Source organism: Chiloscyllium punctatum, chromosome 11 (genome assembly GCF_047496795.1).
Source record: "Chiloscyllium punctatum isolate Juve2018m chromosome 11, sChiPun1.3, whole genome shotgun sequence".
NCBI classification, from domain to species: domain Eukaryota; kingdom Metazoa; phylum Chordata; class Chondrichthyes; order Orectolobiformes; family Hemiscylliidae; genus Chiloscyllium; species Chiloscyllium punctatum.
This window is the reverse complement of record NC_092749.1, coordinates 1033131-1177309: the sequence shown is the minus strand read 5'-3', so window position 1 is coordinate 1177309 and position 144179 is coordinate 1033131. Positions and strand designations below refer to the sequence as shown.

The 144179-nt window shown below is 45.8% G+C and overlaps 4 protein-coding genes across 8 annotated transcripts in view; 2 read left to right on the top strand and 2 right to left on the bottom strand.

Moving 5' to 3' along the window:
• LOC140482667 (cathepsin B-like) overlaps positions 1 to 19311 on the top strand; it is a 20983-nt gene extending 1672 nt beyond the window's left edge. For both annotated transcript variants that reach the window (XM_072580172.1, XM_072580173.1), the window contains exons 2-10: positions 877 to 1027; positions 1137 to 1222; positions 3358 to 3472; positions 8862 to 8980; positions 16993 to 17078; positions 17639 to 17782; positions 17919 to 18035; positions 18616 to 18744; positions 18838 to 19311. In XM_072580172.1, the coding sequence (XP_072436273.1) occupies positions 905 to 1027; positions 1137 to 1222; positions 3358 to 3472; positions 8862 to 8980; positions 16993 to 17078; positions 17639 to 17782; positions 17919 to 18035; positions 18616 to 18744; positions 18838 to 18917 (999 nt within the window). In that variant the 5' untranslated portion in view covers positions 877 to 904 and the 3' untranslated portion in view covers positions 18918 to 19311. The remainder of the gene's footprint in view (positions 1 to 876; positions 1028 to 1136; positions 1223 to 3357; positions 3473 to 8861; positions 8981 to 16992; positions 17079 to 17638; positions 17783 to 17918; positions 18036 to 18615; positions 18745 to 18837) is intronic.
• A 2119-nt stretch (positions 19312 to 21430) lies between these two features.
• fdft1 (farnesyl-diphosphate farnesyltransferase 1) lies at positions 21431 to 39403 on the bottom strand. 3 transcript variants are annotated; one of them, XM_072580171.1, is made up of 8 exons: positions 38501 to 39403; positions 29269 to 29366; positions 28791 to 28974; positions 28514 to 28642; positions 27827 to 28018; positions 27275 to 27451; positions 26984 to 27136; positions 21431 to 22500 (listed from the first exon to the last, which is right to left on the bottom strand). In XM_072580171.1, the coding sequence occupies exons 1-8, from the start codon at positions 38591 to 38593 to the stop codon at positions 22285 to 22287; spliced, it is 1242 nt and encodes a 413-aa protein (XP_072436272.1). In that variant the 5' UTR covers positions 38594 to 39403; the 3' UTR covers positions 21431 to 22284. The 3 variants fall into 3 exon arrangements, with proteins under 3 accessions (XP_072436272.1, XP_072436269.1, XP_072436270.1); XM_072580168.1 differs by lacking the exon at positions 38501 to 39403 and adding an exon at positions 32232 to 32576; XM_072580169.1 differs by lacking the exon at positions 38501 to 39403 and adding an exon at positions 32241 to 32569.
• Positions 39404 to 73781: 34378 nt separating this feature from the next.
• LOC140482559 (endonuclease 8-like 2) lies at positions 73782 to 85288 on the bottom strand. Its single transcript, XM_072580087.1, has 4 exons — positions 84928 to 85288; positions 79767 to 80116; positions 78196 to 78392; positions 73782 to 74213 (listed from the first exon to the last, which is right to left on the bottom strand). The coding sequence occupies exons 1-4, from the start codon at positions 85063 to 85065 to the stop codon at positions 73930 to 73932; spliced, it is 969 nt and encodes a 322-aa protein (XP_072436188.1). The 5' UTR covers positions 85066 to 85288; the 3' UTR covers positions 73782 to 73929.
• Positions 85289 to 88556: 3268 nt separating this feature from the next.
• gpn1 (GPN-loop GTPase 1) lies at positions 88557 to 139789 on the top strand. 2 transcript variants are annotated; one of them, XM_072580167.1, is made up of 14 exons: positions 88557 to 88733; positions 91331 to 91424; positions 91620 to 91659; positions 97568 to 97634; positions 97868 to 97905; positions 103873 to 103951; positions 108556 to 108650; positions 115461 to 115506; positions 123478 to 123624; positions 131028 to 131110; positions 131479 to 131518; positions 131616 to 131712; positions 139026 to 139136; positions 139344 to 139789. In XM_072580167.1, exons 1-14 carry the CDS (start codon positions 88602 to 88604, stop codon positions 139427 to 139429), a joined length of 1155 nt encoding a protein of 384 aa, XP_072436268.1. In that variant the 5' UTR covers positions 88557 to 88601; the 3' UTR covers positions 139430 to 139789. The 2 variants fall into 2 exon arrangements, with proteins under 2 accessions (XP_072436268.1, XP_072436267.1); XM_072580166.1 differs by having other exon boundaries at positions 123478 to 123645.
• The last annotated feature ends 4390 nt before the right edge of the window (positions 139790 to 144179 follow it).

The following is a 144179-nucleotide window of genomic DNA, read 5'->3' as shown; positions in this document are numbered from 1 at the left end:
CCCCTATTTCCTGTGTTGCGGTGAGAGATAGAAAGTAGGAAACGAAACAACAAGGCAAAGGAAACCAGAGCTAACAGAAATTAGGGCTGGGGTTGAAAAAGCCTGAAAGAGAAATAGAAAGATACACTGCTTTCAGATAGTGTACTTGCAGTAAAGGAGACAAAAGAGAATGGTATCAATGGTTGTAAACTCCCCTCCCCTCCCGCTCCCTCCCCTCCCGCTCCCTCCCCTCCCGCTCCCTCTCCTCGTATCTCCCCTCCCCCTCTCCCCTCCCCCTCTCCCCTCCCCCTCTCCCCTCCCCCTCTCCCCTCCCCCTCTCCCCTCCCCCTCTCCCCTCCCCCTCTCCCCTCCCCCTCTCCCCTCCCCCTCTCCCCTCCCCCTCTCCCCTCCCCCTCTCCCCTCCCCCTCTCCCCTCCCCCTCTCCCCTCCCCCTCTCCCCTCCCCCTCTCCCCTCCCCCTCTCCCCTCCCCCTCTCCCCTCCCCCTCTCCCCTCCCCCTCTCCCCTCCCCCTCTCCCCTCCCCCTCTCCCCTCCCCCTCTCCCCTCCCCCTCTCCCCTCCCCCTCTCCCCTCCCCCTCTCCCCTCCCCCTCTCCCCTCCCCCTCTCTCCCCTCCCCCTCTCCCCTCCCCTCTCCCCTCCCCCTCTCCCCTCCCCCTCTCCCCTCCCCCTCTCCCCTCCCCCTCTCCCCTCCCCCTCTCCCCTCCCCCTCTCCCCTCCCCCTCTCCCCTCCCCCTCTCCCCTCCCCCTCTCCCCTCCCCCTCTCCCCTCCCCCTCTCCCCTTCCCCTCTCCCTTCCCCTCTCCCCTCCCCTCCCTGTTTCTAATTTCCACACTCACTCTGTATCACAGACACTCTCTTAATCTCTCATTGTTTCTTAGTTGCTGGTTTGAAGATTTAGAGTTGAAGATGATGTTAGCCTTTGCCTCATTCCTCTGTGTTTCCATGGTGATGGCCAGCCCATTTCCAGATTATGGGCCCCTGTCTCAGAATATGGTGAACTTTATCAACAAACTGAACACAACCTGGCAGGTTAGTGACTGAGACTAAGGGAGTGGCAGGGTCACAGAGTTGGGGGGGGGGGGTGGTGGCTGATATTGATGGGGTGGGGCTCAGATCTAACCATGTTCTTGTTTTTCAGGCTGGTCACAATTTCCAGAATGTTCCTTTGAGTTACGTGAAGAGATTGTGTGGAACTTTCCTCAATGGACCCAAACTGCCCTTAAGGTGAGGGGCAAAACAGGGACCTGGGGGAGGGGACAGTCTCCAGGGGCAGGGACGTGGAAACAGAATAGGGTTAGTATGGGGTCACGGTTGGGTTCAGTATGCAGCCAGGATAGCGATCAGAGTTGGGGTTTTTTTTGAGGATGAGAATTTTCTTGTTTCTTCTTCCACCTTGCTCTAGAGCTGGGCAGTGTATCCATCCCACGGAAAACCAAGGTCAGACCAATAGGTCCTGAGGTACCTGGTGTGACCTCCATGTCGAATACCAATCCCACCAACCATTCAGCTACCCTGTCCAGTGCTATCACAGCCTTCCTGTTTTACAACAGCACCGAATACTCTAGCTGTTGCCAAATTAACTTGTTACACAATTCCAGCATTGTCTCCCTGCTCTTGAACTCTGGCTCAGCAAATAAAGGTGAGCATTTGCACTAAGCCTTCTGAACCACTTTATCCACCTGTCTCACTACTTAAAGGGACTGGCTGGCATTTGCACTAAGCCTCTGAGGATACGAAAAGCTCAATAATAGCCATATATACAAAGGAGAGAGAAACTTGGGGATAATATGTATAAATGGGTGTCTGATAGCTAGTTTTGAGAAGATTTGTAGCTCAGGTTGAGGGTCTGGATGTAGGTTTGCTCGCTGAGCTGGAAGGCTCATTTTTAGACATTTCGTCACCATGCTAGGTAACCTCTTCAGTGAATTCAAAGGCTCACTGAAAATGTTACCTAGTACAGTAACAAAATGTCTAAAAATGAACCTTCCAGCTTAGCGAGCAAACCTACATCCACAAATGGATGTCTTTCTGATTGATTAGCTGGCTGTGAAGATTGGAGTGTCTCAAGGGTCTGTGCTGGGACCTCCGTTATTTACAATTTACAATGACTTTGAAGGGGAGTTTTTTCACAAATGAGACCAAGACAAGTTGGAAAGGATGTTGTGAAAAAGACATAGGCTGAATGAGTGAACAAAACTTAAATGGAGGATAATGTGGGAAAATGTGAAGTTCTTGTCTTTGGCAGGAAGAATGAAAATGTGGACTATTACCAAAATGGAGAACGACTGCAGTCTTTCATGGTGGAAGCAGGAGGGATTTAGGTTTTCAGGTGCATGACCCATAGAAAAGATTGTATTCAGGTACAATGCAAAATTCAAGAAAGCTAATGGCATGCAGCCCTTTATTGCAAAAAGAATTAAATATAAAAACTGATATTATGGTCTAGCTATACAGATCACATCTTGAGTATTGTGTATAGTTTGTTTTCTTGTTTAATAAAGGATGTAAATGCATTGGAGACTGTTCCAAGAGGTTTACTGGATTGATAACTGAAATGAGTGAGAAAAGGTTGGACAGACTGGGCTTGTTTCCACCAGAGATTAGGAGAGTGATGGGCATCTAGACTGAAGTGTATATGATCCTGAATGATCTTGACAAGGTGGAAGTGGGAAGGATGTTTCCTGTTGTGGGTCAGTGTAGAACTCGGGGGAACTGTTTTAGGTGGTCCTTTCAGACAAAGATGAGGAAAATCTTTTTCTCTCTCAGAAGGTTATTCGACTTTTGGAATACTTGGCAGTGGAAGTTAGGTGATTGAAAATTTTTAAGTTGGACAGATCCTTATTAGAAAAAGATGGAGTTATCAGGGCAAATGAGAATCTGGAATTTGAAACACAAACAGATATTCTGTGATCTAACTGAATGACAGAACAGGCTCAAGGGGCTGAATGGTGCTATTTTGTCTGTTTGTATTTTTGTATGTGCTGGGTTTTGTATGTAAACACCCCATTTCAGAGGAAGTTGCAGAGTTGGGTCTTTCATAAGGCAAGGAAAATAAAATTAAAACCTGGAACAGTCCCACAACCCACACTGCTTCGACAAACCTTATGGATTCTGTGTCAATTGGATCTTTGAATCCGAATGATCCTTTCCTTTGGATAAGGCTGTCATGGGAGATGGAATCAAGGCAGGTACAAATCTGCCATGATCTCAGTGAGTAGTGCTGAACAGGCTGGAGATCACATTTCAAATGGATCACTTCACTTTCTGTTGTTTTCTCTCATTCTAACAAGTGTGCATGAAATGTTTTGCAACACAGCACAAGAAAGACATTGCTTCATCAATTTTCACTTCTGTAACAGATCTCAGAAGCTCACTGCTTTGAACCTACCAGTAAACTTTGACTCTCGGGAACAGTGGCCAAACTGTCCTACCATCAAGGAGATCCGTGACCAGGGATCGTGTGGATCATGCTGGGTAAGGAAAGAGTTATGTAGATAGCTGTCCCATTTCCCTTTATGCAATTTATCCAGTCATGATCTCCCTAAAGATCAATTTTTTTTTATTATTCCTCATGGGATGTGGGTGTCACTGGCTGAGCCCAGCATTCATTTTCTGTCGCTGGTTGTCCCTTGAGAAGGTGGGGCTGAGCTGCTGTCTTCAACTGCTGTAAGTAGACCCACAATATGGTTAGTGAGTAAGAACCAGGATTTTGATTCAGTAACACTGAAATAATAATGACACATTTCTAAGACGGATAATGACTAATAACTGTTAGGGAGAAAGGAATCGCTACACTGCCTGCTGAGAGAAAGAAAGTCACTGGTCAAAACTTTATAGTTACAGCTTTCACTGTAACAAATTAACAAAAGCCATAATTCAAAGCATTTATAAATGAAGGATATTTCAAATGTGAATTTCATTTCAATTAGCTAATACATCAATGTTATACCTCCATAGTTAAATCCTTTTTTGTTCTTACACATGTGGGTTCTTGCAATCGCAGTCTTTCCAACACAGCCTTCATTTTGTAGGATCTCTCTCTCCTAATTCAACTGACTTGGCTTTTCATTGCACATCCAGCAAACCTATTTCATCCAAAGTATTCAGACACAGTTACCACTATAATTCACATGTTAATGAACACCCTCTTGAAGCACAAGCATGATGGCACAGAATCCCCAGGGACCTCTATTAAACTGTCCAGTCCAACAGCAGCACTGGGTATCGCCCAATACAAAATCCCTTGTAAAACAGCTGTTGTCGGACATTTGTGTGGTTTAAATGTTAATTGCCACCTTTCAGCCTAATCCTGGATTTTGTGCAGGTTTTGCTGCATTTAGACATGAACTGCTTCAGTATTTGAGGAATTACAAATGGCATTGGCTAGTGTGCAATCCCTACTTCTGACATTATGGTGATCGGAAGGTCGTTGATGAAGCCGCTGAAGATGGTTGGGCCAAGGATCCCGAGGAAGTCTTGGAGCTGAGATGACTGACCTTTAACATCAAAATTTCTCCCTGGCCGATATGATTCCAACCAGTGCAGTCTTACCCCAATTTGCAGTGATTCCAGTTTTAGATTAGATTACATTACAGTGTGGAAACAGGCCCTTCGGCCCAACATGTCCACACCGATGCGCCAAAGCGTATACCACCCAGACCCATACTCCTACATTTACCCCTTCACCCAACACTACAGACAATTTAGCATGGTCAATTCACCTAACCTGCACATTTTTGGGAGGAAACCCATGCAGACACTGGGAGAATGTGCAAACTCCACACAGAGAGTCGCCTGAGGTGGGAATTGAACCCGGGTCTCTGGCGCTGTGAGGTAGCAGTGCTAACCACTGTTCCACCGTGCTGCCCACAATTTTGCCACGCTCAATTAAAATGTAGCCTTGAAGGCAAGGACTATCACTCTGGAATGCAGCTTTTCTGGCCATGTTTGACCCAAGGCTGTAATGAGGTCAGGAGCTGAGTGGCCCTGGGGGAACCCAAACTGGGCGTCACTGAGCAGGTTATTACTGAGCAAGTGCTGCTTGGTAGCTCTGTTACTGACACCTTCCAACACTTTACTGAGGATCGAGAGTAGACTGATGGGGTGGGAATTGGCCAGATCAGATTTGTCCTGCTTGCTTGATTTGATGTTAGTATTGTCATATGTACTAAGACAATGAACAGTATTGTTTGCGTGCTCTCCAGACAAATCATACCTTACATAAATATATTAGAGTAATAGAACAAAATGCAAAATATAGTGTTACACCTACAGAGAGTGCAGAGAAAGATCAGCTGTCATATGCGAGAGGTCTTTTTAGATTAGATTAGTTTTTTTAGATTAGATTACATTAGTGTGGAAACAGGCCCTTCGGCCCAACAAGTCCACACCGACCCGCAACCCATCCATACCCCTAACCTAACATTACAGGCAATTTAGCATGGCAGTTCACCTGACCTGCACATCTTTGGACTGTGGGAGGAAACCGGAGCAAACCCACACAGATACGGGGAGAATGTGCAAACTCCACACAGTCAGTCGCCTGAGGTGGGAATTGAACCCAGGTCTCGGGTGCTGTGAGGCAGCAGTGCTAACCACTGTACCACCGTGCTGCCCTGTCTGTTCTAAAGTCTGATAACAGTCTCCTTGAATCTGTTGGTACGTGTTTTCAAAAGTTTGTATCTTCTGATGGAAGAGAGTATGAGGTTAAGCAATTTTGGCAAGTCCATAAAGACTCTTCCCACTTTTTATAGCAGTACCATAGGCTGCTTTCTATCACAGCGTGGTATAGCAATGACCGTTCCCAAGACCACCAGAAACTGCAGAGAGTCATGAACACAACCCAGTACATCAGGCAAAGCAGCCTTCCGCACATTAACTTTAATTGAGCGTGGCAAAGAGTCTGAACAAAACTGGTATGAGAGGGTGGGTCTTTGACTATGTTGGCTGCTTTCCTAGGGCAGCAGGAAGTATATGGAGTTAAATGTGCGGAAGGCTGCTTTGCCTGATGTACTGGGTTGTGTTCATGACTCTCTGCAGTTTCTGGAGGTCTTGGGAACGGTCATTGCTATACCATGCTGTGATAGGCTGCTTTCTATGGTACTGCTATAAAAATTGGGAAGTCTTTACAGACTTGCCAAAATTGCTTAGCCTCCTGAGAAAGTCATTGTGATAGAGTGCTTCCTTGAGTGTAACTGATGTAGATGGACCAGGATAGGTTGGTGATATTTACTCTTGGGATCTTGAAGCTCTCGAACACCTCCACCTCAGCATCATTTTTACGTACAGGACATACCTCGGCAATTTTCCACATTGTCGGATAACTGCCAGTGCCAATGTTGCAGCTGTACTGGAACAGCTTGGCTAAAGGGATGCCAAATTCTGGAGCACAGGTCTTCAGTATTATTGGAATATTATCAAGGCCCACAGTCTTTGTAATAGCCAGTGCCTTCCACTATGTTGTGATATCATGTAGAGTGAATTGAATTGGCTGAAGATTGGTATCTGTAATGCTGGGGATCATGGAGGTGATTGAGATGAATGATGAATTTGACACTTCTAGCTGAAGAACACTGCATGTGCTTCAACCTCCTCTTTTCTATTACTGCGTTGGGCTCTTCCATCATTGAAGTTGGGGATATTCGTGGAGCTGCCCCCATCTCCTTGGAGTAGTTTAATTGTCCACCACCATTCACAACTTGATGTGGCAGGATTACAGAGCTTATTTGCATCATTGTGAGATTGCTTTGCTCTGTCTATCACTTGTCTGTTTTGAGGAAGAACTTTTGTGAGTTGAGAGTCTTTTGATCTTTGTCACAGAGCTGTGGGAGTAGAGTCCTGTTTATATTTAATGCTGAGATACATAGATTTGTGATCAATTGAGGAGTCAAGGGTTTGGGGGTTAGGGAAAGGGTAGGAAAATGGATGTTCGGAATGTCAGACCAGTCATGAACCTAATTGAAGGGCAGAGCACACTCAAGGTCTACTCCCTGTTCCTGTTCCTACTTCCTGTGGTTATCCAAATACTGTCCTGCAATACTGCCAAATTCTCTTGCTTTGTAAGCTGACATTTGCCCATGAGAAACTCTCCCCACGCACCCACCCCCTCAAATTAGGTGAAAGCTCTCGCTCGCTCGCTCGCTCGCTCGCTCTCTCTCGCTCTCTCTCGCTCTCTCTCTCGCGCTCTCTCTCGCTCCCTCTCTCGCTCTCTCGCTCTCTCTTTCTTTCTTTCTTTCTTTCTCGCGCTCGCTCCTGCCTTCCTGCCTTCCTGCCTTCCTGCCTTCCTGCCTTCCTGCCTTCCTGCCTTCCTGCCTTCCCGCCTTCCTTCCTTCCTTCCCGCCTTCCTTCCTTCCCGCCTTCCTTCCTTCCTTCCTTCCCGCCTTCCTTCCTTCCCGCCTTCCTTCCTTCCCGCCTTCCTTCCTTCCCGCCTTCCTTCCTTCCTTCCTTCCCGCCTTCCTTCCTTCCTTCCTTCCCGCCTTCCTCCAGGTATGCAATTCACTATAACTACATTCCTATTTCCTGTCCCACCTGGAGGCACTGTACAAGGGTACTGTAGTCAGTTTGTTCCACACTATCCCACTGTACAACTTACAAGAACCTTTGTAACTGCTGGACAATTACAGGGAAAGAGGCTCCTCGAGCACTTTCCCCTGGGTTCCCGTTCTTGCCTCAACTCCTCTCCCTGATCACAGACTAAAATTAAATTTGACTGAGTTAGTCTGAAGGGTTTGATTGCCTCCTGGAGTAAACCATACATACATTATTTCCCCCCTCTCCAATGTGATGCAGTGGTTCAGTTCCAACTCTAGGGTTCAGGAGTACCAGAGTTCATGGTAATCAGCAGGAAGTTTCTTGAACTTAATTGACCTGAAGCCATAAGACTTCATTGGGGTCCAGAGTCTATATTGAGGACTCCCAGGGCAACTCCCTCCTGACTATACCACTGCTGTCTGTCCTGCTCATGTTCTTGTTCAGTTATTTCATCAACAATGTCACCTTGGGAAGGGGCACTCTGAGTCAGAACCCCAGCCTTGCAGCTGACTCCCTCCATGTGACACTCATCCTGCCCACATTCACCTGTAGCTTGGGTTTTTTTTCGTCTGACCGTGAGTCTCTGGTTGAGTTGCTGGAAGCTATGGCTGCTGTTGCTGGTACTGCCCATAATGGACAGCTTCCGGCAACTTCCATCTAGGGCCTTGATCCCAGTTGGCCATTTAATTGCCTGATTCAGAGCTTCCAAAAGGAGGTAATGCAAAGCTCTTCATCAGCATGTGAAGCCCCATCTCCTGAATTAAATAACATCAATAAATAACATTAAAAATCCATGTGTTGCTGGATCCAGAGGAAATGAGGAGGTGTGGCCCAGTGGTGGTTTTGCGAAGACTATTAATCCAGAGACCCTGGTAATATTCTGAGGACCTGGGTTTGAATTCTGGTGTAGCTGATGGTGGAATTTAAATTCAATAAATATCTGGAAATTGGGATCTTGTGATGACTGTGAATCCACTGTTTGATTGTGGGGGAAAAACCCATCTGGATCACTGATTCCCTTTAGGGAAGGAATTTGCCATCCTTACCTGGTCTGGCCGACATGTGACCCACAGCAATGTGGGTGACCCTTAACTGCCCTCTGGGCAATTCGTGATGAGGAATAAATACTGTCCTGGCCAGAGATTCCCACATCCTGTGGAGGAACAAGCTATTGGTCAGCGAGTACACTGGCTGATAGATAAACGAGAGTTGTGTGGGCCACAGAGTTTTCAATGGCTTGAGTTTATTTTTTTTTAAATTGTTCAGGAGGTGTGGCCTCCTGAGTCAGCATTACTGATAAGTTGCTGACTAGTTGCTTGCTCTTTTCTCTCAGGCCTTTGGTGCAGTGGAGGCAATGTCTGACAGGATTTGTATCCATTCCAAAGGGAAAGTCAATGTGGAGATCTCTGCTGAAGACCTTTTGAGCTGCTGTAAATTTGAATGTGGGAATGGGTAAGTGTTTCTGGGCATTGAGTGACCATCCTTAATGGAGACACAATACAGTGTGGAGATGGCAGTCATTTGAACCAGAATAGCTTTCTAGTTGTTGACGGGAATGTGCTGTCATGAAGTTGTAATGCTAACCGGGTGAGTGGAAACCTTTGGATTGCCCACAATTGTACTAACAAGAACAACACAAGTTAGATACAGAGTAAAGTTGCCTCTAACTGTCCCTATCAAGCACTCCCAATTCAGGGTCAGCACTGGGTTAGATACAAAGTAAAGCTGCCTCTATGCTTTTAAACTAAAAGTAAAGCTCCCTTGACTCTTTTAACCGAACATAAAGCTCTCTCTACACTGTCCCAATCAAAAACTGCCAAGACTGGGAGTGGGGTCTACTGTTTCCTACAGAAAGTTAAGCTCTCTAACTCCTTTTGAATTGAAAATAAAGCAACTACAACAGTATCCCCATAAAATGCTCCCTGGACAGGAACAGCACTGGGTTAGATATGGATTAAAGATTCCTTTTAGTTTTAAAAAAAGTACAGAAAAGCTGCCTTTATTTTAAACCAAAGTAAAGTTATACACTGCCCCCATCAAACATTCCCAAAACAGCACGGGGTTAGATACAGTAAATCTCTCTCCACACTGCCCCCATCAAACATTCACAGGACCAGAGGTTTAGATACAGTAAAGCTTGTTCTACAATATCCCATCAAACTCTCCACTCTTGCATGTGAAATAAAGATCTCTCAACCTTTTTTAAACTGAACATTAGGCAGCTTCACTTTTTTTTTTACAAGTTGAAAGTAAAGATCTTTCTACTCTTTTAAATGCAAAGTAAGGCTCCTGTTACTCTTTTAAACTGAAAATAAGGTTCTCTCTACTCTTTAAAATTAAAAATAAAACTCCCTCCACAAACATTCCTGGGATAGGTACAGCACAGCTGTGATGTTCAAACTCCCTAGGAAATAGGAGTAGGCCGTCTGGCCCATCGAGCCTGTTCTGCTATTTAATAAGATCACGGCTGATCTTTTTGTGGACTCTGCTCCATTTACCCACCTGCTCACCATAACCCTTCATTCCTTTACTGTTCTAAAATAATCCAATTGCCGCTTAAAGGTCGCCAATGATTCTGACTCTGCCACTCCCACAGGCAGCACATTCCATGCCCCCACCACTCTCTGGGTAAAGAACCTACCCCTGACATCTCCCCTATACCTTCCACCCTTCAATTTATGTCCCCTTGTAACACTCTGTTGTACCCTTTTGGTTGAAGTTCCTCCTCAACTCAGTCCTAAACTTGCTCCTCTTATTTTGAGGCTATGCCCCCTTGTTCTAGTTTCACCCACCAGGAAAGATCCTCCCTGCCCCTACCTTATTGATTCCCTTCATAATATTATTTATTTTATACGATTCTTCTTCTCTTCCACCCCCCACCCCATCTTCTATATTCCAATGAATATAATCACAGTCTACTCGGTCTCTCCAATTAAGCTAACCCTCCAGTCTGGAGTCTGCCTAGTGAACCTCCTCTGTACCCCCCTCTAGTGCCAGTGCACACCTTCTCAGCAAGGAGACCGAAATAGTACTCCAGGTGTGGTCTCACCAGCATCCAATACAGCTGCAGTATAGCCTCCCTGTTTTTAAACTCCATTCCTTGAGCTGTGAAGGACAATATTCCCTTCGCTGCCACACTATGGGGTGGCACGGTACCAGGGTCCCAGGTTCAATTCCAGCCTCGGGTGAATGACTTGACTGACTGTACAAACTCCACACAGTCATTCTCCCCGTGTCTGTGTGGGTTTCCTCCAGGTGCTCCGGTTTCCTCCCACAGTCTAAAGATGTGCAGGTTAGGCTGAATTGGCAATGCTAAATTGCCCATAGTGTTAGGTGCATTAGTCAGAGGGAAATGAATCTGGGTGGGTTACTCTTCGGAGGGTCGGTGTGGATTGGTTGGGCTGTAGGGAATCTACGTAATCTACACTCGGTCCCCAATTCTAAATCATCTGTGTAAATTCATAGAATGGAATCATAGAATCCCTACACTGTGGGTGGAGGCCATTCAGCCCACAGAGTCCATACCGACCTGCTGAAGGACCCCCCCCCCCCATTATCCACCTAACTTGCACATCTTTGGATCGTGGGAGGAAAGTGGAGCACCCGGAGGAAACCCACACTGACACGGGCAGGATTTGCAAACACCTGAGGGTGGGATCGAACTCTGGTCCCTGGTGCTAAGAGGCAGCTGTGCTAACCACTGAGCCACTTGCAAATAATTGTGGTCCCAACACTGATCCCTGAGTCACACTACTAGCCACTGATTGCCAACTAGAAAAACACCCATTTATCCCCATTGTTCTGCTTTCTGTTAGTTAACTCATCTTCCATCCATGTTAATACACCTTTGTCTTATGCAACAGCTTTTTGTGCATCTCCTTGTCGAATGCCTTCTAGAAATCCAGATACACCACATCCACCTGTTGTCCACTGCTCATAATGTCCTTAAAGAATTCCAGTATATACATTAAACATGACCTACCTTTCATGAACGCATGCTGCATCTGCCAGGTGGGACAATTTTTTTCCAGGTGTCTCCATTTTTTGTTCCTTGATGATTGAATCTATTACTTTCCCCACTACAGAAGTTAACCTAATAGGCCCATAGTGACCTGCCATTTGTCTACCTCCTAGGTCCTCACCTGCCATAGCCTGTCATCAATTATTGGCATGTTATTTGTGTCTTTCAGTGTGAAGACTAGCACAAAATATCTGTTCAATGCCTCGGCCAGTTCCTCATTTCCCAGTATTAAATCGCCCCCCTTCCAATCCTCGAAAGGATCAATGTTTACCTGAACTGCTTCTACTCGTTTTATATCTTTGTAGAAACTTTTGCTGTTTTTATATTCGGAGCAAGTTTACTCTCATAGTCTTTATAGTTTCTATTGTAGCTTGCTGTCGATCTTTTAAAGATTTCCCAATCCCCTAGTTTCCCAGTAATCTTTGCTACTTTGTGCATTAGTTTTCAATTTGATGCCCTCCTTTATTTCCTTAGTTATCCAGTCCTTTTGGAGACTAAGTCTCGCCTTCACACTGAGAACACCCTTCCTCGTGTTGTGTGGCACCATCACTGTACTAAATGGGACAGACTTCAAACAGACCTAGCAACTCAAGACAGGGCATCCATGAGGCGCTGTGGGTCATCAACAGCAGCAGAACTGTACTCCAGCACAATCTGTAACCTCATGGCCCGGCATATCCCCCACTCACCCATTAACCATCAAGCCAGGAGATCAACCCTGGTTCAATGGAGAGAGCAGGAGGGCATGCCAGGAGCAGCACCAGGAATACCTGAAGATAAGGTGTCAACCTGGTGAAGCACCAAACAGGACTGTCTGTGCTAAACAGCATAAGCAGCAAGTGATAGACAGAGCTAACAGAATCCACAACCAATGGATCAGATCTAAGCTCTGCAGTCCGCCACATCCAGTCGTGAATTAACAATTCACTGGAGAAGGAGGCTCCACAAATATCCCCATCCTCAATGATGGAAGAGCCCAGCACATCAGGGCAAAAAAATAAGGCTGAAACTTTTGCAGCAATCTTCAGCCAGAATTGCCGAGTGGGTGATCCATCCTGGCCTCCTCCAGTGGTCCCCAGCGTCACAGATACCAGTCTCCAGCCAGTTTGATTAATTTGTGTCATTTTGAGGAAACGGTTGGAGGCACTGGATACTGCAAAGGCTATGGGCCCTGACAACCTTCCGGCAATACCGCTGAAGATGTGTGCTCCATAATGTGCTGCCTCCCAGCCAAGCTGTTCTAATACAGTTATACTGGCATCTAACCAACAGTGGGAAATTGTTCGGGTACATCCTGCATGTAAAACGTAGGACAAATCCAACCTGGCCAATTCCTGCCCCATCAGTCTACTCTCCATCCTCAGTAAAGTGATGGAAGGTGTCAGTAACAGAGCTATCAAGCAGCACCTGCTCACCAATAAACTGCTCAGTGACGCCCAGTTTGGATTCCCCCAGGGCCAATCAGCTCCTGACCTCATTACAGCCTTGGGTCAAAAATGGACAAAAGAGCTGAATTCCAGAGGGGAGGGAAGGGGGACAGCCCTTGACTGCATTCAACTGAGTGTGGCATCAAGGAGCCTTAGTTAAACTGGAATCAATGAGTATCAGGAGGGGGGGGGGCAAACTTTCCAGTGGTCAGAATCATACCTTGCACAGGAAGGTGGTTGTCGGGGATCAGTCCTCTCTGCTCTAAGACATCTCTGCAGGAGTTCCTTGGGATAGTGTCCTAAGCCCAACCGTCTTCAATGATCTTCCATCCATTGGAGGTCAGATGTTAAGATGTTTGCCAATGATTGATTGTACACTTTTCAGCACCATTCCCACTGCTGCAAACTGAAGCAGTCCAAGTTCAAATGAACAAGATCTGCACAATATCCAGGCTTGGACTGAAAAGTGACAAGTCACATTTTGTGAAGCCTATGACCATCAAGAAGAGACAATCTAACCACTGCTCCTTGAAATTCAATGGTGTTATCATCATTGAATGCTCTACTATCAACATCCTGGGGATTACCATTGACAAGAAACTCCTCTGCACTCCTCATATTAACATTGGCTGCGAACGCAGGTCAGAGGTGAATAATACTGCAGCAAGTAACTCCCCTCCAAATTCCCTAAAGTCTGTCCCATTATGTCCAGAAATGAGTCAGGATTGTGATGGAATATTCCCCAATTCCCACCCCCACCCCCTCCCCCTTCCCAGACCGAGTGCAGTTCCAACAATAATAGATGAAGGAAGGTCTGTAGATGTCATATACATAAACTTTAGTAAGGCGTTTGATAAGGTTCCCCGTGGTAGGCTAATGGAGAAGGTGAAGTCACATGGTGTGCAGGGTGTTCTAGCTAGGTGGATAAGGAACTGGTTGAACAACAGAAGACAGAGTAGTAGTTGAAGGGAGTTTCTCAAAATGGAGAAAGGTGACTAGTGGTGTGTTTGTGTGTGTGTGTGTGTGTATATATTATATATATTTTGCAGATGACACGAAGATTGGTGGAGTAGCAGAGAGTCTAAGGGACTGTCAGAATACAGGAGAATATAGATAGACTGGAGAGTTGGGCGGAAAAGTGGCAGATGGATTTCAATCCAGACAAATGTGAGGTGATGCATTTAGGCAAGACTAATTCTAGAGTGAATTATACAATGAGTAGAAGAGCCTTGGGAAAAGTTGATGAGCAGAGAGATCTGGGAGTACAGGTTCATTGTACTCTAAACGTTGCTGCGCAGGTGGATAGAGTGGTCAAGAGGGCATATGGTATGCTTGCCTTCATCGGATGGGGTATTGAGTACAAGAGCTGGCAAGTCATATTAAAATTGTACAAGACATTGGTTCGGCCACATTTAGAATACTGTGTACAGTTCTGGTCGCCACATTACCAAAAGGATGTGGACACTTTGGAGAGGGTGCAGAGAAGGTTTACGAGGATGTTGCCTGGTATGGAAGGTGCTAGCTATGAAGAGAGGTTGAGTAGGTTAGGTTTGTTTTCATTAGAAAAAAGGAGATTATGGGGGGACCTGATTTGAGGTTTACAAAATCATGAAGGGTATAGACAGGGTGGATAGGGACAAGCTTTTTCCCAGGGTGAACGATCCAGTAACGAGAGGTCACGCTTTCAAGGTGAGAGGTGAAAAGTTTAAGGGGTATACACGTAGCAACTACTTTACATAGAGGGTGGGCATCTGAAACGCGTTGCCAGCAGAGGTGGTAGTGGCAGGCACATCAGATTCATTTAAGATGCGTCTGGACAGATGCATGAGTAGATGGGGAGCAGAGGGATACAGATGGTTAGGAATTGATAGACAGGTTTAGACAGTAGATTTGGATCGGCTCAGGTTCGGAGGGCTGAAGGGTCTGTTCCTGGGCTGTAAAGTTTCTTTGTTCTAACACTCAAAGCTTGACACCGTCAAGGACCAAGTGTACTTGACTGGCACTGCATCCACAAAGAACCACTCCCTCCATCACCAACACTCAGCAGCAGTGTGTACTATCTCCAGCATGCGCGTAGAGCCTCAGATAGCACCTTTCAAACCCACAACCCCTTCCATCTAGCAGGACAAGTGTATCAAGATACATGGGAATACCACCCTCTACACATTTTCCCTCCAAGCCACACACCATGCTGACTTGGCAATATACTACTGTTCCTTCACTATCGTTGCATCAAAATCTTGATTTCCCTCTCTGGCATTGTGGGTTGACCCACAACAGGTGAACTGCAGTAGTTCAAGAAGGTAGCTCACCACCACCTTCTCAAGGGCAACTAGGGACAGGCAATAAATGCTAAATTTAAAAAAATTCCAGGATTTGCAGTAGTTGTTTTATGGAAACAGGTCATTCAACCCAATTTGATGTAAGCCTTCCAGCAAGTTGAATAGTTTTCTTTAGTTGTCTACCTTTGCCCAGTAAGAAGAGAATTAAGAGTGTCATATCAGAGCCTTACAGCCCAGAGAAGTGGCGAGAAACCAGTAAGAGAGTCCACCCATCATGCCTCAAATTCATATCTCCTGTTGTCAGGGTCAGTTCACTCCCCTAACACTGCAATCTCTATGTAATACAGCAGAATTTTGGGTGGATATATTGAAGTGGTTCATCCCAGGCCAATTTACTTCCTCATTGATTCGGGGTCTAAATGTTGTGATGTCATTAAATAATAAAGATTGACAATCCACACCAGTCAAAAACAACCACCTATTTTCAAGCACTTGGTCCTTCGCCTTGGGTACCAAGGCATCCTAAGTGTATAAGTAAATACTTCAATGTGATGAGGGTTTCTGCCTCCACCATGCTGACAGGCACCGAGAACCAGATTCCCATTATGTTGTGTTTAAAAACCTCCTGTCCCTTACATGTTTAATGTCCTTCACCCTCCTCATCTGCAACTCCTCTGGCACCTTTTCCTTTGAGCATCTCATCTTGGTTCCACCCTTGTTTCTCCTTTTAAAACTATGGATGTATTGACGCCACTTTGATTCCGGCTTTTCAAAAGGCAATACCAAATCTGCCTTTCGAGATAAAGTAAAGGGCATCAAAGATTGATTTTTGCCAATGACACACATCCTATGAACAAATAAATCCAGTGTTTATTTTTGCTAATTTTCTCCCTCAGCCCTGCACTGAGTGAATTCTCATCCTTAGTGATTTCCATCATGTTTTCACCTGTCCATTCACTGCCTCTTATTGTCTCTTTTTGCGCTTTCTATAAGTTTGCTGTTTTTGTGCACTTCTGTCATGTCAGAAGGCCTTCTGTCTGGCCCTGAAAATTCTCTCCCAATTCAAGTTTTAACTGGCTGACTGGCAATCCTGGACTTGCCAGTTTTTGTTCCTCTGTCCAACCCACACCCTTAACTCCACCTTTTTGACAGTTACCTCAAATTGGTTGTGTCCTAATGTCTCATGTCTTTGTTTTTTAACACTTCTGTGAAGCACCTTAAGATATTTTACAAAAGTGTTTGCTGACATCAACTATCTGATGAAGAATTCTGACTGCACAAGCTCACCTGATTTTTGTCAGTGCATATTCATAATACAAACCAGATTTTTTAAATATTAAATTAACTCTATTTTCTTTTTTAAAGTTTTAAGGGTTATTAGGTTCTTATCATTCTTTATTTCTGAGATTTCATTGCTACTGTGCATGCTTCTGGAAGTCAGCAAACAGTCATATTTTACTAACTGACTAGAGACTTAATAGCTATCTAGATTTGTTCACTACATTTACATAAATTGTATGACTCTTTGATCTTTTAATATAAATTCTGTGTGCGATGTATTCCCTCACTAGCTGCCTGAGGAAGGAGTGGGGGCTCCGAAAGTATGTCGTTTCAAATAAACGTGATGGATTCTAACCCAATGTCGTGTGATTTTTGACTTTGTGCCATGAACAGTGTAAAATATCAGTGTAAACACAAACTCTTGTTACCTAAATTTGGTTTACTCTTCCCTAGTTGTAATGGTGGCTATCCGTCTGGAGCTTGGGAATTCTGGACTGAAGATGGTCTAGTGTCAGGAGGACTTTACCATTCAAATGTAGGTCAGTACCTGGGTCTGCATTTATTGCCCATATCTAATTATTGTTTGAACTGAGCAACTTGTTAGGCCACTTCAGAAGGCAGTTAAGAATCAGTCTGGGTTTGGAGTGGCACCACAGCCAGATCTGGGTAAGAACAGGCAAGGTTATGGGTCAACTGCCAGAAAGTGGGACTAGATTTGGATTTAGTACAGAACTAATAGTCTGAAGGGCCTCTTCTATGCTGTATGATTCTATGATTGCAGATTTCTTTCTCTCAACAATATTAGTGAACCAGATGGTTTTTATAACAAGCCAACTGTTTTTATACAAAATTCCAGATTAAGTTTAGGCAGTGGGTGTGTTGCTTAATGATGGGTCAATATCTGTGGCTGGGTGTGGATCACTGTCTGAGGGGAGGCGTTGGGTAGTTTTTAAGAGTTAAGACATTAATCAGTAGCTGGGGTTATCTGCAGGTCATTGTGTCAAGTTTCTGTGGCGAGATCAGTATGGAGGTGTGAGGATGGGTGAAGGTCTGGATGAAAGCTCCTGGTTTTCAGTGTTGATTTCCACCCTCTCTCTAGGTTGCCGTCCATACTCGATCCCCCCCTGTGAACACCACGTTAACGGCTCTCGGCCAAAATGTACCGGAGAGATTGAAACTCCCAAATGCTCTAAGCGATGTGAGGCCGGTTACACCCCAGAGTACAGAAGTGACAAACACTACGGTGAGTAAAGACAGAACAGGCACAGAAACAGCAGCTATACCATGATAAGTATCTCACTGGCTGTAGTTTGCATGTGTTCATTATGGAGGGGTATCTGCTAAGAGATTAGGTTAATTAAGCATTCTCTCTTTGCCAGGCCTTAATTCATATGGCGTCAGTTCAGATGTCACTGAGATTATGACAGAAATCTACAAGAATGGGCCAGTGGAGGCTGCCCTCATAGTCTATGCTGACTTCCTGCACTACAAATCAGGTAGGACCTTGCCTCAATACTCAATATTATACAGTCAGAGTCACACAGCACAGAAACAGACCCTTAGTCCTGGCAATAGCCTTGTAAATCTTTTCTGCAACCTAATAACATCCAATAGAAGGGCAACCAGAATTGAATGCAGTATTCTAAAAGTGGCCTCATCAATGTCCTGTACAGCTACGTGACATACTAATTCTGATCAATGAAGGCAAGCATTCCAAATTGCTTCACCACACAGTCTACCTTCAACTCCACTTTCAGGAACTATGCATTTGTAACCCTCTGTCTCTTTGTTCAGCGATACTTCCCAGGGTATTACCATTAATTGTATAAGTCCTGCCTTGACTTTCCTCACCAAAATGCCACACCACCTTTATCTAATCTAAACTCCACCTGCCACTCTTTGGCCCGTTGTATTTTGGAATAATCTTCTTCACTGTTCACTACACCACCTATTTTGGTTAAAGAGAAAGTAACCGATGCTTCTGGTTGGACCTCCTTATAAGCTGAATTATGTAAGTTATACCACGGGCTGTGGCCTTGTTTAGTCATTTACTTGACTGCTAATGTATGTTTCCAGGAGTTTACCAACATGTGGCTGGGGAGTCAATGGGTGGTCACGCTATCAAGATCTTGGGTTGGGGCGTGGAGAATGGAACTCCCTACTGGTTAGTTGCCAACTCCTGGAACACAGACTGGGGCAATAATGGTGAGTGAACTTTAAAGGATGGTGGGGAGAGTCAATTTTGCCTGATACTTCATTCATTCTAAATCCACTTTAATCAATGATTCTGTTGTGCAGGTTTCTTCAAAATCTTGCGTGGCAGCAATGAATGTGGAATCGAATCAGAGATTGTGGCTGGAATTCCTCGGGACATGTAAAGGACAAGTACCAATGAGGTGGTAAATCCAGTGGTGAGGTTCCAAGCCTTGCACACAATCCGTCGGTAATATACTGGGAGGTGACATAGGACTCCCATGGAGTGATTGGCACCAATACCTGATAAAGTGAACGTGCACATTCCTCAGAGTCTCGGCACCTAACGCACAAAATCTCATTTCAATCATGTGCAACATTCTTGACTTAACAAGCTTTCTTTAATCTGTCACAGTAACCAGCTGTTGGCTGCGAGAATCTCTCATGTAACACTTGCTTCTTTCACCCTTTGTCTCCCCTGATCAGATGATGATACTTTTGGAAGCATGGAAAACTGTTATTACACTAACACACTACTTTCCACAAGCTGAAAATAAATTTTATCTGAAATCCTTGAAATGATCTTTCCTTGAAATGATTTTTTTTTAAAATGGTGCTGTAAATACTAGCAGCCAAGAAGATATATTTTGTGAATATGGAAGGACAGGTTGAAAATTTTCAGAGCACAACATGTGAGTAGGTGTTGACCAAGTGGTATTATCACTTGACTATTAATACAGAAATGTAGGTATTGTGCTGGGGACCTGGGTTCCAATCCTATCATAGCAGGTGAAGTTTGAAGTTCAATAAAAGTCTGCAATTAAGAATCTACTGATAAGCATGAAACCACTGTCAATTGCTGGAAAAAATCCAGCTGGGTCACTAATGCCATCCTTACCTGGTCTGGCCTACATATGACTCCAGATCCATACCAATGTAGTTGACTCTTAACTGCTCTCTGGGCAATAAATGCTGGCCTCACCAGTGATGCTCTCGTCCTGTGATTGAATATTAAAAGGGGAAAAAAACTGGTGTGTGAGGAAGTAATTGATCAGCAGAGTGAGCTGTACCACACAGTGGTTGATGTTCACACCTGCTGTGTTTCAGATCCCATTTATGTTTGTCTCTTCCTCTTTCTGCTTTCAGATATTTTTTGTTTTCTCTTTATGATGTGTGCAATCCATGAAGCTCAGTGCAACTGACACCCTCCCTGTACACATCATCCTTTGTGGAAATGTTCAGCGATTAGCCCCACTATCCATTCCATCAAATACATCCGGTTAAATATTAAGCATCTCAACTTTATTATTCATTCATTAAGATATGGGTGTCAGTGAGCATCATTCATTGTCCGTCCTCAGTTGCCCTTGAACTGAGTGGCTTGTTAGGCCATTGCAGAGGGTCTTAGCAGTTTAGAATTGATCACACTACTGTAGGAGTCTGGAGTTACACACTGGCCAGACCAGGTAAAGATGACTGATTTACTTTCCTAAAAGATATTACTCAACTAGATGGATTTTTTTTTAAATTGCAGATAATTGTTATGTTCACTGTTGCTGTGTCTATCTTTAATATTCCAGCTTGATTAATTCAATTTAAACACCACCAGCTGTCACAGTGAGATTTGAACTACTATCCCTAGAGCATCCTCTGTGGTCACACATGAGGTACCAAAGGACTGCTGAGTTGTCTCATTATTAAAGGGACAAAAGGATAGAGCAGGAGTTAAAGGCCAGCAGTCTAACTTTGTTGGGAAAGAAGTTATTAGAAAAAACTTTGAGGGACAGACTAAAGCTGCATTTGGGAGAGGCACAAATGAATCTGGGATAGTCAGCATGGTAAACTCCGGGAGAACATGGCGCTACTCTCTCATTAAACAGCGATGACTGGTGGTGAGTTTAACTTGAGGGACACTGTGCCCCAAGCAAGATTAATAAGACAGACCCTCATGATGACCTCAGCTGGAGTGGGAATTTAATCCAACCAACTGAGCTAACTGACCACCTAAGCCAAGGTGTTTATGCTGGAACTGTATAAAACTCTGGTTAAGCAACAACTGGAGTATTAAATGCTGTTCTGATCATATTGTTGGAAGGTTATAAGTGAGAGAGTGCAGAGGAAATGTACCAGGATTCTGCCTGGGCTGGACAGTCTGAGATAGGAGGAAAGATCAGATCAGTTTGGGTTGTTTTCCTTGGAGGAGTACAAGTTGATAGGGGGCCTGATGGAAGTGTGTACGATAATAATGGGCATAGACACGATGGCTAGGAAGGCACTCTTTTCCATTCTTAGATAAATCAATAACAAAGGGGATAGGTTCGAGTATGAGGTAGAAGGTCAAAAGGGGTGTTGACGAGAAACGTGTTCACCAACAGAGTGGAGAGACTCTGGAGCTCACTGCCTGAAAACAGGTACTATGCAACAAACTCTTATAACATTTATTTAGTGTTTAGATTCGAAGGTTCCAGCCTCCTCGGCTACAGGCCAAAAGCTGGAAAATGACAATAGTTTTGTCTCAACTTTGTTGACCAATAAGGACATGATGGGCCAAATAATCTCCTTCAGTGTTGTAAATGTCACCAAGACCCCAAGTACCTGCTTTGCTAGTCCAGTGACTTAACATTACCAGCTTTGAAAGCAGTCTCAGAGGATCAATGCCAAACACATTCTGTACAAATGAAGGACAGTTCCTGAAACAGACATTTGTATTCATTTATTGAATTATCAACAAGCAATCTGATGATAACAAGGGAATGACAAAGGACCAACACCAGAAACGGTAGCTTTCCTTGGTCACGTGTTGGGGCCCCTCACAAACACCAAGGGGTGGGGTGGGGTGGGGGAAGAGGTGACACTTGGACAGTGGAGCGAGAGGTTATGCATGGTCCCACACAACAACGACTTTCACATTGTGGGGGGAGCAGAGACACCAACTCTGACCCTCCCAGAACACGTATAGCATGGGGTTAGATACAGAGTAAAGCTCGTTCTACTCTACTCAACTGAAAGTAAAGCTTCCTCTACACTGTCCCCATCAAACACTCCCAGGCCAGGTGCACCATAGGTTTAGATATAGAGTAAAGCTCCCTCCAAACTGTCTCCACCAACCACTCCCAGGACAGGGGCAACACGGGTTAGATACAAAGTAAAGCTCCTCTCCAATATCACCATCAAACACTCCCAGGATCGGTTTTGAGGGTCCAATTAAATGGCTGAAGGCTAGGCATGCATCAGTGTGCTCCAACTGAGTGTGTAAACTCATCCCATCAGAGGCTTGGTGGCAGTTGAAGAATTCTTTATGTTCTCCCTTTACCAATGTGCTCATTTAAACTGTGTGCCTGGCCCTAGCACCTGCTGGGGTATGGGCTGCTGCTGCCCACTTGCAGTCTAGAGGTGAAGCTTTACTGCATGAACCGACTGAGAATGAATACCTCTCTTCAGCCTCACAGCCGAGCTTTCTTCTGGAGTGAGTAACAAGTCAGAAAACTCTCCTGTTCCTCTTCTCATTGTAGAATAAAAATTAGCAAGAGATTAAAACCGAGGAAAAGCTGCTCAGTGCCCATGCACATACTCCTCTGAGGTGTGAGTCAGGGTCTGCCAGTATTGCCAACTAACTGCAGCCAAGAACACGGCTAAGGACAGGTAAATAGGTGAAAGGTGACCACGAGACATCAACTCCCCATCACTCTGGCTCAGGGACTCCACTTTTACCACAATCTGCTGTGTTCTGGCTCCAGGGCTCCCCGCACCTGGAACTTTCTGTCCAATCTAGAAATGAGATAGAAAGGGAGAGACAAGTGTGAGGACCCACATGTCAATGGGTGCACTGGATACAATTGAAAAATCTACAGTGATACAGAACATGGATGTGCTGACTTCATCAGGACGATAGGCTGTTAGAATGGAAGGTGAAATTTACTGCAAAGAAATGTGAAGTGATTCATTTTGGGAAGAAGTTGAGAGACAATGTAAACCGAAGGGATTAATTCCAAAGGAAGTACACTAGCAGAAACAATTGTACGTATATGCTCACAAATAACTGAAGATAACAGGGCATGCTGAGTACGTGGGTAATATGGGGATCTGGGCTTTATGAATAGAAAATGCTGGAATTACTCCTTGCTCAAAACATGACTTCTCCCACTTCTGATGAAAAGTTATTGACCTGAAACATTAACTCTGTTTCTCTCCACAGATCTGACCAGATTCACACTTTATTTCCAGCATTGTGTATTATTATTTCAGATTTCCACTTTCTGCTTTTGTACAAAAAAAAACAAATATTACAAAAGGAAGGAATCTAATGAGCCTTTCCAAAAGGTTGGTTTGGCCTCAGCTGATTCTGGGCCCCACAGTTAGGAAGGACAATGTTAGGCTTGACGAGTGAGAAGTATCATTTGCGCTACACAAATGCCAGGCAATGATCGTCACTAATAACAGACTATTCAACCACCACCCCTTGACATTCAATGGATTATAATCTCCCACTATCAAACATCCTTGAGATTGTCATTGACCAGAAACTCAACTGGACTAGCTATTTAAATACAGTGGCAACAAGAGCAGGTCAGAGGCTTGGAATACTACAGAGAGTAACTCACCTCTTGAACTCCCCAAAGCCTATTCACCAATGTGAAGGCACAAATTAGGATGTGCTGAAATGCTCCCCTCTTGCCTGGATGAGTGCCGACGACTGACATATTCCAGGCCACTTGATGAACACTAAATTGACAAATACTCCCTCCCTCCACCACAGACACTCAGTAGCAATAGCGACTAACATCTACAAGATGCACAGCAGAAATTCACCTAAGGTCCTTAAATAGGATTTTCCAAACTCATGGCTACTATCATCCGGAAGTATAATGGTGGACGGTACATGGGAAAACCACCACCTGTAAGCTCCCTTCTAAACCTCTCATCATCCTGAAAAGAATTTTAAACAGTGAACCATTGGTCCAGATCACAGCACAAAAGGAACCATTCTCTCCACATCCACCCTGTCAAGATCCTTCATAGAACACAGAACATTACAGCGCAGTACAGGCCCTTCGACCTGTGAAACCAATCTGAAATCCATCTAACCTACATCTAAGGATCTGTTTCGGGACCATTGCTGTTTGTCATTTTTATAAATGACCTGGAGGAGGGGCTAGAAGGTTGGGTGAGCAAGTTTGCAGATGATACGAAAGTCGGTGGAGTTGTTGACAGTGAGGAAGGATGTGGCAGGTTACAGCGGGATATAGAGAAGCTGCAGAGCTGGGCAGAAAGGTGGCAAATGGAGTTCAATGTGGGTAAGTGTGAGGTGATTCACTTTGGTAAGAGTAACAAAAAGATGGGGTACTGGGCTAATGGTCGGATACTTGGTAGTGTGGATGAGCAGAGGGATCTTGGTGTCCATGTACACAGATCTCTGAAAGTTGCCACCCAGGTAAATAGTGCGGTGAAGAAGGCATATGGCGTACTGGCTTTTATTGGTAGAGGAATTGAGTTCCGGAGTCCTGAGGTCATGTTACAGTTGTATAAGACTCTGGTGCGGCCGCATCTGGAATATTGTGTGCAGTTTTGGTCGCCATACTATAGGAAGGATGTGGAGGCACTGGAACGGGTGCAGAGGAGGTTTACCAGGATGTTGCCTGGTATGGTAGGAAGATCGTATGAGGAAAGGCTGAGGCAATTGGGGCTTTTTTCATTGGAGGAAAGAAGGTTTAGGGGTGACTTGATAGAGGTGTACAAGATGATTAGGGGTTTAGATAGGGTTGACCATGAGAACCTTTTTCCACGTATGGAGTCAGCTATTACAAGGGGGCATAGCTTTAAATTAAGGGGTGATAGGTATAGGACAGATGTTAGGGGTAGATTCTTTACTCAGCGAGTCGTGAGTTCATGGAATGCCCTGCCAGTAGCAGTGGTGAACTCTCCCTCTTTATGGGCATTTAAACGGGCATTGGATAGGTATATGGAGGATAGTGGGCTAGTGTAGGTTAGGTGGGCTTGGATCGGCGCAACATCGAGGGCCAAAGGGCCTGTACTGCGCTGTATTCTTCTACGTTCTATGTTCTATGTACACTATTCCATTACCATCCATACATTTATCCAATGACCATTTAAATGCCCTTAAAGTTGGCGAGTCTACTACTGTTGCAGGCAGCACATTCCACGTCCTTACTACTCTGAGTAAAGAACCAACCTCTGACATCTATCCTATATCTATCAGCCCTCAATTTAAAGCTATATCCCCTCGTGCTAGCCATTACCATTTTAGGAAAAAGGCTCTCACTGTTCACCCTAACTAACCCTCTGATTATCTTGTATGTTTCTATTAAGTCACCTCTTAAACTTCTTCTGTCTAATGAAAACAGCCTTAAGTCCCTCAGACTTTCCTCGTAAGACCTTCCCTCCTTATTAAGCAACATCCTGGGATAAATCTCCTCTGCACCCTTTCCAATGCTTCCACATGCTTTTTATAATGCGGTAACTAGAACTGTACACAATACTCCAAGTGCGGCTGCACCAGAGTTTTGTACAGCTGTAGCATGATCTCACGGCTCCGAAACTCTGTCCCACCACTAAAAAAAGCTAGCACACCGTACGCCTTCTTAAAAGCCCTATCAACCTGGGTGACAACTTCCAGGGATCTATGTACATGGACACAGAGATCTCTCTGCTCATCTACACTACCAAGAATCTTACCATGAGCCCAGTACTCTGCATTCCTGTTACTCCTTCCAAAGTGAATCACCTCACACTTTTCTGCATTAAACTCCATTAGCCACCTCTAAACCCAGCTCTGCAGCTTCTCTCTGACCCTCTGTGACCTGCACAGTCCACAACTCCACCGACCTTAGTGTCATCCGCAAATTTACTAATCCATCCTTCTACGCCCACATCCAGGTCATGTATAAAAATGACAAACTGCAGTGGCCCCAAAACAGATCCTTGTTGTACCCCACTAGTAACTGAACCCCAGGATGAACATTTCCCATCAACCACCACCCTCTGTCTTCTTTCAGCCAGTCAAACCTGTAAATCACCCTCAATCTCATGCCTCCATATTTTCTGCAATGGCCTACCGTGGGGAACCTTATGAAACACCTTACTGAAATCCATATACACCACACCAACTGATTTACCCTCATCCACCTGTTTAGTTACCTTCTCAAAGAACTCAATAAGGTTTCAGGTACAACCCACCCTTCACAAAGCCTTGTCAACTATCTCTAAGCAACTTATTCCTCTCTAGATGATTACAAATCCTGTCTCTTATAATCCTTCCCAACACTTTACCCACAACCAAAGTAAGGCTCACTGGTCTATAATTCCCAGGGTTGTCTCTACTCCCCTTCTTGAACAAGGGGATAACATTTGCTATCCTCCAGTCTTCTGGCACTATTCTTGTCAACAGTGACGATATAAAGATCAAAGCCAAAGGCTCTGCAATCTCCTCCCTGGCTTCCCAGAGAATCCTAGGATAAATCCCATCCGGTCCAGGGAACGTATCTATTTTCACACTTTCCAGAATTGCTAACACCTCCTCCTTATGAACCTCAATCCCATCTAGTCTAATAGCCTGTATCTCAGTATTCTCCTTGACAACACTGTCTTTTTCCAGTGTGAATACTGACAAAACATATTCAGTTACCGCCTCTCCTATCTCTTTGGACTCTACACACAACTTCCCCTACTGTTCTTGACAGGTCCTAACTTTACTCTAGCCAATCTTTTATTCCTGATATACCTATGAGCTCTTTTGGTTTTCCTTGATTCTACCTGCCAAAGAATTCTCATGTACCCTCTTAGCTCTCTCTTTCGGTCCTTCCTGACTAACTTGTAACATTCAAACGCCCTAACTAGCCTTCACATCTCATCTTTATATCAGCCTTCTTCTTCCTCTTGACAAGAGATTCAACTTCTTTCGTAAACCAAAGACCTTGTATGTTTCAATTAAGTCACCTCTTAATCCTACCCAGGTGAATGAGCCCTGTGTTTTGATGAAGAGTCACTGTACTCAAAACATTAACTACTTTCTTCCCACAAGTATTGCAGAACTGCTGTGTTTCTCCAGCAATTTCTGTTTTTGTTACAGATCCACAGTTCTTTTTAAATTTAGTTTGAATGGCCCCCTCTGTTATAGCCAAATATGTATTCAGTAAGATTCTTCCCATAGTCCTGATCCCAGTGAGATATTCAGTGACATTCCTCCGACTGTATCCCTCCGGTTTGATCCCAGAGTGTTCAGTCAGATTCTCACCATTTGGGTATACTGTCGAATCATCCCTTTCACAGCTTCCATGTTCGTTGCCTCCAGCATCAGGGTGACAGCCTGGCCTTTCCGGATCTTCACCACACCACGGAAAACCTGTGGGTTGTTATAACAAGCAGCCAGAGTGGCTATCGCCATCACCTGAAATAAGGGCCAAAGTGTGAGACACATACAGAATGGGGACAGCCAGAAACTACCAAACGGACAGAATCAGGTCAATCCCCCCACCCCGATAAAATTCTCTCCACTCACCACAGTATTTGATGGGGGAACACCTACCTGTGGAATAGCACAGAAGTTGAAGACGCTCTGATTGTGAAGCCTGGATAAATACTTGATGACATCTGGGACATGTTGCAGAGCATTCGTAATCAGCTCGTTCAAGCACTGCAGTGCTGCCTGAATGTTCGGGGGTTTGGTAAAGTCAGACAGTTTCTCTGCATACTTACTCCACACCTGAAACACACAAGACCAATAACAGGCCACAGTTACCAGTATCACTGTGCCCAAACAAAATGATAAATGAAGTTATAAGGATATGAAAAATCAAGGCAAAACCCACGGGGGGGAAGCAAGGTACAGCAACAATTTTGAAACAGATGTGGGAAGAAGTGGTTGTTAAAAGGTGGTTTGGAGGTTTGTGGTGGCGGCGGGGGGTATGCTGACCAGGTTTAGGTAGCTCTGTCTGTAAGAAAGATAAATAGTTGGGGGAGCTGTGAGAACATTGAGCTGAAATGAATTAAATTTGAATTGAATTAGCTTTATCGTCACATCTTGTAAAAGCAATCTCCAAATCATCCCTACCCTCCAGCTGACAGAGGCCACACTTACCTCCTGTGGCCAGAACTCCCGACCTTCCTGCTGGTCCTCCAGGTAATCCCGAATGATGTTGGTTTTCTGCAGGAAGAGCCCCATGGAGTTGGCCAGCTCAGTGTCCTTCCCGACAACTGGATCCTCAAGCTCAGAGGCCGAGAACAGACGGGACAAGCCGATTCCCACAAGTCCCGCCACATAGTGACAGTACTGAAAGCAGAAGCATGGAAGGGATAACAATGAGGTATCACCACCACTGGCCAGTGCACAATTACATAACTCTGCTATATCCCCATGCTTTTGTCATTCTCTAATTTAAATTCCTCCAGCGTTCTGCAACAGTCAACCATCCCAAGGAGCAAACCAAAGTAACTCAGAATTGATAAAACAGGAGAAGTAGACAATTTGGTCCTTTGAACTTGCTCTGCCAGATAATAAAACCAAGACTGATCTTCGACTTCAATTTTACTTTCCCCTTCCTGCACTATGTCCATGTCCCTCAATTCCCTTAATAACTAAGCAACTACCAACTTAAGGTCAACATGCATATCTGTGGTCTAACTGAGAGCTCACCAGACTGTCCCTAAACACAAACTTCACGAAAAGGTCAGACCACCCCAATCAATCATCCCTGACTCTCAACACCCCACCAAGTCTGATCCACGCCACACAGCACCCATTAACAGCCAGACTGTTCCTTCTTACCATGTCCCATTCCTTGATGGATCCAACCTTTTTGCCCAAAAACTCAGCCATGCCAGTTCCCATCTTGTGGCAGATATTTGCAATCACATCCTGGTAAACCTTGGCCAGTAAGCGGAATTCCAAGGATATCTGTGTCAAGTAATGAGAAGCAAGACCAGAATCAGAAATAGATCAGGACAGAACTGAACCCCAGTGAGATTGAGTGTGTGTGGAACCCAATCTTCAGTGAGAATGCAAAACATTGTCTTCATCACATTCCTGACAAAGGGATACATACCGATGGGAAATCCTCCAGCACCTGACGGTCCTTCTCCTGACTCTGGCTGTACCTCCATTCAGGCTGGTACAAATAAGTGTGGAAGTTCTGTAACATCGGGATCTTCACCTCCAGCGGGATGGACATGTCATCTTCCACCGTGTCCAGAGCCCGCAACACCAAGTAAAAGATGCACACTGCTTGACTAAAGTGAAAGCACAACATGAGCACAAGTTGCAACCAGGGAGCCATTTTGGCTTCTGCTCCCCAAAATCCAACAATCCTACCCCTGTCCCGTTGCCCGTGATCTAACCAATCCTCTCTCACTGACAGAAACCACTTCACCCCATAATCTCCATCAGCCACTCCTCAATAACCACCCAATATACTACCACAGCCCCCTCACAGATTTCCCCACCCCTTCCCACCAAAGCCCAGCTGCTCACTAGTAAGCAGGGGTTCACTCCCTCCCTCGCACAGGGGCTAGCAGCAGTCTTACCGGAGATCTCCATCCAGGGCCTGAATGACAGCAGCAAAGCTGCGGCTTGTCTGGTTCAGATAAATGTAGCACTTTCTCAGGGTTTCACTCATCGAATCCTGGAAAACAGGCAGCACATCAGATCACTGACTTTACTCCATCACTCTGTACACTGAGCTCACAGATTCACTCCACAAATTCTACCATCAAAGATCATAGACACTCACTTGACAAACCCAGAAACAACTTATATATAGAGTCATAGAGATGTACAACATGGAAACAGACCCTTCGGTCCAGCCCGTCCACACCAACCAGACATCCTAACTCAATCTAGTCCCACCTGCCAGCACCCAGCCCATATCCCTACAAACCCTTCCTATTCATATACCCATCCAAATGCCTCTTAAATGTTGCAATTGTACCAGCCTCCACCACATCCTCTGGCAGCTTATTCCATACATGTACCACCTTCTGTGTGAAAAGGTTGCCCCTTAGGTCTCTTTTATATCTTTCCCTCTCACCCTAAACCTATGCCCTTTATTCTGGACTCCCTGGCCCCAGGGAAAAGACTTTGTATATCAAAAACTATTCTGAAGAAGAGTCACAATGAACTTAAAAAATTGTTAACTCTGTTTTTCTCTCTCCATAGATGCTGCCAGATCTGAGTTTGCCCAGTATTCTCTTTACTGATGACTACATTATGTCAGATGACCATATGTATGGTGAAAGGTGTAAGCTTTAAAACAGCATCTTAAAGGAGAGATGGAGAGGTGGCTTACATGAGAAGCTGAATTGCTTAGCTACTTTAAGCTGAAGGCATGACCATCCAAATATACGCTACCTACCACCTAGAAGATGACAGCAGCAGGTACGTGGGAACATCACCACCAAGTTCCCCTACAAGCCACACATCATCTTGTCTTAGAAGTATATCACTGTCCTTTTATTGTTGCTGTGTGAAAATTCTAGAATTCTCTTCACCAACACCAGTGTCAGTATATCACCATAACACGGACAGCACTGGTTCAAGACAACCATCACACGGACAGTCAGGGAGAGCAACACTCACATTCCACAAAAAATAACCAAAGAGCGTGAATAGTTTCAAAAGGAAGACCAGCTGAGGTAGAGCTAGAGCCAGGGACTGCCAAACCAGTGAAAACAGCCCAATGTTCAGGGTGGCACAGACAGGAGCTCAAATACAAAACCAATGCAGTCATCATCTCATTGAGTACGAAGCAGTGGCCAAGAGACACACACCCCGAACCCCAACAAGGGGGCACACACCCCGAACCCCAACAAGGGGGTGCACACCCCGAACCCCAACAACAAGGGGGCGCACACACCCCGAACCCCAACAAGGGGGCACACACCCCGAACCCCAACAAGGGGGCGCACACCCCGAACCCCAACAACAAGGGGGCGCACACACCCCGAACCCCAACAACAAGGGGGCGCACACACCCCGAACCCCAACAACAAGGGGGCGCACACACCCCGAACCCCAACAAGGGGGCACACACACCCCGAACCCCAACAAGGGGGCGCACACACCCCGAACCCCAACAAGGGGGGCGCACACACCCCGAACCCCAACAACAAGGGGGCACACACCCCGAACCCCAACAAGGGGGCACACACACCCCGAACCCCAACAACAAGGGGGCGCACACACCCCGAACCCCAACAAGGGGGCGCACACACCCCGAACCCCAACAAGGGGGCGCACACACCCCGAACCTCAACAACAAGGGGGCGCACACACCCCGAACCCCAACAAGGGGGCGCACACACCCCGAACACCAACAAGGGGGCACACATCCCAAACCCCAACAACGGGGGGCACACACCCCAAACTCCAACAACAAGGGGGCGCAAATACTCCGAACCTCAATAAGGGGGTGCACACCCCCCGAACCCCAACAAGGGGGCACACATCCCGAACCCCAACAAGGGGGCGCACACACCCCGAACCTCAACAACAAGGGGGCACACACACCCCGAACCCCAACAACAAGGGGGCGCACACACCCCGAACACCAATAAGAAGGGGGCGCACACACCACCGAACCCCAACAAGGGGGCGCACACATCCCGAACCCCATCAAGGGGGCGCACACACCCCAAACCCCAACAACAAGGGGGCGCACAAACCCCGAACCCCAACAACAAGGGGGCGCACACACCCCGAACCCCAACAAAGGGGTGCACACACCCGAGCCCCAACAAGGGGGCGCACACACCCCGAACCCCAACAAGGGGGCGCACACACCCCGAACCCCAACAACAAGGGGGCGCACACATCCTGAACCCCAACAAGGGGGCGCACACACCCCGAACCCCAACAAGGGGGCGCACACATCCCGAACCCCAACAAGGGGGCGCACACACACTGAACCCCAACAAGGGTGCACACACCCCGAACCCCAACAACAAGGGGCACACACACCCCGAACCTCAACAAGGGGGCGCACACACCCCGAACCCCAACAATAAGGGGGCGCACACACCCCGAACCCCAACAATAAGGGGGCGCACACACCCCGAACCCCAACAATAAGGGGCGCACACACCCCGAACCCCAACAATAAGGGGGCGCACACACCCCAAACCCCAACAACAATGGGGCGCACACACCCCAAACCCCAACAATAAGGGGCGCACACACCCCGAACCCCAACAATAAGGGGGCGCACACACCCCGAATCCCAATAACAAGGGGGCGCACACACCCTGAACTCCAACAAGGGAGCGCACACCCCAAACCCCAGCAAGGGGGTGCACACACCCTGAACCCCAACAATAAGGGGGCACACACCCCGAACCCCAACAATAAGGGGGCGCACACACCCCGAACCCCAACAACAATGGGGTGCACACACCCCGAACCCCAACAAGGGGGGGCACACACCCCGAACCCCAACAACAAGGGGACGCACAGACTGGGTCCCAACGAGGGGCACACACACACTTGCTCATACTTCATATACCAGGGTGGCCGTTGCAAAGAATAATTTTCTTGGAGTTGCCATCTTTTCAACATCTGTAAGTGCCACGAGCAGGGCCTGTCCAGTAGCTGCTGCTCGCTGTGCACAACAGGAGAGACATGGTGAGCAGTATTGCCGAGAGCGGGTTCCTTGGTGACACGGACAGATCGTGCAGAGGAGAATGCGAGGTTGAGGAAGAGCACTGCAGCGAGAATCACACTGCATAGCTCGCACTGCCAGGGGCCAGGCACTTCTTGCTGCACAGTACATGCTGGGGAGGAGCCCTTGCTGAACACACAGGCCTACTTGTGAGTTCAGCTCCCAGCCTGTGGAGCAGGCACTTTGTAAAGTTTGTTTAAAGTTTCTGTGGAACGAGCCAGTCAGAGGTTAGACACTCCCACCACATAAACAGCTTGGAATCAATAGCAGAACAGGCAGGCCTGCCAATCACACAGACCAGAACCAATCAGATCACCCAGAGAGGCCGAGCCAGCCGGACAACTCCGAGAGCCTCGGCTGTTTGCTGAGACAAGGGGGATTGTGTTATCACAATGCCACGTGGTGTAAACACAGACTTCTCTCATTACACAATCTGACAAGCTGTTCAACAACATTGGGTGATTTTAACAACTTTGGATAAAAGGAGCAAACTGAACACAGCAAGAACACAACAAGTGAAACTATCATGGTATTCAAACAGATGAAAGATTTAACAGACAATCAATTTTTCAATGCATAATTTCAGTTACAGCACACTGTAAATTTTTGCTATAAATTCTGTAAATTGTTGCTATAAATTCTGTGTGTTAGGATTGAGCCCTCCACGATCACCTGATGAAGGAGCAATGCTCCAAAAGCTAGTGTGCTTCCAATTAAACCTGTTGGACTATAACCTGGTGTTGTGTGATTTTTAACTTTGTACACAACAAGAACAGTATGAGGTGCTGCAGGAATAATACACCGAGCAGGAACAGGGTACTGAAGCAGTCACCTTCGGGGTCATAAATCTTCTAAAATACTATTAAAATTTTATTTAACATCAACATTGCTAAATCCATGAGAGAAGAACAATGAATATAGCAAAATCAGAGAGAATAACATATCACAAAGAATGTTGGTTACAGGAAAGCCAAGAAACTTGAACTATTGTGTATTAAAATATAATGAATCAGAATTTAAAATGACATTTAGGGTTTGTTATCCTTCAAAAATGATTGAAATTTTAAGTTGGACCAGTGTTGTAACCCTGTCGAACAATATGGGATTGGCTGAATGACAGGAAGAAAAGGGTGATGGTTGAAGGATGTTTTTCTGACTAGACGTCTATGTCTAGTGAAGTCCCACAAGGGTCAGTGTTAGGACTCTTGTTGTTTGTGGTTTATATAAATGGTTTAGACTTGAATGTTAGCGAGTTTATGGCTGATACAAAAATTGGTGGAGTGGTAAATAGAGAGGAGGAGAGCCTTAGATTATAGGACGATAAAGACGGCTGATCAGTGGCAAATAGAATTCAATCCAGATAAATGTGAGGTGATATATTTTGCCAGGACAAACAAGGCACAATAATACAGGATGAATGGTGGATCCCTGGGAAACACTAAGGATCAGAGGGACATTTGTGTGCATGTACACCAGTCCCTTAAGGCATCAGAATAGGTGAATAAAGTGGCTAAGGTGGTGTAAGATATACTTGCCTTTATTAGCAAAAGCATTGAGCTTAAATGCAGGGAGGTTATGCTGGATCTGTAAAAAATATTAGTTCAGCCACAGCTAGAGAATGTCACACCCTTCTGGAATCCACATTATTGGAGAGATGTTATTACACTAGACAGAACGCAGAGAATGATGCCTGGGTTGGTTAATTTCAATAATGGAGAGAGGTTGGACAGACTGATATTGTTCTCCTTAGACCAGAGGAGGTTGAGAGGTGGCATCACTGAAATATATACAATTATGAGGAGAGTAGATAGGATACACAGGAAGAAACCTCTCCTGTTGATGGAGGGAATAATGACTAGGGCATAGATTTAAAGGAAGTGCAGAACATTTATAGATGTAAGGAAAATCTTTTCTACCCAGAAGGTGGTGGGAATCTATAACTCACTGCAGATTATTATGGTAAAGGCAGAAACCCTCAGAACATTTTAAAAATATTTAGATCTGCACTTGTGCTGCGAAGGTAGACAGAGCTATGAGCTAAACGCTGGAAAATGTGCTTAGAATAGTTAGGTGGCTATCTTTGACCAGTGCAGATGTGTTGGGCTGATGGTCCTTTTTCTGTGCTGCAGATCTCTGGGACTCTACCTCAAAATGAGGTGTCAACTGAGTGAAGCTACACTAGGTCTCAAACAGCAAGTGATAAACAGAGCTAAAAGATTCTACAACCAACAGATCAGATCTAAACTCTGCAGTCCTGCCACATCCAGACATGAATGGCGGTGGACAATTAAAGAACTCAGGTAAAAACAAGGACTGCAGATGCTGGAGATCAGAGTCTAGATTAGAGTGGTGCTGGAAAAGCACAGCCGGTCAGGTAGCATCCGACGAGCAGGAAAATCAACGTTTCAGGCAAAAGCCCTTCATCAAGAATTAAAGAACTCAATGGAGCAGCAGGCTCCGCAAACATGTTCATCCTTAATGATGGGGGAACCCAAAAAGGGAGGGAGGAAAAAGGGCACCACAACAAGCTGATCAGCCTAACATCTTCCTATTCTTACCTATCTATTCCTAGATAGGAATCAATTAAAAAGGAAGTAACAGCAGAACATTTTGAAAATCATAATCTAATCAGTTAAAAATCACACAACACCATGTTACAGTCCAACAGGTTTAATTGGAAGCACTAGCTTTCGAAGTGCCGCTCCTTCATCAGGTGATTGTGGAGGACACAATTGTAAGACACAGAATTTATAGCAAAAATTTACAGTGTGATGTAACTGAAATTATACATTGAAAAATACCAGGGCTCCAAAAGCTAGTGTTTCCAATTAAACCTGTTGGACTATAACCTGATGTTGTGTGGTCCAACATCTCCAAATCATAATCTATTCAAACAGAGTCAGCACAGCTTCATGAAAGGGAAATTGTATCTGACTAATTTATTGGAGTTTATTGATGAAGTCCCAATCAGAGTGGCTATGGGGAACATCGATATATTGTATGTATACTTCCAGAAGGCGCTTGACAAGATACCTCACAAAAGATTAAGTCATAAGAGCCCACAGTGTTGGCAATAGAATATTGGGATGGATAGAGAATTGGCTCATGGGCAGAAAATAGCAAGTGGGGAAAGGGGTTAGTTTTCAGGTTAGCAACCCATGACCAGTGGGTTCCACAGGGATCAGTGCTGGAACCACAACTGTTGTAAATATATATTCATGACTTGAAAGAAGGAAGCAAATGTCCCGTGCCAAATTTGCATAATGACACAAAAAAGGGTTTCAAAGTAAGTTGTGAGAAAGATACAAACTGCTTGTGGAAAGATATTAATACATTAAATCAATGGACAAAAAGTTGGCAAATGGAGTATAATGCAGGTACGTGCGAAGTTGCTCATTTGGAAAGGAGAACAAAAAAAACAGCATGTTTTTTAAATTGAGAAAAACTGCAGAAAGCTGCAACATACACGGTACTGGTGCACAAAACATAGGAAGCTACCATATAGGTGCTGCAGGTAATCATCAAATTCATGGAATATTGATCTTTCTTTCAAGGGGGTTGGAGTATAAGAATAGGGAAGTCTTACTGCAACTGTACAAGGTGCTAGTGAGACCACATCTGGAGCACTGTGAGCTGTTTTGATCCCCTTATTTAAGAAAATATATCATTTCATTGAAGGCAGCTCAGAGAAGGCTCATGGGAATGATTACTTGGATGGAGGAATTTGCCTTATGAGCAAAGTCTAAACTGACTGGGACTGTACTCACTGGAGTATCAAAGAATGAGTGGTGATCTCGTTAAAATATATCGATTCTTAACGGGCAATGACAGGGTAAATGCCAAAAGAATCTACGCCCAGAGGGTATATTCTCAAAATAAGAGGAAACCAATTTAAATCTAAATAGAATAGAGTGAAGGTTACAACATTACAGCTGCAGAGAAAATGTACAAAGGGGCAAGATCAACATGACATTTAAAATTTGAGAGGACCATTCAAAAATCTCATAACAGTAGGGAAGAAGCTGTTCTTGAATGTATTTGTACATGTATACGATCTTCTATATCTTCTGCCTGACAGAAGAGGGTCGAAGAGAATATTATCAGGGTGGGAGGGGTCTTTGATTATGCTGTTTCCTGTCCAACGGGAAGTATAGGTGGAGTCAGAGAATCCCTACAGTGTGGAAGCAGGTCATTCAGTCCATACCGACCCTCCGAGACCCACACCCTTACCCTATCCTTGTAACCCTGCATTTTCCTGTGATTAATCCACCTAGTCTGTGGATTATGGCAGTTTAGCATGGCCAATGCACCTAACTGCACATCTTTGGATTATGGGAGGAAACCCAAACAGACAGGGGGAGAATGTGTAAACTCCACACAGACAGTTACCTGAGGGTGGAATCGAACCTGGGTCCCTGGCGCTGTAAGGCACCGTGCTACCCAGTCAATGGCTGAAACGCTGATGATCCTACAGAATAACAGATCAGGCTCGAAGGGCATCCTTCTTATTTGTATTTCTTATGGTCTTATGATTTAATGATCTTCTGCCAGACCTGCTGAGTGGATGAGGTCTCTCAGCCTTCCCCAAAGTTCCCTAGCATCACTGATGCAGTCTTCAGTCAATTCTGTTCACTCCTTGTAATATCAAGAAACGGTTGAAGGTACTGGAGAGTGCAAAGGCTGTGGGCCCTGACAACATTCCGGCAATAATACTGAAGACTTGTGCTCCAGAACTTGCCGCTACCCTAGCCAAGCTGTTCCAGTATAGTCTGCAGAACATCAGCATAGCTCTGTAGACAACCAATCCCATTTCAGAGAATAGGGGCAGCAAATATATGGGAACACCATGACCACCATTTAAATGGAGAAAATCTGAAGAAGACCATCCCGGTTTGGAAATATGTCACCATTCCTCCATTATCACTGGATCAAAACCTTGGAACACCCCTCCCTACTGACATTAGGTCTACCACATTAGGTCTACCACATGGACTGCAGCGTTTCAAGAAGACAGCTCACCCACACCTTCTCAAGGGGGAAGTATGATTCATAAACAGAGAGAGAAGAGAATACTGTCCATGGTTGATGTTACATTTCCCAACAGTGCACGGTGTCAATAACTTCAATTGGAAGCACGCAGAATTCTCCGTGTTATGGGGTGGGATGTCAGGGTATGGGGGCGAGAAAGGAACCCTAAAATTGAGGTGTTGCCAAAAAAGCGACTCCCCCACCGTCACCCCCAAACCCAGTACCAGGCACAGACACCCACCTCCCAACCCGCTCCCGGGTACCAGGCACAGACACCCACATCCCAACCGTCTCCCGGGTACCAGGCACAGACACCCACATCCCAACCTTCTCCCGGGTACCAGGCACAGACACCCATCCTCCATCCCTCTCCCGGGTACCGCGCACAGACACCCACCTCCCATCCCTCTCCCAGGTACCGGGCACAGACACCCACCCTCCATCCCTCTCCCAGGTACCAGGCACAGACACCCATCCTCCCAACCCTCTCCCGGGTACCAGGCACAGACACCCATCCTCCATCCCTCTCCCAGGTACCAGGCACAGACACCCATCCTCCCAACCCTCTCCCAGGTACCAGGCACAGACACCCATCCTCCCAACCCTCTCCCGGGTACCAGGCACAGATACCCACCCTCCATCCCTCTCCCAGGTACCAGGCACAGACACCCATCCTCCATCCCTCTCCCAGGTACCAGGCACAGACACCCATCCTCCCAACCCTCTCACAGGTACCAGGCACAGACACCCATCCTCCCAACCCTCTCCCGGGTACCAGGTACAGACACCCATCCTCCATCCCTCTCCCGGGTACCAGGTACAGACACCCATCCTCCATCCCTCTCCTGAGTACCAGGCACAGACACCCATCTCCCAACCGTCTCCCGGGTACCAGGCACAGACACCCACCCTCCATCCCTCTCCCAGGTACCAGGCACAGACACCCATCTCCCAACCGTCTCCCGGGTACCAGGCACAGACACCCATCTCCCAACCCTCTCCCAGGTACCGGGCACAGACACCCATCCTCCATCCCTCTCCCGGGTACCGGGCACAGACCCTCCCACTTCCTGTACCTCCAGGTTCCGGGAACGGGCCCCTGGCCCCAGTTTGTATTTGATGAGGTTCAGCAGCTCCTCCGGGTGTCCAAGAGACTGGAGAAAATCCATGGGACCTCAGGCAGCCACCTCACTCCGGGATCACCCCCTCTCTCTGGGATCTCTCCGGGATCACCCCCTCACTCTGGGAAATCTCCCTCTCTCCAGGATCTTTCTGGGATCACTCCCTCTCTCCGGGGTCACTCTGGGATCACTCCCTTACTCCGGGATCTCTCCCTCTCTCCGGGGTCACTCCCTCTCTCCGGGGTCACTCCGGGGTCACTCTGGGATCACTCCCTCTCTCTGGGATCACTCCGGGATCTCTCCCTCTCTCCGGGGTCACTCCGGGATCTCTCCCTCTCTCCGGGGTCACTCCGGGATCACTCCCTCTCTCTGGGATCTCTCTGGGATCACCCCCTCACTCTGGGAAATCTCCCTCTCTCCGGGATCACTCCGGGATCTCTCCCTCTCTCCGGGGTCACTCCGGGATCACTCCCTCTCTCTGGGATCACTCCGGGATCACTCCCTCACTCCGGGATCACTCCGGGATCACTCCCTCTCTCCGGGGTCACTCCGGGATCACTCCCTCTCTCCGGGGTCACTCCGGGATCACTCCCTCTCTCCGGGGTCACTCCGGGATCACTCCCTCTCTCCGGGATCACTCCCTCTCTTCGGGATCACTCCGGGGTCACTCCCTCTCTCCGGGATCACTCCGGGATCACTCCCTCTCTCCGGGGTCACTCCAGGGTCACTCTGGGATCACTCCCTCTCTTCGGGATCACTCTGGGATCACTCCCTCTCTTCGGGATCACTCTGGGATCTCTCTCTCTGGTTGTCCCCTCTCTCTCTCTCTCTCTCTCTGTCTCATTCCCTCTCTCTAGTTGTGTTGTGTTCTCTCTCTCTCTCTCTCCCAGGATCTCGCTCTGTCTCCGGTTGCCCGGGTAACCGTTCCCTCGGACCAGCCGTCAACGTCCAATCAAAGCGGGGCACCACCGTGACGTAAGGCCGCCTGTGGGAAATAAACCAATCAGCGATCCGTTTTCATCGCGTCATCTCCGCCCCCTACCGTAAAGTTCAGATGAGAGACGCCGTTACCGTAAACACCAGAGAAGCGCCATTACCGTCCACCCCCAGTCAGAGCTGATCTCTGGATGAGTGGTGCTGGAAGAGCACAGCAGGTCAGGCATCCAACCAGCAGGAACATCGACGTTTCAGGCAAAGCCCTTCATCAGGAATAAAGGCAGTGAGCCTGAAGCCTGGAGAGATAAGCTAGAGGAGGGTGGGGGTGGGGAGAGAGTAGCATTAACCCTACTGCGAATCCTCTTGCAAGGATGCCTGCCTTGAAGAAGTTTTCCTCCTCTCTCTACAAGAATCTCAGGGAGTCCCTCTCCCACTGCAACTACTCTCTCCCCACCCCCACCCTCCTCTAGCTTATCTCTCCACACTTCAGGCTCACTGCCTTTATTCCTGATGAAGGGCTTTTGCCCGAAACGTCGATAATCCTGCTCCTCGGATGCTGCCTGACCTGCTGTGCTCTTCCAGCACCACTAATCCAGTATTTGGTTTCCAGCATCTGCAGTCATTGTTTTTACCTCGATGATCTATTTCAGCCATGGGAAGGAATAGTGCCTGGTCTCAGTCTCATCCACACTGGAGATTAAAGCTGAAAAATGTGATGCTGGAAAAACACAGCAGGCCAGGCAGCATCTGAGGAGCAGGAGAATCGACATTTCAGGCATAAACCCTTCTTCAGGACTGGAGATTAGAGCAAGGAATACCTGTTAATTAGGGATTAGTTACTTAATTCTGATATTTAACACTGTTTTAGGAGTTCACACATATTCAATGTACTTTTGGCAGAGACATTGTTACGCTTAACCGTATGTGACTGTACAGTCAGGTTAGTGAGTAGGGGAGTTAGTGAGAAAGGGGAGTTAGTGAGAAAGGGGAGTTAGTGAGAAAGGGGAGTTAGTTACTTTTTTTCCTGTTTTCATCATACTCTACCACAGGAAAAGGTCTACCAAATATATTAAAAGAAGCGAAATAAAATAAAATACATCACTTTGGCAGGTCAGTTGATGTGTCACGGCTGAAATGTGTGAGAGTTCTTGGATGCAAGTATGATCGAGAACAAAGATATCCCCAGTGTGGGATAACAGCTTCAGTTCAGAGTTTGCGAGCTGGAGGCCAAGCCACGGATATCAAGTGTGGTGCTGGAAAAGCACAGCCGGTCAGGCAGCATCCGAGGAGCAGGAAAATCAACATTTCAAGCGCAAGCTCTTCATCAGGAATGTGTGGGGTGGGGCTGGGTGGAATGTAGCTGGGAATGCAATAGGTAGATGAAGGTTGGGGGTGATGGTGCTAGGTCAAAGTGGAGGGTGGAGCGGATAGGTGGGTAGGAAGTTGGACAGGTAGGACAGGTCAACAGGGTGGTACTGAGATGGAGGAGCAGCTGGGGGGAGGGGAGATGAGGAAACTGGTGAAATTGACATTGATTCTGTGTTGTTGGAGGGTCCCAAGGCGGAAGATGAGAACGCACAGCCCTCCACTTCCTCCGCTCCAACCCCAACCTCACCATTAAACCCAGTGGACATTTGGCGCACCAAGCGGTACACCACTGAAGCCAGGTGCCAACTCACAGACACCTCCTCCTACTGCCCCCTCAACCACAATGTCATCTCCCACCACCAAACCATCATCTCCCAGGCCATCCACAACCCCATCACCTCAGGGGATCTCCCATCCATAGCCTCCAACCTCATCATCCAGGAACCCCACACCGCCCAGTCTACCTCTTACCCAAAATTCACAAACCTGACTGCCCAGTTCGACTCATCGTCTCTACCTGCTTCTGCCCCACCAAATTTATCTCTGCATATACTGACACTCCCCCTTGGTCCAGGATCTCCCCACATACATTCGGGACACCACCCACACCCTCCACCTCCTCCATGATGTTTGGTTCCCAGGTCCCCAATGAACATCCAGTCCCTGTACACATCCATCAGCCATGACAAAGGCCTCCAAGCTCTCCATTTCTTCCTCTCCTGCTGACCCAAACAGTACCCTTCCACCAACACATTCTTTCGATTGGCTGAACTGGTCCTCACCCTCAACAATTTCTCCTTCGAATCCTCCCACTTCCTTCAGTCCAAAAGGGTAGCCATTGGGGACCCACATTGGCCCCAACTATGCCTGCCTCCTCGTCGAGTACGTGGAACAGTCCATCTTCCGCAGTTACACTGGCACTACTTCCCACCTTTTCCTCCGCTACATTGATGACTGTATTGGCGCCACCTCATGCTCCCATGAAGATGTTGAACAGTTCATCAACTTCACAAACACCTCAAGTTGACCTGGACTTAACATGGGCATCCACTACAAACCCATCATCTCCCACAGCTACTTGGACTACACCTCCTCCCACTGCACCCCCACACGAACTGCAATTTCCCCGCCCACGTGGTCACCAATGCCCGCCAGCACATCCCGCCCACTTCATGCACTTCTGCCTCAACAAGGATAGAACTCCCTGGTCCTTCCACCCCACCAATCTCCGGATACAATGCATCATCCTCCACCATTTATGCCACCTACTGCCAGACCCCACCTCAAGGGATATATTTCCCTCCCCACCCCTATCTGCGTTCCGCAGAGACAATTCCTTCTGCGACTCACTCGTTAGGTCCACACCCCCACTAGTCCACCCTCCACTCCTGGCGTCTTTCCTTGCCTCAGCAAGAGGTGTAAAACCTGTGCCTGCACCTCCCCCCACCTCCATCCAAGGTACCAAAGGATCCTTCTATATCCAGCAGAGATTTTCCTGCACATCCAAACACCTCAACTAGTGTGTCCGTTGCTCTCGATGTGGTCTCCTCTACAGGGGAGACAGGACGCCAATTTGTGGAGCATTCCAGAGAACATCTCTGGGACACACGCACTAAACAACCCCACTGCCCTGTGGCTGAACACTTCAACCCCCCCTCCTGCCAAGGACATGCAAGTCCTGGGCCTCCTCCACTGCTAAATTCTAGCCACCCGATGCCTGGAGGAAGAACACCTCATCTTCTGCCTTGGGACTCTCCAACCACATGGAACGAATGTCAATTTCATCAGTTTCCTCATCTCCCTTCCCCCTCCCACTTTATCCCAAATCCAATGCTCCAGCTCAGCACCAACATCTTGAACTGTCATACCTATCCATTTTCCTTCCCACCTATCCACTCCACCCTCCACGTGTCACCATCACCCCCCACCTTCATGTATCTTTCACATTCCCAGCTACCTTCACCGCAGCCACACACCCCTCCCTTTTATCTCTCAGCCCCCACACTCCTGATGAAGGGCTTCTGCTCAAAACATCGACTCTCCTGCTCCTTGGACGCTGCCTGACCGACTGTGCTTTTCCAGCAACACACCTCTTGACTCTGATCTCCAGCATCTGCAATCACCACTTTCTCCAAGTTAGTAACATGGCAATGTATCACGAAGGAACAAAGTAACCACAATATTTGTATTGACTGTAGTCACTGTCCTTAGAATGGGGTCTTCTCAGACAAAGTGCCGAGTCACCATTATCTCTGAGAATAAATTCCAATCACTTGATAAACCTGACGTGAAGCTGGCTGATGTGTAGTTACCTCGTTTCTCTCTCATTTCCTACTTGGACTCTACACTGCTTCCTACACTGCTGTAGCTGCAGCTCAGAAACCTGGTTCCTGAGGTGAGGCTACAGCATTGAATGGAAGTGGCTTTCTTATACCATAGGTAAAAACAATGACTGCAGATGCTGAAAATCAAATACTGGATTAGTGGTGCTGGAAGAGCACAGCAGTTCAGGCAGCATCCGAGGAGCAGCGATACCATATCCCAGTCCAACACCATAACCATGTCCTGACAGACAGCTCATTAATCTGATCAACATTTACAGGATACAGGTATCGGTACATTAATAGGTTTGACATTTACAGGATACAGTTATCAGTTCATTGAAATGAAAGTACTTTAAACTGACCCATTCAGACAGGTACTTGAGAATTGCCTGTTCAGTTTAAGACAATTCGGTTTAGACCAAATGTAAACACTCTGTGATTACCTCCTGCTGTCGCTCGAGGGCTATTTCTATGTTAAACGGTCATACCTACCTGCTCACTTTAGTTCCCTTTTTATCAGTAGTATTGCCACTGGAAACTTTGATTCTGATCTAATGATCAGAATTCAATAAATTCACCCCCTTTTTGTTCTTTCCTGCCCTGTGTGTTTCTGCTGAACCACACACCCACCCGAGGAAAAAGACCTTGGCGATTCACCCTATCATGATTTTATAAACCTCTGTAAGATTAGCCCTCAGCCTCCAACACTCCAAGGAGAAAAAGCCCCAGCCAACTCAGCCTCTCCCTGTATGCATCATAAAATCAATCCCTGCAAAGTGGCTTTCAATTCACATACAATCTTGACCTGGTTCCATATACCTGTCAATTGGTATACACCCGAGAACCCAGTTCCAAACAGCTGAGTCTGTGGAACTGTGGACTGCGGCTTAATGTTACAGTCAGTTTCTCAATTAGGGATAAGCAATATGTGCAATATGTACCTGTGACGTTCAGAGCTCATGTAATAATGCTATGGCTTGTGCTTGATCAGAATTCTCAAGAAGGTAAGAATCTGCTGGATGACACTGTCGGAATAAAACACTGCCGCCTCGCAGCAGCTGCTGTCTCAGTGAGAGGAGTTCCACTAACAGAAGCTGTTTCAGGCACAGGTCGTGGACAGACAACTGCTGCCCGAGGAGAGACAACTGAAAATCCAGTGTGATTTACAGTTCCAAACTTGTAACCAAGGATGGGGGGGTTTGAATGTAATAACAGTAACCAGGTTAGCTAAGTGGTCCTCAGAAGCACAGTGGCTCAGTGGTTAGCACCGCTACCTCACAGCACCAGGGACCCAGATTCAATTCCAGCCTCGGGTGACTGTCTGGGTGGAGTTTGCACATTCTCCCCGTGTCTGCCTGTGTGGGTTTTCTCTGGAGATGTGTGGGTTCGGTGGATTGACCCATGGGAAGTGTAGGGTTACAGAGATGGGGTGGGTCTGGGTGGGATGCTCTTCCAAGGATTGATGTAGACTTAATGAGCCAAATGGCCTACTGCCATACTGTAGGGATTCTATGAGTTCCCTGACTGAGGCTGTTAGCCCGGTTCAATCAGGGAACCTTGGCTGACAGATACAGACAGGAATGTCAGAGATTCTATTGGCTCTAAGGAAGCTAGATCAGAGCCAAAGTTTTTCCATGTGTAACTAAAGGATGGTTTGATGATGGGATACCAGCCTCTGTGCAGTTATTTCAATGGTAATGAAAGAAAAGCACACTTCTGAAGAAATTCACTCACAAGAGTCATCTATGAGTTGGGGTAAGCAATTCTAGCATCATGCTGTTATTTTGGAAGGTTGACACATTCGATCCTGCTGTCAAAGGCTGGGTCTAGTCTGTGGAAAGAATGTGTTATTTTTTCCAGGCAAATGACATTGGGAAAGTCGGAAAGCAATGAGTAATTCTCCTGACAGCATGTGTACCTGCTGCTTTTTCGGTTATTAGGAGCCAAACTTTCCTTGAGGCACCAGATACTAAAACCTTTCAAGAGTTGACCCCAAGCCTCCTGTACTTCTGAGATGCTATCAGTTTCACTCAGAAATTCGAGAACCAGAGGAATTCATAATGGGATTTTTGACGAGGTGAAGACAACTGGAAGAGGCATGTAACTTTGGTTTGACCCTTAATGAGATGCTGAGAGACTGTTCAGTTTGTAGGATGAATACTATAACCTTATAAAAGTGCCTGTTGCTGAAGCCCAGCTGGAATTCAGACAGACACTACAACTGGCTTTGTCATTGGAAAAGGCAGCAAGTGGAGCAAATGAATTACAGGGTACACTGATGGAAGGGGACACCCTCCTCAGGCTGACTGACCTTGAGGGACTTCACTTGAACAAAGGCAATTGCCCAGCCTCACTCGGGTCATATCCTGAACAGAGGGACTCCATGTCAGCCAATAGCAAAACCCCAAAACAAAGTCAAGACACAACCAAATGGTTAATGTTTTCTTCAGGATCCTGCCCGACACGCCATTGTAGTTGCTGCGTTATGTGGACTCGGGACAGTAAAGGAGTCTGACCAGACCTGGACTGAGTCAGGGAACGTGTAGGTCAGTATCCAGGAGACTGGAAAGCCCACCTACAGCTGGTTTGGAGCAGTTACATTACTCAGCAACATCCATATCAGAACCAACCACAATAAACACTGGTTAAAACATAGAACATAAAAAAATACAGCGCAGTACAGGCCCTTTGGCCCTCGATGTTGCGCCGATCCAAGCCCACCTAACCTACACTAGCCCACTATCCTCCATATGTCACCCAATGCCCGTTTAAATGCCCATAAAGAGGGAGAGTCCACCACTGCTACTGGCAGGGCATTCCATGAACTCACGACTCACTGAGTAAAGAATCTACCCCTAACATCTGTCCTATACCTACCTCCCCTTAATTTAAAGCTATGCCCCCTCGTAATAGCTGACTCCATACGTGGAAAAAGGTTCTCACTGTCAACCCTATCTAAACCCCTAATCATCTTGTACACCTCTATCAAGTCACTCTAAACCTTCTTTTCTCCAATGAAAACAGCCCCAAGTGCCTTAGCCTTTCCTCATACGATCTTCCTACCATACCAGGCAACATCCTGGTAAACCTCCTCTGCACCCGTTCCAGTGCCACCACATCCTTCCTATAGCATGGCGACCAAAACTGCACACAATACTCCAGATGCGGCCGCACCAGAGTCTTATACAACTGCAACGTGACCTCAGGACTCCGGAACTCAATTCCTCTACCAATAAAAGCCAGTACACCATATGCCTTCTTCACCGCACTATTTACCTGGGTGGCAACTTTCAGAGATCTGTGTACATGGACACCAAGATCCCTCTGCTCATCCACACTACCAAGTATCCGACCATTAGCCCAGTACCCCATCTTCTTGTTACTCACACCAAAGTGAATCACCTCACACTTACCTACATTGAACTCCATTTGCCACCTTTCTGCCCAGCTCTGCAGCTTATCTATATCCCGCTGTAACCTGCCACATCCTTCCTCACTGTCAACAACTCCACCGACTTTCGTATCATCCGCAAACTTCCTCACCCAACCTTCTAGCCCCTCCTCCAGGTCATTTATAAAAATGACAAACAGCAATGGTCCCAAAACAGATCCTTGCGGAACACCGCTAGTAACTGCACTCCAAGATGAATCTTTACCATCAACTACTACCCTCTGTCTTCTTCCAGCCAGCCAATTCCTAATCCAAACCTCCAACTCATCCTCAATGCCATACCTCCGTATTTTTGCAGTAGCCTACCATGGGGAACCTTATCAAACGCCTTACTAAAATCCATATACACCACATCTACTGCTTTACCCTCTTCCACCTCCTTAGTCACCTTCTCAAAGAATTCAATAAGGTTTGTGAGGCACGACCTGCCCTTCACAAAACCATGCTGACTATCCTTGATCACATTTTCCTGTCCAGATGTTCATAAATCCTATCCCTTACAATTCTCTCTAAGACTTTGCCCACAACAGAAGTGAGACTCACTGGCCTATAGTTACAAGGGCTGTCCCTACTCCCCTTCTTGAACAAGGGAACCACATTTGCTATCCTCCAGTCTTCTGGCACTATTCCTGTAGACAACGAGGACATAAAAATCAAGGCCAATGGCTCTGCAATCTCCTCCCTTGCTTCCCAGAGAATCCTAGGATAAATGCCATCAGGCCCAGGGGACTTATCTATTTTCACCCTTTCCAGAATTTCCAACACCTCTTCCCTACATACCTCAAAGCCGTCCATTCTAATTAATTGTGACTCAGTATTCACATCGGCAACAATGTCCTGTTCCTGAGTGAATACTGACGAAAAGTATTCATTCAGTGTCTCCCCAATCTCTTCAGCCTCCACACGCAACTTCCCAGTACTATCCTTGACTGGACCTATTCCTACCCTTGTCATTCTTTTATTCCTGACATACCTATAGAAAGCCTTAGGGTTTTCCCTAATCCTACCAACTAAGGACTATTCATGTCCCCTCCTTGCTGCCCTTAGTTCTCTCTTCAGATCCTTCCTGGCTACCTTATAACTCTCAATCGCCCCAATTGAACCTTCACGCCTCATCTTTACATAGGCCGCCCTCTTCCCTTTAACAAGGGATTCCAATTCCTTATTAAACCACGGCTCCCTTACACGACCCTTTCCTCCCTGCCTGACAGGTACATACTTATCAAGGACACTCAATAGTTGCTCCTTGAACAAGCTCCACATATCAATTATGCCCTTGTCTTGAAGCCTACTTTTCTAAGCCACGCATCCTAAGTCGTGCCTCACCGCATCATAATTTCCCTGCCCCCAGCTATAACTCTTGCCCTGCAGTGCACCCTTATCCCTCTCCATCCCTAGAGTAAAAGTCACCGAATTGTGGTCACTGTCCCCGAAGTGCTCACCTACCTCCAATTCTAACACCTGGCCTGGTTCGTTACCCAGAACCAAATCCAGTATGGCCTCACCTCTTGTTGGCCTGTCTACATATTGTGTCAGGAAACCCTCCTGCACACATTGGACAAACACCGACCCATCTAACGAACTCGAGCTATAGCTTTCCCAATCAATATCAGGAAGTTTAAAGACCCCATAACAACCACCCTACTACTTTCACTCTTCTCCTGAATCATCCTCGCATTCCTTTCTCCTACGTCTCTAGGACTATTAGGAGGCCTGTAGAAAACTCCTAACAGGGTGACCTCACCTTTCCTATTCCTAACCTCAGCCCAAACTACCTCAGATGGCGAGTCTTCATCCATCGTCCTTTCCACCGCTGTAATACTATCTTTGACAAGCAATGCCACACCTCCCCCTCTTTTACCTCCACCTCTGACTCTACTAAAACATTTAAACCCTGGAACCTGCAACAGCCAATTCTGTCCCTGTTCTTCCCATGTCTCCGTAATAGCCACAACGTCGAAGTCCCAGGTACCAACCCATGCTGCAAGTTCACCTACCTTATTTCGTATACTTCTTGCATTGAAGTGTACACACTTCAAGCCACCTTCCTGTTTACAGGCACCCTCCTTTGAGATCGATGCCTTGTTCCTAACCTCCCTACACTCCAGGTCCTGCACCCTCAAGCTACAGTCTAGGTTCCCATGCCCCTGCAGAGTTAGTTTAAACCCTCCCAAAGAGCACTAGCAAACCTCCCCCCAAGGATACTGGTGCCCCTCAGGGTCAGGTGTAGACCATCCTGTTTATAGAGGTCCCACCTTCCCCAGAAAGAACCCCAGTTGTCCAGAAACCGGAATCCCTCCCTCCTGCACCATCCCTGTAGCCACGCATTTAACTGCTCTCTCTCCCTATTCCTCGACTCTCTATCACGTGGCGCGGGTAACAGACCAGAGACAACAACTCTGTTCGTTCTAACTCTGAGCTTCCAACCTAGCTCCCTAAAAGCCTGTCTAACATCCTCAGCCCTCCTCCTACCTATGTCATTGGTGCCAATATGGACCACGACTTCAGGCTGCTCCCCCTCCCCCTTAAGGACCCGGAAAACACGATCAGAGACATCACGTACCCTTGCACCTGGGAGGCAACATACCAAACGTGAGTCTCTCTCGCCCCCACAAAACCGCCTATCTGTGCCCCGAACTATCGAGTCCCCAATTATTATTGCTCTGCTCTTCTCCACCCTTCCCTTCTGAGTAGCGGGGACAGGCTCCGTGCCAGAGGCCTGAGCCCCGTTACTTACCCCTGGTAAGTCGTCCCCCCCACAAGTATCCAAAACGGTATACTTGTTCTTGAGGGGAATGGTTCAATGGTGACCAGGTTCTAATGGAGCTTGATACTGGTGTGGCTGTATCAGTGATCACAGAACCACGCTCTAACAAGATTCACTCTACACTCCAACCCTTAAGTTTGTGCAAAACCTCAGCTAGATTGAGAACCTATACTGGAAAACTTTTATAGATTAAAGATAAAACTTCAGTTCCAACCCTTTTGAGAAGCAACTGTTCAGTTCCCACTGACTGTAGTAAAAGTGTTCAGCATAGCCCGGCACTGCAAGGGGTGCAGTGATTTATTTCCTCCTCAAACTCTGTTTTGATTAGATTAGATTACTCAGTGTGGAAACAGGCCCTTCAGCTCAATAAGTCCACACCGACCCACCGAAGCGCAACCCACCCAGACCCACTTGTCCTTACCCTCCCTCTTCACATTTTTTTTCACGTAAACATTGCCCTATCAAGCTTAGAGAAACTGAGGACTGCAGATCGGAGTCAATAATTGCAGCACTGGAAAAGTACGGCAGGTCAGGCTTGAAACATCGATTCCCATGCTCCTCGGATGCTTTTCCAGTACCACACATTTTGTCCCTTATCAGACTTTGCCTGTTATTAGTTCACTGGCCACATGGGTATTTTCCTGGTGATAGAAGTTCTTGGACAATGGTATCGTTTTCACTCAGTCTGTACGGGTGACGTGGGGGGAGAAATAAGCACAACTGCTGTGCCGTGGGAGTGTGGCCGGGAGAGGAAGGAATAACAATAAAACAGGCTCAAGCCCAAGCCTGCGGTGGAATTGGTTTCGAAAGATTCACCTTGATTGGCTCAATTAGAAAATGGCTGCCAGAGTAAAATCCTAATTAAATACCTGGAGGTTTCAGGAAGGGACTCCCAGTGGAGCGAAGGCCACCTTACATATTGTCCAGGAAGCAATTCCATGATTCTACAAAGTGCATCCGGTGCCATCTGCCAAACAGGCATAAGGAAAGGCAGAAATCAGGAGGCTGGAAAGTGAAGAAATCATCAAACCAGGAGAAAGTGAAGATCATCAAACCAGTGCAGTCTGTGGGATGGGCAGTACCGGTCACACCGATAGTGAAGCCCGATGAGTCAGTTTGTCTTTGTTGGGATTTTAAACAAACGGTAACCCATTTTTCATGGCTGGATAAATACCCAACCCCACATATTGAGGAGTTATAAGCAAAGCTGGCGAGGGTGGGGGGAAGTGGTGTTGGGGGCAGGGGTGGAGGGGGGGGGGGCGGGGGAAGGGTTGTACTTCACAAATCTTGACAAGAACCATGTGTACTTGCAATTGCTATGAAATGAAGATTGTCAGAAATATGCTACAAGAAATACTCACAAGGGTTTCTACAAATATACAAGATTGTCATTTGGGGTATCATCACCCTGTACAAATTTTCAGTAGACATTAGAAAACATATTACAAGGTCTACCCAAGGTCACCTTGGAACATAGAACATTACAGCGGAGTACAGACCTTTCACCCCTCAATGTTGCACCGACCTGTGGAACCAATTTGAAGTCTATCTAACCTCCACTATTCCATTATTAGCCATACAGTCATAGAGACGTACAGCAAGGAAACAGACCCTTCGGTCCAACCCGTCCATGCCAACCAGATATCCCAACCCAATCTAATCCCACCTTCCAACACCCGGCCCTTATCCCTCCAAACCCTTCCTATTCCTATACTCATCCAGATGCCTTTTAAACGTTGCAATTGTACCAACCTCCACCACATCCTCTGGCAGCTCACTCCATACACGTACCACCCTCAATGTGAAAGATTTGCCCCTTAACTCTTTTATATCTTTCCCCTCTCACCCTAAACCTATGCCCTCTAGTTTTGGACTCCCCCACCCCAGGGAAAAGACTTTGTCTATTTATCCTATCCATGACCCTCATAATTTTGTAAACCTGTATACGGTCACCCCTCAGCCTCCGACGCTCCAGGGAAAACAGCCCCAGCCTGTTCAGCCTCTCCCTATAGCTCAAATCCTCCAACCCTGGCAACATCCTTGTAAATCTTTTCTGAACCCTTTCAAATTTCACAACATCTTTCCAATAGGAAGGAGACCAGAATTGCACACAGTATTCCAATAGTGGCCTAACCAATGTCCTGTACAACCACAACATGACTTCCCAACTCCTGTACTCAATACTCTGACCAAACACCTTCTTCACTATCCTATCTACCTGCGACTCCACTTTCAAGGAGCTATGAACCTGCACTCCAAGGTCTCTTTGTTCAGCAACACTCCCTAGAACCTTAGCATTAAGTGTATAAATCCTGCTAAGGTTTGCTTTCCCAAAATGCAGCACCTCACATTTATCTGAATTAACCTCCATCTGCCACTTCTCAGCCCATTGGCCCATCTGGTCAAGATCCTGTTGTAATCTGAGGTAACCATCTTCACTGTCCACTACACCTCCAATTTTGGTGTCATCTGCTAACTTACTAACTGTACCTCTTATGCTCGCATCCAAATCATTTATGTAAATGACAAAAAGTAGAGGACCCAGCACCGATCCTTGTGGCACTCCACTAGTCACAGGCCTCCAGTCTGAAAAACAACCCTCCACCACCACCCTCTGTCTTCCATATGTTTATCCAATAACCATTTCAATGCCCTTTCGTTGGCGAGTCTACGACTGTTTGCAGGCAGTGCATTCCACACCCCGACTACACTCTGAGTAAAGAAACTACCTCTGACATCTGTCCTATATCTATCACCCTTCAATTTTAATCTATGTCTCCTCATGCGAGCCATCACCATCTAAGGAAAAAGGTTCTCACTGTCCACCCTATCTAACCCTCTGAATATCTTATATGTCTCAATTAAGTCCCCTCTCAACCTTCTTCTCTCTAATGAAAACAGCCTCAAGTCCCTCAGCCTTTCCTCATAAGACCTTCTCTCCATACCAGGCAACCTCCTGGTAAATCTCCTCTGAACCATTTCCAAAGCTTCCACATCCTTCCTATAACCAGAACTGTGCACAATACTCCAAATGTGGCTCCACCACAGTTTTGTACAGCTGCAGCATGACCTCATGCTTCTAGAACTCAATCTCTCTACCAATAAAAGCTAACACACCATATACCTTCTTAACAACTCTATCAAACTGGGTGGCAACTTTCAGGGATCTATGTACCTGGACACCGAGATCTCTCTGCTCATCTACACTACACAATCTTACCATTAGCCCAGGACTCTGCATTCCTGTTGCTCCTTCAAAACTGAATCACCTCACACTTTTCCACATTAAACTCCATTTGCTACCTCTCAGCCCAGTTCTGCAGCTTATCTATATTGCTCTGTAACCTATAACATCCTTCATCACTATCCACAACTCCACCAACCTTAGTATAAAATGCAAATTTACTAACCCATCCTTCTACACCCTCATTCATAAAAATGACAGTGGATGCAAAACAGATCCTTGCAGTACCCCACTAGTACCTGAACTCCAGGATGAATATTTTCCATCAACCACCACCCTCTATCTTCTTTCAGTGAGCCAAATTATATCCAAACCATTAAATCAAACCCAAACCCTTTTCTCCCTATTTTGTGCAATAGCCTACCGTGGGGAACTTTATCAAACGCCTTACTGAAATCCATATACACCACATCAATCACTTTAGCCTCATCCACCTGTTTTGGTCACCTTCTCAAAGAACTCAATAAGGTTTGTGAGGCACGACCTACCCTTCACAAAACCGTGTTGACTGTCCTTAATTATTCCTCTCTAGATGATTATAAATCCTATCTCTTATCACTTTTTCCAACACTTTACCCCCAACTGAAGTAAGGCTTAATGCTCTATAATTACCAGGATTTTCTCTCACTCCCCTTCTTGAACAGGGGAACCACATTTGCTATCCTCCAGTCTTCTGGCACTATTCCTGTAGACAATGATGATTTAAAGATCAAAGCCAAAGTCTCAGCAATCTCCTCCCTGGCTTCCCAGAGAATCCTAGGATAAATCCCATCTGGACCAAGGGACTTATCTATTTTCTCACTTTCCAGAATTGCTAACACCTCCTCCTTGTGAACCTCAATCCCACCTAGTCTAGGAACCTGTATCTCTGTATTCTCCTCGACAACATTATCTTTTTCCAGTATGAATACTGACAAAAAGTATTTATTTAACGCTTCCCCATTGCCTCGAAGCCCATGCACAACTTGCCACTGCTGTCCTTGATTGGGCCTAATCTTTCTCTAGTCATTCTTTTATTCCTCATATACTGATAGAAAGCCTTAGGGTTTTCCTTTATCCTATCTGCCAACAACTTCTCATCTCCCCTCCTGGCTCTTCTTACCTCTCTCTTTAGGTCTTTCCTGGCTAACTTGTAACTCTCAATCGCCCTAACTGAGCTTTCACATCCCATCCGAACATAGTTAAAAATCACACAACACCAGGTTATAGTCCAACAGGTTTAATTGGAAGCACACTAGCTTTCGGAGCAATGCTCGTTCATCAGGTGAAGGAGCGTCGCTCCGAAAGCTAGTGTGCTTCCAATTAAATCTGTTGGACTATAACCTGTTGTTGTGTGATTTTAACTTTGTACACACCCCAGTCCAACACCGGCATCTCCAAATCATCCGAACATAAGCCTTCTTCTTCCTCTTGATCAGAGATCCAACCTCCTTAGTAAACCACAGCTCCCTCACTTGACAACTTCCTCCCTGCCTGACCAGTCGATACTTATCAAGGACACACAGTATCTGTTCCTTGAGTAAGCTCCATATTTCAATTGTGCCCATCCCCTGCAGATTCCTTCCCCATCCTATGGATCAGTAATCATACCTAAACGCATCATAATTGCCTTTCCCCCAGCTATAACTCTTGCCCTGCGGTAGATACCTATCCCTTTCCATCACTAAAGTAAACATAACCCAATTGTTAAAAATCACGCAACATCAGGTTATAGTCCAACAGGTTTAATTGGAAGCGGACTAGCTTTCGGAGTGACGCTCCTTCATCAGGTGATTGTGGAGGGCTCGATCGTAACACAGAATTTATAGCAAAAAATTTACAGTGTGATGTAACTGAAATTATACATTGAAAAATTGATTGTTAAGTCTTTCATCTGTTTGAATACCATGATAATTTCACTTCGTTCATATGTAAATCACAAAACCTTTTTTTAAAAGTTGTATTCTCAGGTTAGCTGTTAACAATGGTTTTAGCTAGACAATATGTTGAAGGTGTTGGCCCCCTGTGTTCTCTGTCTATGACCTGATGTTTAGATTGATTCTAATCTAAAAAGTGAGATAACGGAGTTTTACATAAATTCATGCAGTTTTTGAGCAAAGTACAATGTAACACTGCAAGTACAAATTCACCCCACAAAATATATGTGTTCATGTGGGTCTTTGTTTGCCTGTGTGTGTCTGTCTGTCTGGGGTGGGGGTTGTGAGTGTGAGAAAGTGTATGTGTGTGTGTAGTGAGTTCAGAGTGTCTTAAGTCTGTGAGGGGGTGCATGTGAGAGTGTGGGACTGTGTGTGTCTGTAAGGGTGTGTGTGGGTGACTGTGTGCGCGTCTGTGTATATGTGTGTCTATGTGTATGCGTGTATAGGATTGCGTGTGTGTGTATGTTTGTGTGTGTGTGTAGGAATATCTGTGTGTGTGTGTAGTACAATGGTGGTCACCTGTAATGTGACATGAACCCAAGGTCCCGGTTGATGCCCTCCCTATGGGGACCGAACTTAGCTATCAGCCTCTTCTTGGCCACTTTCCTCTGCTGCCTGTCCCGAAGTCCACCTTGGAGGATGGTCACCCAAAGGTCCGAGGTTGAATGTCCTGGACCACTGGGAAGGAACCCTCCTGTCTGTTGATTGTTGTGCGGTGCCCATTCATCCGTTGTCGTAGCCTTTGCTTGGTTTCCCCAATGTACCATGCCTCCGGGCATCCTTGCCTGCCATGTATAAGATATACAACGTTGGTTGAGTCACATGAGTACCTGCCATGTACAAGTTGGGAGGTGTTCCCACGTGTAATGGTGGTATCTATGTCCACAATCTGACACGTCTTGCAGCGTCCACCGTGACAGGGTTGTATGGAGTTGTCCTGAGAGCCGGGCAGTTTGCTACGAACAATGATCTGTTTGAGGTTTGGAGGTTGTTTAAAGACAAGTAGTGGAGGTGTGGGGAAGGTCTTGGTGAGGTGCTCATCCTCATTGATAATGTGTTGCAGGTCACGAAGAACATGGCGTAAATTTTCAGCTTCTGGGAAATACTGAACAACGAAGGGTCCCCTGTAGGTTGCAGCTCGTGTCTGTCTCCTGAGGAGGTCATTACGGTTCCTTGCTGTGGCACGTCGGAACTGGCAGTCAATGAGTTGAGCATCGTACCCCGTTCTTGTGAGGGCATCCTTGAGTACTTCCAGATGTCCGTCACGTTCCTCCTCGTCTGAGCAGATCTGGTGTATGCGTAGGGCTTGTCCATAGGGAATGGCTGTTTTAATATGTTTTGGGTGGAAGCTGGAGAAGTGTAGCATTGTGAGATTGTCTGTGGGTTTGTGGTAGAGTGTGGTGCTGAGGTGTCCGTCCTTGATGGAGATGCAACTGACAGGGTACCCTTCGTTGTTCAGTATTTCCCAGAAGCTGAAAAATTATGCCATGTTCTTCGTGACCTGCAACACATTATCAATGAGGATGAGCACCTCACCAAGACCTTCCCCACACCTCCACTACTTGTCTTTAAACAACTGCCAAACCTCAAACAGATCATTGTTCGTAGCAAACTGCCCGGCTCTCAGGACAACTCCATACAACCCTGTCACGGTGGACGCTGCAAGACATGTCAGATTGTGGACATAGATACCACTATTACACGTGGGGACACCTCCCACCTTGTACATGGCAGGTACTCATGTGACTCAGCCAACATTGTCTATCTTATACGTTGCAGACAAGGATGCCCTGAAGCATGGTACATTGGGGAAACCGAGCAACGGCTCCGACAACGGATGAATGGGCACCGCACAACAATCAACAGACAGGAGGGTTCCCTCCCAGTTGGGGAACACTTCAGTGGTCCAGGACATTCAGCCTCGGATCTTCAGGTGACCATCCTCCAAGGTGGACTTCGGGACAGGCAGCAGAGGAAAGTGGCCGAGCAGAGGCTGATAGCTAAGTTCGGTACACATAGGGAGGGCCTCAACCAGGACCTTGGGTTCATGTCACATTACAGGGATCACCATTGGACTACACACACACACACACACACACACAAAGGCACTCCTATACACAGACGCGCACACAGACATCCACACACACCCTTACAGACACACACAGTCCCACACTCTCACATGCACCCCCTCACAGACTTAAGACACTCTGCACTCACTACACACACACACACACACACACATTTTCTCACACTCACAACCCCCACCCCAGACAGACAGACAGACACAGACAGACAAAGACCCACATGCATACATATATTTTGTGGGGTAAATTTGTACTTGCAGTGTTACATTGTACTTTGCTCAAAAACTGCATGAATTTATGTAAAACTCCGTTATCTCACTTTTTAGATTAGAATCAATCTAAACATCAGGTCATAGACAGAGAACACAGGGGACCAACACCTTCAACATATTGTCTAGCTATCACCATTGTTAACAGCTAACCCAAGAATGCAACTTTTAAAAAAAGATTTTGTGATTTACACATGAATGAAGTGAAACTATCACTGTATTCTAACAGATGAAAGACTTAACAATCAATTTTTCAATGTATAATTTCAGTTACATCACACTGTAAATGTTTGCTATAAACTCTGTGTGTTAGGATTAAGCCCTCCACAATCACCTGATGAAGGAGCAACACTCCGAAAGCTAGTGTGCTTCCAATTAAACCTGTTGGACTATAATCTGGTGTTATGTGATTTTAACTTTGTACACCCCAGTCCAACACTGGCATCTCCAAATCGTAACCCAGTTATGTTCACTATCACCAAAGTGCTCACCTACTTCCAAATCTAACACCTGGCCAGGTTCCTTCCCCAGTACCAACTCCAATATGGCATTGCCCCTTGTTGGCCTGTCTACATACTGTGTCAGAAAACCCTCCTGCACATATTGAACACTAACTGATCCATCTCAAGTACTCAAACTATAGTATTCCCAGTCAATATTTGGAAAGTTAAAGTCACCCATAACAACTACCCTGTTACTCTCATTCCTATCGAGAGTCATCTTTATTATCCTTTCCTCTGTATCTCTGGAACTATTCAGAGGCCTATAGAAAACTCCCAACAGGGTGACCTCTCCTTTCCTGTTTCTAATCTCAGACAAAATTACCTCAGTAGACATGTCGTCAAAAGTCCTTTCTGCAACTGTAACACTGTCCTTGACTAACAATGCCACATCACCCCCTCTTTTACCATCTTCTCTGTTCTTACTGAAACATCTAAATCCTGGAACCTGTTACAGCCATTCCTGTCCCTGCTCTATCCATGCCCTTGAAATGGCCACAACATCGAAGTCCCAGGCACCAACCCATGCTGCAAGTTCACCCACCTTATTCTGAATGCTCCTGGTGTTGAAGTAGATGCACTTCAAACTAACTTCTTGCCTGCTGGTGCCTTCTTGTGACCTTGAAACCATACTTCTGACCTCGCTACTCTCAACCTCCTCTATACGGAACTACAGGATGCATGGGATAGTGGGAAATTTGGCCAGTTAGATAGAAAACTGGATAACCGGTCGAAGTCAGAGAGTGGTGGTAGATGGTAAATATTCAGCCTGGAGCCCGGTTACAAGTGGAGTTCCGCAGGGATCAGTTCTGGGTCCTCTGCTGTTTGTAATTTTTATTAATGACTTGGAAGAGGGAGTCGAAGGGTGGGTCAGTAAATTTGCAGATGATACGGAAATTGGTGGAGCTATGGATAGTGAGGAGGGCTGTTGTCGGCTGCAAATGGACTTAGATATGATGCAGAGCTGGGCTGAGGAGCGGCAGATGGCACAGTGGTTAGCATTGCTGCCTCACAGCGCCAGAGACCCGGGTTCAATTCCCGCCTCAGGCGACTGACTGTGTGGAGTTTGCACGTTCTCCCCGTGCCTGTGTGGGTTTCCTCTGGGTGCTCTGGTTTCCTCCCACAGTCCAAGGATGTGCAGGTCAGGTGAATTGGCCATGCTAAATTGCCCGTAGTGCTAGGTAAGAGGTAAATGTAGGGGTACGGTGGTGGGGGGGGATTGCACTTTGGTGGGTCGGTGTGGACTTTTTGGGCTGAAGGGCCTGTTTCCACACTGTAATGTAATCTAATCAAGTGTGAGGTTGTCCATTTTGGAAGGACAAATAAGAATGCGGAATACAGGGTTAATGGTAGGGTTCTTAGTAAGGTGGAGGAGCAGAGGGATCTTGGGGTCTATGTTCATAGACCTTTGAAAGTTGCCACTCAGGTGGATAGAGCTTGTAAGAAGGCCTATGGTTTATTATCGTTCATTAGCAGAGGGATTGAATTCAAGAGTCGTGAAGTGATGTTGCAGCTGTACAGGACTTTGGTTAGGTCACATTTGGAGTACTGTGTGCAGTTCTGGTCGCCTCACTTTAGGAAAGATGTGGAAGCTTTGGAGAGGGTGCAGAGAATATTTACCAGGATGTTGCCTGGAATGGAGAGTAGGTCGTACGAGGATAGGTTGAGAGTTCTCGGCCTTTTCTCGTTGGAACGACGAAGGATGAGGGATGACTTGATAGAGGTTTATAAGATGATCAGGGGAATAGATAGAGTAGACAGTCAGAGACTTTTTCCCCAGGTACAACAGAGTGTTACAAGGAGACATAAATTTAAGGTGAAGGGTGGAAGGTATGGAGGGATGTCAGGGGTAGGTTCTTTACCCAGAGAGTGGTGGGGGCATGGAATGCACTTCCTGTGGGAGTGGCAGAGTCAGAATCATTGGTGACCTTTAAGCGGCAATTGGATAGGTACATGGATAGGTCCTTAAGCTAGGATAAATGTTCTGCACAACATCGTGGGCCGAAGGGCCTGTTCTGTGCTGTATTGTTCTATGTTCTATGTTCTACAATTCAGGTTCCCATCCCTGCTGAATGAGTTAAACCCACCCGAAGAGCATTAGCAAATTTGTCCCCCAGGATATTGGTACTCCTCTGGTTCAGGTGAAGACCACCCTATTTGTAGAGGTCCCACCTAGCCCAGAAAGAGCCCCAATTATCCAGGTATCTGAAACCCTCCCTCCTACACCATCCCTATAGTTACTATTTATCATGACAACATGCTAATAAAAAGGAAGATCAATAAGGAACAATTAGAATTTGGACATAGCTTTGAGATGTTTCTCCCAGTTGGGAAAATGCCTTTGAAGGGAAAACTGTGTGCTCCAGGAGCCCCAAGTGACCTACTTGAGCTACAGGGTCAACAGGTGCCCTGGCTCCCATGTCTGTATCAGAGCTAAGGGCTTCCCTTGGCCTGGTGAACTATTACAGAAAGTTCAAATATAACCTGGCCTCCATCCTGGCACCTTTCCATCAACTCTTATAAAAGGGTCAGACTTGGAAATGATCACGTAGTCAAGACGTAGCTTTCAGCAAAATGAAGAAACAGCTGTCATCCTCGAAGGAGTTGGCACACTGTAATGCCAAGTGAGATCTGGAATTGACATGCAATGCCTCCCTGTATGGCATTGAGGTCCTGGGTAGACAAAAGTGAGGACTGCAGATGTTGGAGATTAGTGTCAAGATTAGAGTGAAGCTGGAAAAGCACAGGTCAGGCAGCATCCGAGGAGCAGGAAAATCGATGTTTCGGGCAGATTTCCTAATGAAGGTCTTTTGCCCGAAACGTCAATCTTCCTGCTCCTCAGATGCTGCCTGACCTGCTGTGCTTTTCCAGCACCACACTGATCTTAGCTCATAGGTAGCCAAATGGAGGGGAACACCCAATAGTGTATACATTCAGGACTTTGGCGAATATACAGCATAAATATGCCAAGATAGAGAAGAAAGGTTTAGTGGTCATCTTTGGAGTCAGGAAGTTCCAACAATACCTTTATGATGTAGATTTGTATTAATAACGGATCACAAACAGCACTTCACCTGACAAAGGGGCAGTGCTCCAAAAACTTGCGATTTCATATCAATCTGTTGGACTATAATCTGGTGTCATGTAACTTCAGACTTTGACCACCCCAGTCCAACACCAGCACCTCCAACGGCGTACTTAAAGAGACAAGGCCGTAGGTTCAGGCTGAATTCAGCAGTGGGCTCTAATACTACCTGTGTTTGATGACAAGTTGTACCACCATTGGGGAGGCCAAGTAGCGAATGTGGATGCACTGAGCCACCTCCCACTTGGCAGATACACCCCGGGGGGGAGGGGGGGAGTTGCCACTGGAAGAGTCCACAATGGTTTAAAATTTTCTGCACACACTTCCAGGTACAGCTGACAATATCAGACTCTGGACACAGAAAGATCCCACCCTGGCGAAACTGAAACAGCTGGTGGTGATGGGGGAAACCAAAGAGTCATCACAACCAGAACGGAAACCTTTCTGGACCTGCAGAGACTGGATCAGAGTAGATAATGGTGTATTATTATGAGAGTGATTTTCCCAAGAAAAGGTCATCACCTGATATTGGCCAAACTCCACCAGAGCTGTCCAGGGGTTTACAAATCAAAATGTTGGCAAGAAGTTTTCTATAGGTATGTCAGGAATAAAAGAATGACTAGGGTAGGAATAGGTCCAGTCAAGGATAGTACTGGGAAGTTGCGTGTGGAGGCTGAAGAGATTGGGGAGACACTGAATGAATACTTTTCGTCAGTATTCACTCAGGAACAGGACATTGTTGCTGATGTGAATACTGAGTCACAATTAATTAGAATGGACGGCTTTGAGGTATGTAGGGAAGAGGTGTTGGAAATTCTGGAAAGGGAGAAAATAGATAAGTCCCCTGGGCCTGATGGCATTTATCCTAGGATTCTCTGGGAAGCAAGGGAGGAGATTGCAGAGCCATTGGCCTTGATTTTTATGTCGTCGTTGTCTACAGGAATAGTGCCAGAAGACTGGAGGATAGCAAATGTGGTTCCCTTGTTCAAGAAGGGGAGTAGGGACAGCCCTTGTAACTATAGGCCAGTGAGTCTCACTTCTGTTGTGGGCAAAGTCTTAGAGAGAATTGTAAGGGATAGGATTTATGAACATCTGGACAGGAATAATGTGATCAAGGATAGTCAGCATGGTTTTGTGAAGGGCAGGTCGTGCCTCACAAACCTTATTGAATTCTTTGAGAAGGTGACTAAGGAGGTGGAAGAGGGTAAAGCAGTAGATGTGGTGTATATGGATTTTAGTAAGGCGTTTGATAAGGTTCCCCATGGTAGGCTACTGCAAAAATACAGAGGTATGGCATTGAGGATGAGTTGGAGGTTTGGATTAGGAATTGGCTGGCTGGAAGAAGACAGAGGGTAGTAGTTGATGGTAAAGATTCATCTTGGAGTGCAGTTACTAGCGGTGTTCCGCAAGGATCTGTTTTGGGACCATTGCTGTTTGTCATTTTTATAAATGACCTGGAGGAGGGGCTAGAAGGTTGGGTGAGCAAGTTTGCGGATGATACGAAAGTCGGTGGAGTTGTTGACAGTGAGGAAGGATGTGGCAGGTTACAGCGGGATATAGATAAGCTGCAGAGCTGGGCAGAAAGGTGGCAAATGGAGTTCAATGTAGGTAAGTGTGAGGTGATTCACTTTGGTATGAGTAACAAAAAGATGGGGTGCTGGGCTAATAGTCGGATACTTGGTAGTGTGGATGAGCAGAGGGATCTTGGTGTCCATGTACACAGATCTCTGAAAGTTGCCACCCAGGTAAATAGTGCGGTGAAGAAGGCATATGGGGTACTGGCTTTTATTGGTAGAGGAATTGAGTTCCGGAGTCCTGAGGTCATGTTGCAGTTGTATAAGACTCTGGTGCGGCCGCATCTGGAATATTGTGTGCAGTTTTGGTCGCCATACTATAGGAAGGATGTGGAGGCACTGGAACGGGTGCAGAGGAGGTTTACCAGGATGTTGCCTGGTATGGTAGGAAGATCGTATGAGGAAAGGCTGAGGCACTTGGGGCTTTTTTCATTGGAGGAAAGAAGGTTTAGGGGTGACTTGATAGAGGTGTACAAGATGATTAGGGGTTTAGATAGGGTTGACCATGAGAACCTTTTTCCATGTATGGAGTCAGCTATTACGAGGGGGCATAGCTTTAAATTAAGGGGTGGTACATATAGGACAGATGTTAGGGGTAGATTCTTTACTCAGCGAGTTGTGAGTTTATGGAATGCTCTGCCAGTATCAGTGATGGACTCTCCCTCTTTATGGGCATTTAAATGGGCATTGGATAGGTATATGGAGGATAGTGGGCTAGTGTAGATTAGGTGGGCTTGGATCAGTGCAACATCAAGGGCCAAAGAGCCTGTACTGCGCTGTATTTTTCTATGTTCTATAAATTATGTCTGGTGGCCAGGATTGGATGCCAACATAGCTGTGTTGATGAAACAGTGCCCAAAGTGCCAAACAAAACTTTCAAATTTAGAAAATTTAAAATTGAAAGTGTGATCCTTTCTTCTCTAATGTCCAGAACCAAATTACTGCAGAAGCAGCAGAAGTGCAGTCCTTGCTTTGGTTGAGTGCAGCCTTGTTTCAGTGTAAATGTTGTACTTGCAGTGATGTTAATCGTACATCATCTCCTGCTTCTGTTTCTGCTGCCGAGGGGGTTTTCTCATGTTGTATTACTCTGGGATCTGTTTCTTCATTAAAGTCCAACTGAAAAAAGTCTCTTGCTTGAAGATTTCAATCATATCATTCCTTAACCTCCTAAATTCAAGAGAAAACAGGCCTAATTTGTATACTATATGTCTTTCCTAATGTGGGATCTGCTCACAATACTCCAAGTTTGCATCCTATACTTGAGATTCAAGGGACAGCTTTCCATTGTCTATAATGAACAATAATCAAGAAAGCTAAAAAGATTGTAATTACAGTTAAATAATTATTCAATACATAACTTTACTACTTAAAACTCTAACCCACTTCTAAAATTCCCCAACACACACAGCTAAAAATTGAATGTTATGCATCAGTGAAGTGTATGTCCCATGTCCTGTAGACATCACAGCATAGTTCACACTCTAGTGTCTTGTTCTGTCTGAGCAGATCCATGGATCAGGACATTATCCATGTGACATAAATCTCCATCAAGTCCTCTTCAGATGCTTAACGTTATGCTCCTGTAGACCTCGGCCACTGATGTAAAGCCAAAAGCATTCTGTTGAAACAAAACCTTCAATCATCAGTTAACAAAGGTCAGGAGGAACTGAAACTTTTCACCAAGGGACCATTCCAAGCAGTTCTATTTTAATTGAGCTGCATGAAGGTTAAACTTTTCTCAATTTTGCTGATATTTCATCCACAGATATCATTGGATGAACTTTGCATTCACTTGCTGTGTTGAATTGTGTAAGGATCGAACAGATTCTGCCAGATCCGTTGGCTTTAGTTACTGGGATTATCCCCAACAGCCTGCTGCTTAGTTCTCTCACAGATGAATAACATGTTGTTTTACATAGCTTCAGTTTCCCTCTTTATCTTTAGCAGAAGGTGGATGTTGAGCTTTTCTGGCTGCAAACAGAAACATTGTCTACATTTCAGGATGTAGGGTGATGTGGTTTTGATGTCTTCAGCTCTCCTCCTCCTGGGTACAGTTGTGGACATTCAGCTCCGAAGTTTTTAGGCTGATCAGACTAGGCACTAAATTGAAAAGCAGACCTCAAGGGAAATAATCTCCTGGTTATTACCCAAGTCACTCGCCAACTGGCAGTGGGCACATGATGGGATGAAAATGTGGTTTGAAAGCCAATGTGGGAGAAGTGGGTTTTAATCCATAGTCCACAGACACCTGTGCTTGGAAAATCAGATCTGTACTGTTGGGACGGCCAACACCTGCCCCATTCTGGGACTAGTTTTTAGCAAACGGTGTAGCCAGGGAAGTAAGAAAGGCTTGGAGCTACACAATAGGGGTGAGGAATCAAGGGTAAATGTAGCAAAACAAAGGGTAGGATCAAGGCAGGAGAACAATATACTAATGTGGGGAATGAAACGGTCAGAGAATGGCAGGAAGGGACGGATAGAATAAATCGAGGAATAATACCAACAGCCAACCCTAAGACACCATGAAGGCTTCTATTTATAAAAATACATATTGGGTGCTCATGACAAAGGATAACAACTAATTTATCTGAAAGAAATCACATTAGCAACAGCCAATCTGGATGAAGATGAAGAGTTATATAGCATGCTTTCAACGTCATCTCGGAAAGCAGCACACTTTGGAACCAACAAAAGAGCATGAATTGAGTTGAATTGAATTTATTGTCACGTGTACCAAGGCACAGTGAAAAGCTTTGTCTTGCGAGCAATCCAGGCAGATCAAAGAGTTAAGTAGCAGAGATAGTAAATAACAGGTAAACAGCGGCAAAAACAAAAACACAGGTACAGAGTTTGTGAGTCCATTCAGTACTCCAGTAACAGTCAGGCAGAAACTGTTCTGAAACCGGCTGGTGCATGTGTTCAGGCTTCTGTACCTTCTCCCCGATGGTAGAGGTTGTAGAAAAACATTGCCAGGGTGGGCTGGATCTTTGAGAATGCTGGCAGCCTTTCCTTGACAGCGGGCCTGGTAGATGGATTCTATAGATGGGAGGTTGGCCTTTGTGGTTGTCCGGGCTGAGTTCACCACTCTCTGTAACCGTCTCCAATCTTGAATGGTACAGTTGCCATACCAGGTAGTGATACATCCAGACAGAATGTTCTCGATGGCACACCTATAAAAATTGGCAAGGGTATTTGCCATCATGCCAAATTTCCTCAGCTCCCTGAGGAAGAAGAGACGTTGTTGGGCCTTTGTAACCAGTGCATCCACATGAAGAGTCCAAGAAAGCTTGTTGTGGATGACCACTCCCAGGGGCATGTTATAATCAACCTGGCATTGTTTAATGTGACAGGATTCATTAATGACTTCAGGGTAGAAATGACCACAACATGATACATCTAGTTTGAAAGGGAGAAGATCTGGGTGAAGACTAGTTTTTAAACTAAATAAGAATGTTATTGTGGGCATGAAAGCTGAACTAGCTGAAGTGCACTGGACTCCTGAGCTCAGGTATAGGTCATGCAGACACAATGAGGTAAAAACAATGACTGCAGATGCTGGAAAGCAAATACTGGATTAGTGGTGCTGCATTTATTCCTGATGAAGGGCTTTTGCCCGAAACGTCGATTTCGCTGCTCGTTGGATGCTGTCTGAACTGCTGTGCTCTTCCAGCACCACTAATCCAGTACATGCAGACACAATGACAGGCATTCAGAAAATGCAGCATTAGCACATTTCAACCATAAAGAAAGATTCTAAAGGGAAGACCCACCATCTGAGGTTAACTATTGAAGGAAGACATCAAACTTAAGGGAAAAGCTCCTAATTGTGTAAAGGTGAGTGGTAAATCAGATGATTGGTCAGAATGTAAAGAACAATAGAAAATAACAAAGGTTAAACAGGAGAAAGAAATTAGAATGGGGAAGGAAGCGAGTTAAAAATGCAAAAATAGATCATGAGAATGTCTACAGGTATCTAACAAGGACAGGAGGAAGGAAACTAATTATTGGTCCTCCAGAGAATGATACCAGGAGGTTAATAGCAGATGATAAAGAAATGTGGGTGACATAAACAAATATTCTGCTTCTGTCTTCATGATGGAGAATACAAAACCATTCTGGTAATGATTGCAGTCAGCTGGGAAGAGAGAGGAACTTGTTGAAATTAGGCATCAGCAGGGAAACAGCACTGAGCAAACGGATGGAAATATATGAGGACAAGCCACTGGGAGCAGATGGCCTTCACCCTAGTGTTATAAAAGAGGTGGCTAATAAGGGAGCAGGTGCATTTGTGTTAATTTCCAAGTTCCACTTGATTTTTGGAAAGGCTCCATCATAGGGAAAGTTGCAAATAAAACTCTTCTGTTCAAGACATCATTCTGCCATTCAATAAGATCATGGTTGATCTGAATCATCTACTCCGACAAGCTTTTATTCCCTGACTCATCCCAAATCTCATTGCTGCTGCCTTAAAATATTCAAAAACTCTGCTCTGAATTGTCTTTGAGAATGTGAGGGTGAGTAAATGGAACTGGAGATCATGCAGGGTGTTGAAATATTGACAAAGATGCATGCAAGGGACAACCAGTTAAACATGAATGGCAGATGGATGAGCTCAGATAAAGAGGGTTATGAGGAGGCTCAATAGATGGTCTGAATGCCCTGATTCTGATACTTTCCAATGAAGGGAAATGAAATAGCTGTGTGTGCGGTGAGATTACTCATGAGCAAACCAGGCTCAAGGGACTCATGGCTTACTCCTGTTCCAATGTTTCTACATTTCTTTAGCATTCTGACTGCAGTATACTTCAACTTATAATGGAAAAGTCATAGAAAGTGGTCAGGCTAGCTTAAGGGCTTCTTTTACTGGAATGGTGTCATGGCTGAGGTATTTTGGTTAGCTCAGGTGGCTAGACAACTGGCTTATGTTGTAGAGTGACACCAACAACATGGGCTCATTTCCCGCATTGGCTGAGGTCACCATGAAGGTCCCACCATTGTTTTGACACAGGGTAACCCCTCGACTAATTTAAACCAGCAACACAGGAAAGATTCACCCCACACTGTAATCTGTTACACTCAAAGAGATAAAGAACTGTCCCAAAAGTCACTATTTGAAGTAAAGATTAACAACTTTATTCTTTAAGGCTAACCGAGAATATTAACTAACAACTATTTACAACCCCTTTCTCTTAAAGCTATCTTTTACCTCCTCCACGACAACACCAGTCTGAAAAAAAATCCCGATTACGATTTAAAAAACAGCTTGAACCCAGGCAGCTTTGCTGAGTTTCCCCTGTCGATTCTCTCTCCAGATCAGCCTCGATGTTCTGCTGTACCTCTCTGAGAGCTGTTCTATTGGCAGTCTGTATTTGTTGGTAACTTGGCAGTTCTCCTGCTCTGGCTAACTATTCAAAATGTCTGATATTTATACCCCAAAACATCAGATCCTTTCATTGGTTCTAATATTATCAAAATACTAAATTCAAACTTAATTGGAGTTTGGTATCTCGGGGCATAATTTAAACAGTTTGGCTGAATTTGAATTTGTTTTGTCTCATAGAAACCCAGCTATTCGACCAAATCTTACATTTTCAATTTTCCAGTACTCTGTGTGCTCTCTTAAAGGTACAGTACACCTACACCTTCATAACGGCATCTCAACCTCACTCCTCGGCCGAGGTATGGAGATCCTCAGGTTAAACCACTATCAATGAGGTAAAAACAATAACTGCAGATGCTGAAAACCAAATACTGGATTAGTGGTGCTGGAAGAGCACAGCAGTTCAGGCAGCATCCAACGAGCAGCGAAATTGACGTTTCGGGCAAAAGCCCTTTATCAGGAATAAAGGCAGTGAGCCTGAAGCGTGGAGAGATAAGCTAGAGGAGGGTGGGGGTGGGGAGAGAGTAGCATAGAGTACAATGGGTGAGTGGGGGAGGAGATGAAGGTGATAGGTCAAGGAGGAGAGGGTGGAGTGGATAGGTGGAAAAGAAGATAGGCAGGTCGGACAAGTCCGGACAAGTCAAGGAGACAGTTACTGAGCTGGAAGTTTAGAACTAGGATGAGGTGGGGGAAGGGGAAATGAGGAAGCTGTTGAAGTCCACATTGATGCCCTGGGGTTGAAGTGTACTTTCACAATCAGGACTCCTGCCCACCTTCCGAGGACCCCTTTGCCCACCTCCAACACACCCCATCCACCTGGACACCCCGCGCTGGCCTATTACCTGCCCTCGACCTCTTCATTTCCAACTGCCGCCGGGACATTAACCGCCTCAACCTGTCGTCCCCCCTCCCCCACTCCAACCTCTCACCCTCACAACGCGCAGCCCTCCAATCCCTCTGCTCCAATCCCAACCTCACCATCAAGCCAGCGGATAAAGGGGGCGCAGTGGTAGTCTGGCGCACTGACCTCTACACCGCTGACGCCAAACGCCAACTCGAGGACACCTCTTCCTACTGCCCCCTCGACCATGACCCCACCCCCCATCACCAAACCATCATCTCCCAGACCATACAGAACCTTATCACCTCAGGAGATCTCCCACCCACAGCTTCCAACCTCATAGTCCGGGAACCCCGCACTGCCCGGTTCTACCTCCTTCCCAAGATCCACAAGCCTGACCACCCTGGCCGACCCATTGTCTCAGCATGCTCCTGCCCCACTGAACTCATCTCTACCTACCTCGACACTGTCCTATCCCCCCTAGTCCAGGAACTCCCCACATACGTTCGAGACACCACCCACGCCCTCCACCTCCTCCAAGACTTCCGTTTCCCCGGCCCCCAATGCCTCACCTTCACCATGGCTATCCAATCCCTCTACACCTCCATCCGCCATGACCAGGGCCTCCAAGCCCTCCGTTTTTTCCTCTCCAGACGTCCCAACAGTACCCTTTCACCGACACTCTCATTCGTTTGGCTGAACTGGTCCTCACCCTTAACAATTTCTCCTTTGAATCCTCCCACTTCCTCCAGACCAAAGGCGTAGCCATGGGCACACGTATGGGCCCCAGCTCTGCCTGTCTCTTTGTTGGCTACGTAGAGCAGTTGATCTTCCGTAATTAACACCGGCACCACTCCCCACCTCTTCCTCCGCTACATTGATGACTGCATTGGCGCCACCTCGTGCTCCCGCGAGGAGGTTGAGCAATTCATCAACTTCACCAACACATTCCACCCTGACCTTAAATTTACCTGGACTATCTCTAACACCTCGCACCTCTTCCTGGACCTCTCCATCTCCATTAGTGACGACCGACTTGACACTGACATTTTTTACAAACCCACCGACTCCCATAGCTACCTGGATTACTCCTCTTCCCACCCTATCTCTTGCAAAAATGCCATCCCGTATTCCCAATTTCTCCGCCTCCGCCGTATCTGCTCCCAGGAGGACCAGTTCCACCATAGAACACACCAGATGGCCTCCTTCTTTAGAGACCGCAATTTCCCTTCCCACGTGGTTAAAGATGCCCTCCAACGCATCTCATCCACATCCCGCACCTCCGCCCTCAGACCCCACCCCTCCAACCGTAACAAGGACAGAACGCCCCTGGTGCTTACCTTCCACCCTACAAACCTTCGCATAAACCAAATCATCCACCGACATTTCCGCCACCTCCAAAAAGACCACACCACCAGGGATATATTTTCCTCCCCACCCCTTTCCACCTTCCGCAAAGACCGTTCCCTCCATTACTACCTGGTCAGGTCCACACCCCCCTACGACCCACCCTCCCATCCTGGCACTTTCCCCTGCCACCGCAGGAACTGTAAAACCTGTGCCCACACCTCCTCCCTCACCTCTATCCAAGGCCCTAAAGGAGCCTTCCACATCCATCAAAGTTTCACCTGCACATCCACTAATATCATTTATTGTATCCGTTGCTCCCGATGCGGTCTCCTCTACATTGGGGAGACTGGGCGCCGCCTAGCAGAGCGCTTTAGGGAACATCTCCGGGACAACCGCACCAATCAACCAAACCGCCCCATGGCCCAACATTTCAACTCCCCCTCCCACTCTGCCGAGGACATGGAGGTCCTGGGCCTCCTTCACCGCCGCTCCCTCACCACCAGACGCCTGGAGGAAGAACGCCTCATCTTCCGCCTCGGAACACTTCAACCCCAGGGCATCAATGTCGACTTCAACAGCTTCCTCATTTCCCCTTCCCCAACTCATCCTAGTTCTAAACTTCCAGCTCAGCACTGTCTCCTTGACTTGTCCGACCTGCCTATCTCCTTTTCCACTTATCCACTCCACCCTCTCCTCCTTGACCTATCACCTTCCTCTCCTCCCCCACTCACCCATTGTACTCTATGGTACTTTTTCTCCACCCCCACCCTCCTCTAGCTTATCTCTCCATGCTTCAGGCTCACTGCCTTTATTCCTGATGAAGGGCTTTTGCCCGAAAAGTCAATTTCGCTGCTTGTTGGATGCTGCCTGAACTGCTGTGCTCTTCCAGCACCACTAATCTAGTATTAAACCACTATCAGTTGTGTCTCTCTAATGAGAGAACAGCCTTCTGGCATGATGGCAACTTTTTTCACTTACTTCACTTAATGTAGAGAAATTGGAGAAATTTAGGATGACTTTAGAACTTTATTGTCATCTGGTCATGTCTCATATCCCTCAAGGCAGACGAAGAAACAAGAAAAAACTCATTAAAAGATCACATTTCAGTTTAACACCTCCATAACCACATCTTTACCAGATAATTAGATCACCTATATAACACAACGCAGCACAGGAACAGGCCCTTCGGCCACCCAAGCCTGCACCAATTCCTAATCCTTATTTAGACTCGACACTTATTGCCCATATGTGGTTTCTATCCCTCTGTTCACCTCCTGTTCATGTGTCTAATAAGATACACCTTCAACATTGCTAACATGCTTGCTTCTACCACCTCCACTGGCAGTGTGTACCAGGCACCCACACTCTCTAAGTGAAAAACTTTCCCTCTCTCACCTTGAACCTGTGCCGTCTTGTAGTTGACGTTTCCATCCTGGTGGGAAAAACATCTGACTATCCACCCTATCCAAGCTTCTGAGTCTTATCTATCAAGTTGACGTTCAGCCTCTGTTTTCCCAGTGAAAACAATCGACGTTTATCCTTGTACCTAAAACCCTCTAGTCTGAGTAATATCCCAGAAAACCTTCTTTACACTCTCTCCAAAGCATCCATGTCCATTTGCTGGTGTGGCGACCAGAACTGCACACAATATTCCAAATATGGCCTAACTGAAGTTTTATACAGCTCTAACATAACTTGCCAACGTTTATATTCAATGCCCTGGCAGATGAGGTCACATACTGTGTGCCTTCTTCGCCACCTTTTCCACCTGTGTTCCAACTTCCAGGAATTTGTGGAACTGTACATCCAGATCCCTTTGTATGTCAATGTTTCTAAGGGTTCTGCCATGTATTGTATAATTTGCACCCGAATCTGATCTTCAAAAATGCATTAACTCACATTTGTCTGGATTAAACTCCATCTGCCATTTTTCTGCCCAACTCTGTCATCTATCTAGATCCTGCAGTATCCTTTGACAAATCTTCTTGCTACCTGCAACTCTGCCAATTTTGGTATTGTCTACAAACTTACTAATCAAACCACCTAGATTTCCCTTCAAAGGTCCCAACACTGTTCCCTGGGAACCCTAGTTACTGATCTATTTCGAAAAGCACTCTTCCACTGCTCCTCTCACTTCAAAGACGAAGCCAGTTCAATATCTATCTATCCAGCACACTGTGGATCCCATGGCATTCTATCTTTTGTATTAGACTGCCATGAGGTTCCTTATTGAATGCCTTACTAAAGTTCATGTAGACAACATCCACTGTCCTTCCCTCATCAATCATTCTTACCACCTCCTCAAAAATCAAGTTAGTGAAATCCTGTCTGTCAATATCTCCTCCAATAGCTTCCCCACCACTGACTCCAGCCTTACTGGCCTGTAATTACCGGAATTATTTCTGTTTCCCTTCTTGGACAAAGAAACAACACTGGCCGCTGTTCAGTCCCTTAAAACCTTGCCTGAGGCTAAAGAGGATGCAAAGATACCTGTTAACAGCCCCAGCTATTTCCTCCCTTGCCTCCCACACTATCATGGAATAGATCCCATCTGGATCTGGGGACATGTCTACCTTAATGCATTTCAAGAGACCCAACACTTCCTCCTTCACTATGTTGACCTGCCCAAGAGTATTCATACACGTTTCCTTAACCTCAGCATCCCTCATGTCCCTCTCTTTGGGTGAATATTGATGTAAAGCACTCAATAAGGTCTCATCTACTTCCTCTGGCTCTACACATAACCTCCCTCTTTTTATCCTTGATGAGCCAACTCTCCCTAGCTACCCTCCTGCTCCTAATATGTGTGTAAAATGCTTCGGGATTCTCGTAAACCCGTTTTGTAATATTGTGCAGATACATCTCTTCTTTGGATCTAACCAGGGTGCATTATTTTAACTGCAACACCCAAAAGACTTAAATTTGACCATCTCTGGAAACAATAACCTGAATTAATAATAAGGATGTCTTGAATTAACAATGACACATTCTGTTAGTGCATGACATTTACTTTCACTTGCAAGTTGAAAAATGGCAAACCTTCCAGTGGACTAGCCCCAATGTTCCTGCAATCCCAGGGCTATTTTTATCTACATAAGGAGCTGTCATTTTTTGTTATGTCTCTATGTCCACATTCTTACCCTGAAAGGCAATGCAAGCAGAGTCATACTCTACAATGATCCAGACAACAGTGTCACCAGCTGCAGGACAGACAGAGCAAAGGTGGTGGCACAGTGAGATACAGTCAAGAGGGACATTTTCTGAGAGTCCACAACATTGACTCTGGAATCCATGAAGTCTCACAGTAGCATGTCAAACATGATAATCAGCAGGAAGTTTCCTTACCCATGTACCGTCCCCTTAACGGATCAATCAGTACAATTACATGCTGAACAACACTTGGAGGAAGCACTTAGGTGGCAAGGGCAGAATAGATTCTGGGCAGGGGGCTTCAACATCTACCACCTGATCGAGCTGGTCGGGCGCTAAAGGACATGACTGCTGGACTGGGTCTGCAGCAGATAGTGAAGTAACCAACAAGGGGGGGGAAGAGACATATTCATCCTTCTCTACCTGCCTGACACAGATGTATGCGTCACCACACAGTCCTTGTGGAGTTGAAATCACACAAATTGAGGATGCCTTTCACTCGAGTCACAGCACAGAAAAAGGCCCATCGTAGCCGTGACAGTCTAAAACACCTCCCTAACTATTGTAAACCCATTTTCTAGCACATGGTCCATAGACGTGCGTGCTTTGGCACCACAAGTGCACATCTAAATACTTTGTATATGTTGGGGGTGGGCATTCTGCAGAGAGCTCCAGATTCCCACCTGGAATCTGGGTGAACATTTTCCTCCCATTCCCTCTGCTGTGGCCTTAAACCTCTGCTGTGGTCATGCCTCATCAAGGGGATAACGATAAGTGTAAGTGTAAAAAAATTGCTGTTTCAGAGTCCCTACCTATTTCTCCTAATGTCAAATTGTGAATAATCCAGTTGAATAATTGCTTCAAATACTATCAGATACAACACAACATTTAACTCATCAACTGTACAAAAAGAATTGGACACAAAATGCGCTCTCTCCTTGCTAAAAGACGTCCCCACAATCCAGAGTATGCCAGGTTCCACAAAAGATTAGGCTGATTGCAGAAGGTATCTTTTTATTTATGCAGAAAAAACAACAACAATAAACAAAATAACAACAAACAAAATCCCTGAAGAGATCCTGCCATCCAGCCAAGGGTCGCTCATGCTCTGGGACCTAGTGAACCGTTTGACGATATATCAGCTCTCAATGCACTGCAGGTTGGCAGACAGGACACCACCATGTAGGCCGCTGAAGACAACAAGGTGCTCCCAGGTCTGCCCTCTCCACAGCATGACCCTGAGGGCACTGCTCTCTCTGATAGATGTGGTACTTTAAGCCTTTGCCTTTCACCTTCTTGTCCAGCCATTCGTGGCTGAACTGGATCACGTTGTCCAGCAGCTTCTGTAGTTGCTCAACATTGAGCAGGCAGCCCAGAGACATGGGGTGAATCGCAGACAGATACAGCACCTCATTCTTGATGATATTCCCTAAAAACAGAGTGGGTACAGTGAGAGATCAACAATTAAAAAAACTGAACTGAACTGAAAATGAACAAATGCGGTAGGGGACAGAGTATGTGGGGGAGGGTGGGCATGTTCAGCCTGAACTTACTTAATTATTAAGGGAACACCAAGGGTTACAGGGAAGAGGCACTACAGAAATTCATCAAAGTTCCTCAGACAGCAACTTCTAAATCCATGACCACTTCAGTCTAGAAGGAAAAGGGCAGCAGATACATGGAAACACCACTCTCTGCAAGTTCCCCTCCAAGCCGCTCCCCATCCTGACTTGGAGATAGTTTGTCGTTCCTTCACTGTCAATGGTTCAGAATCCTGGGATTCCGTCCCTCATTATGGTTATTATGGGTAAACCTACAGCAGATTCATGAAGGCAGCTCACCACATTCTCAAGGGAAATTAGAGATGGGCAAAAAATACTGGTACCTCAAGAAAAGTTAGACTCCTCATAACCAAAAAGCTCTGGGTCCACAGGCTGTTAGGAGAGATACTCATTGCTTTTCATCTGCTCCAATGTCATTAGCCCAGAAAAAAATAACACATTCTTTCCACACGTAGGGCACAGTCTTCCTCATTACAATCACTACGCCAGACCCTCACCACCCTCTGGTGATAAAAATGCTTTCCCAAATCCCATCGAAACCACTTGCCTTTCACTTTAAAATTATGCTCCCTGGTCGTTGACCCTTTAACTAAAGGGAGAAAGTGCAGATGGCAGATGCTGGAGATCAGTATCGAGAGTGTAGCACTGGAAAAGCACAGCAGATCAGGGAACATCTGAGGAGCAGGAGAATCGACATTTTGGGCATAAGCTCTTCATCAGGAATGTTGATCCATTGACGTTGCTGTTCCTTGGATGCTGCCTGACCTGCTGTGCTTTCCCAGTGCTACACTTTTCACCTTTAACGCAGGGGAACAGCTGCTTTCTATTCACTACATTCCATACCCCTCATAATCAGGTCCCCTCTCAACCTCCTCTGATCTAAAGAAAACCCGAGTTATCCAGCCTCTCTTCATCGCTGAAATGTTCCATCCCAGGGACCATCCTGGTGAAGTTCCTCTGCACCCCCTCCAGTACAATCCCATCCTTCCTGTAGAGTGGGGACCAGAACTGCACACAGTCCTCCATCTGGGGCCTGACCAATGTCCTGTACAGCCCCAACATCACCTCCCTGCTCTTATAGTCTATGTCTTGACTAGAAAAGGTAACCTTCTTAACTACTCTGCTAACCTGTTGAACCACCCTCAGGGATGTGTGGATAAGCATTACCCTGTTTCCTCTGAGTATCCTAGTGCCCTGATATGAATTGCAATCTCCTTTGTGACTTCTTCTGAAGTGCCCGACCCTCTCATTTCTCAGGGTTAAATTCCATCTGTGACTGAACTTCCCATTGGGACCTCTCAGAACATGAGTTCTGTAACGGAGGCAGTTAATCTAGTCCAATTAGAGAGCCCTGGCTGACAGGAAAAAAAAGGATGAGTGCCAGAGATTTTCATACTCGGGTGCTGAGTCTAACATGGTTGTGCCAGATTCAAGGTATTTCCACATTTCAATAAAGGGTGACTTAGTGATAGGATACTGACCTCTGGGGAGTTTATATTATCTTTAACCCAAGACCTTTATCCTCAATGTTGATTGCCCAGTCAATCTTTGTGTTATCCACAAACTTAACATTCCCCTCTAACGTTCTCATCTACATCATTTGTGAATATCACAAACAATAAAGGGCCCAGCTGTGATACACCACTGTACACCAGCCTTCAGTCACATAAATAGTCCACTTTTACCCTCTATCTCCTGCTACTAGGCCAATTTAGGATTTGTGAAGTTAGCGTGGGTCCCATGAGTTCTTAACCTTCTCTAGGAGTCTCCTATAGGTCCTTGACAAAGGCTGGCCTTATAGTCTGCTCCCCACAATCTCTGGCTTCTCCCCATTTTGAAATAATGCTGATCTTTCTTTGCATATCAAGTCCCAGCTATCCATTTGCCTTAATGTATCCCCATTGCAGCTTCCTCCTCTCACCATATTTAATGGTGCCGCATCAACTCATGCAGTCAAAAAACCTAGAGATGGAGCTTCCTGGTCCTTCACCTGTGTCGCTGCCATGGAGTGTAAAGTTGAGGCTCCAATACAGAGCTATGGGGAACACCAATTATCAAATCAGCTCTCAACCCGAGATGTTGTCTCCAGCCCCAGAAAATCTGATTCTACAGCAGTGCATGCTTCAAGGAGGCAGCTCACCCCCACCTTTTCAAGGGATGGGCTATCAATGCTGGAGTAGAGTGGTGCTGGAAAAGCACAGCAGGTCAAGCAGCATCTGAGGAGCAGGAAAATCAATGTTTCAGGCAAAAGCCCTTCATCAGGAATAGAGGCAGAGTGGAGAGATAAATGAGAGGAGGGTGGGGGTGGGGAGGAAGTAGCATAGAATACAATAGGTGTATGGGGGTGGGGATGGAGGTGATAAGTCAGAGGGGAGGGTGGACCGTGTTAGAAACAAACTTAACAAAAATTAGCCAAGACCACCAAAACTGGAAACAAGACAATTTATTTTATGATCTTGCAAGAAAGGGCGTCAAATGCTAAAGCAAATGAGCAATGAGCATTGAAACAAGTCTACAGTTATACCTTTGAAGGTCACCTCTCCCTTCTCCTACATTACCCAATTACCCTAGTTCTCTGTCTATCTTGTGATCTGACTGCCCCTTATCTTGATTAGATTCTACTTCTATCTCCTTGGGCTGTTAGCTGCAACTGTTTTGTAACTATATTAACACTTGCTGTGCTAGTGTTTTCTATTGTTCTGCTTTTCTGTCTGCACAAACTTGTTTGTTCCAGAAGTTTGCTAATCTGGTCTGTGAAAACAACACCCTTCCCCATTTCTCACAAGCGGATCGGTGGGAAGGGAGATAGGCAGGTAGGACAGTGCTGAGCTGGAAGGTTGGAACTGGGGAAAGGTGGGGGGAGGGGAAATGAGGAAACTGTTGAAGTCCACATTGATGCCCTGGGGTTGAAGAGTCCCGAGGCGGAAGATGAGGCGTTCTTCCTCCAGGCGTCGGGTGGTGAGGGAGCGACGGTGAAGGAGGCCCAGGACCTCCATGTCCTCGGCAGAGTGGGAGATGGAGTTGAAATATTGGGCCACGGAGCGGTGTGGTTGATTGGTGCGGGTGTCCCGGAGATGTTCCCTAAAGCGCTCTGCGAGTAGGCATCCAGTCTCCCCAATGTAGAGGAGACCGCATCGGGAGCAACGGATACAATAAATGATATTAGTGGATGTGCAGGTAAAACTTTGATAGATGTGGAAGTCTCCTTTGGGGCCTTGGATAGAGGTGAGGGAGGAGGTGTGGGCGCAGGTTTTGCAATTCCTGCGGTGACAGGGGAAAGTGCCAGGATGGGAGGGTGGGTTGTAGGGGGGGCGTGGACCTGACCAGGTGGTCACGGAGGGAACGGTCTTTGTGGAAGGCGAAAAGGGGTGGGGAGGGAAATATATCCCTGGTATCAATGCTGGCCAGCCAGTGATGCGCAAGTCCCACAAATGAATCAACAAAACATTGGACAAAGTGCTGAGTCACCATTATCTCTCAGAATAAATTCCAATCACGTGCTGAAACCTTATGTGAAGCTGGCCAATGTGGAGTTAGCTCATTTCTCTCTCATTTCCTACTTAGATGATGTGTGCTATAACCAGGTCTTGGAGACAACTTGTAAAAGGCAGGGTTCAGAATGATTGGTGCACAGTAAGGTGGGGGGAGGGGAGGACTTTCATCGCTGGGACCAGAGTGTCTGAGACAAGAACTGGGTTACCATTGGCTGTCAGGCAAAGACACAAGAATGTGGGAACAGTCAACTCCTGACCCAGGCAAAACAATAAATATCAAACATGCCCCGCTTCTCCCTTCACAAACCACCTCTCCACCAGCCATTTATTACGAGGTCTGGAATGTGTTACTGACCAAGGCCAGAGAACAGCTGCTGGTTGAGCAGGGTGTAGCAGACAGGCTGAGCTTGTTGTAGAGCCTGTAGTGCCAGATTTCTGTTGAACTTTGGGTGTAGGATATCGCAGGAATGTCCAGAAGGAGGGCTGTTACAGAGACAAATCCGGCAATTATAGAACACAAGAAACTGCTGTCCTGGGAAATACAGCACCAATCTGGAGAGAGAGAGAGAGAGAGAGAGATTTTTACATCTCCTCACAGAACTCCACTTAGAATATCAATCTCCTCATGCAAACCATTCTGTTTTCTGCTCTGTGCCTTCCCCAAACCTGACAGTATTCTATGATCTGTTGCCCCTGTGGGTGCTCAGAGAGAGAACAGATTCTCCCTATCAGTGTGTACACAGTCAGCATGTCTTTTCCCTATGAGAGAGGGTCATTCACATTAAAATACAATACACTCTGATCCTGATCCACAGCCCCGAACTCCCACTCTCTTTCCCCGTATCCCTCTGGGGTGAAGAGACTTAAGTTCATCAGCAGGCCTAAGACTAGTATTTATTTAAGAAGAGCCAAAGGTTGTAAACTTGTAGACTGAGAAAGTTTTAAATAAATATCAGCCAAAGGATGATTAAAATATGGTTAAGAGGGAGAAACATAATGACAGAAAACTGGGTAGAAATATCTAGAAACAGCTTTTAAGAATTGCTAAAAATACATAAAAAGCAGGAGAGTATCATAGAATCCCTACAGTGTGGAAACAGGCCCTTCAGCCTAACCAGTCCACACTGACCTTCCGCAGAGTAACCCAACCAGAGCCATTCCCCTACACTATGATCCTGTATTTACCGCTGACTAATACACCTAACCTTCACAACCCTGCACACTATGGTCAATTTAGCATGGCCAGTTCACCTCACCCACACATCTTTGGACTGTGGGAGGAAATTGGAGCACCCAGAGGAAACCCACACAGACACGGGGAGAACGTGCAAACTCCACACAGACAGTGACCCGAGGCTGAAATCGAACCTGGGTCCCTGGCGCTGTGAGGCAGCAGTGCTAACCACTGGGCCACTGTGCCTCCCCACCAAGCAGCTAAAGGACATAGATTCACTTCACAGACAAAGGCAGAAGAAATGATCATCACAAATTAAAAATAACAGAGGCCATGAACAAATGCACTGGTCTGCTTTCTCAGTAAAAGACACACAAACATTCCAGAAGTAAATATTCCTTATCTATGGGTACTCCCCTTCTGTCTGGAACCTCTAACAACTATCCAGTCATATCGCACTGTGCCCCCTCTCCGGGTTAAGGACCAAGCCCCAAGAACCATTCTCCCTTTTATGCTGGGCTTTCCTGCATCCTCCTCATCTCTCCCATAAAGTTAGAGACTTCCTAGTGTTCGTTGTATCCTTCCCTTCACCTCAAGTTGGGCCTTCTGCTCTCTGCTGCCCCCTCACAAAGGCTGGAACCAGTTACCCTCCACAACCTCCTGCTCCCCAGGCAATGGATGTCACAACTCCACCATCTTTAAACCCAGGATAGGCAGCCTGGATGATAACCCATTTTCCTCTTTGCCCATACCTTGGTGATGGATCCTTCCAGTCTCCCTTCTTATTGGCACGTTTTGCCCGTGAAAACTCATTGGCTCTGACACTTCCGAACATCCCAAAGTGAAATCGCAGCCATAGCCTTTTGTGCTGAGGAGTCAACTGGCCTTGCCCCAAGGACAGAGCACAGCTTTCCCTAGCCTCCTCCTGCTCTTCTCTCAAGCGGCCATCTTCCATCACTTGTTGCTTGCTGGGAGAGCCCAGTGCTGGCCTCCAGGCTGGATCCACAATCTTCTGGCCATGCGCTCTCACTAGTTTCAGACAATCAGATCCCAGTCCATGACCAGCAGACGTGAAACCCAGGAAGAGGTTTTTGCCATGCACCTGGACAAGGAGAAAGCGTTGATCTAATCAGAGACAGCATTGTGAGGGAGCATGGAGAGTCGAGTACATCAGACAGACAGAGGTTTCAACACAGAGTTAGACAGAGTGACCACAAATCCAGCAAAATCAGAGACATTCCAAACAACAAGAGAGCAAGCACCAGGTAGAGCAAACAACAGATGAAGGGAGAGAGGAACAAAGAAGAAGAGAGATCCAGGTTATACTCTCTGGGGTTACCATGGACCAGAAACTTAACTGGACAAGCCATATAAATGTGGCTACAAGACCTGGTCAGAGGCTAGAATATTGCAGCAAGTAACTCACCTCCTGACTCCCCCAAGTCTGTCCACCATCTACAAGACACAAGTCAGGCGTGTGATGGAATTTTTGCCACTTGCCTGGATGGGTGCAGCTCCAACAACACTCAAGAAACTCAACACTATACAGGACAGAGTAGCCCTCTTGATTGGCATCACACACACAAACATTCATACAGTCAAAGAGCTGTACAGCACAGAAACAGACCTGTTGGTCCAACTCATCCATGCCAACCAGCTAATCTAACCTAATGTAGTCCCATTTGCCAGCACTTGGCCCATATCCCAATAAAGCCTTTCTATTCATATACTTGTCCAGATGCCTTTTATTTACTGTAATTGTACCAGCCTCTACCACTTCCTCTGGCAGTTCATTCCTTACACACACCACACCCTGCATGAAAAAGTTTCCACTTAGGTCTCTTTTAAATATTTCTCCTCTCAACCTAAACCTATGCCCTCTAGGCCTGGACCCCCCCACCCCAGGGAAAAGACCTGTCAAATGCCTTACTGAAGTCCATATTGATCACTGCTCTGCCCTCATCAATCCTCTTTGTTACTTCTTCAAAAAAAAACTCATCAAGTTTGAGAGACATGATTTCCCACACACAAAGTCACGTTGACTATCCCTAATCAGTCCTTGCCTTTCCAAATATATGTAAATCCTGTCCCTCAGGATTCCCTCCAACAACTTGTCCACCACCAATGTCAGGCTCACTGGTCTATAGTTCCCTGGCTTGTCCTTACCAACCTCCTTAAACAGTGGCACCACGTTTGCCAACCTCCAGTCTTCCGACACCTCACCTGTGACTATCGATGATACAAATATCTCAGTAAGAGGCCCAGCAATCACTTCTCTAGCTTCCCATAGAGTTGTAGGGTACACCTGATCAGGTCCTGAGGATCTATCCACTTTTATGTGTTTCAAGACATCCAGCACTACCTCCTCTGTAATATGGACATTTTGCCAGATGTCACCATCTATTTCCTTACAGTCTATATCTTCCATATCCTTTTCCACAGTAAATACTGATGGAAAATACTAATTTAGTATCTCCCCCCATTTTTTGCTGCTCCACACAAAGGCTGCCTTGCTGATCTTTGAGGGGCCCTATTCTCTCCCTAGTTACCCTTTTGTCCTTAATGTATTTGTAAAAACCCTTTGGATTCTCCTTAATTCTATTTGCCAAAGCTATCTCATGTCCCCTTTTTGCCCTCCTGATTTCCCTCTTAAATATACTCCCATTGCATTTATACTCTAAGGATTCACTCGATCTATCCTGTCTGTACCTGACATATGCTTCCTTCTTTTTCTTAACCAAACCCTCAATTTCTTTAGTCATCCAGCATTCCCTATACCTACCAGCCTTCCCTTTCACCCTGACAGGAATATACTTTCCCTGGATTCTCATTATCTCATTTCTGAAGGCTTCCCATTTTCCAGCCGTCCCTTTATCTGCGAACATCTGCCCCCAATCAGCTTTCGAAAGTTCTTGTCTAATACCGTCAACATTGGCCTTTCTCCAGTTTAGAACTTCAACTTTTAGATCTGGTCTATCCTTTTTCATCATTATTTTAAATCTAATAGAATTATGGTCGCTGGCCCCAAAGTGCTCCCCCACTGACACCTCAGTCACCTATCCTGCCTTATTCCCCAAGAGTAGGTTAAGTTTTGCATCTTCTCTAATAGATACATCCACATACTGAATCAGAAAATTTTCTTGCACACACTTAAGAAATTCCTCTCCATCTAAACCTTCAACAACATGGCAGTCCCAGTCTATGTTTGGAAAGTTAAAATCACCTACCATAACCATCTTATTATTCTTACAGATAGCAAGATCTCCTTACAAATTTGTTTCTCAATTTCCCTCTGACTATTAGGGGGACTATAGCAGAATCCCTATAAGATGATCATCCTTTTCTTATTTTTCAATTCCACCCAAATGACTTCCCTGGATGTATTCCCTAGGAATATCTTCTCCAAGTCCAGCCACAATACTATCCTTTATTAAAAACACCACTCCACCTCCTCTCTTGCTCCCCTTTCTATCAGATTAGAATAGATTCCCTACAGTGTGAAAACAGGCCCTTCAGCCGAACAAGTCTAAACAGATCCTCTGAAGTGTAACCCACCCAGACCCATTCCCCTGCATTTACCCCTGACTAATGCATCTAACACTATGGGCAATTTAGTATGGCCAATTCACCTGACCTGCACATCTTTCGAATGTGGGAGGAAACCCACACAAGACACAGGGAGAATATGAAAACTCCACACAGACATTCGCTTAAGGCTGGAATCGAACGCAGGACCCTGGTGCGGTGAGGCAGCAGTGCTAACCACTGAGCCACTTTGCTATCCCATTTGTATCCTGGATCATTAAGCTGCCAGTCCTGTCCATCCCTGAGCCATGTTTCTATAATTGCTATGATATCCCAGTCCCATGTTCCTAACCATGCCCTGAGTTCATCTGCCTTCTCTGTTAGGTCCCTTGCATTGATATAAATGCAGTTTAATTTTTCAGTCCTACCTTGTTCTCTGCTTTGTCTCTGCCTGCTCTGTTTGTCTCGCTCCCTTTCGCAACTGTACCAGTCTCAGATTGACCTCTTTCCTCACTATTTCCCTGGGCGCCCCCCCACACCCCAGCCCCTCACTTTACTAGCTTAAATCCTCCTGAGTAGCTCTAGCAAATCTCCCTGCCAGTATACTAGTCTCCTTCCAATGCAGGTACAATCCATCCTTCTTGTACAGGTCACTTCTACCCCAGATAGAGATTAGATCTAATAGAGACGTACAAAATAATACATGGCTTTGAAAAGGTGGATGCTAGAAAATTGTTTCTGTTAGGCGAGGAGACTAGGACCCGTGGACACAGCCTTAGAATTAGAGGGGGTCATTTCAGAACGGAAATGCGGAGACATTTCTTCAGCCAGAGAGTGGTGGGCCTGTGGAATTCATTGCCACGGAGTGCAGTGGAAGCCGGGACGCTAAATGTCTTCAAGGCCGAGATTGATAGGTTCTTGTTGTCTAGAGGAATTAAGGGCTACGGGGAGAACGCTGGCAAGTGGAGCTGAAATGCGCATCAGCCATGATTGAATGGCGGAGTGGACTCGATGGGCCGAATGGCCTTACTTCCACTCCTATGTCTTATGGTCTTATGGTCTTAAAATTGTGAATCCTTCTCCCATACACCAGCTCCTCAGCCATGCATTCATCTGCTCTCTCCTCCTATTCCTGCCCTCACTAGCTCGTAGCACTGGGACTGACCCAGATATTACGACCTCCTTTTTAAATTATTGTCTAACTTTCTATATTCTCCCTTCAGAATCTTATCCTTTTCCCTTCCTATGTCATTGGTTCCAATATATACAATGACCTCCTGGTGGTCTCTCTTCCCTTTCAGAACATTCTGCATCCTCTGTGAGACATCCCTGATCCTGACCCCAGGGAGGCAGTACACCATTCTGATTTTTCGCTGTTGGCTGCGGAAATGTCTGTGCCTTTGACTCCAGAGTCCCCTCTTGCAATCGATCTCTTGGAACCCAACGCACCCCTCACTACACTAGAGCCTGTCTCCATACCAGATATTTGGCTGCTCATGCTATATTCCCCTGAGAGTCCATCATCCCCTACATTTTCCAAAATAGCATACTCATTTGAGACGGGGATAGACACAAGAGGCTTCTGCACAACCTGCCTCCCTCTCTTACCTAACTGTATCTGCGATTTTTCTCTCTTCCTATAACTGCCATTCATCACACCCCCTTCCTCTTGTAAATTCTTCATTGCCTCTAACTGATGCTCCAACCGATCCACGCGATTTAATAGTATTCAGAATCAAAGACACTTCCTCTCTTTTAAAAGTACCACTGTTTTGACATTTTTTCCCCCCAAAGTTCCAAAACAATGCATATAAAACAGTAATTGCTGCTCGTGGAATTTGATGAAATCACCTCCAGCACCTAAACACCCTCAATTAAAAAGGAGCAGCTCTTACAGCACAATTTTTCCAGTCCTCCACCTTAGATTACCCAGAATCCTTTTCACACCAATGACACTCAGTAGGAGCAGTGTTCATCATCTACAAGGTGCACTGCAGCAATTCAGTGAGGCTCCTTCAGTAGCAACTTCCAAATCCACAACTACTTAAATCTAGAAGGACAAGGGTAGCAAGTAAATGGATCACTAACACTTAACACTTACAAGTCCCCCTCCAAGCCACTTACCATCCTGACTTGGAAACATGTTCACTTTCACTGGGTCAAAATCATGAAACTCTCACTAGCAGCACTTTGGGCTGGGGGGGGGGGGGGGCAGCTACATCATTGCAGCAGTTCAAGAAGAGCAGCTCACCAACACCTTCTCAAGTGCATCTAGGGCCAGGCAATAAATTCTACCCAGCCAGCAAGACTCACAATACCTGACCAAATAATTTAAAAGATTAAAACAGAGGTGAGCTCAAAGTTCAAAAATAAATAAATCATACTCACTTCACTGTGCTGCAGTTTCAGACTCACAAATTGTTGCAGACACACTTGTTTGGTGCTACCTGAGGTTCTCTGCACAACTTTACCAACAAACGGGGATGTAACAGAGTGAAACACTCTCACTGAGGGGCCCTCTGGCATCTCCCTGATACTGGCAGCTATCACTCCTGTGTACTGTCTGTAACCTGGAACAAGGTCTGAACTACAGTGACTCTATCCCACACTTGTCTTCAAAGAGAAAACCTGCAAACAATTGACCAGGCACCAGAATCCAATACATTGACTTGGTTCAGGGGGCGGGACAAAGGAGGGCCAATGGGAACTGCCATAAAACTGCAACACCATCAGAGAGTCACTTCTGAAGGTGTGTGGTCTCCTGGTTCTCTTGTGGCTCCTCCTCCCAGAGGGTGTGGTCTCAACATGTGCCCCCCCTAGGGGTGTGGTCACCACGTGGCCCATCCTCCAAGGGGGTGTGGTCACCAGGTGGCTCTGCCTCTAAGGGGGTGGTGTCCTATGGCCCCCTCCTCCCAGATCCTTGTTTTGATAACAACCATCACAGCAAGTCAGGCAGCATTAGTGGAGAGAAAGCATCATTTCAAGTCTGGATGACTCTTCATCAGAGTATTTTCCTTGTAGTTCCTTCTTCCTGAGAGTCCGGTGGAGTACTTGGAACAGCACACACTAAAAAAATGCTTCATCGAGGGAAGATCATGCCTGACAAATCTGTTAGAATTCTTTGAGGAGGTAAGTAATGTGCAAGTTAGACAAAGAGAAGCCAGTGAAAGTGATCTAATTGGATTTCTAGTAGGTCTTTGACAGGAGGCTGCTCGATAAATCAGAGCCCATGATGTTAAGGGCAAGGTATTGGGATAGATAATTGGCTGACTGACAGAAACCAGAGAGTGGGGATAAAGGGGTCTTTTTCATGATGGCAACCAGTAACTGATGGAGTTCCACAAGGGTCAGTGTTGGGACCACAGCTGTTCATGTTATGTGTTAACAACCTGATGAAGGAACTGAGGGCATTGTTGCTCAATTTGTAGATTACACAAAGATAGATGGAGGGACAGGTAGTGTTGAGGGAGTGAGGAGGCAGAAGGACTTGGACAGGAGAGTTGGCAAAGAAGTGGCAGATTGAATATAGTGTGGTAATATGCGAGGTTTTACATTTTGGCAAAAAGCATTGAGGTGTAGACTATTTTAGAAATGAGGAAAGACTCTGGAAATCTGAAGCAACAAGCGACTTGGAAGACCTTGTTCAGGATTCTCTTGAGGTTAACATGCAGGTTCAGTTGACAGGAAGGCAAATGCAAAGTTTTCATTCAAGAGGGCTGGAATACAAGAGCAGATTTGCACTGCTGAGGCTGCATTAGACTCTGGTCAGATTACATTTGGAATATTGTGAGCAGATTTGAGCCCCGTATCTGAGGAAAGATGAGCATGCATTAGAGGGAATTAGTGGTGCTGGAAGAGCACAGCAGTTCAGGCAGCATCCAACGAGCAGCGAAATCAACGTTTCGGGCAAAAGCCCTTCATCAGGAATAAAGGCAGTGAGCCTGAAGCATGGAGAGATAAGCTAGAGGAGGGTGGGGGTGGGGAGAGAGTAGCATAGAGTACAATGGGTGAGTGGGGGAGGAGATGAAGGTGATAGGTCAAGGAGGAAAGGGTGGAGTGGATAGGTGGAAAAGAAGATAGGCAGGTCGGACAAGTCAAGGAGACAGTAACTGAGCTGGAAGTTTGAAACTAGGATGAAGTGGGGGAAGGGGAAATGAGGAAGCTGTTGAAGTCCACATTGATGCCCTGGGGTTGAAGTGTTCCGAGGCGGAAGATGAGGCGTTCTTCCTCCAGGCGTCTGGTGGTGAGGGAGCGGCGGTGAAGGAGGCCCAGGACCTCCATGTCCTCGGCAGAGTGGGAGGGGGAGTTGAAATGTTGGGCCACGGGGCGGTTTGGTTGATTGGTGCGGGTGTCCCGGAGATGTTCCCTAAAGCGCTCTGCTAGGAAGCGCCCAGTCTCCCCAATGTAGAGGAGACCATATCGTGAGCAACGGATACAATAAATGATATTGGTGGATGTGCAGGTAAAACTTTGATGGATGTGGAAGGCTCCTTTAGGGCCTTGGATAGAGATGAGGGAGGAGGTGTGGGCACAGGTTTTACAGTTCCTGCGGTGGCAGGGGAAAGTGCCAGAATGGGAGGGTGGGTCATAGGGGGTTGTGGACCTGACCAGGTAGTCACGGAGGGAACGGTCTTTGCGGAAGGCGGAAAGGGGTGGGGAGGGAAATATATCCCTGGTGGTGGGGTCTTTTTGGAGGTGGCGGAAATGTCGGCGGATGATTTGGTTGATGCGAAGGTTTGTAGGGTGGAAGGTAAGCACCAGGGGCGTTCTGTCCTTGTTACGGTTGGAGGGGTGGGGTCTGAGGGCGGAGGTGCGGGATGTAGACGAGATGCGTTGGAGGGCATCTTTAACCACGTGGGAAGGGAAATTGCGGTCTCTAAAGAAGGAGGCCATCAGGTGTGTCCTACGGTGGAACTGGTCCTCCTGGGAGCAGATACGGCGGAGGCGGAGAAATTGGGAATACGGGATGGCATTTTTGCAAGAGGTAGGGTGGGAAGAGGTGTAATCCAGGTAGCTATGGGAGTCAGTGGGTTTGTAAAAAATGTCAGTGTCAAGTCAGTCGTCACTAATGGAGGTGGAGCGGTCCAGGAAGGGGAGCGAGGTGTCAGAGATGGTCCAGGTAAATTTAAGGTCAGGGTGGAATGTGTTGGTGATCCTTGGGATGAAGTGCATGACATATGAGGAGTGGTTGATGTCTTTGAGTCTCTACTCGGAGTTTAGAAGGGTTGGGGGTATATGATTGACATTTACGAGATATGAGAGGCGTGAATAGAATGGATGTGGAGAAGATGTTTCCACTCGGAGGAGAGACTGGGATCCAGGGGCACCACCTCAGGGTGAGGGGGGAGGACTCTTTAGAACTGAGATGCAGAGGGATTTCTTAACAATTTATTCTCTAGACAGAGATAGAGGTTCTTGATCGGTTCTGGGACTAAGGGTTACAAAGATAAAGCAGGTGTGACCTGGCTTTACAGTTATATCAGCTTTGATTGAATGCTAGAGCAGACTCAATGGGCTGAATGGCCTCCTCCTGCAGTGATTCCCATGGCCCCGCCTACCCGTGGGCGTGTTCTCCATGTGGTTGTGCTCTTCATCTGGCCCCGCCCCCATAGTGGGCGAGGTCTCCGTGGGTGTGGTCTCCACCTGGCCCCGCCCACCTATGGGTGTGTTCTATCACCGGACCCGCCTTCGTATGGGACGTGGACTCCCCGGACCCACCTCCTCGTGGGTGGGGTTTATTTATGACCCCGCCTACCTGTGTGCACTTTATTCTTTACTCCGCCTCCGTGTAGATGCGATTTCCGTTTGGCCACGACTCCCTGTGGGCGTGTCCTCTCTAAGATCCCGCCCATTTATGGGTGTGGTCTCCCTTCCTCCCGCCTTGGCTGTGCGCTCATCCTGTACCCGCCTCCATGTGGGTGTGGTCCCGCCATGGCCCCGCCTTCAGGTGGGTGTGGTATCTCCAGAGCCCCGCCTCCTGGCGGTGTCCCGGCTTGCTGTCCCGTCTCGATGACGTTTCACGTCTATTCCGTTTGTCGCGGGTTGATGATGTCAGGATTGGAATGGCGACGGCGGAGATGGCTGTAGAGCAGGGCCTGGGGCCTGTAGCTGGGTGTGTTCAGCGGCAACAAGCCAGCACTGTCTGTCTGATCGTCCTGGGCATGGCGGGCTCGGGAAAAACCACCTTTGTTCAGGTATTGCTGACTGGGAAAGGTAGAAATGAGAGCAGGAGTAGGCCATTCAGCCCCTCGAGCCTGTACCATTCCCACCCTCTGCCCATCCCCCTCGATCCCCTCAGTCACAAGGACCATGTCCAGCTCCCTCTTTAATATATCTAATGAATAGGCCCCAACAAATTCTTGTGGGAGATAATTCCCCAGGTTTATAACTTTCCTCTTATTCTTAGACTGTGCCCCCTCGTTCTAGACTTCCCAAACATCAGGGGCATTCTTCCTGCATCTATCCTGTCAAGTCCCATTAGGATTTTGTATATTTCTATGACATCCCCCCACACCCCGCCCCGTTTTCCTAAATTCAAATACAAGTCCAGTCAATTCAGTCTTTTCTCATACATCATCCTGTTATCTCGGTGATCAGTCTATGGAACCTTCACTGGACTCCCTCAATAGCAAGAATGTCCTTTCTCAGGCTGGGGGACCAAAACTGCACACAATACTCAGTAGGGAGGCAGTAAGTCTCGGTTCTCATATACCAGACACCCGATAGTGCAAGGAAAGCAAACTGCTGTGGATAGTGGAAGCCTGATGCTGGATCAACCCAGCAGGTCTGGCAGCAACCATAGTATTAGTTCTGAAGAAGAGTTATATTGGACTTGAATCGTTAATTCTGTTTCTGTTTCCACAAAGATTGCCAGGTCTGCTATGTTTTCCAGTCTTCTGTATTTGTAGCAGATGGTGGGATTACTGTGGGTGTAAAGGGAGGGGTGTTGGGAGAGTGTTGGGGATGGTGGGGTTAGGTGTATAAATGTGTTGAAAGTGATTCAGTGGAGATGTACTAGATTGATGGCTGGAATGGTTGGATTTCCTAATGAGGTAAGATTGGAAAGACTGGGTTTCATTGCAGTGGATTTTAAAAGCATGTGGTGGTGAGGGGGGTGAAGCAGTGGTAAGCAGTAGTAACATGATCAGAATGTAACAGATCCTGAATGACTTGACCCAGTGGATATGGAAATACTGATGCCTATTTTGAGTCCGTCCAGATCTAAGGTCATTGTTTTAAAGTTAGGGTAACCCCTTTGAATGAAAGCTTTTTTGGAGCTACTGTGATTTTGGGTCACTGGCTGTCAAGGTGGTGGAGAGCGATTGGAATGTGGATATAAACAAATCAGCTTTGATCATAGTGAATAGTGGTGCGGACTAGATAGACTGAATGAGCCTAAAAGTGTGGTGCTGGAAAAGCACAGCAGGTCAGGCAGCATCTGAGGAGCAGGAGAGTCAATGTTTTGGGCATGATCCCTTCTTCAGGAATGACTTGACACATTCCTAATGAAGGGCTCATGCCCAAAACATCGATTCTCTTGCTCCTTGGATGCTGCCTGACCTGCTGTGCTTTTCCAGCACCACATGTTTTGACTCTGATCACACTTGCTCCTAGATGGACTGAATGGCCAACTTCCAGTTTGTATGTTTGTGTCTGCTGTGTCTGAAGTACTTTTACAATGAATCCAGAATGAAACTCAATCGTAACGTAAGAACGAGGAGCAGGAGTAGGCCGTCTGGCCCTTTGAGCCTGCTCTGCTATTCAATAAGATCATGGCTGAGCTTTTTGTGGCCTCAGCTCCACTTACCCGCCCTCTCACCAAAACCCTTATTCCTTTATTGTTCACAAATAATCGGTCTTGGCTTTAAAAACATTTATCGAAGTAACGTTAACTACTTCACTGGGCAAGGAATTCCATAAATTAGAAGACTATCCCCAAAGCATGCAGTCTTCTGAATTAGTGGAAGAAGAACTAATAATTCTGCAGAGCTTGTCTATCTAGAAAAACATTTGGAATTGGTTATTCTTTAATGTCAAAAGATAAAGAATAGAATGTTCTGGAGTCTATTGCTCTCATGTTTTGGGGATTGTGGTCATCACTAATTCCACACAACTATCTCTGCAATATTTCAGACGCAACTTGCTCTGGAAATATGATATTGAGAAAAATAAATAGGTTTTATCCTGAACGGAACACGAGTTTCCTTTTCAGCAATTGGAGAGATCACTGGGGCAGCTTTTCCTCAGACTTCTTGTCCCCACTAATTCCCAATACCAGAGCGTTCTCCATTGGTCATTGATCAGTCATCCCCAGCAGCATCAAGAGCAAAGCAAGCGGTTAGCACCAATGGTGTCATTTACCGGAAGATGATTTTAAAAGTCTCCACTTTTAAAATTCAAGAAACTACTCCAGATCTTTCCAGAAAATGTGAAATATATCAGTTTTTCCACAGTCCTTCAAAATCTAACTCCTCTCAGACCTATTAGAAATGAAACATATAACAATATGCATCCACAAGTTAAGGAGACAGACTGTATATAGTTTTCTTGGTGTAGTCTCACAAAGTCTTTATACAATTGGTCTGTTACAATTAGGGCGTGAGGGGTAAGAGGTAGATATGAACAGAGAGAAATGAGGATTGACGTAAAGAGATCAGTGATTAATGAGGACAGGATGAGAAAGAGGATAAGGGTACTGAGATGTGGAGGATTGGTGCGTGTGTGGCTGCAGTTTGTGCATCAGCTGATGGACACCATGTGATTCTTTTTCCTCCTTTTTTCTGTCCTACAGAGACTGACCAGCCATCTCCACAGTAAGGGAACTCCACCTTACCTGATAAACCTGGATCCAGCGGTACACGAGATTCCTTTCCCAGCCAATATAGGTGAGGGTTCTGAATCAGGAGCAGGTTTCCAATTATGTTGGCATGTGGAAGTCTGGGTGTGGGAGGGGTTGCAGAATTAGGCTGGTGCGAGGTTCTTGGGTGAGGACTGGCCTATGTATCCATTTTTCATGAGGCCAAGTCTTATGAAGGTCAGGAGCTATGTACTATGATCTGATAGAGTTCTTTGTTTTGCAGATATTCGGGACACTGTGAACTACAAGGAAGTGATGAAGCAGTATCCTTCTCATGGGGGGGGGGGGGGGGGGGGTGATATCCATATAAGCAATTTGGGACTGATGGTGTGTGAAAAAGGCGAGTGTATTACCTAAGTACAGAAACATGCCATTCAGCTGAACAGGCCCATATTGATGTTTGGACTTTGTCAGTCTCCTCCCACCCCTCTTTGTCTAATCTAAGTCTTATGTCATATAGTCTTAGATTCTTCGAGCTGTACAGCATGAAACAGACCCTTTGATCCAACTCGACCGTGCTGACCAGATATCCTGAATTAAACTTACTCCCATTTGCCAGCATTTGGATTATATCTCTGTAAACCCTTCCTATTCACATACCCATCCAGATGTCTTTTAAATGTTGTAACTGTACCAACCGTCATCATTTCCTCTGACATCTCATTCCATGCATGCACCACCCTCTGCGTGAAAAGGTTGCCCTTAAGTCCCTTTTAAATCTTTCCCCCATCACCTTAAACCTATACCCTCTGGTTTGGCCTCCGCTACCTTGGGAAAAAGACATTGACTGTTTACCCTATCTATGCCCCTCATGATTTCATAAATGTCTGTAAGGTCACTCCTCAGCCTCTGACGTTCCAGGGAAAATAATCCCAGCTATTCAGCCTCTCCATATGACTCAAACCCTCCAACCCTGCCAGCATCCTTGTAAATCTTTTCTGAATCGTCTCAAGTTTTACAACATCCCTCCTATAGCAGGGAGACCAGAATTGCACACAATATTCCAAAAGTGGCCTAACCAATGTCCTCTACAGCTGCAACATGAACTCCCAACTCCTCCTTAATATATTCCTCTATTTCTTTGCACTTTATGCTTATCCACCTTCCCTTTCACTGCTTCTATCTTTCATGCCTCATCTGCTCTGTGGAAGTGTCTTCTACATTTTGACCTCAACGAAACGGTCTTACAGAATTCTGTGTTGAATTTATAAGTGAATTGTTCATCTCTCCCACGGCGAAAGCATTATTTTTCCACCTATTTTTCTGAATTATGTAATAATATCAAAAGTCTGCATCAGGTCATCCATCAGTCTTTTCCCGTCTGGAGAAAACACTCCTAGTCTCCGAGGGAGAGAGAGGAGTTGAACATGTGGGTGTAGGGATGGTGCAGGAGGGAGGGTTTTGGATTCCTGGATAATTGGGGCTCCTTCTTGTATAGGTGGGACCTCTACAAACAGGATAGTCTTCACCTGAACCAGAGGGGTACCAATATCTTGAGGGGGGGAGATTTGCTGATATTCTTCCAGTGGGTTTAACTAATTTAGCAGAGGAATGGGAACCGAAATTGTAGTTCAAGAAAAGGGGAGGTTGAGAGTAGTGAAGTCAGAACTAAGATTTCAAGATCGCAAGAAGGCACCGGCAAGTCAGAATTAGTTTGAAGTGTGTCTACTTCAACTCCAGGGGCATCCGGAATAAAGTGAGTGAACTTGCAGCGTGGGTTGGTACCTGAGGCATCGATGTTGTGGCCATTGGCCGTTTTCATTGCGGAGACATGGATAGAGCAGGGACAGGAATGGTTATTGCACATTCTGGGATTTAGAGGTTTCACTAAGAACAGAGAAGATGGTAAAAGAACGGGAGATGTAGTATTGTTAGTCAAGGACAATATTATGGTGGCAGAAAGGATGTTTGAGGACTTGTCAACTGAGGTAGTATGGGCTGAGGTTAGAAACAGAAAAGGAGAGGTCACCCTGTTGGGAGTTTTCTATAGCCCTCCAAATTGTTCCAGGGATGTAGAGGAAAGGGTAGCAAAGATAATTCTGGATAGGAGCGAGAGTAACAGGGTAGTTGTTATGGGGGCCTTTATCCTTCTCGATATTGACTGGAAATGCTTTAGTTTGAGTACTTGAGATGGGTCAGTTTTTGTCCAATGTGTGCAGGAGGGTTTTCTGGCACAGTATGTAGACAGGTCTACAAGGGGCCATGCCATATTGCAGTTGGTACTGGGGAATGAACCTGGCCAGGTGTTAGATTTGGAAATAGGTGAGCACTTTGGTGATAGTGACCACAATTCAATTATGTTTACTTTCGTGATGGAAAGAGATGGGTATCTACCGCAGGGCAAGAGTTATAGCTGGGGGAAAGGCAATTATGATGTGTTTGGGTATGATTTAGGATGCATAGGATGGGGAAGGAAACTGCAGGGGATGAGCACAGTTGAAATATGGAGCTTATTCAAAGACCAACTACTGCATGCCCTTGAAAAGTATGTACCGGTCAGGCAGGGAAGAAGCTGTCAACCGCGGGAGCTGTGATTTACTTAGGAAGTTGAATCTCTTGTCAAGAGGAAGAAGGAGACTTATTCTAGGATGAGACATGATGGCTCAGTTTGGGCACTTCAGAGTTACAAGTTAAGCAGGAAAGACCTAAAGAGAGAACTAAGAAGAGCCAGGAGGAGATATGAGAAGTTGTTGGCGATAAGATCAAGGAAAACCCTAAGGTTTTGTATAGTTATATCAGGAATAAAAGCGTGACTAGAGAAAGATTAGGGCCAATCCAAGGACAGCAGTGGGAAATTGTGTATGGTGTTCGAGAAGATAGGGGAAGTGCTAAATAAATACTTTTTGTCAGTATTCACACTGGAAAAGGACAATGTGGTCGAGGAAAATACAGAGATACAGGCTACTAGATAGATTGGATTGAGGTTCACAAGGAAGAGTTAGCAATTCTGGAAAGTGTAAAAATAGATAAGTCCCTTGGGTCGGATGGGATTTATCCTAGGACTCTCTGGAAAGCCAGGGAGGAGTTTGCTGAGCCTTTGGCTTTGATCTTTATGTCATCACTGTCTACAGGAATAGTGCCAGAAGACTGGAGGATAGCAAATGTTCCCTTGTTCAAGCAGGGGATTAGAGACAACCCTGGTAATTATAGATCAGTGAGCTTTACTTTGGTTGTGGGTAAAGTGTTGCAAAGGATCATAAGAGACAGGATTTGTAATCATCTAGAAAGGGATAAGTCAATTTGGGATAGTCAACACGGTTTTGTGAAGGGTAGGTTGTGCCTCACAAACCTTATTGAGTTCTTTGAGATGGTGACCTGACAGGTGGATGAGGGTAAAGCGGTTGATGTGGTGTATATGGGTTTCAGTAAGGCATTTGATAAGGTTCCCCACGGTAGGCTATTGCATAAAATACAGAGGCATGGGATTGAGGGTGATTAGCAGTTTGGATCAGAAATTGGCTAGTTCAAAGAAAACGGAGGGTGGTGGTTGATGGGAAATGTTCATCCTGGAGTTCAGTTACTAGTGGGGTACTGCAAAGATCTGTTCTGGGGCCACTGCAGTTTGTCATTTTTATAAATGACCTGGATGAGGGCGCAGGAGGATGGGCTAGTAAATGTGCGGAATAAGGTCAGTGGAGTTGTGGGTAGTGCCGAAGGAGGTTGTAGGTTACAGAGGGACATCGATAAGCTGCAGAGCTGGGCTGAGAGGTGGCAAATGGAGTTTAATGCGGACAAGTGTGAAGTGATTCACTCTGGAAGGAGAAACAGGAATAAAGAGTACTGGGCTAATGGTAAGATTCTTGGTAGTGTAGATGAGCAGAGAGTTCTTGGTGTCCAGGTACATAGATCCCTGAAAGTTGCCACCCAGATTGATAGGGTTGTAAAGAAGGTATATACGGTATGTTAGCTTTTATTGGTAGAGATTGACATTCGGAGCCATGAGGTCATGCTACAGCTGTACAAAACACTGGTGCGGCCGCACTTGGAGTATTGCGTACAGTTCGGGTCATCGCATTATAGGAAAGATGTGGAAACTATGGAAAGGGTACAGAGGAGATTTACTAAGATGTTGCCTGGTATGGAGGGACGGTCTTATGAGGAAAGGCTGAGAGACCTGAGGCTGTTATCGTTAGAGAGAAGAAGGTTGAGAGGGGAGTTAATTGAGACATTTAGGTTAGGTGAGCTTCAGATTGGTTTCGTAGGATGACGCAATGTGGAGGGCAGAAGGGCCTGTACTGCGTTGTAATGCTCTGTTTTATGAGGAGCATGGGTAGGTTGAATAGTCAGGGTCATTTCCCCAGTGGAGAGGAGTCCAAAGTTAAAGAACCTTGGTTTTTAGATGGTGGGGGTGTGGGGGGGAGCGGGCAGCGGGCGGGGCGGGCGGTGGGGTGGGGGGGGGGGGGGGGGGGGGTTGGTGGTGGTGGTGGTGGTGGGGAATAATTTAAAAGGGACCTCAGAGGCAGGTTTTCCTGCAGAGGGTGGTGTGTATGGAATGAGTTGCCAGAGCAACTAGTGGAGGCTGGCAGAATTACAATGTTTAAGAGGCATCTGGATGGGAATATGGGAATATGAATTGGAAGGGTTTAGAGGGATATGAGCCAAGTGCTGGCAAATGGGTCTCGATTAATTTAGGAAATCTGGTCAGCATGGTCAAGTTCCACCAAAGAGTTTGTACTGTACTGGGCATCTCTCTGACCTGCACCACACTTCCAAACAGTGCACTCCAGACCCTAACAACTCACTGAATGAATGCGTTCTTTCCTATATTGTGCTTAGTTCTTTTGCAAATCAGTTTTATTTTGTGTCCACTTATTCTTGATCCTTGACAAGTGAGAGCAATTTCTCCCCATCTACTCTCTCCAGCCTTCGCATCGTTTTGCAAACTTTTATTAAATCTTCTCTTGGCAAAAACAATCCCATCCTTTCTGATCTCAGCTCATAACTAAAGTCTGTTATTCCTGAAACCAGTCTCTGCTGCACTTTTTCAAATGTGTTGATATCCTTCCTCTGATATGTTCAGGACTGAGGTCTGAGGGAAGAGCAACATCACTTTGTTATATACAGTTGTGAATAAAACCTAGAACACTGTATACTTTATTAACTGCTCCCACTTTCTGGTTTTATCCCTCAGGAAATCAACTTCAGTGCTTTGGTTATCCTCTTATGTGAGTGGGCAAGTATATAAATGATGAACTATTATGTGGGTAAATGTGAAGGTATTTACTTTGGTAGCAAAAACAGGAAGGCAGATTATCTGAGTGATGATAGGTTGGGAAAGGAGGAGGTGCAATGAGACCTAGGTGTTCCTGGACACTAGTCACTGAAAGTAAATGTGTAACATGCAATGAAGAAAGCAGATGGTGTGTTGACCTTCATAGCAAGAGGATTCGAGTACAGGAGCAGGCATGTCTTGGTGAGACCACACCTGGAGTATTATGTGCAGGTTTGGTCTCCCTTCCTCAGAAAGGATGTTCTGCTATAAGCAGAGGTACACCAGATTGGTTCCTGGGGTTATGTCTGACGAGAGATTGGATCTATGAGGACTATGTTTCAGAGAGCAGTAGTAGGGTGTGGAACTCACTGCCTGCAACAGTAGTAGACTCACCAACTTTAAGGGCATTTAACTGGTCATTGGATAGATGTATGATGAGAATGGAATAGGTTAGATGGGACTTCACGTTGGTTCCACAGGTCGGCGCAACATCAAGGGTCAAAGGGCCTGTACTGTGCTGTAATCTTCTATGTTCACTGAAGTTTAGTAGAATGAGGAGGGATCTCATTGAAAGGTATAAACCTCTTAAAGGATTAAATAGGGTAGATGCAGAAAGGATGTTTGCAATGACTGGGAAGTCCAGAACCAGGGTCTAAGGATAATGGGCAGATGTTTATCACTGAGGTGAGAAGAAATGTTATCACCCAGAGTGAGCCTGTAGAATTCTCTGCCACAGTTCAGGCCAAGATATGGAATATTTTCAAAAAGGAAACTGATATAGTTCTTAGGGTTAAACGGATCAAAGGGTATGGGGACGAAATATGATGGAGTAGGTTTGAAGGGCCAAAGGCCAACTCCTGCTGTAAGTTTTGATGTTTCTACATTTATATCCATGTGAGTTCTCCACCTGTCTGTTCTTGATCAGGCAGCTGATTTGTTTCCCTGAACTGCAGCTCCAGGTATGGTCTTGGACCCAATGGTGGCATCGTAACCGCTTTAAACCTGTTTGCTACACGTTTTGATCAGGTGAGAGTCTACTGGTTGTGGGGAGGGATGGAGGGAGAATGTTCATTTTAGGATCTACAACTCTGCTGCTTCTGCCTGATCCACTGGGGCCCTGACCCCTGTCTGAGCCTTCCTGTCACCCGGTTAGATGATGTTCTAGTTGTTGAATTTACTAAACTGTGGTGTTGAAATTTCATGAAGAGTTTTGTGTGTTTTGTTGTTGATGCTATTCCTCTTCACTCTGTCCGGTACAGGTTATGAAATTTATTGAGAAGAGACAACAGGACTGTCGGTGAGTGAATTTTGTCGTAAACTGGGAGGCCATTTGAGCCATTACCTGGAACTCCACATTAGCTTTTCAGTTTCTCTCTTTGAAATGATGTTACAATCTCTGCCTTATCCATCCTTAACTTCAAATATTCTCAACTATAACGACTCAAATTCTTTAGATTGTTGTGTGGGGATGTCGGTAAAGTGTTTGTTGCCACACTAGAATGTAACAGAAATTTAGACAGAGAACTAAATCGAACAAATAAATAATGGAGCAATATCACGACTGCAGTGCAGTGAGATTGGGGCCCATGACAAGGTGGTGCCCATGACAAGGTGGTGCCCATGGCAAGGTGGTGCCCATGGCAAGGTGGTGCCCATGACAAGGTGGTGCCCATGACAAGGTGGTAGGCTACAAACAGGCAAAATCAAAGACACAGGTGATTTGGGACAAATTCATTGTGTTGAAAAGTTAAATAGGTCAATGTATGTACATTAAAGTGTAAACATCAAATCCATGAGATTAGGCCGAATTCTCTAGTCCTGAAAAAGAAATGAGGAATGGGTAGGAGTATTTAATTAGGTGAGAGTTGAAAATTCAGTAGCTCAGTGCAGGGTAAACCTTTGCAATGATGTTCTTTAGAAAGCGTATTGACCTTCCAACTGCAGATATTGGGAAGCTTATCTGCATGTATTTGCATCTCATTAAAAACACAACTTAGAACATAGAACATTACAGCGTGGTACAGGTCCGTCGGCGTCAATGTTGCGCCGACCTATGGAACCAGTCAGAAGCCCATCTCACTTGCACAATTCCATTCTCATCCATATGTTTGTCCAATGACCATTTAAATGCCCTTAAAGTTGGCGATAGTGTGGTGCTGGAAAAGCACAGCAGGTCAGGCAGCAGCCGAGGAGCAGGAGCATCGACATTTTAGAAAACAGCTGATGAAGGGCTTTTGCCCGAAATGTCGATTCTCCTGCTCCTCAGATGCTGCCTGACCTACTGTGCTTTTCCAGCACCCCATTTTCGACTCTAATCTCTAGCATCTGCAGTCCTCACTTTCGCCTTAAAGTTACCAAGTCTACTGCTGTTGCAACTTGCTGGTAATAAGTTACTCTGCTAATTAAGTTCACTCAATTGTGAAATACGTGCCTTCACAAACCTGACTATCTGTTTCTAAATAGCCTCCGCATGCCGAACTCCACTTCTCCCTGGTCTTCAGAGTGAATACCTGTTGCTTTGCTTTTCTTGTGGTGTAGCTTTAAGTCAAAGTTAATTTTGAATTGTAGTGTAGGCAGTGCAAGTGGAGCGAAAATGATACACAGCAAGATCACCTTATAGAAGTTTTTAAAATCATGAGGGGCATGGATAAATAGACAAGGTCTTTTCCCTGGGGTGGGGGGGGGGGGGGGGTCCAGAACTAGAGGGCATAGGGTTAGGGTGAGAGGGGAAAATTTAAAAGGAACCCAAGGGGCAACTTTTTCACACAGAGGGTGGTGCGTGTATGGGATGAACTGCCAGAGGAAGTGGTGGAGGCTGGTACAATTGCAACATTTAAGAGGCATTTGGATGGGTACATGAATAGGAAGGGTTTAGAGGAATACAGGCAAAGTGCTGGCAAATGGGGCTAGATTAATTTAGGATCTCTGGTCAGTATAGACGGAAGGGTAAAAACAATGACTGCAGATGCTGGAAACTAATCCAGAATTAGATGGAAGGGTCTGTTTTCGTGCTGTACGTCTCTGTCTCTGTGACTCTGGGGCGGGGCAGAGCAAAAACAGTCTGAAGGAGGGTCAGTAGGATGAGGCGGAGCAATGATCAAGCAAGGATGGGGCGCTGTCTGTCCAAGGCTAGAAGAGTAGACATTCCTGCACATTCCAGATCTGCCCTGGGTCGTACAGACAGGGTGCATCACAAAGAGCTGAGTGTTATGGCACTGTCGGACATTAACTCCTGATGATGTGAATAGTGGTTCTGAGTGACAAAAACTACAATCATCAGGCATGGGGAAGAGTTGGAGGTACAGTGGGAATTGTATGGTCATGGTCAGGGCCTATATAACCTCAGAGCAGGTCATGAACAATGAGGGTGTAGGTCACCTAGAGAGTGGGAGAATTCTATGTTAGGAGGGGACTGGGACCTCTTGCTTAGTGCTTGGGCACAAAGGATGGGATCAGTGAAAATGGAGGAAGGTTCCAGAGAAATTGCAACATGAATCACAAGATGGTGTGGGTGAATGCTGATTTAGGGTAGAAGGAGAGAGAAATGGGAAAGTGATACATCTGAGCTTTCGATGTTCTCCCGAGAAAACCGAGGTGCTGGCAAATAAGCAATACAGAAAGCAGGAGAACAGTTTTTTTTGGTGAGCCAAGTTAATGTTTAGAATCTTTATCTGACTGAAGAGATATTTTATTGAGTCCAATGGATAAAGAGTCCTGTACGGCTAATGAATCAACATTGCTTCAGAACACAAGGACTGCAGATGCTGGAGATCAGAGTGAAAGAGTGTGGAGCTGGAAAAGCACAGCAGGTCAGGCAGCATCCGCGGATCAGGAAAATTGGTGTTTTGAGCAAAAGCTCTTCATCAGGAATTGCATTTCATGGCCCAGTACTGGGCCCTGTGGCAAACCACTCATGAGATCCTGCCAGCCTGAAAAAAAGACCCATTTTATATAAGTGTTAAGGACCTCATGTTGCATAGGTTTCCCAGCTGAAAGCTTGTAAGTGATGGGGTCGGGTTGGCAGCAGATCTGTAAATACCGTCGAGGTTGTTTTTCATCCTCGCTGAAGAGATCCTCACTGTTGTGTCCAGGAAGATGCATGGACATGCTTCACATATCCCAGCATTTCCCATTGTCTCCGTGCTGTGATTGTTTTGCTGAAATAGTTGTCCTGTGAGATGACAGGGATAGACCTCGGCATGATATATCTGTTGGATGAGGAGGTGGCCAGGAGAGGCCGCCTAAATGAAGGGCTTAGTGTGGCATCATGGAGCAGGTATGGAGGACACAACTGAAAGACAATTACACCTGAATGGATCAATCAACTGTATTTGCAGATCTACTGAAACTGATAATACTATAAAAGAGAACAAGTCCACACTCCTGGTTATAGTGCAGATGAAAAGGGAAAAGGGCAGAAGGATAAAGGAGCAGCCAGAGCAGACGCAGACTGAGCCTGCAGAGGCACAGGATCGAAGTAAGCAGGAGCCATAATCACATTGCGCATTGGTCAGAAACAGAGTCTAAATGATGCTACAGCCAACTCTACTAGCCAATACAATGCAGAAGGTACATTAAGATATTTCAGTGGGTTGTGTTCTACCAATGGCAACTGCTGGATGAGGGCATGCAACTGCAGGAACTCTGAGACAATCCTGTGCCTGGTGCCTTGACATTATCCACAGTCCTGAACTTAAGACTTGTCACAGGCTCCGCTAAGAACCTCTGTGGACTCACTGCCAGCTATTAAAAGTGCATACAGGAGGTCACTGATATTCTCCTCTGAAGAGCCCAGGGTTTTGTAAGGGCTCTCATGGATGCAGAGACCACGGCAGTGTTGTTTCCCACAGGTGCAAAATACAGTAGGTAGCTCTCACTACCATTAGAATGCCTTGGGAATTGCAACTGAATTTCTGTAACATACAACTAATGTGTGACCACGCCATTCCAAATACTCCAGCTTCTCACAATATCTAGGGAATTCTCAAGGCTCCTACATTCCGGAGTGCTCAAGTGGCTGTAATCTCACTTCCAGCTGGTTACCGGAAGGTGAAGACTACACCATGAAGCCCTGACACAAATGGTGTCATCAGACTGCGGCTGAGGAGAGGGAGAACATTGTACATGCTTCCACAAAGGTCAGCATTGAAATGGTGATAGGACTGCTCAAACTGAGCTTCAGGTGATTAGCCCCCTTAGGTGGTGCACTCCAATAAACACCAGAAAAAAATAGAGGCTTTTGTGGTACAGTAGTAATGCCCTAACTTCTAAACCAAGAAGTTTATTCAAGTCCCATCTGCTCCAAAGGTGTGTAACAGAATCTCTGGACCAGTTGGTTAGAAAATATCCTGTACCAGAAGAAGTAATCACACCATTGTAGTGTGCTACACCCGCCACACCTTCATTCAACAAGAAGAGAACATCTTTAGAGACAGAAATTGGGGATCAAAAGATCTCCCCTAATAATGAAGGGGAAGTACATGGTGGAGTTAGCTTACAGACATAATTCTTGCAATGGTCAGATGCAGCAGATGAAAACCTACTACAAACAGATTCCAAGTGGAGTGATATACAGATACCAATTTCTTAAAACCTGCTCCCTGGGAAACTGTGTTTTATTTTCTATTCATGATCATTGAATTCCTACAGTGCGAAAACAGGCCATTAGGCCCACTGAGTCCACACTGACCCCCTGAAAAGCATCCCACCCACACCCAGCACCTCTACTATATCCCTCTAACCCTATATTTCTCATAATTAACCCACCTAGTCTACTCATCCCTGGACACTATGGGCAATTCAGGATGGCCAATCAACCTAATCTGCACTTCTTTAAACTATGGGAGGAAACGAACCACCCAGAGGAAACCCACAGAATATGCAAACTCCACAAAACAGTCACCCGAGGCTGGAATCGAAACTGGGCCTCTGACGCTGTGAGGCAGCAGTGCAAACCACTGAGCCACCATGCCCCCTCTGTGCAGCATGATGTGCTGTGGACCAGCTCTTGTTTCAGAATACCTGCATCCTTATTATTCTGCTATTGTATGCTTATAAGGACACTCTCAAAGTGTCATGGGGAATATGTCAAACAGCTCACAGACACTTTCAGAGGATATAGTGAGGACATTTAGATGGATACTGGGCTGTGAGAAAGTGAAAGTTTGCAGGGTTAGTTTGGAACTCCTATCGAGCTGTGGTGACAGTGAGGCCATGGCATTAATTTGGGACCTGAGGGTGCAAGGCCAAAAAAATCATCAAAGGCTGTATGGCCTCCAGTGGAGCGATCACTGACCTTTCGCTAATTCAGTCTCAAGAGTCAGCTGGGTTTTAGATTGATAGAGGGCTATAAAGAGTGGGATTAGCTTTGATGAAAGCAGAGAGTGGGGTAAAAGGGTCCTTTTCAGGATGGTAGCTGGGGTCAAATGGTGTTCCACAAGTGTTGGGACCACATCTTTTCACCATTTTATGAAGATGAACATTTAGGCCTGTACTTGTTAGAGTTCAGCATGATGAGAAGAGATTTAATTGAGGTGTATAACTGTTAAAGGATGTTGACATAGTAGATGTAGAGAGGATGTTTCCCTTTGTTGGACAATCTGGAACAGATTTAGGTGAAGGGGTGGCAGATTTAAAATAGAGATGAAGAGGAATTACTTCTCTTAAAGGGTCATAAATCTGTGGAATTCACTATCCCAGAGTAAATTGGAGGAGGTGGACAGATTATTTGTTGATAACAGGTTAAATAATTTAGGTGAGTAGGCAGGAAGGTTGAGGCTGAGATGAGATCAGACATGATTGTATTAAATGGCTGAGCAGTCTTGAGGGCTTGAATTGCCCACCTCTCCTAGTTCTTATGTTCTGATGTTTCCAGCATTTTCTGCTTTTATTTCAGAAGTCAATTCCCAACTTTATTTGATTAACATTTCCTGACAGTAGCTCCAAACAAGCATGTAACAGGAATCCTTGCCTTTATAAATAGACCAGAAGTATGAAAGATGAGGATTTATGCTCCAGCTGGGGTATTGTTCTGGGCAGTGAAGGATTGAACTGAAACCTCATCTTCATACATTGTTAAACTTTTATTCAAAGGTGTATTATTTTGTTCTTTCATGCCATGTGGATATTCTGGCAAGGCCAATGTTTGTTGTCCATCCCCAGCTGTCCTTCAACTGAGGAGAGGGACAGGTGTGATGTCAGGGACTAGACCTGGGATTGCTCTCCTTTGATTAATTAGGGGGTGTTGTCCCCTCATTTCTTTCAGGTTTGTTCTGATAGATACTCCTGGACAGATTGAAGTATTTACCTGGTCAGCTTCTGGAACCATCATCACAGAAGCTTTGGTAAGTATTAAAACATGGAGTGGAATTTGTGGATCACGTCAGCTCATGTCCAACCAGTAGTACCATTTGTCCACAGCCCAATGCATATAAATGTGCTGTATCCCTATCCTGGGAGTGTTTGATGGAGACAGTATCGATGAGTTTTGCCATTCCCCTGTGCTGTGAGGAGGGATTTCTTCTCTGAGGGTTGTGGGTCTTTGGAACTCCTTGCCACAGAGAACTGTGGGGACAGAGTCCTTGTATTCTTAAGGCTGAGATAATTTCTTGATCAATAGGGGAATCAAGGTCATGAGCAGGAAAGACGTGAGGAGTGTTAGATCAAGCATGATCCTATTGAATGGTGGAGTCAGGCTCATGGAGCCAATCAGCCTACTCCTGTTCCTATTCCCTATGGTTTCATGGGCCTGTGTATCCTCATACATCAGTTACTGAAGGTAAACCTGACAGGGGAGTCCAGAACTGGGGTGGGTCACAGTTTATGGAAATGGGTTTGACCATTTAGGGCTGAAAGGTGGAGAGATTTCTTCACCCAGAGAGCGTGATCTTGTGGAATTCTCTACCACAGACAGCTGTCAAGGCCATGCCAATTTCAAAAAGGAATTTGATGTAAGCACTTGGGATAAAGGAATCCAAAGAGGATAGAGAGAAAGCAGGAACAGGCTATTGAGTTAGATGAGCAGCCATCCTCAAAATGAATGGAGAACCAGGATCGAAGGACTGAATGACCTACTTGTCATAATTTCTATGTTTCTGCGAACACTCTTTCCTCTGTGTCCACTCTCTCAAAAACCTGAATAATGTTTTGAGCTTACCCTTAGCTGTTTGTTCAAGAAGAGACCCTACCTAACCATCTATTCCTGAGATGTATAACTTTGCATTTTTGATATTGTCCTTTTAATTAATCTTTTAATGATTTTGTAACCAGAACATTATGGTCTAAACAAGATTCGATGCATAACCTTCCTACTGTAAATTCCATACCTTTAGAAATAAAGCCGAAGGCTTTGTTTGCTTTCTTAATGGCTTTGCTAATCTGTGCTGCACCATCCAGTGATTTGGTATAATTTGGTTCTGCAATGTCTCCATTCCTGTACTCCAGCTGGACTTGCACCATCTAAATAATGCATCATCAATTCCCTAAGATGTATACTACACATTTATGTGTTGGAAAGTATTTGCCAATTATTTTTCCATTCTTGAAGTTTATTAATGTCCTCCTGTAATTTGATATGATCCTTTTGTAGTGGACAGCAAAGGGGGTTACCTCTGATTACAACAGGATCTGGACCAGATGGGCCAATGGGCTGAGAAGTGGCAAATGGAGTTTAATTCAGATAAATGAGAGGTGCTGCATTTTGGGAAAGCAAATCCTAGCAGGTGTTATACACTTAATGGTAAGACCCTAGGGAGTGTTGCTGAACAAAGAGACCTTGGAGTGCAGGTTCGTAGCTCCTTGAAAGTGGAGTCACAGGTAGATAAGATAGTGAAGAAGGTGTTTGGTATGCTTTCCTTTATTGGTCAGAGTATTGAGTACAGGAGTTGGGAGGTCATGTTGCGGCTGTACAGGACATTGGTTAGGCCACTGTTGGAATATTGCGTGCAATTCTGGTCTCCTTCCTATCGGAAAGATGTTGTGAAACTTGAAAGGGTTCAGAAAAGATTTACAAGGATGTTGCCAGGGTTGGAGATTTGAGCTATAAGGAGAGGCTGAACAGGCTGGAGCTGTTTTCCCTGGAGCGTTGGAGGCTGAGGGGTGACCTTATAGAGGTTCACAAAATTATGAGGGGCATGGATAGGATAAATAGGCAAAGTCTTTTCCCTGGGGTGGGGAGTCCAGAAATAGAGGGCATAGGTTTAGGGTGAGAGGGGAAAGATATAAAAGAGACTTAAGGGGCAACTTTTTCACATAGAGGGTGGTATGGGTATGGAATGATCTGCCAGAGGAGGTACAATTGCAACATTTAAGAGGCATTTGGATGTGTATATGAATAGGAAGGGTTTGGAGGGATATGGGCCGGGTGCTGGCAGATGGGACCAGATTGGGTTCGGATATCTGGTCGGCATGGCCGAGTTGGACCGAAGGGTCTGTTTCCATGCTGTACATCTCTGAGTCTATGACGATTGTGTTCATTATCTCCACCACCCCTCCGTGTTCTAAGCTGATATCATTCACAAATGTAGAACTTGCATTCTTAATCCCAGTCTTCAAATCGTTAATGTAAATCATGAGCAGCTGTAATCCCAGCACTGATCTTACCGAGCCTTACCTCCTACCCTGAACTCTTTGACAACTGCCCTTTGTTCCCATTAGCGGCTTTCTGTTCTGAAGCCAGGCAGAGTTCTGTCTGCTGTGAGTTCCCTAACTCTATGATCTCAGGTCTTATTCCTTTATTTGTTATGGGACATCTTACTGAAGGCCTTTTACAAACTCAGATAAATTACATCCATGTATTACCATTGTCTATTTTCCCTTTTGAAATGCACGTTATTTATTATTGCATTATTGCATTTCTGGAGATTCTTCTGTTCTCTCCTTTAGTGATGCTTCCACTAACTTTCCTACCATGTGACAGGGTAAAGAAGGATATGCTATTTACACTAGTTAGTACATCAGTAACTAGGGGTCACAACTTCGAGCTTGTCAGCAAGAGAACTAGGTAGGAGTGAGATGAGGAGAAACTTCTTTACTCAGGGAGTTGTTAGGATTTGGAATGCACTGTCTGGGAGAATGGTGGAGGAGGTTTCAAAACCGAGCTGGATGTACAGGGCATTGTATTATAACATGCGTTTCGTCAACACGAATTCGCTGTAACACAATTGATTAATTGGGAATGCTCATGTAGGTCAGTGGTGATGAATTGATGTCAGGAAGGTAGAGTTGTTGGTGGCTGGGAATATTGGGATATAGAGAAAGTTGCGAGGTGAATTGATATACGTGAAGCCTCCTCCTAGGTTAGGTTCATAATCTAGAAAGTTCTCCAAGACAGTGTGATATGGACTAGGCCAGACCACTCAAAACGTTCTTGAGCAGGCAACCCAGACCATAACTTTGCAGTTTGTTTTGGTAAGTGTACAGTGAGAATTACCCAGAGTAAGATAGCTAGGTTGACTACTAGGTTTTAAAACAGACAGAAATTTATTCACAAAATTACACAATGAAACACCAAGAACAGAATAAAGAACCCCTACAGAACTCAGCCTATCCAAACTGGACTTAATTATGTTGTTCCGAATATACACAACAGCCCCAATAAGCAATCCCTTTTAAAACACAGTTTAAAAAAATGGAACAAATGCTTACAAGTTAAAGTTAGAAGGGCAGAAGGAGAGAGAGAGCCTGTTCACACAGTCCACTGCTGAACTTCTAACTAGTTCTGGACTGAACTGCTCAGCTAGAGAGCTGACCGCTCCCCTGTCATTATACAGGTCACTTCTAAAACATGACCACTTTGGCCTGAAGTCTCATCTGTTTACTTATAAACAAAAAGGTCCCTCAATACCCTTTAATCTCTGTACCAAACCAGTCTAATTGGAGCCAGGAGCATTTTATGACCCCTCTGAACAAAACCAAGGACACAGTCTCCTTGAAAAAAGGAACAGCTTTTAGAAAAAAGGGACCAGTTTTGTGACAGATGTGAGAGTTGTACGTAGGTGGTAGAGTTGTGGGAAATGAGCTGTGGGTTAGCTTGATCCCCTAATCCTCTTCCCACCACAAATCCATCCGCACCTACATGCTGTGACAATACAGTGAGGTGTATTTTGTCATGGTTTTTTTGTGAAGAAAGGCTGAGACAGACATGCTGAACATTCTGTTCTAAGCCAACAAAATAAACAGCCTGTCAGACCTTGAGGTTTCATTTTTAAAAGTTGGAAAAAATAGAAGCAGCATGAGTGGGTGAGGTCACATTCCCACTGACCCAGGATTTTAGTTTCAGCTTTCAGTAGTTGCTGGGGTCTTGAAGCTGGATGTGGAAGATGTTATTCCTCTCTCTCTGCAGCAGCTAGAATTTTGGCTTCTCCTCTTGCTGCTAGAATTGCATGTCAGACAATCTATTTTACTGAACTTGCCTTTGCCAAACGCGTGTTTATGGGATGTTACCATATTTTAACAGTTGCTGTTGAGTAATTAAATCATCTATTATTCTGTTAAGTTTTCCAGTAGAGTTAAATTATTCTAATTCTTCTTTCTTGCTTCAAGCTGGATAATTTGACCAATGGAATTGCATCCAGATCACCACACCTTACACTTACCTTTTAAAAATAAGCAAATGTTAGGGTCTAGGCTATCTGCCTAATATATTTGAGGGGGTTTGGTCTGATCCATAACAATGCCTCTCCTGTCAAGCTCACAGACTGATTTATGTAGCTCATCCAATGCCCCAGCAATTCAACGCAGCTTTTTTCCTGTAAATCTGTCAACACGTCTTCCTCCTAATGTTCCCAGGCTCTGCTATATCTGCAACTGTACCCACGTTTTGCCACCTTTTTAATGCGAGCTTGAAATCTAGCAGCCTTCCAGGTCCCCTGTCTGCCACGGGTTATTAATGTTGGAACCTAATCCTGATTGTTTCAGTCTGTTATATTAACAGTGATTTTCTTCTCAGGCTTCCACCTTCTCCACAGTTGTTGTTTATGTGATGGACACCTCACGCAGCACGAACCCAGTCACCTTCATGTCTAACATGCTGTATGCATGCAGGTATGTTCCCAAGCTGTGTACCAGGGAAGGAGCTGGCCCCCATGCTCTCCAGTGATGTGGGTGTCGCTGGAGAGGCACCTGTGTCCATGTTTTCATATTGTTGTGAAATAGAAGTGATAATGAATAATTGAGGACCAAAGAAAGCTCTAATGGGATTTGGTAACAATTGTAAATTGGACAAAATCTTACAGTTAGGATTTGATATTGTATATTAGGGCAGGTGATGGCCAAGTGATCTTCTCACTGGTCTGTTCATCCAGATCCAGGTAATGTCCTGGGAACCTGAGTTCAAATCCTACCATGGCAGAGTGGTAATTAAGTGATAATTGCACAAGTTGAATTGTCCTTTCTGATCTGCATGTTACATAGCTCATATTTATCAACAAAACAAGGTACAACTTCTGGGTCTTTCTTCCATTTTCCATAGAATCCGTGTGTGTATTCTGTCAGACCTCAACACTGTCCATCTTCTTATCTTAAGTACTTCCTTTCAATTTATTTCAATCTCTATTATCTCACTTCTGGCCAGTTCATTAGCAGCTGCAGAACATCTAGAAGGGGGAGGGTGAACAAACAGCAATCATGGAACAACCAGCAATCACGGGTGGCACAGTGGTTAGCACTGCTGCCTCACAGCGCCAGAGACCCGGGTTCAATTCCCGACTCAGGTGACTGACTGTGTGGAGTTTGCACATTCTCCCCGTGTCTGCACGGGTTTCCTCCGGGTGCTCCGGTTTCCTCCCACAGTCGAAAGATGTGCAGGTCAGGTGAATTGGCCATGCTAAATTGCCTGCAGTGTTAGGTAAAGGGGTAAATGTAGGGTAATGGGTGGGTTGCGCTTCAGCGGGTCGGTGTGGACTTGTTGGGCCGAAGGGCCTGTTTCCACACTAAGTAATCTAATCAATGTTGGGGGTTGAAAAGAAATGAGCTCCTGCAGCATGAGTATAGGGAGTTGGGTAGATTAAAGAGGCAGGCTCGAGATTGTAATCCCTGCCACATGCTCGTGAGTACAGGAAATGGAAGATGAGTCAGGTGGAGACATGGCTGCAGAGATGGTGTAGGAGGGTGCCTTTTAGATCATTGGGACAACTTCTGGGAGTGGAATGGGTTGCACCTAAACTGGAACCTAAATTGCTGGGAATTTGCTCATGCTGATGGGGAAGTTTTAAACTGATTTGATGGGGGGTATGGAGCATAGAGGAAATATAAATTCAGACTCACTCGGTTGTGAAGAAATGCCAGGACAGTCCAGCAAGCAGAGAAATCATAGGCAGGGTAAGGTACATGATAAGTGTAGAAAACTAAATCTTATCTATCTGAATGCAACGAACTTGATTAGCAAGGCAGATGAACTTAGTGTTGATCAGCATGTTGGAATATGATATTGTTGCAATCGCTGAGTTATAGTTGAAGAAAGGACAGGACTGACAGCTTAACATTCCAGGGGACAGTAGTTTCACGTGGAGTAGAGATGCAAGTAAGTGAGTGAGGTATTGATAAAGGAAACCACTACTGCAGTAATGAGGGCGGATGTTGCAGAAGAGTCATCAAATGAGGCCATCTAGGTAAAGCTTAGACATAAGCAAAGGGGCAGTTACCTTGCTGGGATTATAATACAGGCCTCCCAATAATCAGAGGGAGGTAAGGTAGCAGATATGTTAGCAGAAAGGTGTGAGAGAAACAGGGTTCCAGTTTGAGGGGACTTCAACTTTGCTAACATTAATTAGGATTGCCTTAGTGAGAAAGATTCAGATGTAATTTTTAAAATGCATCCAAGGAAACCTTTTTGTGCCAATATAGGTAGTCCCCCAAGAGATGAGTCAGTGTGTTTCTGTAAGAGTGAAGGGCAAGGGCATGAAGTCCAGGGAACCCTGAATGTCAAGGGAGATCGTGAGTTTGCTAAAGGGAAATGAGGAAACACACCAGGTAGGGGTTGTTTAAAAAATAAATTTAGAGGGAAAAATGTATTAGAACATAGAACATAGAAAAATACAGCGCAGTACAGGCCCTTTGGCCCTCGATGTTGCGCCAACCGAAGCCTACCTAACCTACACTAGCCCATTAACCTCCATATGCTTATCCAATGCCCGTTTAAATGACCATAAAGAGGGAGAGTCCACCACTGAGACTGGCAGGGCATTCCATGAACTCTCAACCTGCTGAGTAAAGAATCTACCCCTAACATCAGTCCTATACCAACCTCCCCTTAATTTAAAGCTGTGCCCCCTAGTAACAGCTGACTCCATACGCAGAAAAAGGTTCTCACTGTCAACCCTATCTAAACCCCTAATCATCTTGTACACCTCTATCAAGTCACCCCTAAACCTTCTTTTCTCCAATGAAAACAGCCCCAAGTGCCTCAGCCTTTCCTCATACGATCTTCCTACCATACCAGGCAACATCCTGGTAAACCTCCTCTGCACCCGTTCCAGTGCCTCCACATCCTTCCTATAGTATGGCGACCAAAACTGCACACAATACTCCAGATGAGGCCGCACCAGAGTCTTATACAACTGCAACATGACCTCAGGACTCCGGAACTCAATTCCTCTACCAATGAAGCCCAGTACACCATATGCCTTCTTCACCGCACTATTTACCTGGGTGGCAACTTTCAGAGATCTGTGTACATGGACACCAAGATCCCTCTGCTCATCCACTCTACCAAGTATCCGACCATTAGCCCAGTATCCCATCTTTTTGTTACTCATACCAAAGTGAATCACCTCACACTTACCCACATTGAACTCCATTTGCCACCTTTCTGCCCAGCTCTGCAACTTATCTATATCCCGCTGTAACCTGCCACATCCTTCTTCGCTGTCCACCACTCCCCCGACTTTCGTATCATCCGCAAACGAGATCCGCAAATTAGAAATGAGATCAAGAAAAACCTCAAGGCTTTTTAAAGGTAGATTAAGAGTAAGAGGATTACCAGAAAAAAAGTGGAACTGATTAGAAACCAAAAGGGCAATCTGTGCATGGAGCCAGTGGACATAGGTGAGGTCTTAACTGAACTTCTCATCTGAATTCACAGAGGAGAGAGACGTATTGTCAGTGGAAATGTCATTTGGGACGGTGAGATTCTGGAACATGTTACGGTTAATAAGGAGGAGGTATTAGACATGTTAGTAGGCATACAGGTGCACAAATACCCAGGGCCTGATGAAGTATATTCCAGGAAGGCAAGAGAAGAGATTTCTGCTGACCTGGCAGAGATACTTAATACCTCGTTGGCCATAGGTGGAGTGCCAGCTGACTGGAGGGTAGCTTTGTTGAAGAAGGGCAGCAAGGATAGACCAGGTAATTACAGAGCAGTTAATCTGGCATCAGTGGTAAGGATATTTTAGATTTAGATTTAGATTACTTACAGTGTAGAAACAGGCCCTTCGGCCCAACAAGTCCACACCGACCCGCCGAAGCGTAACCCACCCAGACCCATTCCCCTACATCTAACACTATGGGCAATTTAGCATGGGCCAATCCACTTAACCTGCACATCTTTGGACTGTGGGAGGAAACCGGAGCACCCGGAGGAAACCCACGCAGACACGGGGAGAATGTGCATATTGTTGGAAAAAAATTCTGAAGGACAAGATTAATCAGTATTTTGAAATGCAGAGATTGATCAGGGATAGTCAGCATGGATTTGTTCAAAGGGGATCCTATCTGATTAACTTAATAGAGTTTTTTGAAGAGGTGACTAACTATATTGATGAGGGTAGCACAGTTAGAACATAGAACAATACAGCACAGAACAGGCCCTTCGGCCCACGATGTTGTGCCGAACTTCTAACCTAGATTAAGCACCCATCCATGTCCCTATCCAAATGCCGCTTAAAGGTCGCCAATGATTCTGACTCTACCACTCCCACGGGCTGCGCATTCCATGCCCCCACCACTCTCTGGGTAAAGAACCCACCCCTGACATCTCCCCTATACCTTCCACCCTTCACCTTAAATTTATGTCCCCTTGTAACACTCTGTTGTACCCGGGGAAAAAGTTTCTGACTGTCTACTCTATCTATTCCCCTGATTATCTTATAAACCTCTATCAAGTCACCCCTCATCCTTCGCCGTTCCAACGAGAAAAGGCCGAGAACTCTCAACCTATCCTCGTACGACCTACTCTCCATTCCAGGCAACATCCTGGTAAATCTTCTCTGCACCCTCTCCAAAGCTTCCACATCTTTCCTAAAGTGAGGCAACCAGAACTGCACACAGTACTCCAACTGTGGCCTAACCAAAGTCCTGTACAGCTGCAACATCACTTCACGACTCTTGAATTCAATCCCTCTGCTAATGAACGATAATACTCCATAGGCCTTCTTACAAACTCTATCCACCTGAGTGGCAACCTTCAAAGATCTATGTACATAGACCCCAAGATCCCTCTGTTCCTCCACCTGACTAAGAACCCTACCATTAACCCTGTATTCCGCATTCTTATTTTTATTTGTTCTTCCAAAATGGACAACCTCACACTTGGCAGGGTTGAACTCCATCTGCCACTCCTCAGCCCAGCTCTGCATCATATCTAAGTCCCTCTGCAGCCGACAACAGCCCTCCTCACTGTCCACAACTCCACCTATCTTCGTATCATCTGCAAATTTACTGACCCACCCTTCGACTCCCTCATCTAAGTCATTAATAAAAATTACAAACAGCAGAGGACCCAGAACTGATCCCTGCGGAACTCCACTTGTAACTGGGCTCCAGGCTAAATATTTACCATCTACCACCACTCTCTGACTTCGACCAGTTAGCCAGTTTTCTATCCAATTGGCCAAATTTCCCTCTATCCCATGCCTCCTGACTTTCCGCATAAGCCTACCATGGGGAACCTTATCAAATGCCTTACTAAAAGTTGATGTGGTTTATATGGACTTCATGTTGGCTTTTGACAAGGTCTCACGTGGAAAGCTGGTGCAAACGACAAGAGCCCATGGGTTGCAAGGCATGTCGGCTAACTGGGTCCAAAACTAGCATATAAATAAGAAGTAAAGAGTGATGGTAGAGGGTTGTCATTGTGATTGGAAGTCTGTGACCAGCAAGATGTACCACAGGGATCAGTGCTGGGACCCTAGAGCCTTGCTGTTTGTTATGTACAATAACAACTTGGATATGGATGTCACAGGTATAATTAGTAAGTTTGCAGATGATATGAAAATTGGTGGTAGTGTTGATAGTGAGGAGGATGGTCTCAGGCTCCAGTCTGATATTGATCAGCTGGTAATTTGGGCAGAGCAATGATAGAGTTTAAACCTGTATTTTGGGAGGTGTAATAAGGGAAGGATATCCACAATGAATGGTAGGTTCCTAGGGAGTACTGAGGAGCAAAAGGACCTTGGTGTACAGGTCCTTAGATCCCTGAAGATGTCAGCACTGGGAGACGGCATATGAGATATTTGCCTTCATTAACCAGGGCATAGACTATAGGAACAGGGAAGTCCTATTACAACTTGACAAAACATTGGTTAGGGCACAGATGGAATATTAAGTGCAGTTATGCTTGCTGCATTGTTGGAAAGATGCAATTGCACTGGAGATGGTGCAGAGGAGATTAACCAGGATGTTGCTTTGGATGAAAAGTCTCAGTTATGACGGGAGGCTGAGGGGGTTCTGATTGAGGTATCCAAAGTTATGAGGCAGACTAAGTCATGAGAGTCTCTTCCTCATGGCAGATGTTTCAGACGGCATAAGTTTATGGTGAGGAGCAACTAGCTTTGAGGAGATATGAAGAGAGAGAAAATTCATCCAGACGGTGGTAGAAATATCGAATGTGCTGCATGAGAGGGTGGTAGAATCATAGAATCCCTACAGTGTGAAAACAGGCTATTTGGCCTATCGAGTCCCCACCAACTCTCCTGAAGAGTACCTCACCCAGAAATTCCACTCTACGCTATTCCTGCAACCCTGTATTCCCCATAGCTAACCCAGCTAGTACTGTCCCAACATTTCAGAAACATCTGGATGAGCACTTAAAATTGCAGGACATGATAGGCTACAGACCAAGTGCAGGTAAATGGAATTACTGTTGTTTGGTGTTTGTTAGTCAGCACAGATGTGATGGTCCGAAGGGCCTGTTTCTATTCTGTGTGCCTCTGACTCAGTGTTTATCTCCACTTATTTCCAAAATCTTGTTTCCTTTCCTCTTGTCCCATGCCTCATTTCACAACTCATTCATACTGATAGGTTTAAGCAGTCCTGACAACTCCTCGTCATATTTCTCTCTTGTCACGCTTATTCTTTCTTTATTTTTTTCTTAATCTCTTATGCATCTGTATGAGCCATATATGCTCCTTAATTTCAGTTTGCTGCAACCTCTTTATTGTCCATGTTGTCTGAAGCTTGAAGTAGTGTCATTAATTAAAGATCCGCAATATTTCAGTCACCCCCATGACAATATTTTGTACCTCTGTCACAGTCATGTTGATCCTTTCCACACCTTTCTGACACCTTCCTCTAATGTAATCTGATGCTCTGGTCTCTATATAAATTATTTTCCTTTTACTATTTTAACTTTGTACAATTTAAGAATTGGATTCCCACTTGAGATTCCTTCCTACCTCAGCAATTAATTCAAACCTTTGACAGCAGTCTTATTGTTATTCCTAATAATTTATATGATTTTCCTCCCATAATGGAGGGGGGAGTGGACTCTCAAACAACTCTGCTAGTAGTGCAGTCCCTTTGTACTTCATCTCTGTTTGTTTCTGTAAATCTTTTACAAAAGTCTGTTGGTTGTACATTTTCTGGCTTTACAAGGGCCTGTGCGCTAAATTATAATGTCAATCGTTCCTCTTTCAGTATTCTGTACAAGACCAGACTGCCATTCATTGTCATCATGAATAAGGTAAGAATCACTTAGGTTGGGACGATATAAGGATCACACAGTGACATTGCACTCCAATGATCTATGTTCAGATGTGTCCCACTGAATAAAAAACACCTAAGGGCTGGAAAGTAACTAGGTCCAAGGTAGTCTCAGTCCAGTTGCTCAGGATGTGCAATGGCTGGGCTTGGTTGCAGGAAATACTGACTTGTATTTGTACTGATCTTTCAAAAGTGGATCTTGGCCACATTTAGTCAGAGTGTATGGGGAACTTTATTGGGTATCTAGCTGAATGTTGTACCTATCCTGGAAGTCCCAGGCTGGAAGTGTTTGGTGGGGACAATATAGAGGGAGCTTTATTCTGTATTCTTGAGTTTAATGTGGATAAATGCGAAGTTATTCATTTGAATTGGAGAATAGAAAGGCAGCTTATTATCTAAGTGTAGAGAAATGTCAGAGTGCTTTGGTGCAGAGGGATCTGGGTGTCCCCATATGTTAATCAGAGAGAACTATTATGCAGATACAGCTGGTAATAAGGAAGGCAGCCGGGGGTTTGTCATTTATTGCTTAAAGAATAAAACTGGGGAAATGTCCCTTCAATTATACAGCCGGCTGGAGTATTGCTTACAACTCTGGTCTCCTTTCTTGGGGAGGGATGTAATTGCGTTGGAGACAATTCAGAGGAGTTCACTCGATTAATTCCAGAGAGGAGGGGTTTGCTTTGGGCAGAAAGTCAGCAGTTTAGGATTATTCTTGCTGGAGTTTGGAATAATGAAACAAAATCTAACTGAGACGTATATCTGAAGGAGATTGACAAAGTAGACATTGAGAGAATGCTTGTTTATGTGGGGTAATGTAGAATGTGAGGTCATAGTTTGAGGAGAAAGGGTGGCAGATTTAAAACAGAGATGAGGAAGAATGACTTCCAAAGGGTTTTGAATCTGTGGCTCAAGGGGCTGAATTGTGAACTCCTGCTCCTGGTTCTTCTCTGTCTAACCACGTGTTGTCCCTGGGAATGGGGCCAGTGTCTTTAAAAGAGTAGACAGAGCTTTACTCTTTAACTATCCCGTGCAGTACTGCTTGATAGGCACAGTATTGAGGGAGCTTTACAGGTATACCTGAACAGTTCTGTACTTGTCCTGGGAATATTTGTTGGGATAACACAGGTTGAGTTTTACTGTACATCTAACCTCTCCGGTAAGTAGAAACGTATGGGACAGTGCCGAGAAATACTTGACGGACATGCACAAAGTTAATTGGGGTTGAGGATATGAGTGGCTTTTGAAAAAAATGAGCTGAAAGGATATGGAGAGAAGTTCAGGGTATGGGTGAGGACAGGTTAAGCAGTGATCATCATGTGGAGATTGGCTTCGGGGGTGATGTAAGGGGAGGGAGCTGTGTAGCCACTGCATGCAGTTGTTGGAAATGTGATGAGTGGGTAAATTAACATCTTGAACAAGCGGTTTGTTATGCCTGGAGCCTCCTGGTCTTTTTTAATGCAGGAGATATCCAGTTGCTGTGACTGTGCACTGATCATGACCTTGCACCTGTGACTATACATTGATCATTACCCGGTTCCTGTGACTGGACGCTGATCGTTACCCTGTTCCTGTGACTGTGCACTGATCATTACCCTGTTCCTGTGACTGGACGCTGATCGTTACCCTGTTCCTGTGACTGTGCACTGATCATTACCCTGTTCCTGTGACTGGACGCTGATCGTTACCCTGTTCCTGTGACTGTGCACTGATCATTACCCTGTTCCTGTGACTGGACGCTGATCGTTACCCTGTTCCTGTGACTATACACTGATCATTACCCTGTTCCTGTGACTGTGCACTGATCATTACCCTGTTCCTGTGACTATACACTGATCATTACCATGTTCCTGTGACTGTGCACTGATCATGACCTTGCACCTGTGACTATACATTGATCATTACCCTGTTCCTGTGACTATACACTGATCGTTACCCTGTTCCTGTGACTGGACGCTGATCGTTACCCTGTTCCTGTGACTGGACGCTGCTCATTACCCTGTTCCTGTGACTGGACGCTGATCGTTACCCTGTTCCTGTGACTGTGCACTGCTCATTACCCTGTTCCTGTGACTATACACTGATCATTACCCTGTTCCTGTGACTGGACGCTGATCGTTACCCTGTTCCTGTGACTGTGCACTGATCATTACCCTGTTCCTGTGACTATACATTGATCATTACCCTGTTCCTGTGACTATACACTGATCATTACCCTGTTCCTGTGACTATACACTGATCATTACCCTGTTCCTGTGACTGGACGCTGATCGTTACCCTGTTCCTGATCATGACCCTGTTCCTGTGACTGGACCCGATCATTACCGTGTTCCTGTGACTGTCCTGTGATCATTACCGTGTTCCTGTGACTGTCCTGTGATCATTACCCTGTTCCTGTGACTGGACGCTGATCATTACCCTGTTCCTGTGACTATACATTGATCATTACCCTGTTCCTGTGACTGGACGCTGATCGTTACCCTGTTCCTGTGACTGTGCACTGCTCATTACCCTGTTCCTGTGACTATACACTGATCATTACCCTGTTCCTGTGACTATACACTGATCATTACCCTGTTCCTGTGACTATACACTGATCATTACCCTGTTCCTGTGACTGGACGCTGATCGTTACCCTGTTCCTGTGACTGGACGCTGATCGTTACCCTGTTCCTGTGACTGTGCACTGCTCATTACCCTGTTCCTGTGACTATACACTGATCATTACCCTGTTCCTGTGACTGGACGCTGATCGTTACCCTGTTCCTGATCATGACCCTGTTGCTGTGACTGGACCCGATCATTACCGTGTTCCTGTGACTGTCCTGTGATCATTACCGTGTTCCTGTGATTGGACGTGCTCATTACCCTGTTCCTGTGATCATTATCCTGTTCCTGTAACTGTCCTGTGATCATTATCCTGTTCCTGTAACTGGACGCTGATCATTATCCTGTTCTTGTGACTGGAAGCTGTTTGTCATCCTGTTCCTGTAACTGGATGCTGATCATTATCCTGTTCCTGTGCCTGTCCTGTGATCATTACCCTGTTCCTGTAACTGTCCTGTGATCATTATCCTGTTCCTGTAACTGGACGCTGATCATTACCCTGTTCCTGTAACTGTCCTGTGATCATTACCCTGTTCCTGTAACTGTCCTGTGATCATTACCCTGTTCCTGTGCCTGTCCTGTGATCATTACCCTGTTCCTGTAACTGGACGCTGATCATTACCCTGTTCCTGTAACTGTCCTGTGATCATTACCCTGTTCCTGTGCCTGTCCTGTGATCATTACCCTGTTCCTGTAACTGGACGCTGATCATTACCCTGTTCCTGTAACTGTCCTGTGATCATTACCCTGTTCCTGTGCCTGTCCTGTGATCATTACCCTGTTCCTGTAACTGTCCTGTGATCATTACCCAGTTCCTGTGCCTGTCCTGTGATCATTACCCTGTTCCTGTAACTGTCCTGTGATCATTACCCTGTTCCTGTAACTGGACGCTGATCATTACCCTGTTCCTGTAACTGTCCTGTGATCATTACCCTGTTCCTGTAACTGTCCTGTGATCATTACCCTGTTCCTGTGACTGGACCCTGATCATTACCCTGTTCCTGTAACTGTCCTGTGATCATTACCCTGTTCCTGTGCCTGTCCTGTGATCATTACCCTGTTCCTGTGCCTGTCCTGTGATCATTACCCTGTTCCTGTAACTGTCCTGTGATCATTACCCTGTTCCTGTAACTGTCCTGTGATCATTACCCTGTTCCTGTAACTGTCCTGTGATCATTACCCTGTTCCTGTGACTGGACCCTGATCATTATCCTGTTCCTGTAACTGTCCTATGATCATTACCCTGTTCCTGTGCCTGTCCTGTGATCATTACCCTGTTCCTGTAACTGTCCTGTGATCATTACCCTGTTCCTGTGACTGGACCCTGATCATTACCCTGTTCCTGTAACTGTCCTGTGATCATTACCCTGTTCCTGTGCCTGTCCTGTGATCATTACCCTGTTCCTGTGCCTGTCCTGTGATCATTACCCTGTTCCTGTAACTGTCCTGTGATCATTACCCTGTTCCTGTAACTGTCCTGTGATCATTACCCTGTTCCTGTGCCTGTCCTGTGATCATTACCCTGTTCCTGTGCCTGTCCTGTGATCATTACCCTGTTCCTGTGACTGTCCTGTGATCATTACCCTGTTCCTGTGACTGTCCTGTGATCATTACCCTGTTCCTGTAACTGTCCTGTGATCATTACCCTGTTCCTGTGCCTGTCCTGTGATCATTACCCTGTTCCTGTAACTGTCCTGTGATCATTATCCTGTTCCTGTAACTGTCCTGTGATCATTACCCTGTTCCTGTAACTGTCCTGTGATCATTATCCTGTTCCTGTAACTGGACGCTGATCATTACCCTGTTCCTGTAACTGTCCTGTGATCATTACCCTGTTCCTGTAACTGTCCTGTGATCATTACCCTGTTCCTGTGCCTGTCCTGTGATCATTACCCTGTTCCTGTGCCTGTCCTGTGATCATTACCCTGTTCCTGTAACTGTCCTGTGATCATTACCCTGTTCCTGTGACTGGACCCTGATCATTACCCTGTTCCTGTGCCTGTCCTGTGATCATTACCCTGTTCCTGTAACTGTCCTGTGATCATTACCCTGTTCCTGTAACTGTCCTGTGATCATTACCCTGTTCCTGTAACTGTCCTGTGATCATTACCCTGTTCCTGTGACTGTCCTGTGATCATTACCCTGTTCCTGTAACTGTCCTGTGATCATTACCCTGTTCCTGTAACTGGACGCTGATCATTACCCTGTTCCTGTAACTCTCCTGTGATCATTACCCTGTTCCTGTGCCTGTCCTGTGATCATTACCCTGTTCCTGTAACTGTCCTGTGATCATTACCCTGTTCCTGTAACTGGACGCTGATCATTACCCTGTTCCTGTAACTGTCCTGTGATCATTACCCTGTTCCTGTGCCTGTCCTGTGATCATTACCCTGTTCCTGTAACTGTCCTGTGATCATTACCCTGTTCCTGTAACTGGACGCTGATCATTACCCTGTTCCTGTAACTGTCCTGTGATCATTACCCTGTTCCTGTGCCTGTCCTGTGATCATTACCCTGTTCCTGTGCCTGTCCTGTGATCATTACCCTGTTCCTGTAACTGGACGCTGATCATTACCCTGTTCCTGTAACTGTCCTGTGATCATTACCCTGTTCCTGTAACTGTCCTGTGATCATTACCCTGTTCCTGTAACTGTCCTGTGATCATTACCCTGTTCCTGTGACTGGACCCTGATCATTACCCTGTTCCTGTGCCTGTCCTGTGATCATTACCCTGTTCCTGTAACTGTCCTGTGATCATTATCCTGTTCCTGTAACTGGACGCTGATCATTACCCTGTTCCTGTAACTGTCCTGTGACCATTACCCTGTTCCTGTAACTGTCCTGTGATCATTACCCTGTTCCTGTAACTGTCCTGTGATCATTACCCTGTTCCTGTAACTGTCCTGTGATCATTACCCTGTTCCTGTAACTGTCCTGTGATCATTATCCTGTTCCTGTAACTGGACGCTGATCATTATCCTGTTCCTGTAACTGGACGCTGATCATTACCCTGTTCCTGTAACTGTCCTGTGATCATTACCCTGTTCCTGTAACTGGACCCTGATCATTACCCTGTTCCTGTAACTGTCCTGTGATCATTATCCTGTTCCTGTAACTGGACGCTGATCATTACCCTGTTCCTGTGACTGTCCTGTGATCATTACCCTGTTCCTGTAACTGGACGCTGATCATTACCCTGTTCCTGTGCCGGTCCTGTGATCATTGCCCTGTTCCTGTACCTGTCCTGTGATCATTACCCTGTTCCTGTAACTGTCCTGTGATCATTACCCTGTTCCTGTGCCTGTCCTGTGATCATTACTCTGTTCCTGTAACTGTCCTGTGATCATTACCCTGTTCCTGTAACTGTCCTGTGATCATTACCCTGTTCCTGTAACTGGACGCTGATCATTACCCTGTTCCTGTAACTGTCCTGTGATCATTACCCTGTTCCTGTAACTGGACGCTGATCATTACCCTGTTCCTGTAACTGTCCTGTGATCATTATCCTGTTCCTGTAACTGTCCTGTGATCATTATCCTGTTCCTGTAACTGGACGCTGATCATTACCCTGTTCCTGTAACTGGACGCTGATCATTACCCTGTTCCTGTAACTGTCCTGTGATCATTACCCTGTTCCTGTGACTGGACCCTGATCATTACCCTGTTCCTGTGCCTGTCCTGTGATCATTACCCTGTTCCTGTAACTGTCCTGTGATCATTATCCTGTTCCTGTAACTGGACGCTGATCATTACCCTGTTCCTGTAACTGTCCTGTGATCATTACCCTGTTCCTGTAACTGTCCTGTGATCATTACCCTGTTCCTGTAACTGTCCTGTGATCATTACCCTGTTCCTGTAACTGTCCTGTGATCATTACCCTGTTCCTGTAACTGTCCTGTGATCATTACCCTGTTCCTGTAACTGGACGCTGATCATTATCCTGTTCCTGTAACTGGACGCTGATCATTACCCTGTTCCTGTAACTGTCCTGTGATCATTACCCTGTTCCTGTAACTGTCCTGTGATCATTACCCTGTTCCTGTAACTGGACCCTGATCATTACCCTGTTCCTGTAACTGTCCTGTGATCATTATCCTGTTCCTGTAACTGGACGCTGATCATTACCCTGTTCCTGTGACTGTCCTGTGATCATTACCCTGTTCCTGTAACTGGACGCTGATCATTACCCTGTTCCTGTGCCTGTCCTGTGATCATTACCCTGTTCCTGTAACTGTCCTGTGATCATTACCCTGTTCCTGTAACTGTCCTGTGATCATTACCCTGTTCCTGTGCCTGTCCTGTGATCATTACTCTGTTCCTGTAACTGTCCTGTGATCATTACCCTGTTCCTGTAACTGTCCTGTGATCATTACCCTGTTCCTGTAACTGGACGCTGATCATTACCCTGTTCCTGTAACTGTCCTGTGATCATTACCCTGTTCCTGTAACTGGACGCTGATCATTACCCTGTTCCTGTAACTGTCCTGTGATCATTATCCTGTTCCTGTAACTGTCCTGTGATCATTATCCTGTTCCTGTAACTGGACGCTGATCATTACCCTGTTCCTGTGCCTGTCCTGTGATCATTATCCTGTTCCTGTAACTGTCCTGTGATCATTACCCTGTTCCTGTAACTGTCCTGTGATCATTATCCTGTTCCTGTAACTGGACGCTGATCATTACCCTGTTCCTGTAACTGGACGCTGATCATTACCCTGTTCCTGTAACTGTCCTGTGATCATTACCCTGTTCCTGTAACTGTCCTGTGATCATTATCCTGTTCCTGTAACTGGACGCTGATCATTACCCTGTTCCTGTAACTGTCCTGTGATCATTATCCTGTTCCTGTAACTGGACGCTGATCATTACCCTGTTCCTATGACTGGACGCTGATCATTATCCTGTTCCTGTAACTGGACGCTGATCATTACCCTGTTCCTGTAACTGGACGCTGATCATTACCCTGTTCCTGTAACTGTCCTGTGATCATTATCCTGTTCCTGTAACTGTCCTGTGATCATTACCCTGTTCCTGTAACTGTCCTGTGATCATTATCCTGTTCCTGTAACTGGACCCTGATCATTATCCTGTTCCTGTGACTGGACCCTGATCATTATCCTGTTCCTGTGACTGGACCCTGATCATTACCCTGTTCCTGTGACTGGACCCTGATCATTACCCTGTTCCTGTGACTGTCCTGTGATCATTATCCTGTTCCTGTGACTGGACGCTGATCATTACCTTGTTTCTATACTCTGATCGTTACCTTGTTGCTATGATTTTACACTGACCATTACCCAGTTGCTTTGACTGTACACTGATCATTACCTTGTTCCTGTGACTTTAGATTGATATTGTTGATCATTCCTTTGCCGTGGAGTGGATGAAAGATTTTGAAACTTTTCAGGATGCACTGAACCAGGAGACGACTTTTGCCAGTAATCTGACCCGTTCCATGAGTCTTGTCCTGGATGAGTTCTACAGTCAGCTCCGGGTAAACTGCCTGCAAATTCAAGTACATCCTGAATCCTTCTCCGTTATACCCTCCTCGTCTCCAATTTTATTCTGTCTCACGTCATGTTAATTGGAAGTTATGTTCAGACTCTGTTTTCTCGTCATTCTCTAGAACTAACTTATCCTAACTGTTGGGTTCATGATAGTCCTGAGCCGTGATGCATACAGAAACGAACAGAGAGCTGAAGGGCAGAGAGAATATGAGAACATCAGCCAACAAAAGGAAACCCAAAGTCTATGTCCCTAAATATAAATTGGTATAAGAGGGTGCTTGGCATCATTCCATCCAGTGGAGAGTTTCACAAAGTTTCCCCGTGAGTTCAGGCCTCCACAATATCACTCCTCTGTTCACATTGAGGATACCATCTGTTGTATTATGTGGCACTGTCACTGTGCTAAATGGGACAGGTTACAAACAGATCTAGCAACTCAAATCTGGGCATCCATTTGCGCTATGGGCCATCAAAAGCAGCAGAATTGTACACTAGTTAATCTATAACCTTATAACTCAGAATATCCCCTAGTCAACCATTACTATCAGGCCAGGAGATTGACCCTGGTGCAATGGAGGGTGCAGGAGGAGCAACACCAGGTGTACCTGAAGATAAGGTGTCAACATGGTGAAGCCACCAAACAGGACTGTCTGTGCTAAACAGCATAAGAAGCAAGTGATAGAGCCAAGAGAATCCAAAACAATGGTAACTCCTTGGTCAGAAACTCAACTGGACTCACCACATAAACACAGTGGCTCCAAGAACAGGTCAGACACTAGGGATACTGCAGGGAGGAACTCACCTCCTGACTCGCCGAAGCCTGACCACCAGCTACAAGGCGCAAGTCAGGACTGTGTGGGATACTCCCAATTTGCCTGAATGGGGGCAGCTCCAACAATACTCAAGAAGCTTGGCACCGTCCAGGATGAAGCAGCCTGCACCAAATCCACACACCCCCACTCTCTCCCTCACTGATGCACAGTAATGGCAACAGTGTGTACTGTCGACAAGATGCACTGCAGAAACTCACCAAACATCTTTAGCACCTTCCAAACCCGCAACTGCTTCGATCTGGAAGGACAGGATAGCACATACATGGGGACACCGCCACATGCAAGCTCCCCTTCAAGCCACTCACCATCCTGACTTGGAAATAATTTGCCTTTACTGTCTCTGGGCCAAACTCTTGGAGTTCCCTCCCTAATTGCATTGTGGGTCAACCCCACAGTGGGTGGACTGCAGTGGTTCAAGAAGGCAGCTCACCCCCAAATTCTCAAGGACAACTAGAGAGGGGTAATAAATGCTGGCCAGCCAGCAATGCCCACCATCCACACCGTCCATCACTTACTGATGTTCAAACTTTGACGAATAGGATGCGAATTAGATCGATTGAATTTGTTCAGCTTTTTGTACAGAACATAAATGGGCAGTTTTTCATATTGCCAGGTAAATGCCATTCCTAAAGATACAGTGAAGCAGCTTTTCTAGGGATGTGGCTAGTTCTGAAGCACAAATTGTTTGTATTATTACCTGAATATTTGGGATCCGCAGGCTTTTCAGTACCCAGTGCCTTCAGCTGTTTTTTTTTTTGATATCATGCAGTGTGTATCACATTGGCTGGAAACTAAGAAGCCAAAATAGGTCACTCAGTTTGTACTTCTGGTTAAAGCTGGATGGAAATGCTTTAGTTTTGCCTTTTGTATTGTGCAGGGCTACACCATTATTAAGGATGGGATGATCATGGAGTTTACTCTCCTAGTAGGTCACTGAATTATTTACCATCAATCAGGGTAAGGTAGGTAGGTAAGGACTAGGAGCAGGAAAAGGCAGTTCAACACCTTGAGCATGCTCCTCCATGAAATGCAACCGTCATAACGAGATGTGACAGGTCTTTGATCGGATCTATTTCTGTAAGTTCCTGCCTTTGCTGTTTCGTCTGTGTAGTGGTTTGTTTTGTAGCTTCACTATGTCAGCCTTGCATGGTTAGTGTCTATGCCCCACCTTCTGCACTTGTTGAAGAAAAGGACTGACCCTGACTTAGAACATAGAAAAATACAGCGCAGTACAGGCCCTTCGGCCCTCGATGTTGCGCCGACCGAAGCCTACCTAACCTACACTAGCCCAATAACCTCCATATGCTTATCCAATGCCCGTTTAAATGACCATAAAGAGGGAGAGTACACCACTGATACTGGCAGGGCATTCCATGAACTCACAACCCGCTGAGTAAAGAATCTACCCCTAACATCTGTCCTATACCAACCTCCCCTTAATTTAAAGCTGTGTCCCCTAGTAACAGCTGACTCCATACGCGGAAAAAGGTTCTCTCTGTCAACCCTATCTAAACCCCTAATCATCTTGTACACCTCTATCAAGTCACCCCTAAACCTTCTTTTCTCCAATGAGAACAGCCCCAAGTGCCTCAGCCTTTCCTCATACGATCTTCCTACCATGCCAGGCAACATCCTGGTAAACCTCCTCTGCACTCGTTCCAATGCCTCCACATCCTTCCTATAGTATGGCGACCAGAACTGTACACAATACTCCAGATAAGGCCGCACCAGAGTCTTATACAACTGCAACATGACCTCAGGACTCCGGAACTCAATTCCTCTACCAATAAAGCCCAGTACGCCATATGCCTTTTTCCCCGCACTATTTACCTGGGTGGCAACTTTCAGAGATCTGTGTACATGGACACCAAGATCCCTCTGCTCATCCACACGACCAAGTAGTCTACCATTAGCCCAGTCATCCATCTTCTTGTTATTCCTACCAAAGTGAATCACCTCACACTTAGCGACATTGAACTCCATTTGCCACCTTTCTGCCCAGCTCTGCAGCTTATCTATATCCCGCTGTAACCTGCCACATCCTTCTTCGCTGTCCACAACTCCCCCGACTTTCGTATCATCCACAAACTTGCTCACCCAGCCTTCAAGCCCCTCCTCCAGGTCATTTATAAAAATGACAAACAGCAATGGTCCCAAAACAGATCTTTGTGGAACACCGCTAGTAACTGCACTCCAAGATGAACCTTTACCATCAACTACTACCCTCTACTCCTTCCAGCCAGCCAATTCCTAATCCAAACCTCTAATGCACCGTCAATGCCATACCTCTGTAATGTTTGCATTAGCCTACCATGGGGTACCTTATCGAACGCCTTGCTAAAATCCATATACACCACATCTATTGCTTTACCCTCGTCCACTTCCTTGGTCACCTTCTCGAAGAATTCAATAAGGTTTGTGAGGCACGACCTGCCCTTCACAAAACCATGCTGACTATCCTTGATCACATTATTCCTATCCAGATGTTCATAAATCCTATCCCTTACAATTCTCTCTAAGACTTTGCCCACAACAGAAGTGAGACTCACTGGCCCATAGTTACTAGGGCTGTCCCTACTCCCCTTCTTGAACAAGGGGACCACATTTGCTATCCTCCAGTCATCTGGCACTATTCCTGTAGACAACGATGACATAAAAATCAAGGCCAATGCCTCTGCAATCTCCTCCCTAGCTTCCCAGAGAATCCTAGGATAGATGCCATCAGGCCCAGGGGACTTATCTATTTTCACTCTTTCCAGAATTTCCAACATCTCTTCCCTACATACCTCAAAGCCATCCATTCTAATTAATTGTGACTCAATATTCACATCAGCAACAATGTCCTGTTCCTGAGTGAATACTGACGAAAAGTATTGATTTAGTATCTCTCCAATCTCCTCTGCCTCCACGCACAACTTCCCACTACTATCCTTGACTGGACCGATACCCACCCTAGTCATCCTTTTATTCCTGACATACCTATAGAAAGCCTTAGGGTTTTCCCTAATCCTACCAACCAAGGACTTTTCATATCCCCTTCTCGCTGCTCTTAGCTCTCTCTTTAGATCCTTCCTGGCTACCTTATAACTCTCAATCGCCCCAACTGAACCTTCACGCCTCATCTTTACATAGGCCACCCTCTTCCCTTTTACAAGGGATTCCAATTCCTTATTAAACCACGGCTCCCTCACAAGACCTTTTCCTCCCTGCCTGACTGGTACATACTTATCAAGGACACCCAATAGCTGCTCCTTGAACAAGCTCCACATATCATTTGTGTTCATCCCTTGAAGCCTATTTTTCCAATCCACACATCCTAAGTCATGCCTCACCGCATCATAATTTCCCTGCCCCCAGCTATAACTGTTGCCCTGCAGTGCACACTTATCCCTCTCCATCACTAGAGTAAAAGTCACCGAGTTGTGGTCACTGTCCCCGAAGTGCTCACCTACCTCCAAGTCTAACACCTGGCCTGGTTCGTTACCTAGAACCAAATCCAGTATGGCTTCACCTCTTGTTGGCCTGTCTACATATTGTGTCAGGAAACCCTCCTGCACACATTGGACAAACACCGACCCATCTAACAAACTCGAACTATAGCTTTCCCAGTCAATATCTGGGAAGTTTAAGTCCCCCATAACATCCACCTTATTACTTTCACTCTTCTCCTGAATCATCCTCGCAATCCTTTCCTCTACGTCTCTCGGACTATTAGGAGGCCTGTAGAAAACTCCTAACAGGGTGACCTCACCTTTCCTAATTCTAACCTCAGCCCAAACTACGTCAGATGGCGAGTCTTCATCCATTGTCCTTTCCACCGCTGTAATACTATCCTTGACAAGCAATGCCACATCTCCCCCTCTTTTACCCCCACCTCTGACCCTACTAAAACATTTAAACCCTGGAACCTGCAATAGCCATTCCTGTCCCTGTTCTACCCACGTCTCTGTAATAGCCACAACATCGAAGTCCCAGGTACCAACCCACGCTGCAAGTTCACCTACCTTATTTCTTATACTTCTGGCATTGAAGTATACACACTTCAAGCCACCTTCCTGTTTACCGGCACTCTCCTTCGAGATCGATGCCATGTTCCTAACCTCCCTACACTCAAGGTCCTGTACCCTAAAGCTACAGTCCAGGTTCCCATGCCCCTGCAGAGTTAGTTTAAACCCTCCCAAAGAGCACTAACAAACCTCCCCCCAAGGATACTGATGCCCCTCAGGTTCAGGTGGAGACCATCCTGTTTATAGAGGTCCCACCTTCCCCAGAAAGAACCCCAGTTATCCAGAAACCGGAATCCCTCCCTCCTGCACCATCCCTGTAGCCACGCATTTAACTCTTCTCTCTCCCTATTCCTCGACTCTCTATCACATGGCACGGGTAACAAACCAGAGACAATAACTCTGTTTGTTCTAACTCTGAGCTTCCAACCTAGCTCCCTGAAAGCCTGCCTAACATCCTCACCCCTCTTCCTACCCATGTCATTGGTGCCAACGTGGACCACGATCTGGGGCTGCTCCCCCTCCCCCTTAAGGACCCGGAAAACACGATCAGAGACATCACGTACCCTTGCATCTGGGAGGAATCCTCCCTACACTCAAGGTCCTGTACCCTAAAGCTACAGTCCAGGTTCCCTTGATCATGGTAATGTGAGGAATATGTACAGATTATAGTGCTGCTGCCCAGGTCCCACTGCTGCTCCAAGCAAAGTGTCCTTTCATGACTAATAGTTACAGGCTGCCTTTTGAAAATGCCCCCCCCCACCCCATTTCCAGTTCTTTGACTTCTATTAGTTAACCAATCCTCAATCTGTTGTATAGGAGAAAGTGAGGACTGCAGATGCTGGAGATCAGAGTCAAAAAGTGTGGCGCTGGAAAAGCACAACTGGTCAGGCAGCATCTGAGGAGCAGGAGAGTCTTCACATTCCTGATGAAGAGCTTATGCTTGAAGTGTTGACTCTCCTGCTCCTCGGATGCTGCCTGACTGGATGGGCTTTTCCAGCATTGCACCTTTTTGATGTAATCTATTGTGTTGTGTTCAACCTGAAAGGTTAACTCTGATTTCTCTCCTGACCTGCTGAGCTTTTCCAGCAATTTTTGTTTTTGTTCCTCAATCTATTCTAATGCACTATGCCAAAACCATGGGTTCTTATCTCATTAAATCACCTTATTTGCAGTATCTTATCAAACGTCTTTGGAAAACTAAATATATTACATTGACTGAAACCCTTTTATCTCTCCTTGATACCTCAGAAATCTGTAATACATTCATCAGGCACTATTGCCTTTCTTTAACCTTTGCCGACGCTGCTTGAATTTATTATGGGTTTCCAAATGTTGTGCTTTTGCTTCCTTTGCAATTAACATTTACGTTTCCCCGCAACAGATGTGGAGGTTTTGTAGAGAATACAGGAACAGTTTACCAGGATGTTGCCAGGTTTGAAGGGTATTAACCGTAAGGAGAGATTGGACAAACTTGGTTTGTTTTCACTTGAACGTTGAAGGATGAGAAACAATCTGATAAAAGCTTACAATACTGAGAGAAGCATGGATAGAGTGGATAGTCAAAGTCTTTTCTCCAGGTTAGAAATATCAACACAGAAGACATCGGTTTGGGGTAAAAGGGAATAGGTTTTACACAGAGGGTGTTCAGTGCCTGGAATGTGCTGATAGGAGAGATGGAAGCAGATCCAGGAATAACATCTAAGGCATCTTGACAGATACATGAGTCGACAGGGAAAATGGAGTGTGGAGAGGGAAAATGTTTCTTAGTTGAGAAAAGCATCATATCTCTCTGCAGTTTTGGTGGGCCCAAGGGCCTGGTCTATGCTGTACTGTTCTTTGTGCTAAACTAACTAGCCTATAATTACCTTTTTTTTGTCTCTTTTTAAATAAAGATATTACATTAGCAGTTTTCCAATCTTCGGTTAATTACTGGAGCAAGAAACTAGGTTAGTTACAATTGGGAATGTTCCAGCTGAAGCAGATTTTGTGGCTGCACCCCGTGAGGTGAGGTATAGGGATCGCAGTGGATGCTGTATAATTGATTATGTTCCTTGGTAGGGTTTTAGGCAGATTGTTGGGTCTTGGAAATGAGATGACTTAGGGAGTGGGCAGTAATGTGGAGTTGAAGCCCGAGGTCAGTCGTGATTATGGTGAATGGCAGGTTAGGCTTGTCAGGCTGTGTATAGCCTACTCTACCCACCTGTCATGTACTTGAGAGTTGCACTAATTGCAAAGCCCACTCAAGGAGCTGGAATAGTCATGGTGGGCCAAATGGCCACCATGAAGTCTGTTACATTCTATTGATAATGAGCAGTACTGAAGTAAAGAGAGGAGACATGATACAATTCTCTGCTGTCCAATCTGCTTTGCTGACAATTTCATTGGGGTGGGATCAGACTCTGCATTAAACCCCTCTCTTCCCTCTTTATTGAATATTGTGTTGGTATGTGGTTACACCAGAAAGTGGGGTGTCGGTGGAGGTACAGGAAGACAAGGGTGGACTGACATTTGGCCTCTTGGCTGTTCTCTAACTCTTGTTGTTTCTGTCAGGTGGTTGGCGTTTCCGCAGTGGATGGCACTGGGATGGATGGCTTTCTCCAGCAGGTCGCTGATGCTGCAGCTGAGTATGAAACGTGAGCACAGAGATGATATTTGGGTGGGTGTTGATGAGATTGAGAAGAAACAGTAACTTTACTCACAGGGATGGAGGTCCTAAACCCAGATGCAGAGTTGGGCCTGGGTATCTGGGTGTCTCAGCCTGAAATACCTTCAGCTGAGAGTGTATCCCCGGAGCTGCCACTGACCTGGGTTACAAGGACTGTCTTTATGTGATGGTTAATGGGGAAATGATGTTATGACTTAGGATCAAGAGGGTGTCTGTGCATGAGAGATGTACAGGGGGTTGATTGTGTGTGTACACCCTGAGGGGAGACTCTGGTTTCATGCTGTTAGGTGACAGATTGTGATACTAGTTATTTAAACTCTGTTCATCTCCCCACAGTGAATATCGACCACATTATGAGAGACTGCGGCAGGATCTGGTGAGTGCATTGTTCGGCAGAGAGAACAGGACCCAGTACCTTCACTCTGGCCCCCTTGCTCAGTCTGCTTCATCCATGTTGTTCTGCTGTGTTCCAGGCTGAGGCAGAGGTGAAGAAGAAAGAGGAGCAGCTGGAGCAGTTACGGAGGGACATGGGGGATGTTGCTGTGGATTCCAGCCATGTTCATGCTAATGGTAGGTGGGACTAGGAAAGAAAGAGGATGTTGTGGTCAGTCATGATAATATGAATGCTCATGGAGGGATTGTACATCAAAGGAAACACACTGGTCATTTTAAGAGTCATTTAATAGCACAGTAGGAACATAAAAACAGGTTCCCCTATATTGACTGGGACATGCTCAGTTGTGGTGGTTCTTTTCGCTGAGCTGGGAATTTGTGTTGCAGACGTTTCGTCCCCTGTCTAGGTGACATCCTCAGTGCTTGGGAGCCTCCTGTGAAGCACTTCTGTGATCTTTCCTCTGGCATTTGTAGTGGTTTGAATCTGCCGCTTCCGGTTGTCAGTTCCAGCTGTCCGCTGCAGTGGTCGGTATATTGGGTCCAGGTCGATGTGCTTATTGATTGAATCTGTGGATGAGTGCCATGCTTCTAGGAATTCCCTGGCTGTTCTCTGTTTGGCTTGTCCTATAATAGTAGTGTTGTCCCAGTCGAATTCATGTTGCTTGTCATCTGTGTGTGTGGCTACTGAGGATAGCTGGTCGTGTCGTTTCGTGGCTAGTTGGTGTTCATGGATGCGGATCGTTAGCTGTCTTCCTGTTTGTCCTATGTAGTGTTTTGGACAGTCCTTGCATGGGATTTTGTACACTACATTGGTTTTGCTCATGCTGGGTATCGGGTCCTTCGTCCTGGTGAGTTGTTTCTGAGAGTGGCTGTTGGTTTGTGTGCTGTTATGAGTCCTAGTGGTCGCAGTAGTCTGGCTCCCAAGCACTGAGGATGTCACCTAGACAGGGGATGAAACGTCTGCAACATAAATTCCCAGCTCGGCGAACACAACCACAACAACGAACACCCAAGCTACAAATCTTCTAACAAACTTTGAACACCTACGGGCGAGAGACGCTAAGACAAGCCAGGAAATGGGAATCCTGTGCCAACCACCTAAGTGCCACATACGAACAACTCCGGTTCCTGCATGAATGCCGAAAGAATCGAATCCTTCCACCATGTGTCAGATACAGACCATCAGTCAACAACCCACAAGCCAGGGACACAGCCAGACAGAACGGATTCAGGATGATCCAGGTAATGATTACAGACGCACACAACAGACTACACAAATACAGACAAGAAATTGCGCGCCAAAAATCGTTAATTTCAGATCCACCAATCAGGAATGGACCCGGACCATAGAACAGGCCGTCACCATAGGGCAGAACAGGACCACACACCGCAAAAAAAACGGCACTCAAAGAAAAAAATGGCCAAACTAACACACAACAGAGAGGACACCACAACACACACCTGGGTTAAAAACCTCTCCCACAGACAGCTCACAGACATGGAAAGAACAATACTGGCCAAGGGACTCAACTACAACCACAGGGATGCCAAGACAGCAGACTTCCTAGCAGCACTAGAATGCACACTCAGGAACAATGGACTGACAGAAGAGACACAACAAGCAGTGAGACAAAGTATCGTACCGCTGATAACAAAAAAGACAAACACATAACCTCAACACCAAGGAGAGGGAAGCACTAAAATCACTAAGAAACGATAAGAACATAATCATACTACCAGCAGACAAAGGCAGAATGACGGTCATCCTGGACAAAGCAGAGTACATCCAGAAAGCGCAACAACTACTTGCAGATACCAACACCTACCAAAAGAGGGAGTTTGACCCCACCCCACAGCTCACCAATAGGATAAACAACACACTGAGGAATCTACAAAAAAACAGACAAATAACCAGGTTTGATGTACAAAGAATGAAACCTGAAAGCAATAATATCCCCACATTCTATGGACTACCCAAAGTGCACAAACCAGACATTCCACTCAGACCCATAGTATCACTACCAGGGACACCATCACACAAACTGGCCAAAGAACTACAGCAGAAACTGAAACACCTGATCAGCGGATCCAGACAATCTATACAATCGACACAGGAATTCTCGGACATCACCAGAAATATACACATAGACAAGGAAGGAACTGTGGTCTCATTCGATGTAACGGCACTGTTCACCTCTATCGACAAAACCCTAGCCAGAGAAACAATAGCCAACCTGCTGGACATACAGAACAGACGACAAGACGGGTAACCTAGCAACAAAGACGGCATACTGTGCCTCACAACACACTTCACATTCAACAACCAAATATATGAACAAATCAACGGCATGGGCTCACCCATCTCTGGACTCATAGCAGAAGCGGTAATGCAAAGATTAGAACAAACAGTCTTACCGCAAATTCAACCCAAACTCTGGGTCAGATATGTCGATGACACCTTTGTAATAATTAAAAACACAGAAATAGAGAACACACACCAGATCATCAACGCCACACTCACAGGAATCCGATTCACGAGAGAGGAAGAAAAGGACAACCAACTCCCATTCCTAGACGTGATGGTACAGAGAACACCCAACGGAGAATTCACCACAAAGGTTTACAGGAAAGCCACACACACACAGACCAAGTCCTGAACTACGAAAGCAACCACCCCAACACACACAAAAGAAGTTGCATCAAGACACTGTTCAAAAGGGCCACAACACACTGCAGCACACCAGAACTGCAAAAAGAGGAAGAAGAACACTTATACAATGTATTAGCCAAAAATGGATACTCCCGCAATTTCATCAACAGATGCCTAAGGGAAAGACAATGGAATGAGGACATGCCACAACCCAAAGGACTAGCCACACTACCATACATCAAGAGCATTTCCGAACTGACAGCCAGACTACTGCGAGCACTAGGACTCATAACAGCACACAAACCAACAGCCACTCTCAGACAACAACTCACCAGGACAAAGGACCTGATACCAAGCATGAGCAAAACCAACGTAGTGTACAAAATCCCATGCAAGGAATGCACAAAACACTACATAGGACAAACAGGAAGACAGCTAACAATCCGCATCCATGAACACCAACTAGCCACGAAACGACACGACCAGCCATCCTTAGTAGCCACACACACAGATGACAAGCAACATGAATTCGACTGGGACAACACTACTATTATAGGACAAGCCAAACAGAGAACAGCCAGGGAATTCCTAGAAGCATGGCACTCATCCACAGATTCAATCAATAAGCACATCAACCTGGACCCAATATACCGGCCACTGCAACAGACAGCTGGAACTGACAACAGGAAGTGGCAGAGACAAACCACTACAAATGCCAGAGGAAAGATCACAGAAGCGCTTCGCAGGAGGCTCCCAAGCACTGAGGATGTCACCTAGACAGGGAACGAAACATCTGCAACACAAATTCCCAGCTCGGCGAACAGAACCACAACAACGAGCACCCGAACTACAAATCTTCTCTCAAACTTTGAACATGCTTAGTGCTTGGGGCTTGGGTGGGGTTGTAATTGTTCCAGGACGATGTTTTGAAACAATACATAAATAGTCCAATTAGGGAAGGGGCCATTCTAGGCCTGGTATTGGGGAATGAGCCCGGTCACATGATTGAAGTGGTAGTGGGGGAGCATTTTGGGAACAATGACCATGATTCCATCAGTTTAAAATTACTTATGGAGAAGGATAAGAGGAGCCCTCGGGTAAAAATACGAAACCAGGGAGAAGGCTAACTGTGCCAGGCAGGAACTGGGGAATGCACCTGCTTGAGAGTGTATCCCCTTCTGGTATGTGGGAAGTTTGTAAAGGCTCGTTGATTAGCGTTCAGGACCGGCATGTTCCTGTGAAGATGAAGGATAAGGATGGCCAGATTCAGGAACCTTGGATGACAATTCTCAGCTTAGTCGAAAAGGAAAAGGAAGCATTTGTAAGCTTTTGGAAACTGAAGATAGAGCCCTCAAAGAATACAAAGAAAGCAGGAAAGACTTAAAAGAAAAATTAGAAAAGTTAGGAGGGCTGGAAACTTGCTAGGAAGGCTAAAGGGGGCCACGAAACATCCTTGGCAAGCTGGATTAAGGGAAACTACAGGCCTGTGAGCCTTATGTCAGGAAGAGGGAAATTATTGGAGAAGATTCTTAGGGATAGGATTTCCTCACATTTGGAAACCTTTAATAGCAATAGGCAGCATGGCTTTATGTGGGGAAGGCTGTGCCTCACAAACCTGACTTGAGTCTTTTGAGGAAGTGACAAAGATGATTGAGGGCAGGGTGGTGGATGTTGTCTACATAGACTTTAGCAAGGCCTTTGACAAGATCCCTCACGGCAGGCTAATACAAAAGGGGAAGTCACGTGGGGTTAGCAGTGAGCTGGTAAGATGGTTCCGGAACTGCCTTGGCCATGGAAGATAAAGAGGAATGCTGGAAGAGTTTTACTGACTGGAGCTCTATAACCAGTAGTGCCCTGCAGGGGTCAGTGCTGGGAACCCTGTTGTTTATGATATATATGAATGATTTGGAGGAGAATCTAGTTGGTCTGATTAGTAAGTTTGCAGACAACACAAAGATTGAGGGAGCTGCAGGTAGTGAGGAGGATTGCCAAAGGATTTAACAGGAAACAGAGGCTGGAAACTTGGGCAGAGAAATGACAGATCAAATTTAATCTGGACAAATGCGAGGTGGTGTATTTTGGAAGATCTAATGCAGAGGGAAGTATACAGTAAATGGCTGTAATGCCCTTAAAGGCATTAATGTACAGAGGGACCTGGGTATAGGGATCCACAGTTCCCTGAAAGTGGCAGCACAAGTGGATATGGTGGTCAAGATAATGTATAGCCTTCAAGAAGGATGTGGGGGCTTCAGGGTACAGAAACGGTTGAGAACATAGAACATAGAAAAATACAGCGCAGGAACGGGCCCCTCAGCCCACAATGTTGTGCCAAACAAATCCCTTCTGCCTGCCCTTGGTGCATATCCCTCCAGGCCTTGCAATTTCACCCACTTAACTAAAAGTTTTATAAATGCCCCGGTTGTTTCTGCCTCCACCAACATCCCTGGCTGTATCACACTCTGCATTTTAAAAAAAAACTTGCCCCTCACAGCTCCTTTCAATTTTCCCATCTCACCTTAAATACATGCCCCTTAGTTTAGATATTTCAACTCCAGGAGAACGATTCTGACCGGCAACCCTATCTATGCGTCTCATAATATTATAGACTTCCATCCAATCTCCTTTCAGTTTCCACTGCTCCAGAAAAAACAACCTGAGTTTTTCTATCCTCTCCTTACAGCTGAAACCCACTAATCCAGACAGCATTCCCTTCTGCATCCTCTCCAAAGCCTCCACATTCTTCTTGAAGGCTATACATTATCTTGACCACCATATCCACTTGTGCTGCCACTTTCAGGGAACTGTGGATCCCTATACCCAGGTCCCTCTGTACATTAATGCCTTTAAGGGCATTACAGCCATTTACTGTATACTTCCCTCTGCGTTAGATCTTCCAAAATACACCACCTCACATTTGTCCAGATTAAATTTGATCTGTCATTTCTCTGCCCAAGTTTCCAGCCTCTCTGTTTCCTGCTAAATCCTTTGGTAATACTTAGTGTGGCTTAACCAGTCTTACAAAGCTACGACACAACGTCGTGACTCTTGTACTCAATCCCCCACCAATAAAGGCAAGTATGCCTTTTTACCACCCTAGCTACTTGTATGGCCAGGATGTTGCCTGGTTTGGTGGGTATTAGCTATGAAGGGAGATTGGGCAAACTTGGTTTGTTTTCAAGTGTACATTAGAGACTGAGGAGGGATCTGATAGAAGTTAACAAAATAATGAGAGCAGGGATAAAATGGACAGTGGGAGTTTTATTCCCCAGGGTAGAAATAACAGTTCCAAATGGATGTAGGTTTAGATAAGAGAGAGTAGGTTTAACGGAGATGTGAGAGGTAAGATTTTTACACAGAAGGTGATAACTGCCTCGAATGCACTGCCAGAGGAGGTGGTGGAAGTAGGTAAGAGCGTTACATTTAAGAGGCATTTTGACGGATACATGAAAAGGCAGGGAATAAAGGGAGGCAGACTGCGTACAGGGATAAAGGGAGACAGACTCCGTACTGGGGTAAAGGGAGGCAGACTGCATGCAGAGGTAAAGGGTACTGACTGTGTATAGGGGTAAAGGGAAACAGAATGCGTGGAGGCCAAAGTATTTGTTTAGAACAGTGTAATGTGTCAGTGCTGGCATGTGGGCTGAGGGGCCTGTTCCTGTGCTAGTTGGTTGTAATCCTGGTTGGAGGCAATCAATATTGGAGTTTTGGGAAAGGTGGACTTATATTGGAAGGTAGCTGGCATTTTCTGGAATAGTGAGCCGTTTTAACAGCAAAGATCAGAATCCAGATATGTTTTATGATCCAGACAGATCTTCTGATGAATTGTTAACCTGGTTATCTGCCACATATGTACATTAGAGTCTCAGATTCTGTTGTCTTGTCCTAATGAGAGAACAGCCCTGTGGGTCTTCTGGGACTATGGCAACCTTAACCTGTGCACATTCAAGTCTGAATCCTTTTGATGTAACGGATTGGAATTTGAAAAGGACTAGATAACAGAACTGTGCTTTGGCTGAGACTGAGGGCATTAAAAATGGAGAATAAAGTATGGTTTAGCAAGTCAGGAGCAGTAACAAAGGGATTAAGGCAAAGACAGCAGCAGTTATGAGCAGAATGGAGATGTTTTCTGATCAGCCTGTTCAGACGTGGCACCTCTCGTGCAGGTGGGACTTGAAACCTGACCTTCTACCTCACAGGTAGGGACCCTAACACTGCCTGAAAAGCCCTTAACACATTAGAAGGTAGTTAATTTTCCTTCAGGGTCAAACAGGAACAAAGTAGATTTGGAAGGAGGATGGTGTGGAGTGCAAATGAGACAATGAAATGATCTCATGGTCACATCAGTGAAGGGGAGGGGCAAGGCCATGAGGTGCCACGACAAAGTAATGGGCCGGGTATAAATTGGGGAGCTCACCGAGCGGGCAGTGAACTCCCAGAAAAGCACGAGGTGTTGAAAAGCAGCATCTGTCTCTGTCAATGCTGGCTATGCCCCTGTCTCTCTCCAGTCAGCCTTACATCTTTCACCCTTTCTCTGCCACTCATTCTCCCTTCTTGCCATGTTACTTTGGTTCCATTTCAACCCTCCCCACCCACTCACCCTCTTGCTCATGTTCTCTCTTTAGCCCCTATTCCCCCTCTCTGGATCTCTCTGTCTGTGTCTCTTTCACACACACTCCCCACCTGTTGCTTTTTCAGCTGCTGTCTTTGTCTCTGAATGTTTCTTCTGTGTGAGTTGGTATTAGTATCATGCTGAGGTGTTCAGGCAGCAGTTTCAGGGAGGGCACCTAAGATTGAGGTGTGGACCAATTACGAATTGTGCTCTTTATTCCTTTGTTCCTAGTGAATGACCAGCATGATGTGGAGGCAGGACCGTCAGCCCTCATCCTGACCCGGGGCATCCTTGAGGAGGACGAGGAAGTGGATTCAGACACTGATGACTTGGATCATCAAAGTAAGATGCAAAATCCAAGAGGAGTTATCAAACATGTGGTTGATGTGGTGGCATGATGGGGTGGAAGGGGGAAAGATGGGAGCTGTTGGGCAGTCTGTGGTGGACAGGCATTACCAGAGAGTTGTTGTCTGATTTGGGTTCAGAACCTGTCTAGGTATCATCCTGTGTTCATTATGAGGTCAGTGACTGTCTTCTTTTGGTTAACAGAAGCAGAGGAACAAAGTGAAGAACCTGCCTTCCAAAGATACCTGGAGCAGAGAAAGCGCAAGAGTTCCACCACCACCAATAAATGAGAGGAGGCGAATGATTGGAACAGGATGCCAGGCCAGGAAGTCACCCTGACTGAATATGACCACCCACCTGTGCCTCTGATGTTACCCTTGTGCTCACCAGTGGGGTCCTGCTTTTTCTAGCTCTGAAGCCTGTTGGAGCTGCTCACTCTGAACAGCACTCTGTTCCTTGAGCTGTATATGTCGAGCTGTCTCTAGACCCAGTGCAGATATTGATTTAATCAATCTGTTTCCTGCCCCCTCCCTCAAACTGGGTGCTATCACCATCTTCCACTGACATTTGTGAACTTAGACAAGAGAGAAGTCAAATCATGGATTTTGGAATATTTATTTAATAAATAAAGTTTTATTTCAGTAATGACACAGGAATTTCCATTCTCTGTCCATGGCTGGAGGGTCAGCAGAGACCTGTTTCTCAGTGGTGAGATAGCTAGCGCAGTGTCGTGTGTTACTGCTGGAATCAGCAGGAATCGAAAGGACGGTAAGAGAGAGACACTTCATTTCGATACTTTCAGGCTGCGCTGTGTTAAACGCTGGGGGAGGGAGTGGATCTACTCATCATGTTGTTAGGGAGGACATTTCAGGATTTTGATCCAGCAACACTGAAGGAGCAACAATATGCACACATTCCAAGTCAGGAATGTGTGCAGCTTCAAGGGGAACGTGCAGGTTGTGGTGTCATAGTGTCAGAATATTTGCAGCATAGAAAGAGGCCTTTCAGCCCTTTGTGTGTGTGTGCTGGCCATTAAACATGTATTATCATCCCATTTTCTAGCACTTGTCCCATTGCTGCAGCCTTTCAAATGCTCATTTGCATAATACTAAAATGCCTTAATAATGCCTTAATATAAAAATGCCTTTTAATTCCTGCTGTACCAACCCTTCAGGCAGTGGCTTCCAGACACCCACAATCGTAAATTTTAATAAATTTTTGTTAAGCAAAGGTATTAAGGGATATGGGCCAAAGGAAAGTATATGGAGATAGGCCACAGATCAGCGATGATCTCATTGAATGGTGCAACAGGCTGAAGGAGCTGAATGGCCTACATGTATTCCTGTGTAATCCTCTGAAGCCCTCTCTCAAGTCTTCTGCCCCTTACCTTAAAACTGCACCCCTAGTTATTGATTCCTCTACAAATGGGACAGGCTGTTACTGTCTACCTTATCCATGTCCCTCAAAACTTCTCAGCCAAATTCCTCTCAGGCCTATCTGCTCTCAGGGAAACAACCCCAGCCTTTCTAGCCTCCCTTTATTAGCTGAATTGCTCAAGACTACGTAACATCTTGGTGAAACTCTAAAGCATCCCTTCCAGTGTAATCCTACAGGATGGCAACCAGAACTGCACACAGTAGTCCAGCTGGGGACTAACATTACATACAGCTCCATCATGACCTCCTTGCTCTTGCCTATATTAATCAAACATTGAATACAAGTGTCCCACCTGATGTCTCAACCACCTATCTGTCTGTGTCTCCATAGGAACCGGAGTAGGTTATTCAGCCCACTGAGCCTTCCTCACCATGCCTAATTGAACACACACTGCCTTTTAACCATCCTATCCTTATAGCCCAGTATGACACTGGGATTCAAAAATCTATCAATTTCTGCTTTTAGATATGCTCAAAAGCTGACTGTCCATTGACAGCTGGGGCAGAGAATTCCAAAGGTTTGCCATCTGAAAAACAGTTTCTTCTCATTGCAGCCCAAGTATTATCTTCATTTTTGTACTCTCTGGTTGGAGACTCCCCAGTCAGAGGAATCATCAACCTGCATTAATCCTGTCTGTCCCTTTAAGTAATTTGTAGGTTTCAATGAGCTCCCCTTTGATTCTTCAAAACTCAGGAGGTTCCCATCTCTCTTCAAAGGACAGTCCATCCCAGGAACAGGTCTGATGAACCTCTGCTTTCCCTTGATGGCAGCAATATCTTTCCTGAAATAAAAAGACCAAAACTGTATGCAGTACTCCTGCTGAGGTCTAATCAAACTCCATGTATCTGCTGTCCTTGTCCTCCTCGAGGGTTTTGAAAGTGCTGTCAGAAGAATACTGGTGAACATCTACATGGACAATTTGGTTCAGTTTGTGGTCATTGGTAATGTCCAGAAAGATGATGGAAAATTTGGACTTTAGAGAACAGAAAGCAGCAAGATTTAAGGGTGACAGATAGAGGGAAGCGGGCAAATTGAGACAGTCACTGTCGTGCTGGAATTCCTAATGGAAAGTTCAGGCAGAAGTGAGGGACTAGAGGGAAACATTGAGATGGTGAAAGCGCCCTTTTGACAAAGGGGGTGAACTGTGCACAAAGGTGCGAGGAGGAGTTAGGCAATGTGCCAAGTTTACATCCTTAAGGTTGGAGGGGGTTCAGGGGATGAAGCTGAAGACTTTGTTTTTAACATATTCTGAGTTGGCAGAAATTTGAATACATTGTGAAGAGCAAGGACTAGGCTTAGAGAGCAGTGAAGGTGTAGAAGGATGGAATGAGAGTACTGCACATTGTCGAAGTGTGTAAACGTTTCAAAGTACCTGATGAGGTGGGCCTGGGGTGGGTCCGAAGCTTTTTTCAGTTTAATGACTTCGATAAGGAATGATAAATTTGGAGCTGGCCCAGAGACAGGCAAGCAAGTATGTTGAGCACATAGACATTGAAAATGGATGTAGGTATATTGAGTGAGTAGACCAAAGTCGGGCAAATGTGAACTGTTTACTTTAGCAGAAAGACTTTTAAAAAGAAAAGCATTACTTAAACAGAATAGCTACAGAATCTGCATCTGTAGAGGGATCTGGGTGTTCTACTGCATAAGTCCCAAAGAGTTAGCATTCGTCATCATCGATGTTGCCTCAGTGACAAGGATGACCTTTTTGTACTCTCAGGGTGAGTCTATACGAGGCAGTACAGAGCGATGGGGCTTCCGTAGGCTCGATTACACTTGGGGCAGGTGGTGAGTCAAGGGAAAGGGGTGGGTGGGACATTGGTGGGGCAGTGCCCCCTTTTCACTGCTTTCCATGTTCTCCCTGATGGAAGTCTCAAGGTACTCCACACCTTCCCTCATGCTCCGACTCCATTTACACAGTCACAGGCCAGTGATCCCTAGGGATCTGTGGGAATGCTGTACTCTGCCGGTGAGGCTTGAGGGTATCGCTGAAGTGCTCCTTCTGGCCAGCTGGGGCTTGCCTGCTGTTCCCGAGCTGGGAGTAGAGAACCTTCGCGGGAATTCTCATGTTGATCATGCAGCTGATGTGCCCAGCCCATCATAGAGTCATAGAGATGTACAGCATGGAAACAGACCCTTCGGTCCAACCCGTCCATGCTGACCAGATATCTCAACCCAATCTAATCCCACCTGCCAGCACCTGGCCCGTATCCCTCCAAACCCTTCCTATTCATATACCCATCCAAATGCCTCCTAAATGTTGCAATTGTACCAGACTCCACCACATCCTCTGGCAGCTCATTCCATACACATACCACCCTCTGCATGAAAAAGTTATATCTTTCCCCTCTCACCCTAAACCTATACTCTCTAGTTCTGGACTCCCCAACCCCAGGGAAAAGACTTTGCCGATTTATCCTATCCATGCCCCTCATAATTTTGTAAACCTGTATAAGGTCACCCCTCAGCCTCCGACACTCCAGGGAAAACAGCCCCAGCCTGTTCAGCCTCTCCCTGTAGCTCAGATCCTCCAACCCTGGCAACATCCTTGTAAATCTTTTCTGAACTCTTTCAAGTTTCACAACATCTTTCCGATAGGAAAGAGACCAGAATCGCACGCAGTATTCCGATAGTTGCCTAACCAATGTCCTGTACAGCCGCAACATGACTTCCCAACTCCTGTACTCAATACTCTGACCAAACACCACCTTCACTATCCTATCTACCTGCGACTCCACTTTCAAGGAGCTATGAACCTGCACTCCAAGGTCTCTTTGTTCAGCAACACTCCCTAGGACCTTAACATTAAGTGTATAAGTCCTGCTAAGATTTGCTTTCCCAAAATGCAGTACCTTGCATTTATCTGAATTAATCTCCATCTGCACTTCTCAGCCTATTGGCCCATCTGGTCAAGATCCTGTTGTAATCTGAGGTAACCCTCTTCGCTGTCCACTACCCCTCCAATTTTGGTGTCATCTGCTAACTTACTAACTGTACCTCTTATACTCACATCCAAATAATTTATGTAAATAACAAAAAGTAGAGGGCCCAGCACCGATCCTTATGGCACTCCATTGGTCACAGGCCTCCAGTCTGAAAAACAACCCTCCACAACCACCCTCTGTCTTCTACCTTTGAGCCAGTTCTGTATCCAAATGGTTAGTTCTCCCTGTATTCCATGAGATCTACCCTTGCCAACCAGTCTCCCATGGGGAACTTTGTTGAACGCCTTACTGAAATCCATATAGATCACATCTACTGCTCTGCCCTCATCAATCTTCTTTGTTACTTCTTCAAAGAACTCAATCAAGTTTGAGAGACATGATTTCCCACACACAAAGCCATGTTGACTATCCCGAATCAGTCCTTGCCTTTCCAAATACATGTACATCCTGTCCCTCAGGATTCCCTCCAATAACTTGCCCACCACTGAGGTCAGGCTCACCGGTCTATAGTTCCCTGGCTTGTCCTTACCACACTTCTTAAACAGTGGCACCACGTTTGCCAACCTCCAGTTTCCGGCACCTCACCTGTGACTATCGATGATACAAATATCTCAGCAAAAGGCCTAGCAATCACTTCTCTAGCTTCCCACAGAGTTCT

Coding starts and splice junctions, on each gene's coding strand:
- fdft1 (XM_072580168.1), bottom strand. CDS start 32,507: ATGTACTGTGCAGCAAGAAGTGCCTGGCCCCTGGCAGTGCGAGCTATG. Junction 28,019..28,513: donor CCATCAAGGAATGGGACATG/GTAAGAAGGAAC, acceptor TTCTGCTTTCAG/TACTGTCACTATGTGGCGGG. Junction 22,501..26,983: donor TTCGACAGTATACCCAAATG/GTGAGAATCTGA, acceptor TCTCATTTCTAG/ATTGGACAGAAAGTTCCAGG.
- LOC140482559 (XM_072580087.1), bottom strand. CDS start 85,065: ATGCCAGAGGGCCCCTCAGTGAGAGTGTTTCACTCTGTTACATCCCCG. Junction 80,117..84,927: donor TGAAACTGCAGCACAGTGAA/GTGAGTATGATT, acceptor CTCCTTGTCCAG/GTGCATGGCAAAAACCTCTT. Junction 74,214..78,195: donor GCAGCTGTTCTCTGGCCTTG/GTCAGTAACACA, acceptor CTCTGTTTTTAG/GGAATATCATCAAGAATGAG.
- gpn1 (XM_072580166.1), top strand. CDS start 88,602: ATGGCGACGGCGGAGATGGCTGTAGAGCAGGGCCTGGGGCCTGTAGCT. Junction 91,425..91,619: donor TCCTTTCCCAGCCAATATAG/GTGAGGGTTCTG, acceptor TTTGTTTTGCAG/ATATTCGGGACACTGTGAAC. Junction 131,519..131,615: donor AGAGACTGCGGCAGGATCTG/GTGAGTGCATTG, acceptor GCTGTGTTCCAG/GCTGAGGCAGAGGTGAAGAA.